A 122,252-nucleotide genomic window follows, 5' to 3' on the forward strand; every position below is an offset into this window, starting at 1 on the left:
CAAATTCAGCACCCGGTCCCTGCCTTCTCCCCATAACCCTTGATCCCTTTAGCCTTAAGAAATATATCCAACTCTTTCTTGAATATACTTAATGAACTGGCCTCCACCGCCCTCTGTGGCAGAGAATTCCACAGGTTCACCACTCTCTGGGTGAAGAAATTCCTCCTCATTTCAGTCCTAAATGGCTTACCCCTTATCCTTGGACTATGACCCCTAGTTCTGGACTCCCCGGCCATCAGAAACATCCTTCCTGCATCTAGTCTGTCCAGGCCTGACAGAATTTTATAGGTTTCGATGAGATCCCCTCTCAATCTTCTAAACTCCAGTGTGTAGAAGCCCAATCGACACAATCTCTCCTCATACGTCATTCCTGCCATCCCAGGTATCAGCCTGGTGAATCTTCGCTGCACTCCTTCCATGGCAAGTACATCCTTCCCCAGGTAAGGCGACCAAAACTGCACACAATACTCAAGGTGTGGTCTCACCAAGGCCCTGTACAACTGCAGCAAGACATCCTTGTTCTTGTACTCGAACCCTCTTGCTACGAAGGCCAACATACCATTTGCCTTCTTTACCGCCTGCTGCACCTGCATGCTTACCTTCAGCGACTGGTATACAAGAACACCCAGGTCACTCTGCCTTCCCCTTCTCCCAACCTATTACCATTCAAATAATAATCTGCCTTCCTGTTTTTGCCACCAAAGTGGATAACATCACATTTATCCACATTATAGTGCATTTGCCATGTTTCTGCCCAATCACCCAACCTGTCCAAATCGTGCTGGAGTTTCACGACATCCTCCTCGCAGCTTACCCTCCCGCCCAGCTTTGTGTCATCTGCAAATTTGGAGATATTACATCCAATTCCCTTGTCCAGATCATTAATATATATTGTGAACAACTGGGGTCCTAGGACCGATCCTTGCAGTACCCCACTAGTCACTGCCTGCCACTCGGAAAACGACCCGTTTATTCCAACTCTTTGCTTTCTGTCCGCCAACCAGTTCTCTATCCAAGTCAATACCTTGCCCCCAATCCCATTTGCCTTTATTTTGCACGCTAATCTCTTATGCGGGACCTTATCAAAAGCCTTCTGAAAGTCCAAAGACACCACATCCACTGGTTCCCCCTTATCTATTTTGCCAGTTACATCCTCAAAAAATTCCAGTAAATTAGTCAAGCATGATTTACCTTTTGTAAATCCATGTTGACTTTGTCCGATCCAGTCACTGCTTTCCAAGTGCTCTGCTATTACATCTTTTATAATGGACTCTAGCATTTTCCCCACTACCGATGTCAAGCTTACCAGTCTATAATTCCCCGCCTTTTCTCTACCACCTTTTTTGAATAGTGGGGTAACATTAGCTACCCGCCAATCCATGGGTACCGTTCCAGAGTCTATCGAGTTTTGGAAGATGACCAGCAATGCATCTACTATTTCTAGGGCCACTTCCTTAAGTACCCTGGGATGTAGATTATCAGGCCCTGGGGATTTATCGGCCTTCAGTCCCATCAATTTTCCTAACACCATTTCCCTACAAATATTGATTTCTTTCAGTTCCACCCTTTCATCAGACCCTATGTTCCCCGGCATCTCTGGGAGGTTATTTGTGTCCTCCTTTGTGAAGACAGAACCAAAATATGTATTTAGTTAGTCTGCCATTTCTTTGTTCCCCATTATAAATTCCCCCGATTCTGACTGCAAGGGACCTACGCTTGACTTCACCAATCTTTTTCTCTTCACTTATCTATAAAAGCTTTTACAGTCAGTTTTTATGTTCTCTGCAAGCTTACTCTCATATTCTATTTTCCCTTTCTCAATTAATCCCTTTGTCCTCCTTTGTTGAATCCTAAACTGCTCCCAATCCTCAGGATTATTGCTTTTTATGGCCAATTTATATGCCCTCTCCTTGGACCTTATGTTATCCCTAATTTCCCTTGTTAGCCACGGTTGGGTCACCTTTTTTATTTTATTTTTATGCCAAAGTGGGATGAACAAATTCTGTAGTTCATCCATTCGGTCTTTGAATGTTTGCCATTGCCTATCCACCGTCAACCCTTTGAGTGCCATTCCCCAATCAATCCTAACCAACTCGCTCCTCAGACCATCATAGTTTCCTTTATTTAAATTGAGGACCCTAGTCTCCGAGTCAACTACTTCATTCTCCATCTTAATGAAGAATTCGATCATATTATGATCGCTCAGACCCAAGGGGCTCTTACAACAAGATTGCTAATTAATCCTTTCTCGTTACATAATACCCAGTCTAAGATGGCCTGATCTCTGGTTGGTTCCTCGACATATTGGTCCAGGAAACCATCCCGTAAACACTCCAGGAATTCCTCCTCCACAGTATTGTTACTCATTTGGTTGGCCCAATCTATATGTAGATTAAAGTCACCCATGATGACTGCTGTTCCCTTATTGCACGCTTCTTTAATTTCTCTTTTAATGCCATCCCCAACCTCCGTCTTACTATTTGGAGGTCTATAAACCACTCCCACTAACGTTTTTTTCCCCTTAGTATATCTCAATTCTACCCATACAGATTCCACCTCTTCAGAGCTAATATCCTTCATTAAAATTGTGTTAATCCCTTCTTTAACCAGTAATGCTACCCCACCTCCCTTTTCTTTTTGCCTATCTTTCCTGAATATCGAATACCCCTGGATGTTGAGTTCCCAGTCCTGGCCTTCCTTGAGCCACGTTTCCGTAATCCCAACCAAATCGTATTTGTTTACTTCTATTTGCGCAGCCAATTCATCCACCTTATTACAAATGCTCCTCGCATTAAGACACAAAGCCTTCAGGCTTGTTTTTGTAACGCTCTTAGACCTATTAGAATTATTATTTACTGTGGCCATGTTTGATTTAAACCGTTGATTTCTCTGACTGCCACTTTTGTTTTTCTCCTTCCTATCTTTTGCTTTTATCCTTGTTTCCCTTTCCTCTGTCTCCCTGCTCAGGTTCCCAACCCCCTGCCATTTTAGTTTAAACCCTCCCCCACAGCACTAGCAAACACTCCCCCTAGGACATCGGTTCCAGCCCTGCCGAGGTGCAAACCGCCCGGTTTGAACTGGTCCCACCTCCCCCAGAACCGGTTCCAATGTCCCAGGAACTTGAATCCCTCCCCCTGGCACCATTCCTCCAGCCACGTATTCATCTGAAGTATCCTTCTATATCTACTCTGACTAGCACGTGGCACTGGTAGCAATCCTGAGATTACTACCTTTGAGGTCCTGTTTTTTAATTTATCTCCTAACTCCATATACTCCGCTTTTAGGACCTCATCCCGCTTTTTACCTATATCGTTGGTGCCTATATGCACCACGACAACTGGCTGTTCACCCTCCCCTTCCAAGATGTTCTGGAGTCGCTCGGAGACCTCCTTGACCCTTGCACCAGGGAGGCAACACACCATCCTGGAGTCTTGTTTGCGGCCGCAGAAACGCCTATCTATTCCCCTTACAATAGAATCCCCTATTATTGTAGCTCTACCCCTCTTTTTCCTCCCATTCTGTGCAGCAGAGCCACCCCTGGTGCCAGGAAGTTGGCTGCTGCTGCCTTCCTCTGATAAGCCATCCCCCCCCCCCCAACAGTACTCAAAGTGGTGTATCTGTTGGAGAGGGGGATGGCCACAGGGGACCCCTGGACTACCTGCCTGCGCCTAGTACTCTGCCTGTTGGTCACCCGTTCCCTTTCTTCCTGTCCAACCTCTACCAGCGGTGTGTCCAACTCCGTAAATGTGCTATTCACATTGTCCTGAGCATCGTGAACGCTCCAGTATGTGTCCAGTCGCAGCTCCAGCGCCGCAATGCGGTCTGTCAGTAGCTGCAGCTGGATGCACTTCCTGCACATGTAGTTGTCAGGGACACAGGAAGTGTCCCTGAGTTCCCACATATCGCAGGAGGAGCAGATCACGGGGCCCGGCTGTCCTGCCATGACTTACCCTTTAATTAATTGAATTTAAATTAAATCAATCAATCCCACTAATTACACTACAGTTAACTGGTTTACATAGAAACATAGAAGATAGGAGCAGGGGTAGGCCATTCGGCCCTTCGAGCCTGCTCCGCCATTCAATGTGATCATGGCTGATCATCCAATTCAGTACCCTGTCCCTGCCTTTTCCCCATATCCCTTGATCCCTTTAGCCTCAAGAAATATATCCAATTCTTTCTTGAATATATTTAATGAACTGGCCTCCACCGCCCTCTGTGGCAGCGAATTCCACAGGATCACCACTCTCTGGGTGAAGAAATTCCTCCCCATTTCAGTCCTAAATGGCTTACCCCTTATCCTTAGACTATGACCCCTGGTTCTGGACTCCCCGGCCATCAGAAACATCCTTCCTGCATCTAGTCTGTCCAGACCTGTCAGAATTTTATAGGTTTCGATGAGATCCCCTCTCAATCTTCTAAACTCCAGTGAGTATAAGCCCAATCGACACAATCTCTCCTCATACGTCATTCCTGCCATCCCAGGTATCAGCCTGGTGAATCTTCGCTGCACTCCCTCCATGGCAAGAACGTCCTTCCTCAGGTAAGGTGACCAAAACTGCACACAATACTCAAGGTGCGGTCTCACCAAGGCCCTGTACAACTGTAGCAAGACATCCTTGTTCCTGTACTCGAACCCTCTTGCTACGAAGGCCAACATACCATTTGCCTTCTTAACCGCCTGCTGCACCTGCATGCTTACCTTCAGTGACTGGTGCACAAGGACCCCCAGGTCTCTTTGCACTTCCCCTTCTCCCAATCTATTGCCATTCAAATAATAATCTGCCTTCCTGTTTTTGCCACCAAAGTGGATAACCTCACATTTATCCACATTATAGTGCATTTGCCATGTTTCTGCCCAATCACCCAACCTGTCCAAATCGTACTGGAGTTTTCCGACATCCTCCTCGCAGCATACCCTCCCGCCCAGCTTTGTGTCGTCTGCAAATTTGGAGATATTACATCCAATTCCCTTGTCCAGATCATTAATATATATTGTGAACAACTGGGGTCCTAGGACCGATCCTTGCGGTACCCCACTAGTCACTGCCTGCCACTCGGAAAACGACCCGTTTATTCCAACTCTTTGCTTTCTGTCCGCCAACCAGTTCTCTATCCAAGTCAATACCTTGCCCCCAATTCCATGTGCCTTAATTTTGCACGCTAATCTCTTGTGTGGGAGCTTATCGAAAGCCTTCTGAAAGTCCAAATACACCACATCCACTGGTTCTCCCTTATCTATTTTACCAACAGTCGCTACTACACCAGAGAGACCTTAGAAACTATAAACCAGAGTTAAAGTTTAAAAAAAAAAGAGATACACTCACCAACCAAATACTCACCAACCAATCACTTACCTGCTTCCTGGTGACGTCACACTTTGATTACTTTTTACCTCTCTCCCCTGCTCCTGACTCACTGCCACCAGTTTGAACTGCCGCTGAAGCTGTGTTCGCACACAGGCCCACTCTAGTCGGGCTGCTCCTGACTCACTGCCACCGGTTTGAACTCACTCTCTCACACACGGTCCCTCTCAGACTCACTCTCTCACACACTGTCTCTCAGACTCACTCTCTCACACACTGTCTCTCTCAGACTCTCTCTCAGACATTGCCTTTCTCAGACTCACTCTCTCACACACTGTCTCTCTCAGACTCACTCTCTCACACGCTCCCTCTCAGACTCACTCTCTCACACACTGCCTCTCTCAGACTCACTCTCTCACACACTGTCTCTCTCCGACTCACTCTCTCACACACTGTCTCTCAGACTTACTCTCTCACACTGTCTCTCTCAGACTCACTCTCTCACACTCTGTCTCTCTCAGACTCTCTCACACACTGTCTCTCTCAGATTCACTCTCTCACACACTGTCTTTCTCAGACTCACACACTCTCTCACACAGTCTCCCTCAGACTCACTCTCTCACACACTGCCTCTCTCAGACTCTCACACTCACACACTGTCTCTCTCAGACTCACTTTCTCACACACTGTCTCTCTCAGACTCACTCTCTCACACACCGTCTCTCTCAGACTCACTCTCTCACACACTGTCTCTCTCAGACTCACTTTCTCACACACTGTCTCTCTCAGACTCACACTCTCACACACTGTCTCTCTCAGACTCACTCTCTCACACACTGTCTCTCAGACTCACTCTCACACACACTCTCTCTCAGACTCACTCTCACACACTGTCTCTCTCAGATTCTCTCACACACTGTCTCTCTCCGACTCTGTCTCTCTCACACTGTCTCTCTCAGACTCACTCTCTCACACACTGTCTCTCAGACTCACTCTCTCACACACTGTCTCTCTCAGACTCACTCTCTCACACACTGTCTCTCAGACTCACTCTCTCACACACTGTCTCTCTCCGACTCTGTCTCTCTCACACTGTCTCTCTCAGACTCACTCTCTCACACACTGTCTCTCAGACTCACTCTCACACACACTGTCTCTCTGAGACTCAATCTCACACACAATGTCTCTCTCAGACTCACTCTCTCACACACTGTCTCTCTCAGACTCTCTCTCACACATTGCCTCTCTCAGACTCACTCTGCCATACAATGCCTCCCTCAGACTCACTCTCTCACACACTGTCTCTCTCAGACTCACTCTCTCACACACTGTGTCTCTCAGACTCTCTCTCACACACTGTCTCTCTCAGACTCACTCTCTCACATGCTCCCTCTCAGACTCACTCTCTGACACACTGGCTCTCTCAGACTCACTCTCTCACACAATGTCTCTCTCAGACTCACTCTCTCACACATGGTCTCTTTCAGAATCACTCTCTCACACAGTTTCTCAGAGTCACTCTCTCACACACTGTCTCTCAGACTCACTCTCTCACACACTGTCTCTCAGACTCACTCTCTCACACACTGTCTCTCTCAGACTCATTCTCTCACACACTGTCTCTCTCCGACTCACTCTCTCACATGCTCCCTCTCAGACTCACTCTCTCACACACTGTCTCTCTCAGACTCACACTCTCACACACTGTCTCTCAGACTCACTCTCTCTCACACTGTCTCTCACAGACTCACTCTCTCGCACGCTCCCTCTCAGACTCACTCTCTCACACACTGTCTCTCTCAGACTCACACACTGTCTCCCACAGACTCACTCTTTAACACATGGTCTCTTTCAGACTCACTCTCTCACACAGTCTCTCAGAGTCACTCTCTCACACACTGTCTCTCAGACTCATTCTCTTGCACACTGTCTCTCTCAGACTCACACTCTCACACACTGTCTCTCCCTGACTCTCTCTCTCACATACTGTCTCTCCCTGACTCACTCTCTCTCACACACTGTCTCTCTCAGACTCACTCTCTCACACACTGTCTCTCTCAGACTCTCTCTCTCACACACTTTCTCTCTCAGAGTCAGTCTCTCACACACTGTCTCTCTCAGACTCACTCTCTCACACACTGTCTCTCTCAGACTCTCTCTCACACACACTGTCTCTCTCCGACTCACTCTCTCACACACTGTCTCTCTCCGACTCACTCTCTCACACACTGTCTCTCAGACTCTCTCTTGCACACTGTCTCTCTCAGACTCACTCTCTCACACACTGTCTCTCTCAGACTCACTCTCTCACACACTGTCTCTCTCAGACTCACTCTCTCACACACTGTCTCTCAGACTCTCTCTCTCACACTGTCTCTCTCAGACTCACTCTCTCTCACACTGTCTCTCTCAGACTCACTCTCTCACACACTGCCTCTCTCAGACTCAATCTCTCACACATTGTCTCTCTCAGACAACACAATACAAATCGCTTTATTGGCATGATAAGGTACATCTTATGTTGCCAAAGCATCAAAATACATTTATGGTTGAACACATAAACGCGGTTCCATTCATACAGTGTATAAACAGGTATATCCCTGAGTTTATAAATATATTTTCGCCTTGTTTATATATACTCTTGTCTTAGTTTACTGGTTGTCCCTCTGTTCATGGCAAGCTGTAACATAGTGTGCCGCCAGTGTTACACAGCTTCTCTCCTCCCCCAGTAGGAATGGGAGTTTTTGGTTGTCAGTCAGATTTCTGAATTCAGGGCATATTTGTGAGAATTTTTGATAGAAATTCTCTCTGATGCCCTGATATTTTCCACAGGCTGTGAGGAAGTGCATCTCTGTCTCAACCACTCCCTGACTGCAGTGAGAGCATATCCTGTCTTCTCTTGGCAGCCTGGTCTGCCTGTGTCTGCCTTTTTCGATCGCTAGGCTATGTTCGCTAAGTCTGCACCTTGTCAAGGTTCTTCTCAGTTTGTTATCCTTTACCATGGTCAGGTAATCAGCTATGTTGTATTGTCTGTTTAGGGCCAAGTAGCAATTGAGTTTGCTTTGGGTTTTTGTTGTTTCTGCCCAATATGACAGATATTTTTCCTTTTGCTTAGCGACGATTGTGTTGGGTCGAATTCTTTGTGTTACCCTGTCACTGTCCTGGGGCTGGTTATTGTTAGTATTGTTATTAGTTACTTTATTGAGTCCCAGGACTAGTTGACTGAGGGTATTCTTCTTTATGGTCAGCACGGTGGCATAGTGGTTAGCACTGTTGCCTCACAGTGCCAGAGACCCGGGTTCGAATCCGGCCTCGGGCAACTGTCTGTGTGGAGTTTGCACATTCTCCCCGTGTTTGCGTGGGTTTTCTCCGGGTGCTCCGGTTTCCTCCCACAGTCCAAAGATGTGCGGGTTAGGTTGATTGGCTATGATAAATTGACCCTTAGTGTTAGGGGGATTAAATACGTGGGGTTACAGGGATAGGGTGGGATATGTGTTGGTGTAGGGGTTACGGGGATCGGGTGGGATATGTGTCGGTGCAGACTCGATGGGCCGAAATGGCCTCTATCTGCACTGTGGGGTTTCTGTGATTCTGTGATTCTGTGATGGTCAGCTCTTGGCATTTCAGGGCGTCGTAGTGATAGCATTGGGGGTTGCTCATTTGTAGGTGATTCCAAAATTTGGTGGCTCTTTTTTGGATAGTGATTATTAATGGGTATTGGCCTAGTTCCGCCCTGCATGCGTTGTTTACTGTTTTCCTTTGAGTCCGGAGGATACTTTTACAGAATTCCGCATGTAGGATCTCAATTGGGTGTTTGTCCCATTTTGCAAAATCTTGTTGTGTTAGTGGTCCCCAGACCTCACTGCCATAGAGTGCAATTGGTTCAATTACTGATTTGAAAATTTTGAGCCAAATGCTAATTGGGATTTCTATTTGGATTGATTTTTTGATGGCATAGAAAGCCCTTCTTGCTTTCTCTTTCAGTTCATTCACAGCCAGTTTGAAGTTTCCCGTAGAACTGATTTTTAAGCCCAAGTATGTGTAGTGAGTGGTTTGTTCAATTTTGGTTGTTCCTACTGTGAAATTTATTGTGGGTCCATGTTGTTTGGATCTTTGCTGGAACACAAGGACTTTGGTTTTTTGGGGATTTATTGTCAGGGCCCAAGTCTGGCAGTACGACTCCAGCAGGTCCAGGTTCTGCTGTAGACCCTCCTTAGTTGGTGACAGCAGAACCAGGTCGTCGGCATAGAGGAGGAATTTAACCTTGGATTCATATAGGGTGAGGCCGGGTGCTGTAGATTGTTCAAGTAGTTTTGCCAATCCATTAATGTAAATATTAAAGAGTGTCGGTGAGATTGGCGAGCCCTGCGTCACTCTCTCTCTCACACTGCCTCTCTCAGACACTCTCTCTCACACTGTCTCTCTCAGATTCACTCTCACACACTGTCTCTCTCAGACTCACTCTCTCACACACTGTCTCTCTCAGACTCACTCTCTCACACACTGACTCTCTTACACACTGCCTCTCAGACTCACTCTCTTGCACAATGTCTCTGAGACTCACACTCTATAAACACTGTCTCTCTCAGACTCACACACTGTCTCCCTCAGACTCTCTCTCTCTCACACATGGTCTCTTTCAGACTCACTCTCTCACACACTGTCTCTCTCAGACTCACTCTCTCACACACTGTCTCTCTCAGACTCACTCTCTCACACACTGTCTCTCTCCGACTCACTCTCTCACACACTGTCTCTCTCAGACTCACTCTCTCACACACTGTCTCTCTCCGACTCACTCTCTCACACATTGCCCCTCTCAGACTCACTCTCTCACACACTGTCTCTCCAGACTTCCTCTCTCACACACTGTCTCTCTCCGACTCACTCTCTCACACATTGCCCCTCTCAGACTCACTCTCTCACACACTGTCTCTCTCAGACTCACTCTCACACACTGTCTCTCTCAGACTCAATTCAATTCAATTCAAATCGCTTTATTGGCATGATAAGGTACATCTTATGTTGCCAAAGCATCGAAAAACATTCATGGTTGAACATATAAACGCAGATCTATCCATACAGTGTATAAACAGATATATCCCTGAGTGTATAAATATACATTCGTATAATTTGTATATACTCTTTTCTTAGGTTTACTGGTTGTCCCTCTGTTTATGGCAAGCTGTAACATAGTGTGCCGCTAAGGTTAAACAATTTCTCTGTTCCCCTAGTAGGTATGGGAGTTTTTGGTCGTCATTCAAATTTCTGAATTCGGGGCATATTTTTGTGAATTTTGGGTAGAAATTCTCCCTTAAGGCCTGATATTTTCCACAAGCTGTGAGGAAGTGCATCTCTGCCTCCACCACTCCCTGACTGCAGTGAGAGCATATCCTGTCCTCTCTTGGCAGCCGGGTCTGTCTGTGTCTGCCTTTTTCGATGGCCAGGCTATGTTCACTAAGTCTGTACCTTGTCAAGGTTTTTCTCAGTTTGCTATCCTTTACCACGGTCAGGTATTCAGCCATGTTGTATTGTCTGTTTAGGTCCAAGTAGCAAATTAGTTTTTTGGGTTTTTGTTGTTTCTGCCCAAAATGACAGGTATTTTTCCTTTTGCTTAGTGACAATTGTGTTGGGTCGAATTCTCTGCGCTACGATGTCACTCTCCTGGGGCTGGCTATTGTTAGTAGTGTTAGTAGTTACTTCACTGAGTCCCAGGACTAGTTGACTGAGGGATTTCTTCTTTATGGTCCTCTCTTGGCATTTCAGGGCTTCGTAATGATAGCAGTGGGAGTTGCTCATTTTTAGGCGTTTCCAAAATTTGGTGGCTCTTTTTTGGATAGTAATTATTAATGGATATTGGCCTAGTTCTGCCCTGCATGCATTGTTTGGTGGCTCTTTTTTGGATTGTAATTATTAATGGATATTGGCCTAGTCTGCCCTGCATGCATTGTTTACGGTTTTCCTTTGAGTCCGGAGGATACTTTTACAGAATTCTGCATGTAGGATCTCAATTAGGTGTTTGTCCCATTTTCTAAATTCTTGTTGTGTTAGCGGTCCCCACACCTCACTGCCATAGAGTGCAATTGGTTCAATTACTGATTTAATAATTTTGAGCCAAATGCTAATTGGGATTTCTATTTGGATTGATTTTTTTATGGCATAGAAAGCCCTTCTAGCTTTCTCTTTCAGTTCATTCACAGCCAGATGAAAATTTCCCGTAAAGCTGATTTTTAAGCCCAAGTATGTGTAGTTAGTGGTTTGTTCAATTTTAGTTGTTCCTAGTGTGAAATTTATTCTGGGTCCCTGATGTCTGGATCTTTGCTGGAACACAAGGACTTTGGTTTTTGGGGGGTTTATTGTCAGGGCCCAGGTCTGACAGAATGACTCTAGCAGATCCAGGTTCTGCTGTAGACCCTCCTTAGTTGGTGAAAGCAGAACCAGGTCATCTGCATAGAGGAGGAATTTAACCTTGGATTCATATAGGGTGAGGCCGGGTGCTGTAGATTGTTCAAGTAGTTTTGCCAATTCATTTATGTAAATATTAGAGTGTCGGTGAGATGGGTGAGCCATGCGTCACACCACGCCCCTGTGGGAAGTATTTTGTTTGTTTGTCTCCAATTTTAACTGCACATTTATTGTTTGTATACATTGATTTAATTACATCATATGTTTTTCCCCCTACACCACTTTCAATAAGTTTCAAGAATAGACCGTCGTGCCAGATGGAATTGAAAGCCTTCTGGAAATCTATAAAGCAGGCAAAAATTTTGCTTTTGTTTTGATGAACATGTTTGTCAATTAGGGTCTGCAGGGTGAAGATATGATCTGATGTTCTATAGTTTGGTAGGAATCCAATTTGGCTTTTACTCAAGACATTGTGCTCCTCAAGGAAGTTTATAAGTCTTTTGTTTATGATACTACAGAAAACCTTCCCCAGGTTACTGTTTACACAGATGCCTCGATAGTTATTTGGGTCAACTTTGTCTCCACCTTTGTATGTGGGCGTTATGAGTCCTTTGTTCCAGATATCAGGGAAGTAACCGACACTCAGAACCAAGTTGAAGAGTTTCAGTATAGCCAATTTCATTTTATCGTCCGTGTGTTTAATCATCTCGCTTAGGATGCCGTCTGCACCGCAAGCTTTTCCTGGTCGCAGGTCCTTGAGTTTTTCAAATAGCTCTTTTTCAGATATTATGGGGTCTATCGGGTTTTGGTTATCTTTTATGGCAAATTCGAGCTTTTCCAGTTTTTCGCATATTTGGTATTGCTCTGGGCTTAGTGTGTTTTTCTGGTATAAATTTTCAAAATGGTTTTCCCATGTGTCTCCATTTTGAATGGCCAATTCGTCGTGTTGTTTTTTGTGTAATGTATTCCAGTTGTCCCAAAAACAATTGGAATCAATGGATTCCTCAATGGAGCTGAGTGTATTCTTAATATACTGCTCTTTCTTGGTTCTGAGTGTGTTTTTGTATTGTGTTAGTGCCTGCCAATAAGTAAGGCGTAATTCCTCGTTTTCTGGTTGTCTGTGTTTTTGGTTTGATATTTTTCTGAGTTTTTTCCTCGTGTTCTGGCAATCGGAGTCAAATCATTTTTCGTAGTTTTTTGTTTTGGGTTTGTTCTTGCGAACTTTCAAGTTTGACATTGATGCCAAATTATCAAAAATATTTTTTAGGTCATTCACTGCCCGGTTTACGCCTTCTTTATTGTGTGTGTATGTATTTTCCAGAAAGGTGTCCAAGAGAGCTTGAGTTGATTGATTGCTAATTGCTTTCTGGTATTTTTCCGTGCTGTTTTTGGCCCATCTGTAGGATTTTTTTAATGTTGTACAGCTTACTGGGTTGTGTTTCTGTGTTGGTTGTTTCTGTCCTTTTAAGATATGCAGTAATTTGACTGTGATCTGACAGTGTTGATTGTGGTTTGACTGTGAATGCTTTGAAAGAGGATGGGTCCAGATCCGTAATCATATAGTCTACGGTGCTGAAGCGAAGAGGTGAGCAATAGGTGGATCTTCCTAGGTAGTCTCCCATGAACCTACCATTGACAATGTACAGACCCAGGCTTCGACAGAGCTGCAGGAGCTGTTTTCCATTAGCATTTGTCTGTTTGTCGCAGTTATGCCTGTGTGGATGGGAAGGGAGATCAAAGTGGTTATTCCCAAATATGTAATTATTCCCCTGTCTCTCAGACACACTCTCTCTCACACTGTCTCTCTCAGTCTCACTCTCACACGCTGTCTCTCTCAGACTCACTCTCTCACACACTGTCTGTCTCCGACTCACTCTCTCACACACTGTCTCTCTCAGTCTCTCTCTCACACACTGTCTCTCTCATTCTCACTCTCACACACTGTCTCTCTCAGACTCTCTCTCACACCGTCTCTCTCAGACTTACTCTCTCACACATTGTGTCTCTCACACGTTGCCCCTCTCAGACTCTCTCTCTCAGACTCTCTCTCTCTCTCAGACTCACTCTCTCACTCTCTGTCTCTCAGACTCATTCTCTCACACACTGTCTCTCTCAGACTCTCTCTCTCACACCGTCTCTCTCAGACTTACTCTCTCACACACTGTCTCTCTCACACACTGTCTCTCTCACACACTGTCTCTCTCACGCATTGCCCCTCTCAGACTCACTCTCTCAGACTTTGTCTCTCTCAGACACTCTCTCTCTCTCTCTCTCTCTCTCTCTCTCTCAGACTCACACTCTGTCTCTCTCAGACTCACTCTCACACACTGTCTCTCTCAGACTCACTCTCCCACACTGTCTCTCTCAGACTCACTCTCTCTCACACTGTCTCTCTCAGGCTCATTCTCTCAAACATGGTCTCTCTGAGATTCACTCTCACACACTGTCTCTCTCAGACTCACTTTCTCCCCCACTGTCTCTCTCAGACGCACTCTCTCATACACTCTCTCTAACTCAGTCTCTCACACACTGTCTCTCTCAGACTCACTCTCACACACACACTGTCTCTCTCAGACTCACTCTCTCACACTGTCTCTCTCAGACTCACTCTCACACACTGTCTCTCTCAAACGCACTCTCTCACACAATGCCTCTCTGAAACTCACTCTCTCACATACTGTGTCTCAGACTCACTGACACACACACTGTCTATCTGACTCACTCTCTCACCCGCTGTGTCTCTCTGACTCACTCTCTCAGACTCACTCTCTCTCACACTGTCTCTCTCATACTCACTCTCTCATATACTGTCTATCTCAGACTCATGCTCTAACACCCTGTCTCTATCAGACTCACTGTCTCACTCAGACTCACTCTCTCACACACTGTCTCTCTCACACTCACTCTCGCACACACTGGCCCCGATTTTCGGGCAGCTGTCGGGCGGCTTTTCATGCGGCCGTGGTCCGAAAATCGCGGAAAAAGCGAGTCGGGACCCCTCCCCCGTCTGATTCCCCGCCCCTTCTGAATTTCGGACCGCCGTTTCCACGCACCCCGCTTCAGTCCCGCCCGCCGCTGGCGGGACTGCTCGTCGGAGCACTAATCACCAATGATCACCTTGTTAAGGACGATTTTCCGGGGCCGTTGCGACTTTGGGGCTTTCCCCACCTGAAACCCGCCTGCGGGGAACCCCGCCGATGAGAGCTGGCGTGAAAACAGCTGGCTTGCTTGCTTGCAGCAGCAGGTCGCTGAGGGCTGAAGGTATTTAAAGAGGCAGCATTTGCAGGCTGCAGGACCTTGTTGATCAAGGCTTGGGGGAACTATTTGAAGCCTTAGGAGCAGCTGCAGAAAGTTGGAGCCTCACACACTTCTCCAGTGTGAGCTCCTGGAAACCCGCTCTCACCTCCCTAACTCAGGACCTCCTCAACCGAGGCATCTGCTAGAAGCATGGGAGGCCTTTGGCACCTTCCCTTCCTGGCATTAGAGGATCTCCAACAGCAGAGGTGGCAGCAGCAGAACCAGGATCAGCAGGATGAGCACCAGGCTGCTGCTCACTCACCTGAAGCTGCACAATCCAGAAGGGGCCAGCGCTTGGAAGTGGCTTGAGAGCACCTTGCTGCGCTTTAGGGGGCCAGTGGGACCCGTTTCTGCACTGGCAGTCCTACTCAGAAGGACTTCCATGAAGATCTGGTTTCTCTGTTCAACAGATGGCCAACGCTCCTCAAGAGATGTCATTCTCTTATGAGCACTCACCATGTTTTCCGTATGAAACATCGAAACATAGAAACTAGGAGCAGGAGTAGGCCATTCGGCCCTTCGAGCCTGCTCCGCCATTCAACGAGATCATGGCTGATCATCCAAACCCTAGCACCCGGTCCCTACACCGACAGCCATCCCACCCAAGCCCAATCCCCGTAACCCCATAACCCCACATATTTAATCCCCCCTAACACTAAGGGCCAATTTTTATCATGGCCAATCAACCTAACCCACACATCTTTGGACTGTGGGAGGAAACCAGAGCACCCGGAGGAAACCCACGCAAACACGGGGAGAATGTGGAAACTCCACACAGACAGTCACCCGAGGCCGGATTTGAACCCGGGTCCCTGGCGCTGTGAGGCAACAGTGCTAACCACTATGCTGGCGAGTTATCTCCTCCATGGAGGTTGCCAACCTTTCCATGGTGCTGCGTTCATGCACCAGTGACTCCACAAAGGCTCTGCTCATGGTCGCTATGGACTCCTCCATTCGCTCCACATTCGCAGCGACCCTGGAGACAAAACCTGCCAGAGACTCCTGCATCTGTGCATGGCGATCCATCAGCTCTTCTCTTGCGGATGGACCCAGAGGCAGAGGGTCGAGATGCAGCACAGCTGAGCTGAGCTGGCAGAGCCCTGCGCCCTCCAACGAGGACTCTCCACTGCTGTCCCTGTCTCCAGAATCTGCTGAGGCTCACTTGTCAGCTGTGAAACACCAGGTGACAACACTACTCTATGTCCCAAAGGTCCCCCCGAGGTGTGAGTGTCTGCGCTGGTGCTGGGTGCGCCTACTTCTGCTGACGCTGCACCCTCAGAGGTTGGAGCTTCCTCTGAGGAATCTGGCTGCACAGCCTCTTCCTCCTCCACATTGAGGACGGGGGCTCTGGATGGTACTGTGGGGGAGTCAAGGAAGGAGTTACAGATGTAATGCCAAGGTTCCTCTGGTGACTCCCAGCGAGTTGGCATCTGCTGACACCTGCATCCATGCAGCATTGGTCTCAGTGGGAGGCCTCTTCCTCCCTGACCTAGGGAAGAGGACCTCCCTGTGGGCCCTAGCCCCATCCAATAATGCCTGCAGTGAAGCCTCCTCGAATTTTAAGGCAGCTCGGGGTCTGGCACTGGCACAGCTGCTGCAGGCTCCTCTGCCATCCTGTATGGTTCATTTGGAAGCCTTCAGAGGATGCAGTGCTTGCCATGGACCTTGAAAGCACCACGAATGATGACATCATACTGTGGGGATTTCTGACTCGATTTAGACAATTAGCAAGGCTTCCCACATGCTTGGAATTAATTGGCCAATTGAGGGAAAATTGCATGGGGCGGGCTGACACTTTATTATGTGTGTCAGAAACCCCACATTTGGGGAAATCCAACCATTTCCCACACAAGCCGAAAATCGGGGCCACTGTCTCAGACTCACTCTCTTACCCACTGTCTCTCTGACTCACTCTCTGATACACAGTCTCTCTGACTCTCTCTCTGATACACTGTCTCTCTGACCATCTCTCTCTCTCTCTCACACTCTCTCTCAGACTCACTCTCTCACACACTGTCTCTCTGACTCACTCTCTCACACACTGTCTCTCTCAGACTCACTCTCTCACACACTGTCTCTCTCAGGCTCACTCTCTCACACACTGTCTCTCTCAGACTCTCTCTCACACACTGTCTCTCTCAGACTCTCTCACACACTGTCTCTCTCAGACTCTCACACACTGTCTCTCAGACTCACTCTCTCACACACAGTCTCTCTCAGACTCACTCTCTCACACACTGTCTCTCAGACTCACTCTCTCAGACACTGTCTCTCAGACTCACTCTCTCTCACACTGTCTCTCTCAGACTCACTCTCTCACACACTGTCTCTCTCAGACTCACTCTCTCAGACACTGTCTCTCAGACTCACTCTCTCACACACTGTCTCTCTCAGGCTCACTCTCTCATACACTGTCTCTCTCAGACTCACTCTCTCAGACACTGTCTCTCTCAGACTCACTCTCTCAGACACTGTCTCTCTGACTCACTCTCTGATACACAGTCTCTCTGACTCTCTCTCTCACATACTGTCTCTCTCAGACTCACTCTCTCACACACTGTCTCTCTCAGGCTCACTCTCTCACACACTGTCTCTCTCAGACTCACTCTCTCACACACTGTCTCTCTCAGACTCACTCTCTCACACACTGTCTCTCTCAGACTCACTCACACTGTCTCTCTGACTCACTCTCTGATACACTGTCTCTCTCTCACTCTCTCTCAGGCTCACTCTCTCATACACTGTCTCTCTCAGACTCACTCTCTCACACACCGTCTCTCTCAGGCTCACTCTCTCATACACTGTCTCTCTCAGACTCACTCTCTCACACACTGTCTCTCAGACTCACTCTCTCACACACTGTCTCTCTCAGACTTTCTCTCATTCTGTCTCACTCAGACTCACTCTCTCACACATATAGAAGACAGGAGCAGGAGTAGACCATTCGGCCCCTCGAGACTGCTCCGCCATTCAATGAGATCATGGCTGATCATCCAAATTCAGTACCCTGTCTCTGCTTTCTCCCCATATCCCTTGATCCCTTTAGCCTTAAGAAATATATCCAACTCCTTCTTGAATATATTTAATGAATTGGCCTCCACTGCCTTCTGTGGTAGAGAATTCCACAGGTTCACCACTTTCTGGGTGAAGAAATTCCTCCTTATCTCAGTCCTAAATGGCTTACCCCTTATCCATAGACTGTGACCCCTGGTTCTTTACTCCTTGGCCATCGGGAACATCTTCCTGCATCTAGTCTGTCCAGTCCTGTTAGAATTTTATATGTTTCAATGAGATCCCCTCTCGTTCTTCTAAATTGCAGCGAGTATAAGCCCAATCGATCCAATCTCTCCTCATACGTCATTCCTGCCATCCCAGGTAACAGTCTGGTGAATCTTCACTGCACTCCCTCCATGGCAAGAACACCCTTCCTCAGATAAGGCGACCAAAACTGCACACAATACTCAAGGTGAGGTCTCACCAAGCCCCGGTACAACTGCAGCAAGACATCTTTGTTCCTGTACTCGAATCATCTCACTACGAATGCCAACATACCATTTACCTTCTTAACCGCATGTTGCACCTGCATGCTCACCTTCAGCGACGGGTGCACAAGGACACCCAGGTCTCGTTGCACTTCCCCTTCTCCCAATCTATTGCCATTCAGATAATCTGCCTTCCTGTTTTTGCCACCAAAGTGGATAACCTCGCTTTTTTCCACATTGTACTGCATCTGCCATGCTTCTGCCCAATCACCCAACCTGTCCAAATCATACTGGAGATTCTCGGCATCCTCCTTACAGCACACATGCCCACCCAGCTTTGTGTCGTCTGCAAACTTGGAGATATTACATCTAGTTCCCTCGTCTAGCTCATTTATATATATTGTGAATAGCTGGTCTCTCACGGTCTCTCTCAGACTCACTCTCACACACTCTCTCTCTCAGACTCACTCTCTCACACACTGTCTCTCTGACTGACTCTCACACACTGTCTGACTCTCTCTCACACACAGTCTCTCTCAGGCTCTCTCTCTCATGCACTGTCTCTGTCAGACTTACTCCCTCACACACAGCCTCTGGGTCTCTCTCTCACACACGGTCTCTCTCAGACTCTCTCTCTCTCACACTGTCTCTCTCAGACTCACTCTCTCTCACACTGTCTCTCTCAGACTCTCTCTCACACACAGTCTCTCTCAGACTCTCTCTCTCTCACACTGTCTCTCTCAGACTCTCTCTCTCACACACTGACTCTCTCTCACACTGTCTCTCTCAGACTCTCTCTCACACACTGTCTCTCTCAGACTCACTCTCTCTCACACTGTCTCTGTCAGACTTACTCCCTCACACACAGCCTCTGGGTCTCTCTCTCACACACTGTCTCTCTCAGACTCTCTCTCTCTCACACTCTCTCTCTCTCTCACACTGTCTCTCTCAGACTCTCTCTCTCACACACTGTCTCTGTCAGACTTACTCCCTCACACACAGCCTCTGGGTCTCTCTCTCACACACGGTCTCTGTCAGACTCTCACTTCTTCTTAGGCAGTCCCTTGGAACAGAGGATGACTTGCTTCATTACTGATAATTAGTTCTCAAGTGACTGATGAGTCCAATGCAGGACCGACAGTCTCTGTCACAGGTGGGGCAGACAGTGCTTGAAGGGGTGGGTGGGTGTGGTGCCTGGGTTGACGTGCGCTCCTTCCACTGTTTGCTCTTGGCTTCCGCTTTCTCCCGCCGAAGAGACTCGAGGTGTTTGGCGCCTTCCCGGATGCTTCTCCTCCACTTTGTGTGGTTTTGGGCCAGGGATTCCCAGGTGTTGGTGGGGATGTTGCACTTTTTCAAGGAGGTTTTTAGGGTGCCCTTGAAGCATTTCCTCTGCCCACCTGGGGCTCTCATGCCGTGTTGGAGCTCCGAGTAGAGCGCTTGTTTTGGGAGTCTCGTATCGAGCATGCGGACGATGTGGCCCATCCATCGGAGCTGATCGAGCGTGGTCAAAGCTTCAATACTGGGGATGTTGCCTGAGCGAGAGCACATACATTCATGCGCCTATCCTGCCAATGGATTTGCAGGATCTTGTGGAGGCAGCGTTGGAGGTACCTCTCCAGGGCTTTGAGTTGCCTGTTGGACATGGTCCATATCTCTGAAGCATACAGGAGGGCGGGAATCACGACTGCTCTGTAGACCATGAGCTTGGTGCCGGGTTCGACGCCCTGGTCTTCAAACATGCTCTTCCTCAGGCGACCGAAAACTGCACCGGCAAACTGAAGGTGGAGTTGGACTTCATCATCTGCCTCTGAGTCTCACTCTCTCACACACCGTCTCTCAGACTCACTCTCTCACACACTGTCTCTTTTAGACTCACTCTCTCACACACTGTCTCTCAGACTCACTCTCTCACACACCGTCTCTCAGACTCACTCTCTCTCAGACTCACTCTCTCACACACTGTCTCTTTTAGACTCACTCTCTCACACACTGTCTCTCTCAGACTCACTCTCTCTCAGACTCACTCTCTCTCAGAAGGTTGTGATTTCAAGTCCCATTCCAAAGACTTGAGCACATAAAGCTATGCTGACACTCCAGTGCAGTGCTGAGGGCGTTCTGCACTGTCGGAGGTGCAGTCTTTCAGATGAGACGTTAAACCGAGACCCCGTCTACTCTCTCAGGTGGATGTAAATGATCCCATGGCACTGTTTCGAGGATGACCAGCGGTCTTGGCCAATATTTATCCCTCAACCAACATAACAGAAACAGATTATCTCGTCATTATCACATTGCTGTTTGTGGGAGCTTGCTGTGCACTAATTGGCGGCTGCGTTTCCCACATTACAACAGCAACTCCACTTCAAAAGTACTTCAAAGTACTTTCTTTGTTATTATTGCTATTGTCATATATTCCTATCGCAATTTTGCCCTGAATTACATTGAATTTGCAGCACAGAAACTGGCCATTGGGTCCAACTGGTGTACCGCGGTGTTTGTGATTGACACAAGCCTCCTCCCAGCCCTCTTCACCTCACCTTTCAGCATCTCCTTCTATTCCTTTCACCCTCAGCTGCTGATCAAGCTGCCCCTCAAATGGGCCTGTGCTGTTCGCCTCAACTACTCCTTGTGGGAGCGAGTTCCACATTCTAACCACTCTCTGGGCAAAGAAGTTTCTCCTGAATTCCCGGTGGGATTTATTAATGGCCGGCTTGTATTTATGGAGCCTAGTTCTGGTCTCCCCCCACAAGTGGAAGAATCTCTCCACATCTACCCTATCAAACCCTTTCATAATCTTACAGAACTCTGAGCTCACCCCTCAGCCCTCTCTTTTCTACAGGCCTGTTCTGCCTTTCCTGATAATTATAACCTCTTAGTTTTGGTATCATCCTTGTAAATCTTTTTTGCACCTTCTTCAGTGTCTCTCCATCCTTTTTATAATATGGAGACCAGAACTGTGAAAATTAAAGTTAAATGTGGTCTAACCAAGGTTCAATACAAGTTTAACAAACCTTGTCTGCTTTACAATTCGATCCCTTTAGAAACAAACTCAAGGGCTTGGTTTGTTTTTTTTGGCCTTATTAACCTGCGTCACTACGTTTCGTGATTTGAGTATCTCTGCCCCAGATCGGTTTGCTTATCGACCCCAGTTAGACTATTAATTTCCAAGCAGTCTGTGGCCTCCTTATTCTTCCAACGAAAATGTAAAATCTCTCGCTTGAAATTAATTTGACAATTACACGTCTATTCTGCAAGTTTATTAATGTTCTCTTGTATTTTGTTGCAGTCTTTCCCAGTATTAACTAAACTCCCCCAATTTGGTGTCATCTGCAAATTTTGAAAATGTATTTCCGATTCTCAAGTCCTAATCGTTTGTGTAAATTGTGAACAGAGGTCCCAGCACCGATCCTTGTGGAACACCACTTCCCAACATTTTCCAGTCAGGGTAGCTCCCCTTAACCCCGACTCTCTGTTTTCCATTCTGCAGCCAGCTTGCTATCCATTCTGCTACCGGTCCCCTGACTCCACATGCTCTGACCATAGTCATGAGTCTACGATGCGGTACCTTATCGAAGGCCTTTGGAAAATCCAAATCTATTACATCTACTGTATTATCCTTGTCTTCTCTTTGTTACTACTTCACAGAATTGAATAAGGTTAGTCATGCATGACCTTCCCTTTTGAAATCCATCCTGACTATTCTTTATTCCGTTTTCTGTTTCCACATGTTTTTCTACTGTGGGTACATTGCAGGATATTGTCATACATCCTTATTGGCCGTATGTGGGGGTATCATAGATATTGTTGACATGAATCAACTGAGCGGCCTGTGGTTGGCGCTGTCCAGGGAGAGTGCGAAAACTCGGGCACGCGCCCAACTTGCGCAGGACATACTTAACAGGAACTAGTGAAGGACACAACTGGACCTCCACCTTATAAAACATTTGATTAAAGCTTTGTTCAATGCTTAGACCAAGTGCCCAGTAGTTTTCTTACGTCAATTATCATATTGCTTTCCCTGTTCTGTGAAGGTATTGTATGATATGGGATACACCTCAATCATCCATTGCCTTTATTACCTCTAGACTTAACGATTCCAACGCTCTCCTGGCCAGCATCCCACCTCCCCTCCGTAAACTTGAGGTCATCCAAAACTCTGCTGCCCATGTCCAAATCGCACCAAGTCCTGTTCACCCATCATCCCTGTGCTCGCTGACCTACATTGACTCCCGGTTAGGCAACGGCTCAGTTTAAAATTCTCATCCTTGTTTTCAAATCGCTCCAGGGCCTCGCCTCTCCCTATCTTTGTAATCTCTTGCAGCCCCACAAAACTCCCTCCGAGGTATCTGTGCTCCTCTAATTCTGGCCTCTTGAACATCCCTGATTTTAATCACTCCTCCATTAGTGGCCGTTCCTTCAGCTGCCTAGGCCCTGAGCTCTGAATTTCCTCTCTAAACCTTTCTACTTCTCTATCCTCATTTTAAACCTTTGAACAACATTTTGGCCATTTACCCTAATGTGGCTCGGTGTCAAATGTTGTCTGAAATGCTCCAGTGAATTATCCTGGGAGTTTTTACAATTTCTACTACGTTAAAGACGCTATATAAATACAAGTTGTTGCTGTATTGCCCTCCTGTCAAAGCTTTGTAGAATATTGTCATATATCCCCATTGCCCTTATTGAGGTATTGGAGGACATTGCCATATATCCCTATTGCCCTTTTTGAGGTATTGTAGGATATTGTCATATATCCCTATTGCCCTTTTTGAGGTATTGGAGGATATTGTCACATATCCCTATTGCCCTTATTGAGGTATTGGAGGATATTGTCATATATTCCTATTGCTCTTATTGAGGGATTACAGGATATTGTTGTAGTTTATGTAACCGTCCACCTTTAAGAGAACTGTTTTAGGTGTTGCACTACTTATCTTGGCTGCGGTATACTGTAATACCGGTGGTGACCACACCGGTATATAAGTGCTGTGTAATGAGTGATTGGGCAGATTCGCCCTGACCTTCGAATAGTAAAGTCCTGTTAAAGTTTACTCTTGTAGTCTGTGTAATAATTTGCAATATAACACACAGATTTTACAGTGGCGACGAGTTCGCTCTTACCCTGCGGCAGCGATACATCCGAAGCAGTTACCGAGCGTCGAGAAGAGGCATCCGCCCTCGTCGTTCTGCTGAGAGAAGACTCGCGTCTGCAGAGCAAGGAAGAAGGAAGAATTCAGACACGAAGCCTTCCATCAGCAACAGGCAGTGGTCGTCCCTTCTGTCACGGTGGTGAGTGAGCCGATCAGCCACGAGAAGCAAGTCGGCCACGTTGACTGTGAGTAGGGGGGAAATAAAAAGAAACGGAGGATAAGGGCGGTGAACTCGACCACGGTCTGGGGAAAGGAGCCGGACAGAAGTCGGGGCCAGAGACGCTGAGACTGGGGCAGCGTAGGGCACGGAAGCCGCGGTACAAGCGGGAATGTAGCCGGTGTGAGAGACCGGGCTACAAGCGGGAACGCAGCCGGTGTGAGAGACCGGGCTACAAGCGGGCTGGGAGACGCAACAGCGTCGTGAGACAGCTCGACCGCTACCGGCGAAAAAGGCCGGGCAGCTACCGAGGCCGCGAGGCGCTGCGACCGGGATCGTAAGGCACGGGAAGAAATAAAAATAAATAAATAAATAAATAAATAAAACCGCGGAGAACTCAGCCGCAGCCGGGGGAGGAAAGGACCGGACTGAGAGGGCTGGGAGGCGCGATTGGAAGCCGCTGAGGGAGAGACAGAGCCCGAGCGAGCGGGAGAGACAGAGCCCGAGCGAGGGGGAACGGGACCGAGCGAGGGAGACCGAGCGAGATTCCGCCCAGCGGCTGGAACTGTTCGCCGCCAACGGGTTGTCCCCAGCGCCGGTTGCCCTGCCGAGAAAAGGGAACAAAGAACGCACTGAAGCCGGCGCGCAGGCTGCGAACCCCGAAAGCCAGCGGTCGTCGCCCGAGAGCAAAGCTTACCCCTCCCTCCAGGGGAAGAAACGCAGGAAGCCGCCAGTAGGCGGGGAAGAAGACAGGAGCGGGAAACCGCCATTTTGAAAGTGGGCGGGGAAGAAGACAAGCGCGGGAAACCGCCATTTTTGGGAAAAAAAAAAGTAACGAACAAATTCGTTGTTTCTCAGAAAGATAGTGAAGATGCCTAAGCATGGTAACATCAACCACTTCGATTCCGAGGTGGAAGATTGGGCCACGTATGTAGAACGCATCGAGATATATTGTGAGGCTAATAAAATAGCAGATGATGATAAAGCTCTAACCTTACTAAACTCAATGGGGGCGAAGACATACGGGCTATTGAAGCATCTTCTATCACCAGCTAAACCGGCGGATCAGACTTTCGCTAATATTGTTGCTGTCCTGAAGGATCATTTGAACGCCACACCGCTGATGTTGGCGGAACGATTCAAATTTTATGCGAGAACGCAACGGAAAGAGGAAAGCAACGCGGAATACTTGGTTGAACTGCGTAGATTAGTGAAATACTGTCAGTTTGGGGAAAATCTGACAGAGGCATTGAGAGACAAGTTCGTGTGCGGGTTGTCGAAGGAAGGAACACAAAAGCGACTGCTAGAAGAGAACGATCTTACACTTGATAAGGCTGTCCTTATTGCAGCATCGCACGAAGCCGCAGCGAGAGGCACTGCAGAAATGCAGCTGAAGGCAGCGGTACTCAGCGTGGATCAAATGACTTCGGGTACAACGAAATGGTATCATTGTGGGAAGACAACACACGACCAGAACCAATGCTGGTTTAAAAACCAGGAATGTAGAAAATGTGGCAAGCTTGGTCACATAGCTAAAGTATGCCGGTCAGGAAAGAAGACGAGCAACAAAAAAAAGTCACCGCAGGAAAAGTACAGCAAGGTACACAAGGTGGCTGAGAAGAGTTCGGATGAACAGAATTCGGATTCAGACCCAAACGACCAGGAACTGGGTAGTCTGAGAATTCACAATGTGAGTAAGGAAGCTGACCTACAAACTATCTGGGTCATGCTAAAAATAGCCGGAGTCCAAGTAAAAATGGAATTGGACACAGGATCAGCCCTATCAGTCATAAATCGAAGGGATTACAACCGGCTATTCTCACATATACCCTTGAGAGATACCAAGATCGTATTGCAGACATACACGGGGCATAAAGTATACCCCATCGGAAAGATAAAAGTCAAGGTGAGAGACAAGGGCAAAGAACACCAAGGAATGGACTTATATGTACTACCTGAGGGAGGTCCACCACTTCTGGGATGGGAGTGGATCAGGGAAATAAACATGGAATGGCACTACCTAAAAGCAATAACGAGTGAGAACTCGGTGAAGACAATCAGCTCAGACTCTGAAACTGATGACGATAAGACCAGCCCAGGTGCGAAAGACAAGTCTAAAATGGACTTGCTGACTAAGGTTGGAAAAATGAAGGAGCGCATAAATGCTTATGCTTCAGAGGAGAACAAAGTTTCAGAACAGAATTCCACTGAACAACAACAACATAGTTTGACAGAGAATTCTAAGTCTGTCCAGTTTACAGACATGCACAATTCTGAGGAACACCGGGCTCGAACTCAACTCTATTTCAAATTACAACAGCAATTAGAACAATTGAGTTGCCGTCTTGAGCAAGAGATGAAAGCAATGAAAAAGTTCTTTGACACAGAGTGGGAGAATCTGGAAAGACAACAGAAGCAGCTGATGGAGAAAAGGGAGCAGGAGCACACAAACCGTCTGCGCGAGGAGGCCAAACGAATCAAAGCTGATTCAGTTTCTGAAGGTGCGTGCTCTAATCTGGTGGAGCAAGATGTTCAGCAACTGAAGGCGCTTGTTAGCAGGTTGCAGGCAGAAAAGGCTGATTTGGTCGCCATGAATTCCGAGCTCCTACTGAAGTTGGGTGCAGCATCACCGGACGATTCATTTGTGGAAATTCGAATGGTGGAGGCTGCGGATGATGGCGAAGTAGAAACAGCAAAGGAGCCCCAGGGCAAGGTTATAAACATCCCTGCAGCTACTGGGAAACGGATGATGTCAGAAGAGTTAACGGTCAGCCAACTCCTTCATATGCTGAGGGACAAGACTCTGAAATGGGAACAATTTGAACATGAGCTTAAATCTTCAAAGGAGAGGGGGTTGGAGCTCTCAAAATTTATGGAAATAGCTGAGGTTGCAACACAGACTGAGAAGATGGCAGCAGAGCAACCCTTGGATGCCAAAAGTACGCTGACTCACGTCAATGTTGAACAACAGAATGCTGAAACAACTGCTCCAGTAGAGGGATTGAATAATACGATCAATCAATCTCTGAATGAAGTTGAAGTATTGAAATCACGAATGAGGTCATTAGTAAGAGACTTGCAGGAAGCCCAGAAAAAGCTGGAGGAAGCTGAACACATGAAGAAGTCTCTTCAGGAGAGATGTCTGGAATTGGAACAAAAGCTGACTAACGTCCAGCTGGGCATGGAGGAAATAAAAGACCCTCGCTGGCCTAGCTCAGGACGACACCGATTATTACCACGTCCTGTTGAACGACACCGAATATAACGATGACCTGTTCTGCCCAGCTTGTGGGGAAATCTTCCGAAGTGCAAAAACCCTGAAGAATCACAAAAAGTCTAAGAAACACCGGGAGATGGTGGCGCTGCTAAGGCAAGAGGAGAAAGAGGAGGAGGAACTGTGCATGCGGCTGGCAGCGAAGCACAGAGAGTCTCCAAGAAGCAGGAAAGGAAAAGACGAAACAGAAGATGATGACCCATCTGAACCATTATCACCCCTACCAGATCACGCACGTGGTCCCTCCGAACGGAACCAAATCAGTTTGGAAGTAGAAAAACTTCCCAAGGTACTCAAGCTTTTAGAAGTCAGCAATGCTGGTTCAGAAGTGACGGAAGTTCAAGCTGTTAAGTCCAGTGAAGGACTATTGGATGAGTCACCCCAGCAAAGTGAACCGACGACACCACAGGGAACAGCTACACCACCGAGGCGTTGCCCAGACCGAGTCAAGAAGCACAGGAGGCGCCTCCACAGAGACTGAATCTGTGAACTGTTTTCCACAGAGACTGAATCTGTGAACTGTTTTCCGCAGAGACTACATCTGTGAACTGTTTTTACATGAAGTTGGATATATGATATGATGTTATGTTTAATGGGGAATAAGTATGTTGTAAGTTAAAAAGGGAGGATTGTAGTGTATGTAACTGTTCTACCTTTAAGAGAACTATTGTATGTAACCGTCCACCTTTAAGAGAACTATTTTAGGTGTTGCACTACTTATCTTGGCTGCGGTATACTGTAATACCGGTGGTGACCACACCAGTATATAAGTGCTGTGTAATGAGTGATTGGGCAGATTCGCCCTGACCTTCGAATAGTAAAGTCCTGTTAAAGTTTACTCTTGTAGTCTGTGTAATAATTTGCAATATAACACACAGATTTTACAATTGTCATATATTCCTATTGCCCTTATTGAAGTATTGTAGGATATTGTCATATATTCCTATTGCTCTTATTGAGGTATCGGAGGATATTGTCATATATCCCTACTGCCCTTATTGAGGTAATGGAGGATATTGTCATATATCCCTATTGCCCATATTGAGGTATTGGAGGATATTGTCATATATCCCTATTGCCCATATTGAGGTATTGGAGGATATTGTCATATATCTGTCCAGTACGATTTGGGCAGGTTGGGTGATTGGGCAGAAACATGGCAAATGCACTATAATGTGGATAAATGTGAGGTTATCCACTTTGGTGGCAAAAACAGGAAGGCAGATTATTATTTGAATGGCAATAGATTGGGAGAAGGGGAAGTGCAAAGAGACCTGGGTGTTCTTGTGCACCAGTTGCTGAAGGTAAGCATGCAGGTGCAGCAGGCGGTTAAGAAGGCAAATGGTATATTGGCCTTCGTAGCAAGAGGGTTCGAGTACAGGAACAAGGATGTCTTGCTACAGTTGTACAGGGCCTTGGTGAGACCGCACCTTGAGTACTGTGTGCGGTTTTTATCGCCTTACCTGAGGAAGGATGTTCTTGCCATGGAAGGAGTGCAGCGAAGATTCACCAGGCTGATACCTGGGATGGCAGGAATGATGTATGAGGAGAGATTGTGTTGATTGGGCTTATACTCACTGGAGTTTAGAAGATTGAGAGGGGATCTCATCGAAACTTATAAAATTCTGTCAGGCCTGGACAGACTAGATGCAGGAAGGATGTTTATGATGGCTGGGGAGTCCAGAACCAGGGGTCATAGTCTAAGGATAAGGGGTAAGCCATTTAGGACTGAAATGAGGAGGAATTTCTTCACCCAGAGAGTGGTGAACCTGTGGAATTCTCTGCCAGAGGGCGGTGGAGGCCAGTTCATTAAATATATTCAAAAAAGAGTTGGATATATTTCTTAAGGCTAAAAGGATCAAGGGATATGGGGAGAAGGCAGGGACAGGGTACTGAATTTGGATGATCAGCCATGATCTCATTGAATGGCAGAGCAGGCTCGAAGGGCCGAATGGCCTACTCCTGCTCCTATCTTCTATGTCTATGTCTATATCCCTATTGCCCATATTGAGGTATTGGAGGATATTGTCATATATCCCTATTGCCCATATTGAGGTATTGGAGGATAGTTTCATATATCCCAATTGCCTTATTGAGATATTAAAGGATATTGTCATATATCCCTATTGCCCTTATTGAGGTATTGGTGGATATTGTCATATATCCCTATTGCCCTTATTGAGGTATTGGAGGATATTGTCATATATCCCTATTGCCCTTATTGAGGTATTGGAGGATATTGTCATATATCCCTATTGCCCTTATTGAGGTATTGGAGGATATTGTCATATATCCCTATTGCCCTTATTGAGGTATTGGAGGATATTGTCATATATCCCTATTGCCCTTATTGAGGTATTGTAGGATATTGTCATATATCCCTATTGCCCTGATGTGGAATATGAGAAACACAGGACATAGAAACAGGAAGAGGCCCTTCAGCCCATCGAGCCTGTCCCTCCATTCAATGAGATCGTGGCTGATCTGTGCCCTAACTCCATCCACCCGACTTAGCTCCAGATCCCTTAATACTCTTGGCGATGATAAATCTATCGACCTCAGATATGAAATTATTATTTGAGCCGACATCGACTGCTTTTTGTGGGAGAGGATTCCACACTTCTACCACCCTTTGTGTGAAGACCTGTTTCCTAAATTCTCTCCTGAATGGCCTGGCTCTGATTTTAAGGTTATGTCCCCTTGTCCGAGACTCCTCCGCCAGTGGAAAAAGGTTTTCTCTGTCTATCCGATCAATTCCTTTCAAAATCCTGGAAACCTCAATCAACTCGCCCCTTAACCTTCTATATTCCAGGAATAGAAGCCAGGTTTCTGTAATCTCTCCGTATAATTTAACCCTTTGGGCCCTGGTAACATTCTCCAAGGCCAGGATATCCTTCACAAGGTGCGGTGCCCAGAACTGTACACAGTGCTCCAGATGTGATCTAACCAGGGCTTTGTATAGCTCGAGCAATCCCCCTTGTATTCTGGCCCTCTCGATATAAAGGCTCACATTCCATTGGCTTTGTTGATTATTTTTGTACCTGATCACTATATTTTAGTGATCTCTTTACACAAACCCCTAAATGTCTTTGGACCTTCACTGTTCCCAGCTTTCCACCATTTAAACAATACTCACATCTGTCTTTCTTTGGTCCAGAATGGATGACCTCACATTTAACTGTGTTGAAATCCACCTGCCACAGTTTTGCCCACTCAGTTAATCTATCAATGTCTCTTTGTAATTTTATGCTCCCCTCTGCACTACTTACTGTGCCACCTATCTTTGTGTCATCGGCAAACCTGGATATATGGCTCTCTATTATGTTATCCCTGTCATTAATAAATATAGTGAATAGTTGACCCCCAGCACAGATTCTTGTGGACACCACAAGTCACTTCCTTCCAATTCGAGTACATTTCCACTGTCCCCACTCTCTGTCTTCTACCACCTAACCAATCTCCTAACGAGCCCAATAATTTGCCTTCAATTCCATGACCTTTAATTTTAGCTAACAGTCTCTTATACGGAACCTCATTGAATCCATTCTGGAAGTCCATATACAACACATCCACAGACATTCCTCTGTCTACTACTTCAGCTAATTCCTCAAAATTAAATGAGGTTCGTTAGACATGACCTGCCCTCGACACATCCATATTGCCTCTCTCTAATCAACTCACATTTCTCTCTGTGCTCAGTCACTTTGTCCTTGGCTGTAGGAGATTGTCATATATTCCTATCTCCCGTGTGGATGTATTACAGGATATTGTCAAACATCCTTTATCTCCAATACAAGCTCGAGGTGAAGGGAAACAGTGAAAAAACCTTTGACTTCGTTCAATAAAGTTATAATCAATCAGATACTGAAACATAACCCCTTCCATGCAGTGTATATGAGATATCGGTACCAATAAAACTCACACACCCCAGAGATACCGGCTTTGCTCCTCAAAGAGTCGATTTGAAGAGTTTCCCTTTTTTATTACTCTGAGCTTCAGATTGCTGTATTCTTACATTTTTCATATTGGGACACGTGTGGGAATCATAAACCATCACTCCCTCCCTGTGTGTATCCTGATGATACAGTGGTTCTCATTTGTTCGGGAAGCCTTGGATGTTTGATCGCTTCCAACCTTTATTGCAAAGACAACGTTTGTCTCTTCTCCACACGAGCAGTCGAAATTCCTGCTTCACACTCCCCCCTGCTGTGATAAAAGTCTGTCTCTTTCAGTGTGTGTCTTTCACTCGTGTGTTTTAAACTTGCTCAATCCGGAGGGACCACCCGGCATCGAACTCGGCACCAGCTAAGAACACGGCAATGGCACACCCAGCCCCGTCGACCCTGCAAAGTCCTCCTCACCAACATCTGGGGAATTGTGCCAGAATTGGGAGAGCTGTGACACAGACTAGTCAAGCAACAGCCTGACATAGTCATAATCACAGAATCATACCTTTCAGCCAATGCCCCAAACTCCTCCATCACTATCCCTGAGTATGTCCTGTCTCACTGGCAGGACAGACCCACCAGGGGTGGCGGCACTGTGGTACACAGTCGGGAGGGAGTGGCCCTGGGAGTCCTCAACATTGACTCCGGACCCCATAAAAGTCTCGTTGCTTCAGGTCAAGCATGGGCAAGGAAACCTCCTGCTGATTACCACCTCCCTCCCACCCTCAGCTGATGAATCAGTGCTCCTCCATGTTGAACACCACTTGGAAGAAGCACTGAGAGTAACAAGGGCACAGAATGTACTCTGGGTGGGGGACTTCAATGTCCATCACCATGAGTGGTTCGGTAGCACCACTACTGACCGAGCTGGCCGAGTCTGGAAAGACATATCTACCAGTCTGGGCCTCCGGCAGGTGGTGAGAGAACCAACATGAGGGAAAAACCTACTTGACCTCGTCCTCACCAATCTACCTGTCGCAGATGGATCTTTCCATGACAACATTGGCAGCAGCGACCACTGCACAGTCACTGAGGAGACGAAGGCCCGTCTTCACACCAAGAACACCCTCCATCATGTTGTGTGGCACTACCACCGTGCTAATTGGGACAGATTCAGAACAGATCTAGCAGCTCAAAACTGGGCATCCATGCGGTGCTGTGGGCCATCAGCAACAGCAGAATAGTATTCAACCACAATCTGTACCACCAAGGCCTGGCCTGGTTCAATAAGGAGTGCAGAAAACCATGCCAGGAGTAGCAGCAGGCATACCAAAAATGAAGTGCTAAAAAGCGGAAGCAGCATGCTATAGACAGGGTGAAGTGATCCCACAATCAATGGATCAGACCAAAGCTCTGCAGTCCTGCCACATTCAGTCGTGAATGGTGGTGGACAATTAAACAACTAACGGGAGGAGGAGGCACCATGAATATCCCCATCCTCAATGATGGCGGAGCCCAGCACGTGAGTGCAAAAACACGGCTGAAGCGTTTACCACCACGTTTATCACCATCTCACCCCCTCTCACTCTCTCTTCGCCCTCTCTCTCTCCCTCCCCTCTCTCTCCCTCCCCTCTCTCTCCCTCCCCTCTCTCTCCCGCCCCCTCTCTCTCCCGCCCCCTCTCTCTCCCGCCGCCTCTCTCTCCCGCCCCCTCTCTCTCCCGCCCCCTCTCTCTCCCGCCCCCTCTCTCTCCCTCCCCCTCTCTCTCCCGCCCCCTCTCTCTCCCGCCCCCTCTCTCTCCCGCCCCCTCTCTCTCCCGCCCTCTCTCTCTCCCGCCCCCTCTCTCTCCCGCCCCCTCTCTCTCCCGCCCCCTCTCTCTCCCGCCCCCTCTCTCTCCCGCCCGCTCTCTCTCCCGCCCCTCTCTCTCCCCCCCTCTCTCTCCCGCCCCCTCTCTCTCCCGCCCCCTCTCTCTCCCGCCCCCTCTCTCTCCCGCCCCCTCTCTCTCCCGCCCCCTCTCTCTCCCGCCCCCTCTCTCTCCCGCCCCCTCTCTCTCCCGCCCCCTCTCTCTCCCGCCCCCCCCTCTCCCGCCCCCCCTCTCTCCCGCCCACCCTCTCTCCCGCCCCCCCTCTCTCCTGCCCCCCCCTCTCTCCCGCCCCCCCCTCTCTCCCGCCCCCCCCTCTCTCCCGCCCCCCCCTCTCCCCCGCCCCCCCCTCTCGCTCATCCTCTCTCTCCCTCCCCGCTCTCTCTCCCTCCCCCTCTCTCTCCCTCCCCACTCCCTCTCTTTCTCTCCCTCCCCCCTCCCTCTCTTTCTCTCTCTCCCTCTCTCCCACCCTACGATTCACACTGTTGTCTCCCTATTAATGTGTCCAGTTTTAGATGTGGCCGTGTAATAATACTGTGTAATGTCGATGTAATGAGTACAGACTCTGAACACAAAGCTTCCTGTGGGTAATTGGGGAGAGGAACACCAGCAGACTCTGCAGGAATTCCCACTGGGAGCACAAATTCATAACATCAACTAGTTTATGTCGATTAGATTTGATTGGCTTTCAGGGAAATATTTTTACATCAATTTAAACATCAACCCACAGCTGTACGATGGGGTTAATTATGAGGTCATTGTGATGAAATATTCCATTCATCACTGCCTGTGACTGTGGTTGATTTCAGGTTTCCCCCTTACCATTGTATTGCCTGTGACTGTGGTTGGTTTCAGGTTTCTCCTCACCATTGTATTGTGTATTGGAATGTGTTGTGTGTAGGGCTCCGCCCATACCTGGCCTCTATGTAAGCCAGCTCAGTCTGGCCTCACAGCCAGTACTGCAGACCTCCAGGGAAGATACCTTTCTCCACTGCGTGTTATCTTCTAAGTTAATAAAAGCCTTGTTTTGTTTCGCTAACATCGAGTCTTGGGATTATTGAGGCACATCAATTTTATTAACTTATTTTTCAACACAATGGATCAACTCCTGAAACCCGAACGTTTGGATTTGGATCAGCTTGCTCCGGACGCATCAGCACGCTTCGGACACTGGTTTATGTGTATGGAATTCTTCCTGGACAATTCCGCAGCCGTCAAAGATGCTACGGACGCTGCGAGTATGAAACTCGGAATTCTGCGGAATTGGGTAAGCCACCGGGTTTACCCCCTCATCCAAGACGCCGACACGTACCTGGCCGCCTGCGACATCTTAAAGGCGCATTACCAGCAGCCTACGAATGAGGTGTATGCTAGGCATCTGCTCGCCACTCGCGCACAGCGACCTGGGGAATCGGTGGAGGAGTTCCTAGGCATCCTGAAAATGCTTGGCAAAGACTGCAAGTGCCGAGATGTAAAAGCCGCAGTGTACACCGACGAGCTTGTTTGTGATGCCTTTATCACAGGCCTCAGCTCCACTTACATCCGGCAAAGACTTCTGGAAAAAACGGGATTGGACCTGAAACAGGCTGCGGACACCGCGCGATCACTGGATGTGGCCCAGAGAAACTCGGACGCCTACTCTCCAGCCCGTGCCGTCCACGCCACCACGTGTGCACCAAGGGCGCCGCCATCTTGGAAGGCATCTTCCCCGCCCGGCAGCCCGACACTGTTGGGGCCCCGCTCTCCCCCCCAGAAGCCCTACGACAGCCGCGACGCGTCGGGGACCCAACTGCTACTTCTGCGGGCAGCCAAAGCACACCAGAAACCTGTGCCCGGCGAAAGGCACCACCTGCTTTAAGTGCGGTAAGAAGGGGCACTTTGGGAAGGTGTGCAGAGGGAACCCCGCTGGAAAACCAAAACCCGCCACCGCCGCGTGTGCGCCGTGGGAGCGGCCATCTTGGACGCCATCTTGCCCGACCTCGTGGGGTCGCCATCTTGTGAGCAGACAGCGCGGACGCCATCTTGTCTCGATCAGGGCCCTACAGTGGCATCGGTCACAGTGGACCAGACCAGGCCCCACCCGCTATCCAAATCAATGGTGGACATCGAGGTAAACGGGTGCGGGGTTAAATATTTAATTGACAGTGGAAGCACGGAGAGTTTTATCCACCCGGAACTGGCACGACAACTCTCCCTAAAGGTGGTCCCTACTCGGGGTACCATCTCTATGGCTGATAAAACCCAGACATCGACCATTCTGGGTTACTGCACGGTACAATTGTCCGTTAACGGGACTGTATACGATAATTTTAAAGTATTAATCATGAAGAATCTATGCGCGAGCGTGATCTTGGGCCTGGATTTCCAGTGCAACCACCAAAGCATCACGCTCAAGTACGGTGGGTCCCAGCCGCCCCTCACAGTGTGCGGCCTGGCTACCCTGAAGGTAAAGCCGCCTTCGCTATTCGCGAACCTCACCCCTAACTGCCGGCAAATAGCGACCAAAAGAAGGAGCTACAGCTGGGAGGACAGGCGGTTTATCGAAACCGAGGTAGACAGGCTCCTGAAAGAGCGCATTATTGAATGCAGCAATAGCCCGTGGCGCGCCCAAGTGGTGGTGGTAAGGGGTAGCGAGAAGAAATGGATGGTGATCGACTATAGCCAAACGATCAACAGGTACACCCAACTAGACACCTACCCGCTACCCCGCATATCAGAAATGGTGAACCAAATAGCCCAATACCGGGTGTTCTCCACCATCGACCTCAAGTCAGCGTACCACCAGCTCCCTATCAGACCAGAGGACCGCCCGTACACCGCCTTCGAGGCGAACGGACGCCTCTACCAATTCCTCAGAGTCCCCTTTGGGGTGACGAATGGGGTCTCGGTCTACCAGAGGGAGATGGATCGCATGGTCGATGACCACCACTTGCAGGCAACCTTCCCCTACCTCGACAACGTCACCATCTGCGGTCACAACCAGCAGGATCACGACTCGAACCTCGAGAGGTTCCTGAAAACCGCAGAAAAACTCAACCTCACCTACAACGAGGACAAGTGCGTTTTCAACACCACGCGCCTCTGCATACTAGGCAGCGTGGTGGAGAATGGGGAAATCGGACCAGACCCCGACCGATTGCGCCCCCTACGGGAGCTGCCCCTGCCCAACACTCCCAAAGCCCTGAAAAGGTGCCTGGGGTTATTTTTTTATTATTCCCAATGGGTCCCCAACTACTCCGACAAAGCCCGCCCCCTCTTGAAAGCATCCTCTTTTCCGCTCTCTGCTGAGGCCCACGCCGCCTTCAAAAGCATTAAGCAGGATACTGAGCGGGCCACGCTACAGGCAGTGGACGAGAACACTCCATTTCAAGTGGAAAGTGATGCGTCTGACTTTGCCTTGGCGGCCACCCTCAACCAGGCGGGGCGGCCCGTAGCTTTCTTCTCGAGGACCCTCCAAGGGCCCGAGATCAGACACTCCGTGGAAAAGGAGGCCCAAGCCATCGTGGAGGCAGTGCGCCACTGGCGCCACTACCTAGCCGGCAAATGCTTCACCCTACTTACCGACCAGCGGTCGGTAGCGTTTATGTTCAATAACAAAACAGAGGGGGAAGATCAAAAATGATAAGATTCTTAGGTGGCGGATCGAGCTCTCCACCTTCGAGTATGACATCATTTACCGGCCAGGGGCCCTTAACGAATCCCCAGATGCCCTCTCATGAGGGATGTGTGCCAGCGCCACCGGGGATCGGCTACAGACCCTCCACAACGACCTCTGCCACCCAGGGGTCACGCGGCTGTTCCACTTCATAAAGTCCTGCAACTTACCCTACTCGATTGAGGAAGTTCGGTCTCTGACCAGGAACTGCCGCACTTGCGCTGAGTGCAAGCCTCGGTTCTACCACCCTGATAGAGCCCACTTAATCAAAGCTACACGGCCCTTTGAGCGGCTCAGCTTAGATTTCAAGGGCCCCCTCCCGTCCGTCGACCGCAATGTTTACTTCCTGAACATTGTGGACGAATACTCCCGGTTCCCATTCGCCTTCCCCTGCCCAGACATGACCAGCGCCACGGTCATTAAATGTCTCAACAGCCTGTTCTGCCTGTTCGGTATGCCGAGCTACATCCACACGGATAGGGGGGCGTCCTTCATGAGTGAAGAGCTACGCCAGTACATGCTGTCCAGGGGTATCGCCACGAGCCGTACCACCAGCTACAACCCCCGGGGTAACGGTCAAGTGGAGCGAGAGAACGGGACAGTATGGAAAGCAGTCACTCTAGCTCTAAGGACCAAGGGCCTCCCTATCTCCCGCTGGCAGGAAGTCCTCTCATATGTGCTCCATTCGATACGGTCGCTATTGTGTACTGCCACTAATGCCATGCCTCATGAACGAATGTTTAGCTTCCCCCGGAAATCCACCTCAGGCGTATCCATGCCGTCATGGCTCTCCACCCCGGGTCCGGTATTCGTGCGAAGGCATGTGAGGGGCCATAAGATGGACCCTCTCGTGGAGCCAGTGCACCTACTCCACACCAACCCCCAATACGCGTATGTCCGGCACGCCGACGGAAGGGAGGACACCGTGTCAATAAAAGATGTCGCCCCAGCCGGTAACGACAACAACCACGGCAATAGCAGCAACAACGACTACAGCAACTCTTACCCACCCACTACTCTTTCATCACCCCCGGAAGAACATCGACCAACGACACCCCCACCAACTACCCCTTCAACAACCCTGGCGGCACCCCCGGCAGAGACCCAGGAGGCCACCGGGGACACCCAGCCGACACCCGCGACACCACAACAGCCACGTCGGTCGCAGAGGACTACCAAACCCCCGAACAGACTAAATCTATAGAAGGGGTGAATGTGATTAAATATTCCATTCATCACTGCCTGTGACTGTGGTTGGTTTCAGGTTCCCCCTTACCATTGTATTGCCTGTGACTGTGGTTGGTTTCAGGTTTCTCCTGACCATTGTATTGTGTATTGGAATGTATGGAATGTGTTGTGTGTAGGGCTCCGCCCATACCTGGCCTCTATGTAAGCCAGCTCAGTCTGGCCTCACAGCCAGTACTGCAGACCTCCAGGGAAGATACCTCTCTCCACTGCGTGTTATCTTCTAAGTTAATAAAAGCCTTGTTTTGTTTCGCTAACATCGAGTCTCGGGATTATTGAGGCACATCAGTCATCATCAGCAGTGAGGTCATCAGCTGGCAGGTCAGGTGACCGCTTGAGCCACAAGGCATCACAACCCGATCTGTGACTGGATTCAGAGCCCAAACCCTGTCACAATGGCCTTTTCAAATCAACTTACTGGCTGCTGGAAAACACAGCAAGTAAACTTTGTGTTTGACCGCGAGGAGAGCGAGTGAGAGATTTACAAAACACAATCAACTCTTGTGAAGATCAGTGAGTAAAGGCTGAGAGCTCTGTGCTAGAGCAGACCGTGAGTTTATCAATTGGAGATAGGCCGAGAAATTCCTTTCCCCGAGAATGGGTGCGGGGATCGGGATGGGCTCGCAACACAGGCCCGTTCGGAGGACTGCAGGCTGTTTGCCAACTTCGTGCTGCCGACTCTACTGAGCACTGAGCACGGGGGGGTGAATAACGCCAAGGGCGCGGGTCCGATCCCCGTACGGGCCATCAGCCTAATTTTATGGTCTTTCCGAAAATATAAAATACAAACTTTAGACAGAATCTCACGGGGGATTTATTTGGATTAACATCCACTGCACCTTTGCCACCGGGGCTGAGAGACACATCTTTCTGTTTATTTGTCTTTCTGGGTTTGCTGATGAAAGTTGAACAGGCGGCCTGTTCCAGATAATGGTCACAAGCAGGTAAGAGACAGACAGAGCGGCTCTGACCCCGCGAGATGGGCAAAAGGCTTCAGTTGAGGAGAAATGCATCAATGAATTGTTCGCCCAGCACCGAGAGAGACAACATCCAGAGAAAAACACAGGAGGAAATCGATTTCAAGTGGATGCCTACCCGCACTTGGTGCCGTGCTTTCGCAAACACGTCTTTTGTGTGCTCGTCTAAAAAATGTCATTTTGTCCGAACAGTTTGCCTGTCGCGAAAGGATCTGAATTGCAAAGGAGCAGGCAGGAAAAACTGCATTGCTGTGCTTGCTGGCAGGAGGCTTGCTGCAGCTTCCCTGGTGGTCTACTGGTTTGGATTCGGCGCTCTCATCGCCGCGGCCCGGGTTCGATTCCCGGTCAGGGAACAGTGCGTTTTGGGGCTGTTTGAATTGCCCGATTTGTAGAGCCTCTCAATCGAGCTTGAGCGCACCACAGTCCGGAAGGGTCAGCGCGCTACCTGCTTCCAGCACGATTCGCTGGAACCACAGTCTCTCCCGCAATTCTCCAAACACCGATGGATTCTTTGGGCGGTTGCCCTCGGTCGGCGCCCGTTGCTCAGACTACGACCTTCCAGGACCTTCCTTTCAGGTGAGATCCCCGTGAGATGATGCCACACTGCAGGTGAGTTCAAACTTACTCGTCGCCACTGTAAAGTCTGCACCTCAATAATACACGCACTTCGGGAGAACAGTTTAACAGGTACTTTACTGAACAAGAGGCAGCTTGAAACTGAAACTACAGAAGCCTGCTAGGGCCTTTTATACAGGGGTGGTCACTGCCAGTACTGCAGGCTAAGACCAGTTATTCCCTTAAAGGTACATACACAACAGAGAACAATAAATCAACCATCATTGATTCAGGCAGCAAACGGTCCAGCAACCGTGGTTGGTACGCAGATGCCTTCACCCTGTATGTCCGAAATTTCCAGCAACTGGGACAACAAGAATTCAGGTTCCACAGAGATTTGAACTCTGATTGCTGGATTCAGAGTCCAGAGTGCTAACCATTACACCATGGAACCGTTGCTGAAGATTTCATTAGCTATTTTCTCAAAATCAACACCATTAACGTCTCCACCATTCAACTTTGTCTCGGCCTGGTCTCATCCTTAACTTCAGCTTGCCCAATTGCCCCTCTGCTAAGCCTCGGTTCTGAGCAAATCACACAGCCGCCTTGATGGATCTTGGTTCTCAAAACGCTGCTTCTTTCTCACACTGCTCAGAGCAGCTTGTATTACAGTCCTGCCTGATAAAATGTGTATAAACCTTGCAAGGCACTGCTGCACTAAAGAAAAGCAATTGTTAACTGTTTTCGAGAATACGAAGTGCAATGCCTACATTTCAAGAAGCTGTGCTTTCAATTACAACAAGTATGCCAGCCGAATGCAGCTTGCAAAGAAAATATTGAGCAATCTTCTGTGGAATCAAACGAAGCACTGAACAACACATATCTTTCTGCTCCGCTCATTTGGAACAGGGAATGAGAGGTTGAGCCTATCATCTGATGTCGAGAACAATAAACCAACCGTCATTGATCCAGGCAGCAAACGGGCCCGTAACCGTGGTTGTTATGAAGATGCCAAGCTTGCATGTCCCAAATTTCCAGCAGCTGGGACAACAAGAATTCAGGTTCCACCGAGATTTGAACTTGGATCACTGGATTCAGAGCCCAGAGTGCTTACCATTACAACATGGAACCTTTGCTGAACAGTTCCCTAGATTCTTTTCTCAAAATCAACAACATTACCATCTCCACCATTATACTTTGTCTCGGCCTGGTCTCATCCTTCACTTCAGCTTGCCCCTCTGCTAAGCTTCGGTTCTGAGCAAATCACACAGCTGCCTTGATGGCTATCGGTTCACAAATCTCAGCTTCTTTTTCACACTGCTCATGGCAGATTGCATTGCAGCCCTGCCAGGTAAAATTAGGATAATCTTTGCAAGGCACAGCTGCACGAAAGATAAGCAATTGTTAACTTTTTTCGAAGAATACGAAGTGCAATGTCTACGTTTCAAGAAGCACTGCTTTCAATTTCAGCAAGTATGCCAGCCGAATGCAGCTTGCAAAGAAAATGTTGAGCATTCTGCTGTGCAGTCAAACGAAGCACTGGACAACACACATCTTTCTCCCCCTCTTAATTGGAACTGGGAATGAGAGGTTGAGCCTATCATCTGATGTCGAGAACAATAAATCAACCGTCATTGATTCAGGCAGCAAACGGTCCCGAAACCTTGGTTGGTATGCAGATACCAAGCTTGTCTGTCCCAAATTTCAGCAGCTGGGACAACAATAATTCAGGTTCCACCGAGATTTGAACTCGGATCGCTGGATTCAGAGTCCAGAGTGCTTACCATTACACCATGGAACCTTTGCTGAACAGTTCCTTAGATTCTTTTCTCAAAATCAACAACATTACCATCTCCACCATTATACTTTGTCTCGGCCTGGTCTCATCCTTAACGTCAGCTTGCCCACTTGCCCCTCTGCTAAGCTTCGGTTCTGAGCAAATCACACAGCTGCCTTGATGGCTATCGGTTCACAAATCTCAGCTTCTTTTTCACACTGCTCATGGCAGATTGCATTGCAGCCCTGCCAGGTAAAATGAGTATAATCTTTGGAAGGCACAGCTGCACGAAAGATAAGCAATTGTTAACTTTTTTCGAAGAATACGAAGTGCAATGCCTACTTTTCAAGAAGCACAGCTTTCAATTTCAGCAAGTATGCCAGCCGAATGCAGCTTGCAAAGAAAATGTTGAGCATTCTGCTGTGCATTCAAACGAAGCCCTGGACAACACACATCTTTCTCCCCCTCTTATTTGGAACTGGGAATGAGAGGTTGAGCCTATCACCTGATGTCGAGAACAATAAATCAACCGTCATTGATTCAGGCAGCAAACGGTCCCGTAACCGTGGTTGGTATGCAGATACCAAGCTTGTATGTCCCAAATTTCAGCAGCTGGGACAACAAGAATTCAGGTTCCACCGAGATTTGAACTCGGATCGCTGGATTCAGAGCCCAGAGTGCTTACCATTACACCATGGAACCTTCGCTGAACAGTCCCTAGATTCTTTTCTCAAAATCAACAACATTACCATCTCCACCATTATACTTTGTCTCGGCCTGGTCTCATCCTTAACTTCAGCTTGCCCCTCTGCAAAGCTTCGGTTCTGAGCAAATCACACAGCTGCCTTGATGGCTATCGGTTCACAAATCTCAGCTTCTTTTTCACACTGCTCATGGCAGATTGCATTGCAGCCCTGCCAGGTAAAATGAGTATAATCTTTGCAAGGCACAGCTGCACGAAAGATAAGCAATTGTTAACTTTTTTCGAAGAATACGAAGTGCAATGTCTACGTTTCAAGAAGCACTGCTTTCAATTTCAGCAAGTATGCCAGCCGAATGCAGCTTGCAAAGAAAATGTTGAGCATTCTGCTGTGCATTCAAACGAAGCCCTGGACAACACACATCTTTCTCCCCCTCTTATTTGGAACTGGGAATGAGAGGTTGAGCCTATCACCTGATGTCGAGAACAATAAATCAACCGTCATTGATTCAGGCAGCAAACGGTCCCGTAACCGTGGTTGGTATGCAGATACCAAGCTTGTATGTCCCAAATTTCAGCAGCTGGGACAACAAGAATTCAGGTTCCACCGAGATTTGAACTCGGATCGCTGGATTCAGAGCCCAGAGTGCTTACCATTACACCATGGAACCTTCGCTGAACAGTCCCTAGATTCTTTTCTCAAAATCAACAACATTACCATCTCCACCATTATACTTTGTCTCGGCCTGGTCCCATCCTTAACGTCAGCTTGCCCACTTGCCCCTCTGCTAAGCTTCGGTTCTGAGCAAATCACACAGCTGCCTTGATGGCTATCGGTTCACAAATCTCAGCTTCTTTTTCACACTGCTCATGGCAGATTGCATTGCAGTCCTGCCAGGTAAAATGAGTATAATCTTTGCAAGGCACTGCTGCACGAAAGATAAGCAATTGTTAACTTTTTTCGAGAATACGAAGTGCAATGCCTACGTTTCAAGAAGCACTGCTTTCATTTTCAGCAAGTGTGCCAGCCGAATGCAGCTTGGAAAGGAAATGTTGAGCATTCTGCCGGGCAGTCAAACGAAGCACTGGACAACACACATCTTTCTCCTCCTCTTATTTGGAACTGGGAATGAGAAGTTGAGCCTGTCATCATCTAATGTCGAGAACAATAAACCAACCGTCATTGATCCAGGCAGCAAACAGGCCCGTAACCGTGGTTGTTATGAAGATGCCAAGCTTGCATGTCCCAAATTTCCAGCAGCTGGGACAACAAGAATTCAGGTTCCACCGAGATTTGAACTTGGATCACTGGATTCAGAGCCCAGAGTGCTTACCATTACACCATGGAACCTTCGCTGAACAGTTCCCTAGATTCTTTTCTCAAAATCAACAACATTACCATCTCCACCATTATACTTTGTCTCGGCCTGGTCTCATCCTTAACTTCAGCTTGCCCCTCTGCTAAGCTTCGGTTCTGAGCAAATCACACAGCTGCCTTGATGGCTATCGGTTCACAAATCTCAGCTTCTTTTTCACACTGCTCATGGCAGATTGCATTGCAGTCCTGCCAGGTAAAATGAGTATAATCTTTGCAAGGCACTGCTGCACGAAAGATAAGCAATTGTTAACTTTTTTCGAGAATACGAAGTGCAATGCCTACGTTTCAAGAAGCACTGCTTTCAATTTCAGCAAGCATGCCAGCCAAATGCAGCGTGGAAAGGAAATGTTGAGCATTCTGCTGTGCAGTCAAACGAAGCACTGGACAACACACATCTTTCTCCTCCTCTTATTTGGAACTGGGAATGAGAGGTTGAGCCTATCATCTGATGTCGAGAACAATAAATCAACCGTCATTGATTCAGGCAGCAAACGGTCCCGTAACCGTGGTTGGTATGCAGATACCAAGCTTGTGTGTCCCAAATTTCAGCAGCTGGGACAACAATAATTCAGGTTCCACCGAGATTTGAACTCGGATCGCTGGATTCAGAGTCCAGAGTGCTTACCATTACACCATGGAACCTTTGCTGAACAGTTTCTTAGATTCTTTTCTCAAAATCAACAACATTACCATCTCCACCATTCTACTTTGTCTCGGCCTGGTCTCATCCTTAACGTCAGCTTGCCCACTTGCCCCTCTGCTAAGCTTCGGTTCTGAGCAAATCACACAGCTGCCTTGATGGCTATCGGTTCACAAATCTCAGCTTCTTTTTCACACTGCTCATGGCAGATTGCATTGCAGTCCTGCCAGGTAAAATGAGTATAATCTTTGAAAGGCACTGCTGCACGAAAGATAAGCAATTGTTAACTTTTTTCGAGAATACGAAGTGCAATGCCTACGTTTCAAGAAGCACTGCTTTCAATTTCAGCAAGTATGCCAGCCGAATGCAGCTTGCAAAGAAAATGTTGAGCATTCTGCTGTGCAGTCAAACGAAGCCCTGGACAACACACATCTTTCTCCCCCTCTTATTTGGAACTGGGAATGAGAGGTTGAGCCGATCATCTGATGTCGATAACAATAAATCAACCGTCATTGAATCAGGCAGCAAACGGTCCCGTAACCGTGGTTGGTATGCAGATACCAAGCTTGTATGTCCCAAATTTCAGCAGCTGGGACAACAAGAATTCAGGTTCCACCGAGATTTGAACTCGGATCGCTGGATTCAAAGCCCAGAGTGCTTACCATTACACCATGGAACCTTCGCTGAACAGTTCCCTAGATTCTTTTCTCAAAATCAACAACATTACCATCTCCACCATTATACTTTGTCTCGGCCTGGTCTCATCCTTAACTTCAGCTTGCCCCTCTGCTAAGCTTCGGTTCTGAGCAAATCACACAGCTGCCTTGATGGCTATCGGTTCACAAATCTCAGCTTCTTTTTCACACTGCTCATGGCAGATTGCATTGCAGCCCTGCCAGGTAAAATGAGTATAATCTTTGCAAGGCACAGCTGCACGAAAGATAAGCAATTGTTAACTTTTTTCGAAGAATACGAAGTGCAATGTCTACGTTTCAAGAAGCACTGCTTTCAATTTCAGCAAGTATGCCAGCCGAATGCAGCTTGCAAAGAAAATGTTGAGCATTCTGCTGTGCAGTCAAACGAAGCACTGGACAACACACATCTTTCTCCCCCTCTTATTTGGAACTGGGAATGAGAGGTTGAGCCTGTCATCTGATGTCGAGAACAATAAATCAACCGTCATTGATTCAGGCAGCAAACGGTCCCGAAACCTTGGTTGGTATGCAGATACCAAGCTTGTCTGTCCCAAATTTCAGCAGCTGGGACAACAATAATTCAGGTTCCACCGAGATTTGAACTCAGATCGCTGGATTCAGAGCCCAGTAGTGCTCACCATTACACCATGGAACCATTGCTTATAAATTTATTTGAATCTTTTCTTAAAATCAACAACATTACCGTCTCCACCATTATACTTTGTCTCGGCCAGGTCTCATCCTTAACTTCAGCTTGCCCACTTGCCCCCCTGCTGAGCCTCGGTTCTGAGTAAATCACACAGCTGCCTTGATGGCTATTGGTTCACAAATCTCTGTTTCTTTTTCACACTGCTCATAGCATCTTGTATTGCAGTCCTGCCAGGTAAAATGTGAATAATCTTTGCAAGGCACTGCTGCACGATAGATAAGCAATTGTTAACTTTTTTCGAGAATACGAAGTGCAATGTCTACGTTTCAAGAAGCACTGCTTTCAATTTCAACAAGTATGCCAGCCGAATGCAGCTTGCAAAGAAAATGTTGAGCAATCTGCTGTGCAGTGAAATGAAGCACTGGACAATACACATCTTTCTCCCCCGCTTATTTGGAACTGGGAATGAGAGGTTGAGCCTATCATCTGATGTCCAGAACAATAAATCAACCGTCATCGATTCAGGCAGCAAACGGTCCCGTAACCGTGGTTGGTATGCAGATGCCAATCTTGCATGTCCCAAATTTCCAGCAGCTGGGACAACAATAATTCAGGTTCCACCGAGATTTGAACTCGGATCGCTGGATTCAGAGCCCAGAGTGCTTACCATTACACCATGGAACCTTTGCCGAACAGTTCCTTAGATTCTTTTCTCAAAATCAACAACATTACCATCTCCACCATTATACTTTGTCTCGGCCTGGTCTCATCCTTAACGTCAGCTTGCCCACTTGCCCCTCTGCTAAGCTTCGGTTCTGAGCAAATCACACAGCTGCCTTGATGGCTATCGGTTCACAAATCTCAGCTTCTTTTTCACACTGCTCATGGCAGATTCCATTGCAGCCCTGCCAGGTAAAATGAGTATAATCTTTGGAAGGCACAGCTGCACGAAAGATAAGCAATTGTTAACTTTTTTCGAAGAATACGAAGTGCAATGCCTACTTTTCAAGAAGCACTGCTTTCAATTTCAGCAAGTATGCCAGCCGAATGCAGCTTGCAAAGAAAATGTTGAGCATTCTGCTGTGCATTCAAACGAAGCCCTGGACAACACACATCTTTCTCCCCCTCTTATTTGGAACTGGGAATGAGAGGTTGAGCCTATCACCTGATGTCGAGAACAAAAAATCAACCGTCATTGATTCAGGCAGCAAACGGTCCCGTAACCGTGGTTGGTATGCAGATACCAAGCTTGTATGTCCCAAATTTCAGCAGCTGGGACAACAAGAATTCAGGTTCCACCGAGATTTGAACTCGGATTGCTGGATTCAGAGCCCAGAGTGCTTACCATTACACCATGGAACCTTCGCTGAACAGTCCCTAGATTCTTTTCTCAAAATCAACAACATTACCATCTCCACCATTATACTTTGTCTCGGCCTGGTCTCATCCTTAACGTCAGCTTGCCCACTTGCCCCTCTGCTAAGCTTCGGTTCTGAGCAAATCACACAGCTGCCTTGATGGCTATCGGTTCACAAATCTCAGCTTCTTTTTCACACTGCTCATGGCAGATTGCATTGCAGCCCTGCCAGGTAAAATGAGTATAATCTTTGCAAGGCACAGCTGCACGAAAGATAAGCAATTGTTAACTTTTTTCGAAGAATACGAAGTGCAATGTCTACGTTTCAAGAAGCACTGCTTTCAATTTCAGCAAGTATGCCAGCCGAATGCAGCTTGCAAAGAAAATGTTGAGCATTCTGCTGTGCATTCAAACGAAGCCCTGGACAACACACATCTTTCTCCCCCTCTTATTTGGAACTGGGAATGAGAAATTGAGCCTATCATCTGATGTCGAGAACAATAAATCAACCGTCATTGATTCAGGCAGCAAACGGTCCCGTAACCGTGGTTGGTATGCAGATACCAAGCTTGTATGTCCCAAATTTCAGCAGCTGGGACAACAAGAATTCAGGTTCCACCGAGATTTGAACTCGGATCGCTGGATTCAGAGCCCAGAGTGCTTACCATTACACCATGGAACCTTCGCTGAGCAGTCCCTAGATTTTTTTCTCAAAATCAACAACATTACCATCTCCACCATTATACTTTGTCTCGGCCTGGTCTCATCCTTAACGTCAGCTTGCCCACTTGCCCCTCTGCTAAGCTTCGGTTCTGAGCAAATCACACAGCTGCCTTGATGGCTATCGGTTCACAAATCTCAGCTTCTTTTTCACACTGCTCATGGCAGATTGCATTGCAGTCCTGCCAGGTAAAATGAGTATAATCTTTGCAAGGCACTGCTGCACGAAAGATAAGCAATTGTTAACTTTTTTCGAGAATACGAAGAGCAATGCCTACGTTTCAAGAAGCACTGCTTTCAATTTCAGCAAGTATGCCAGCCAAATGCAGCGTGGAAAGGAAATGTTGAGCATTCTGCTGTGCAGTCAAACGAAGCACTGGACAACACACATCTTTCTCCTCCTCTTATTTGGAACTGGGAATGAGAGGTTGAGCCTATCATCTGATGTCGAGAACAATAAATCAACCGTCATTGATTCAGGCAGCAAACGGTCCCGTAACCCGTGGTTGGTATGCAGATACCAAGCTTGTGTGTCCCAAATTTCAGCAGCTGGGACAACAATAATTCAGGTTCCACCGAGATTTGAACTCGGATCGCTGGACTCAGAGTCCAGAGTGCTTACCATTACACCATGGAACCTTTGCTGAACAGTTCCTTAGATTCTTTTCTCAAAATCAACAACATTACCATCTCCACCATTCTACTTTGTCTCGGCTTGGTCTCATCCTTAACGTCAGCTTGCCCACTTGCCCCTCTGCTAAGCTTCGGTTCTGAGCAAATCACACAGCTGCCTTGATGGCTATCGGTTCACAAATCTCAGCTTCTTTTTCACACTGCTCATGGCAGATTGCATTGCAGTTCTGCCAGGTAAAATGAGTATAATCTTTGAAAGGCACTGCTGCACGAAAGATAAGCAATTGTTAACTTTTTTCGAGAATACGAAGTGCAATGCCTACGTTTCAAGAAGCACTGCTTTCAATTTCAGCAAGTATGCCAGCCGAATGCAGCTTGCAAAGAAAATGTTGAGCATTCTGCTGTGCAGTAAAACGAAGCCCTGGACAACACACATCTTTCTCCCCCTCTTATTTGGAACTGGGAATGAGAGATTGAGCCGATCATCTGATGTCGATAACAATAAATCAACCGTCATTGAATCAGGCAGCAAACGGTCCCGTAACCGTGGTTGGTATGCAGATACCAAGCTTGTATGTCCCAAATTTCAGCAGCTGGGACAACAAGAATTCAGGTTCCACCGAGATTTGAACTCGGATCGCTGGATTCAAAGCCCAGAGTGCTTACCATTACACCATGGAACCTTTGCTGAACAGTTCCCTAGATTCTTTTCTCAAAATCAACAACATTACCATCTCCACCATTATACTTTGTCTCGGCCTGGTCTCATCCTTCACTTCAGCTTGCCCCTCTGCTAAGCATCGGTTCTGAGCAAATCACACAGCTGCCTTGATGGCTATCGGTTCACAAATCTCAGCTTCTTTTTCACACTGCTCATGGCAGATTGCATTGCAGCCCTGCCAGGTAAAATGAGTATAATCTTTGCAAGGCACAGCTGCACGAAAGATAAGCAATTGTTAACTTTTTTCGAAGAATACGAAGTGCAATGTCTACGTTTCAAGAAGCACTGCTTTCAATTTCAGCAAGTATGCCAGCCGAATGCAGCTTGCAAAGAAAATGTTGAGCATTCTGCTGTGCAGTCAAACGAAGCACTGGACAACACACATCTTTCTCCCCCTCTTACTTGGAACTGGGAATGAGAGGTTGAGCCTATCATCTGATGTCGAGAACAATAAATCAACCGTCATTGATTCAGGCAGCAAACGGTCCCGAAACCTTGGTTGGTATGCAGATACCAAGCTTGTCTGTCCCAAATTTCAGCAGCTGGGACAACAATAATTCAGGTTCCACCGAAATTTGAACTCGGATCGCTGGATTCAGAGCCCAGAGTGCTCACCATTACACCATGGAACCATTGCTGATAAATTTATTTGAATCTTTTCTTAAAATCAACAACATTACTGTCTCCACCATTATACTTTGTCTCGGCCAGGTCTCATCCTTAACTTCAGCTTGCCCACTTGCCCCCCTGCTGAGCCTCGGTTCTGAGTAAATCACACAGCTGCCTTGATGGCTATTGGTTCACAAATCTCTGTTTCTTTTTCACACTGCTCATAGCATCTTGTATTGCAGTCCTGCCAGGTAAAATGTGAATAATCTTTGCAAGGCACTGCTGCACGATAGATAAGCAATTGTTAACTTTTTTCGAGAATACGAAGTGCAATGTCTACGTTTCAAGAAGCACTGCTTTCAATTTCAACAAGTATGCCAGCCGAATGCAGCTTGCAAAGAAAATGTTGAGCAATCTGCTGTGCAGTGAAATGAAGCACTGGACAATACACATCTTTCTCCCCCGCTTATTTGGAACTGGGAATGAGAGGTTGAGCCTATCATCTGATGTCCAGAACAATAAATCAACCGTCATCGATTCAGGCAGCAAACGGTCCCGTAACCGTGGTTGGTATGCAGATGCCAATCTTGCATGTCCCAAATTTCCAGCAGCTGGGACAACAATAATTCAGGTTCCACCGAGATTTGAACTCGGATCGCTGGATTCAGAGTCCAGAGTGCTTACCATTACACCATGGAACCTTTGCTGAACAGATCCTTAGATTCTTTTCTCAAAATCAACAACATTACCATCTCCACCATTATACTTTGTCTCGGCCTGGTCTCATCCTTAACGTCAGCTTGCCCACTTGCCCCTCTGCTGAGCTTCGGTTCTGAGCAAATCACACAGCTGCCTTGATGGCTATCGGTTCACAAATCTCAGCTTCTTTTTCACACTGCTCATGGCAGATTGCATTGCAGCCCTGCCAGGTAAAATGAGTATAATCTTTGGAAGGCACAGCTGCACGAAAGATAAGCAATTGTTAACTTTTTTCGAAGAATACGAAGTGCAATGCCTACTTTTCAAGAAGCACTGCTTTCAATTTCAGCAAGTATGCCAGCCGAATGCAGCTTGCAAAGAAAATGTTGAGCATTCTGCTGTGCATTCAAACGAAGCCCTGGACAACACACATCTTTCTCCCCCTCTTATTTGGAACTGGGAATGAGAGGTTGAGCCTATCACCTGATGTCGAGAACAATAAATCAACCGTCATTGATTCAGGCAGCAAACGGTCCCGTAACCGTGGTTGGTATGCAGATACCAAGCTTGTATGTCCCAAATTTCAGCAGCTGGGACAACAAGAATTCAGGTTCCACCGAGATTTGAACTCGGATCGCTGGATTCAGAGTCCAGAGTGCTTACCATTACACCATGGAACCTTCGCTAAACAGTCCCTAGATTCTTTTCTCAAAATCAACAACATTACCATCTCCACCATTATACTTTGTCTCGGCCTGGTCTCATCCTTAACGTCAGCTTGCCCACTTGCCCCTCTGCTAAGCTTCGGTTCTGAGCAAATCACACAGCTGCCTTGATGGCTGTCGGTTCACAAATCTCAGCTTCTTTTTCACACTGCTCATGCCAGATTGCATTGCAGCCCTGCCAGGTAAAATGAGTATAATCTTTGCAAGGCACAGCTGCACGAAAGATAAGCAATTGTTAACTTTTTCGAAGAATACGAAGTGCAATGTCTACGTTTCAAGAAGCACTGCTTTCAATTTCAGCAAGTATGCCAGCCGAATGCAGCTTGCAAAGAAAATGTTGAGCATTCTGCTGTGCATTCAAACGAAGCCCTGGACAACACACATCTTTCTCCCCCTCTTATTTGGAACTGGGAATGAGAGGTTGAGCCTATCACCTGATGTCGAGAACAATAAATCAACCGTCATTGATTCAGGCAACAAACGGTCCCGTAACCGTGGTTGGTATGCAGATACCAAGCTTGTATGTCCCAAATTTCAGCAGCTGGGACAACAATAATTCAGGTTCCACCGAGATTTGAACTCGGATCGCTGGATTCAGAGGCCAGAGTGCTTACCATTACACCATGGAACCTTTGCTGAGCAGTTCCTTAGATTCTTTTCTCAAAATCAACAACATTATCATCTCCACCATTCTACTTTGTCTCGGCCTGGTCTCATCCTTAACGTCAGCTTGCCCACTTGCCCCTCTGCTAAGCTTCGGTTCTGAGCAAATCACACAGCTGCCTTGATGGCTATCGGTTCACAAATCTCAGCTTCTTTTTCACACTGCTCATGGCAGATTGCATTGCAGTCCTGCCAGGTAAAATGAGTATAATCTTTGAAAGGCACTGCTGCACGAAAGATAAGCAATTGTTAACTTTTTTCGAGAATACGAAGTGCAATGCCTACGTTTCAAGAAGCACTGCTTTCAATTTCAGCAAGTATGCCAGCCGAATGCAGCTTGCAAAGAAAATGTTGAGCATTCTGCTGTGCAGTCAAACGAAGCCCTGGACAACACACATCTTTCTCCCCCTCTTATTTGGAACTGGGAATGAGAGGTTGAGCCGATCATCTGATGTCGATAACAATAAATCAACCGTCATTGAATCAGGCAGCAAACGGTCCCGTAACCGTGGTTGGTATGCAGATACCAAGCTTGTATGTCCCAAATTTCAGCAGCTGGGACAACAAGAATTCAGGTTCCACCGAGATTTGAACTCGGATCGCTGGATTCAAAGCCCAGAGTGCTTACCATTACACCATGGAACCTTCGCTAAACAGTTCCCTAGATTCTTTTCTCAAAATCAACAACATTACCATCTCCACCATTATACTTTGTCTCGGCCTGGTCTCATCCTTAACTTCAGCTTGCCCCTCTGCTAAGCTTCGGTTCTGAGCAAATCACACAGCTGCCTTGATGGCTATCGGTTCACAAATCTCAGCTTCTTTTTCACACTGCTCATGGCAGATTGCATTGCAGCCCTGCCAGGTAAAATGAGTATAATCTTTGCAAGGCACAGCTGCACGAAAGATAAGCAATTGTTAACTTTTTTCGAAGAATACGAAGTGCAATGTCTACGTTTCAAGAAGCACTGCTTTCAATTTCAGCAAGTATGCCAGCCGAATGCAGCTTGCAAAGAAAATGTTGAGCGTTCTGCTGTGCAGTCAAACGAAGCACTGGACAACACACATCTTTCTCCCCCTCTTATTTGGAACTGGGAATGAGAGGTTGAGCCTATCATCTGATGTCGAGAACAATAAATCAACCGTCATTGATTCAGGCAGCAAACGTTCCCGAAACCTTGGTTGGTATGCAGATACCAAGCTTGTCTGTCCCAAATTTCAGCAGCTGGGACAACAATAATTCAGGTTCCACCGAGATTTGAACTCGGATGGCTGGATTCAGAGCCCAGAGTGCTCACCATTACACCATGGAACCATTGCTGATAAATTTATTTGAATCTTTTCTTAAAATCAACAACATTACCGTCTCCACCATTATACTTTGTCTCGGCCAGGTCTCATCCTTAACTTCAGCTTGCCCACTTGCCCCCCTGCTGAGCCTCGGTTCTGAGTAAATCACACAGCTGCCTTGATGGCTATTGGTTCACAAATCTCTGTTTCTTTTTCACACTGCTCATAGCATCTTGTATTGCAGTCCTGCCAGGTAAAATGTGAATAATCTTTGCAAGGCACTGCTGCACGATAGATAAGCAATTGTTAACTTTTTTCGAGAATACGAAGTGCAATGTCTACGTTTCAAGAAGCACTGCTTTCAATTTCAACAAGTATGCCAGCCGAATGCAGCTTGCAAAGAAAATGTTGAGCAATCTGCTGTGCAGTGAAATGAAGCACTGGACAATACACATCTTTCTCCCCCGCTTATTTGGAACTGGGAATGAGAGGTTGAGCCTATCATCTGATGTCCAGAACAATAAATCAACCGTCATCGATTCAGGCAGCAAACGGTCCCGTAACCGTGGTTGGTATGCAGATGCCAATCTTGCATGTCCCAAATTTCCAGCAGCTGGGACAACAATAATTCAAGTTCCACCGAGATTTAAACTCGGATCGCTGGATTCAGAGTCCAGAGTGCTTACCATTACACCATGGAACCTTTGCTGAACAGTTCCTTAGATTCTTTTCTCAAAATCAACAACATTACCATCTCCACCATTATACTTTGTCTCGGCCTGGTCTCATCCTTAACGTCAGCTTGCCCACTTGCCCCTCTGCTAAGCTTCGGTTCTGAGCAAATCACACAGCTGCCTTGATGGCTATCGGTTCACAAATCTCAGCTTCTTTTTCACACTGCTCATGGCAGATTGCATTGCAGCCCTGCCAGGTAAAATGAGTATAATCTTTGCAAGGCACAGCTGCACGAAAGATAAGCAATTGTTAACTTTTTTCGAAGAATACGAAGTGCAATGTCTACGTTTCAAGAAGCACTGCTTTCAATTTCAGCAAGTATGCCAGCCGAATGCAGCTTGCAAAGAAAATGTTGAGCATTCTGCTGTGCATTCAAACGAAGCCCTGGACAACACACATCTTTCTCCCCCTCTTATTTGGAACTGGGAATGAGAGGTTGAGCCTATCACCTGATGTCGAGAACAATAAATCAACCATCATTGATTCAGGCAGCAAACGGTCCCGTAACCGTGGTTGGTATGCAGATACCAAGCTTGTATGTCCCAAATTTCAGCAGCTGGGACAACAAGAATTCAGGTTCCACCGAGATTTGAACTCGGATCGCTGGATTCAGAGCCCAGAGTGCTTACCATTACACCATGGAACCTTCGCTGAACAGTCCCTAGATTCTTTTCTCAAAATCAACAACATTACCATCTCCACCACTTTACTTTGTCTCGGCCTGGTCTCATCCTTAACGTCAGCTTGCCCACTTGCCCCTCTGCTAAGCTTCGGTTCTGAGCAAATCACACAGCTGCCTTGATGGCTATCGGTTCACAAATCTCAGCTTCTTTTTCACACTGCTCATGGCAGATTGCATTGCAGTCCTGCCAGGTAAAATGAGTATAATCTTTGCAAGGCACTGCTGCACGAAAGATAAGCAATTGTTAACTTTTTTCGAGAATACGAAGTGCAATGCCTACGTTTCAAGAAGCACTGCTTTCAATTTCAGCAAGTATGCCAGCCAAATGCAGCGTGGAAAGGAAATGTTGAGCATTCTGCTGTGCAGTCAAACGAAGCACTGGACAACACACATCTTTCTCCTCCTCTTATTTGGAACTGGGAATGAGAGGTTGAGCCTATCATCTGATGTCGAGAACAATAAATCAACCGTCATTGATTCAGGCAGCAAACGGTCCCGTAACCGTGGTTGGTATGCAGATACCAAGCTTGTGTGTCCCAAATTTCAGCAGCTGGGACAACAATAATTCAGGTTCCACCGAGATTTGAACTCGGATCGCTGGATTCAGAGTCCAGAGTGCTTACCATTACACCATGGAACCTTTGCTGAACAGTTCCTTAGATTCTTTTCTCAAAATCAACAACATTACCATCTCCACCATTCTACTTTGTCTCGGCCTGGTCTCATCCTTAACGTCAGCTTGCCCACTTGCCCCTCTGCTTAGCTTCGGTTCTGAGCAAATCACACAGCTGCCTTGATGGCTATCGGTTCACAAATCTCAGCTTCTTTTTCACACTGCTCATGGCAGATTGCATTGCAGTCCTGCCAGGTAAAATGAGTATAATCTTTGAAAGGCACTGCTGCACGAAAGATAAGCAATTGTTAACTTTTTTCGAGAATACGAAGTGCAATGCCTACGTTTCAAGAAGCACTGCTTTCAATTTCAGCAAGTATGCCAGCCGAATGCAGCTTGCAAAGAAAATGTTGAGCATTCTGCTGTGCAGTCAAACGAAGCCCTGGACAACACACATCTTTCTCCCCCTCTTATTTGGAACTGGGAATGAGAGGTTGAGCCGATCATCTGATGTCGATAACAATAAATCAACCGTCATTGATTCAGGCAGCAAACGGTCCCGTAACCGTGGTTGGTATGCAGATACCAAGCTTGTATGTCCCAAATTTCAGCAGCTGGGACAACAAGAATTCAGGTTCCACCGAGATTTGAACTCAGATCGCTGGATTCAAAGCCCAGAGTGCTTACCATTACACCATGGAACCTTCGCTGAACAGTTCCCTAGATTCTTTTCTCAAAATCAACAACATTACCATCTCCACCATTATACTTTGTCTCGGCCTGGTCTCATCCTTAACTTCAGCTTGCCCCTCTGCTAAGCTTCGGTTCTGAGCAAATCACACAGCTGCCTTGATGGCTATCGGTTCACAAATCTCAGCTTCTTTTTCACACTGCTCATGGCAGATTGCATTGCAGCCCTGCCAGGTAAAATGAGTATAATCTTTGCAAGGCACAGTTGCACGAAAGATAAGCAATTGTTAACTTTTTTCGAAGAATACGAAGTGCAATGTCTACGTTTCAAGAAGCACTGCTTTCAATTTCAGCAAGTATGCCAGCCGAATGCAGCTTGCAAAGAAAATGTTGAGCTTTCTGCTGTGCAGTCAAACGAAGCACTGGACAACACACATCTTTCTCCCCCTCTTATTTGGAACTGGGAATGAGAGGTTGAGCCTATCATCTGATGTCGAGAACAATAAATCAACCGTCATTGATTCAGGCAGCAAGCGGTCCCGTAACCGTGGTTGGTATGCAGATACCAAGCTTGTGTGTCCCAAATTTCAGCAGCTGGGACAACAATAATTCAGGTTCCACCGAGATTTGAACTCGGATCGCTGGATTCAGAGTCCAGAGTGCTTACCATTACACCATGGAACCTTTGCTGAACAGTTCCTTAGATTCTTTTCTCAAAATCAACAACATTACCATCTCCACCATTCTACTTTGTCTCGGCCTGGTCTCATCCTTAACGTCAGCTTGCCCACTTGCCCCTCTGCTAAGCTTCGGTTCTGAGCAAATCACACAGCTGCCTTGATGGCTATCGGTTCACAAATCTCAGCTTCTTTTTCACACTGCTCATGGCAGATTGCATTGCAGTCCTGCCAGGTAAAATGAGTATAATCTTTGAAAGGCACTGCTGCACGAAAGATAAGCAATTGTTAACTTTTTTCGAGAATACGAAGTGCAATGCCTACGTTTCAAGAAGCACTGCTTTCAATTTCAGCAAGTATGCCAGCCGAATGCAGCTTGCAAAGAAAATGTTGAGCATTCTGCTGTGCAGTCAAACGAAGCCCTGGACAACACACATCTTTCTCCTCCTCTTATTTGGAACTGGGAATGAGAGTTTGAGCCTATCATCTGATGTCGAGAACAATAAATCAACCGTCATTGATTCAGGCAGCAAACGGTCCCGTAACCGTGGTTGGTATGCAGATACCAAGCTTGTGTGTCCCAAATTTCAGCAGCTGGGACAACAATAATTCAGGTTCCACCGAGATTTGAACTCGGATCGCTGGATTCAGAGTCCAGAGTGCTTACCATTACACCATGGAACCTTTGCTGAACAGTTCCTTAGATTCTTTTCTCAAAATCAACAACATTACCATCTCCACCATTCTACTTTGTCTCGGCCTGGTCTCATCCTTAACGTCAGCTTGCCCACTTGCCCCTCTGCTTAGCTTCGGTTCTGAGCAAATCACACAGCTGCCTTGATGGCTATCGGTTCACAAATCTCAGCTTCTTTTTCACACTGCTCATGGCAGATTGCATTGCAGTCCTGCCAGGTAAAATGAGTATAATCTTTGAAAGGCACTGCTGCACGAAAGATAAGCAATTGTTAACTTTTTTCGAGAATACGAAGTGCAATGCCTACGTTTCAAGAAGCACTGCTTTCAATTTCAGCAAGTATGCCAGCCGAATGCAGCTTGCAAAGAAAATGTTGAGCATTCTGCTGTGCAGTCAAACGAAGCCCTGGACAACACACATCTTTCTCCCCCTCTTATTTGGAACTGGGAATGAGAGGTTGAGCCGATCATCTGATGTCGATAACAATAAATCAACCGTCATTGATTCAGGCAGCAAACGGTCCCGTAACCGTGGTTGGTATGCAGATACCAAGCTTGTATGTCCCAAATTTCAGCAGCTGGGACAACAAGAATTCAGGTTCCACCGAGATTTGAACTCAGATCGCTGGATTCAAAGCCCAGAGTGCTTACCATTACACCATGGAACCTTCGCTGAACAGTTCCCTAGATTCTTTTCTCAAAATCAACAACATTACCATCTCCACCATTATACTTTGTCTCGGCCTGGTCTCATCCTTAACTTCAGCTTGCCCCTCTGCTAAGCTTCGGTTCTGAGCAAATCACACAGCTGCCTTGATGGCTATCGGTTCACAAATCTCAGCTTCTTTTTCACACTGCTCATGGCAGATTGCATTGCAGCCCTGCCAGGTAAAATGAGTATAATCTTTGCAAGGCACAGTTGCACGAAAGATAAGCAATTGTTAACTTTTTTCGAAGAATACGAAGTGCAATGTCTACGTTTCAAGAAGCACTGCTTTCAATTTCAGCAAGTATGCCAGCCGAATGCAGCTTGCAAAGAAAATGTTGAGCTTTCTGCTGTGCAGTCAAACGAAGCACTGGACAACACACATCTTTCTCCCCCTCTTATTTGGAACTGGGAATGAGAGGTTGAGCCTATCATCTGATGTCGAGAACAATAAATCAACCGTCATTGATTCAGGCAGCAAGCGGTCCCGTAACCGTGGTTGGTATGCAGATACCAAGCTTGTGTGTCCCAAATTTCAGCAGCTGGGACAACAATAATTCAGGTTCCACCGAGATTTGAACTCGGATCGCTGGATTCAGAGTCCAGAGTGCTTACCATTACACCATGGAACCTTTGCTGAACAGTTCCTTAGATTCTTTTCTCAAAATCAACAACATTACCATCTCCACCATTCTACTTTGTCTCGGCCTGGTCTCATCCTTAACGTCAGCTTGCCCACTTGCCCCTCTGCTAAGCTTCGGTTCTGAGCAAATCACACAGCTGCCTTGATGGCTATCGGTTCACAAATCTCAGCTTCTTTTTCACACTGCTCATGGCAGATTGCATTGCAGTCCTGCCAGGTAAAATGAGTATAATCTTTGAAAGGCACTGCTGCACGAAAGATAAGCAATTGTTAACTTTTTTCGAGAATACGAAGTGCAATGCCTACGTTTCAAGAAGCACTGCTTTCAATTTCAGCAAGTATGCCAGCCGAATGCAGCTTGCAAAGAAAATGTTGAGCATTCTGCTGTGCAGTCAAACGAAGCCCTGGACAACACACATCTTTCTCCGCCTCTTATTTGGAACTGGGAATGAGAGGTTGAGCCGATCATCTGATGTCGATAACAATAAATCAACCGTCATTGATTCAGGCAGCAAACGGTCCCGTAACCGTGGTTGGTATGCAGATACCAAGCTTGTATGTCCCAAATTTCAGCAGCTGGGACAACAAGAATTCAGGTTCCACCGAGATTTGAACTCGGATCGCTGGATTCAAAGCCCAGAGTGCTTACCATTACACCATGGAACCTTCGCTGAACAGTTCCCTAGATTCTTTTCTTAAAATCAACAACATTACCATCTCCACCATTATACTTTGTCTCGGCCTGGTCTCATCCTTAACTTCAGCTTGCCCCTCTGCTAAGCTTCGGTTCTGAGCAAATCACACAGCTGCCTTGATGGCTATCGGTTCACAAATCTCAGCTTCTTTTTCACACTGCTCATGGCAGATTGCATTGCAGCCCTGCCAGGTAAAATGAGTATAATCTTTGCAAGGCACAGCTGCACGAAAGATAAGCAATTGTTAACTTTTTTCGAAGAATACGAAGTGCAATGTCTACGTTTCAAGAAGCACTGCTTTCAATTTCAGCAAGTATGCCAGCCGAATGCAGCTTGCAAAGAAAATGTTGAGCATTCTGCTGTGCAGTCAAACGAAGCACTGGACAACACACATCTTTCTCCCCCTCTTATTTGGAACTGGGAATGAGAGGTTGAGCCTATCATCTGATGTCGAGAACAATAAATCAACCGTCATTGATTCAGGCAGCAAACGGTCCCGAAACCTTGGTTGGTATGCAGATACCAAGCTTGTCTGTCCCAAATTTCAGCAGCTGGGACAACAATAATTCAGGTTCCACCGAAATTTGAACTCGGATCGCTGGATTCAGAGCCCAGAGTGCTCACCATTACACCATGGAACCATTGCTGATAAATTTATTTGAATCTTTTCTTAAAATCAACAACATTACTGTCTCCACCATTATACTTTGTCTCGGCCAGGTCTCATCCTTAACTTCAGCTTGCCCACTTGCCCCCCTGCTGAGCCTCGGTTCTGAGTAAATCACACAGCTGCCTTGATGGCTATTGGTTCACAAATCTCTGTTTCTTTTTCACACTGCTCATAGCATCTTGTATTGCAGTCCTGCCAGGTAAAATGTGAATAATCTTTGCAAGGCACTGCTGCACGATAGATAAGCAATTGTTAACTTTTTTCGAGAATACGAAGTGCAATGTCTACGTTTCAAGAAGCACTGCTTTCAATTTCAACAAGTATGCCAGCCGAATGCAGCTTGCAAAGAAAATGTTGAGCAATCTGCTGTGCAGTGAAATGAAGCACTGGACAATACACATCTTTCTCCCCCGCTTATTTGGAACTGGGAATGAGAGGTTGAGCCTATCATCTGATGTCCAGAACAATAAATCAACCGTCATCGATTCAGGCAGCAAACGGTCCCGTAACCGTGGTTGGTATGCAGATGCCAATCTTGCATGTCCCAAATTTCCAGCAGCTGGGACAACAATAATTCAGGTTCCACCGAGATTTGAACTCGGATCGCTGGATTCAGAGTCCAGAGTGCTTACCATTACACCATGGAACCTTTGCTGAACAGATCCTTAGATTCTTTTCTCAAAATCAACAACATTACCATCTCCACCATTATACTTTGTCTCGGCCTGGTCTCATCCTTAACGTCAGCTTGCCCACTTGCCCCTCTGCTAAGCTTCGGTTCTGAGCAAATCACACAGCTGCCTTGATGGCTATCGGTTCACAAATCTCAGCTTCTTTTTCACACTGCTCATGGCAGATTGCATTGCAGCCCTGCCAGGTAAAATGAGTATAATCTTTGGAAGGCACAGCTGCACGAAAGATAAGCAATTGTTAACTTTTTTCGAAGAATACGAAGTGCAATGCCTACTTTTCAAGAAGCACTGCTTTCAATTTCAGCAAGTATGCCAGCCGAATGCAGCTTGCAAAGAAAATGTTGAGCATTCTGCTGTGCATTCAAACGAAGCCCTGGACAACACACATCTTTCTCCCCCTCTTATTTGGAACTGGGAATGAGAGGTTGAGCCTATCACCTGATGTCGAGAACAATAAATCAACCGTCATTGATTCAGGCAGCAAACGGTCCCGTAACCGTGGTTGGTATGCAGATACCAAGCTTGTATGTCCCAAATTTCAGCAGCTGGGACAACAATAATTCAGGTTCCACCGAGATTTGAACTCGGATCGCTGGATTCAGAGTCCAGAGTGCTTACCATTACACCATGGAACCTTCGCTAAACAGTCCCTAGATTCTTTTCTCAAAATCAACAACATTACCATCTCCACCATTATACTTTGTCTCGGCCTGGTCTCATCCTTAACGTCAGCTTGCCCACTTGCCCCTCTGCTAAGCTTCGGTTCTGAGCAAAGCACACAGCTGCCTTGATGGCTATCGGTTCACAAATCTCAGCTTCTTTTTCACACTGCTCATGCCAGATTGCATTGCAGCCCTGCCAGGTAAAATGAGTATAATCTTTGCAAGGCACAGCTGCACGAAAGATAAGCAATTGTTAACTTTTTCGAAGAATACGAAGTGCAATGTCTACGTTTCAAGAAGCACTGCTTTCAATTTCAGCAAGTATGCCAGCCGAATGCAGCTTGCAAAGAAAATGTTGAGCATTCTGCTGTGCATTCAAACGAAGCCCTGGACAACACACATCTTTCTCCCCCTCTTATTTGGAACTGGGAATGAGAGGTTGAGCCTATCACCTGATGTCGAGAACAATAAATCAACCGTCATTGATTCAGGCAACAAACGGTCCCGTAACCGTGGTTGGTATGCAGATACCAAGCTTGTATGTCCCAAATTTCAGCAGCTGGGACAACAATAATTCAGGTTCCACCGAGATTTGAACTCGGATCGCTGGATTCAGAGTCCAGAGTGCTTACCATTACACCATGGAACCTTTGCTGAACAGTTCCTTAGATTCTTTTCTCAAAATCAACAACATTATCATCTCCACCATTCTACTTTGTCTCGGCCTGGTCTCATCCTTAACGTCAGCTTGCCCACTTGCCCCTCTGCTAAGCTTCGGTTCTGAGCAAATCACACAGCTGCCTTGATGGCTATCGGTTCACAAATCTCAGCTTCTTTTTCACACTGCTCATGGCAGATTGCATTGCAGTCCTGCCAGGTAAAATGAGTATAATCTTTGAAAGGCACTGCTGCACGAAAGATAAGCAATTGTTAACTTTTTTCGAGAATACGAAGTGCAATGCCTACGTTTCAAGAAGCACTGCTTTCAATTTCAGCAAGTATGCCAGCCGAATGCAGCTTGCAAAGAAAATGTTGAGCATTCTGCTGTGCAGTCAAACGAAGCCCTGGACAACACACATCTTTCTCCCCCTCTTATTTGGAACTGGGAATGAGAGGTTGAGCCGATCATCTGATGTCGATAACAATAAATCAACCGTCATTGAATCAGGCAGCAAACGGTCCCGTAACCGTGGTTGGTATGCAGATACCAAGCTTGTATGTCCCAAATTTCAGCAGCTGGGACAACAAGAATTCAGGTTCCACCGAAATTTGAACTCGGATCGCTGGATTCAAAGCCCAGAGTGCTTACCATTACACCATGGAACCTTCGCTGAACAGTTCCCTAGATTCTTTTCTCAAAATCAACAACATTACCATCTCCACCATTATACTTTGTCTCGGCCTGGTCTCATCCTTAACTTCAGCTTGCCCCTCTGCTAAGCTTCGGTTCTGAGCAAATCACACAGCTGCCTTGATGGCTATCGGTTCACAAATCTCAGCTTCTTTTTCACACTGCTCATGGCAGATTGCATTGCAGCCCTGCCAGGTAAAATGAGTATAATCTTTGCAAGGCACAGCTGCACGAAAGATAAGCAATTGTTAACTTTTTTCGAAGAATACGAAGTGCAATGTCTACGTTTCAAGAAGCACTGCTTTCAATTTCAGCAAGTATGCCAGCCGAATGCAGCTTGCAAAGAAAATGTTGAGCGTTCTGCTGTGCAGTCAAACGAAGCACTGGACAACACACATCTTTCTCCCCCTCTTATTTGGAACTGGGAATGAGAGGTTGAGCCTATCATCTGATGTCGAGAACAATAAATCAACCGTCATTGATTCAGGCAGCAAACGGTCCCGAAACCTTGGTTGGTATGCAGATACCAAGCTTGTCTGTCCCAAATTTCAGCAGCTGGGACAACAATAATTCAGGTTCCACCGAGATTTGAACTCGGATCGCTGGATTCAGAGCCCAGAGTGCTCACCATTACACCATGGAACCATTGCTGATAAATTTATTTGAATCTTTTCTTAAAATCAACAACATTACCGTCTCCACCATTATACTTTGTCTCGGCCAGGTCTCATCCTTAACTTCAGCTTGCCCACTTGCCCCCCTGCTGAGCCTCGGTTCTGAGTAAATCACACAGCTGCCTTGATGGCTATTGGTTCACAAATCTCTGTTTCTTTTTCACACTGCTCATAGCATCTTGTATTGCAGTCCTGCCAGGTAAAATGTGAATAATCTTTGCAAGGCACTGCTGCACGATAGATAAGCAATTGTTAACTTTTTTCGAGAATACGAAGTGCAATGCCTACGTTTCAAGAAGCACTGCTTTCAATTTCAACAAGTATGCCAGCCGAATGCAGCTTGCAAAGAAAATGTTGAGCAATCTGCTGTGCAGTGAAATGAAGCACTGGACAATACACATCTTTCTCCCCCGCTTATTTGGAACTGGGAATGAGAGGTTGAGCCTATCATCTGATGTCCAGAACAATAAATCAACCGTCATCGATTCAGGCAGCAAACGGTCCCGTAACCGTGGTTGGTATGCAGATGCCAATCTTGCATGTCCCAAATTTCCAGCAGCTGGGACAACAATAATTCAAGTTCCACCGAGATTTAAACTCGGATCGCTGGATTCAGAGTCCAGAGTGCTTACCATTACACCATGGAACCTTTGCTGAACAGTTCCTTAGATTCTTTTCTCAAAATCAACAACATTACCATCTCCACCATTATACTTTGTCTCGGCCTGGTCTCATCCTTAACGTCAGCTTGCCCACTTGCCCCTCTGCTAAGCTTCGGTTCTGAGCAAATCACACAGCTGCCTTGATGGCTATCGGTTCACAAATCTCAGCTTCTTTTTCACACTGCTCATGGCAGATTGCATTGCAGTCCTGCCAGGTAAAATGAGTATAATCTTTGCAAGGCACTGCTGCACGAAAGATAAGCAATTGTTAACTTTTTTCGAGAATACGAAGTGCAATGCCTACGTTTCAAGAAGCACTGCTTTCAATTTCAGCAAGTATGCCAGCCAAATGCAGCGTGGAAAGGAAATGTTGAGCATTCTGCTGTGCAGTCAAACGAAGCACTGGACAACACACATCTTTCTCCTCCTCTTATTTGGAACTGGGAATGAGAGGTTGAGCCTATCATCTGATGTCGAGAACAATAAATCAACCGTCATTGATTCAGGCAGCAAACGGTCCCGTAACCGTGGTTGGTATGCAGATACCAAGCTTGTGTGTCCCAAATTTCAGCAGCTGGGACAACAATAATTCAGGTTCCACCGAGATTTGAACTCGGATCGCTGGATTCAGAGTCCAGAGTGCTTACCATTACACCATGGAACCTTTGCTGAACAGTTCCTTAGATTCTTTTCTCAAAATCAACAACATTACCATCTCCACCATTCTACTTTGTCTCGGCCTGGTCTCATCCTTAACGTCAGCTTGCCCACTTGCCCCTCTGCTTAGCTTCGGTTCTGAGCAAATCACACAGCTGCCTTGATGGCTATCGGTTCACAAATCTCAGCTTCTTTTTCACACTGCTCATGGCAGATTGCATTGCAGTCCTGCCAGGTAAAATGAGTATAATCTTTGAAAGGCACTGCTGCACGAAAGATAAGCAATTGTTAACTTTTTTCGAGAATACGAAGTGCAATGCCTACGTTTCAAGAAGCACTGCTTTCAATTTCAGCAAGTATGCCAGCCGAATGCAGCTTGCAAAGAAAATGTTGAGCATTCTGCTGTGCAGTCAAACGAAGCCCTGGACAACACACATCTTTCTCCCCCTCTTATTTGGAACTGGGAATGAGAGGTTGAGCCGATCATCTGATGTCGATAACAATAAATCAACCGTCATTGATTCAGGCAGCAAACGGTCCCGCAACCGTGGTTGGTATGCAGATACCAAGCTTGTATGTCCCAAATTTCAGCAGCTGGGACAACAAGAATTCAGGTTCCACCGAGATTTGAACTCGGATCGCTGGATTCAAAGCCCAGAGTGCTTACCATTACACCATGGAACCTTCGCTGAACAGTTCCCTAGATTCTTTTCTCAAAATCAACAACATTACCATCTCCACCATTATACTTTGTCTCGGCCTGGTCTCATCCTTAACTTCAGCTTGCCCCTCTGCTAAGCTTCGGTTCTGAGCAAATCACACAGCTGCCTTGATGGCTATCGGTTCACAAATCTCAGCTTCTTTTTCACACTGCTCATGGCAGATTGCATTGCAGCCCTGCCAGGTAAAATGAGTATAATCTTTGCAAGGCACAGTTGCACGAAAGATAAGCAATTGTTAACTTTTTTCGAAGAATACGAAGTGCAATGTCTACGTTTCAAGAAGCACTGCTTTCAATTTCAGCAAGTATGCCAGCCGAATGCAGCTTGCAAAGAAAATGTTGAGCTTTCTGCTGTGCAGTCAAACGAAGCACTGGACAACACACATCTTTCTCCCCCTCTTATTTGGAACTGGGAATGAGAGGTTGAGCCTATCATCTGATGTCGAGAACAATAAATCAACCGTCATTGATTCAGGCAGCAAGCGGTCCCGTAACCGTGGTTGGTATGCAGATACCAAGCTTGTGTGTCCCAAATTTCAGCAGCTGGGACAACAATAATTCAGGTTCCACCGAGATTTGAACTCGGATCGCTGGATTCAGAGTCCAGAGTGCTTACCATTACACCATGGAACCTTTGCTGAACAGTTCCTTAGATTCTTTTCTCAAAATCAACAACATTACCATCTCCACCATTCTACTTTGTCTCGGCCTGGTCTCATCCTTAACGTCAGCTTGCCCACTTGCCCCTCTGCTAAGCTTCGGTTCTGAGCAAATCACACAGCTGCCTTGATGGCTATCGGTTCACAAATCTCAGCTTCTTTTTCACACTGCTCATGGCAGATTGCATTGCAGTCCTGCCAGGTAAAATGAGTATAATCTTTGAAAGGCACTGCTGCACGAAAGATAAGCAATTGTTAACTTTTTTCGAGAATACGAAGTGCAATGCCTACGTTTCAAGAAGCACTGCTTTCAATTTCAGCAAGTATGCCAGCCGAATGCAGCTTGCAAAGAAAATGTTGAGCATTCTGCTGTGCAGTCAAACGAAGCCCTGGACAACACACATCTTTCTCCGCCTCTTATTTGGAACTGGGAATGAGAGGTTGAGCCGATCATCTGATGTCGATAACAATAAATCAACCGTCATTGATTCAGGCAGCAAACGGTCCCGTAACCGTGGTTGGTATGCAGATACCAAGCTTGTATGTCCCAAATTTCAGCAGCTGGGACAACAAGAATTCAGGTTCCACCGAGATTTGAACTCGGATCGCTGGATTCAAAGCCCAGAGTGCTTACCATTACACCATGGAACCTTTGCTGAACAGTTCCCTAGATTCTTTTCTTAAAATCAACAACATTACCATCTCCACCATTATACTTTGTCTCGGCCTGGTCTCATCCTTAACTTCAGCTTGCCCCTCTGCTAAGCTTCGGTTCTGAGCAAATCACACAGCTGCCTTGATGGCTATCGGTTCACAAATCTCAGCTTCTTTTTCACACTGCTCATGGCAGATTGCATTGCAGCCCTGCCAGGTAAAATGAGTATAATCTTTGCAAGGCACAGCTGCACGAAAGATAAGCAATTGTTAACTTTTTTCGAAGAATACGAAGTGCAATGTCTACGTTTCAAGAAGCACTGCTTTCAATTTCAGCAAGTATGCCAGCCGAATGCAGCTTGCAAAGAAAATGTTGAGCATTCTGCTGTGCAGTCAAACGAAGCACTGGACAACACACATCTTTCTCCCCCTCTTATTTGGAACTGGGAATGAGAGGTTGAACCTATCATCTGATGTCGAGAACAATAAATCAACCGTCATTGATTCAGGCAGCAAACGGTCCCGAAACCTTGGTTGGTATGCAGATACCAAGCTTGTCTGTCCCAAATTTCAGCAGCTGGGACAACAATAATTCAGGTTCCACCGAGATTTGAACTCGGATCGCTGGATTCAGAGCCCAGAGTGCTCACCATTACACCATGGAACCATTGCTGATAAATTTATTTGAATCTTTTCTTAAAATCAACAACATTACCGTCTCCACCATTCTACTTTGTCTCAGCCAGGTCTGATCCTTAACTTCAGCTTGCCCACTTGCCCCCCTGCTAAGCCTCGGTTCTGAGTAAATCACACAGCTGCCTTGATGGCTATTGGTTCACAAATCTCTGTTTCTTTTTCACACTGCTCATAGCATCTTGTATTGCAGTCCTGCCAGGTAAAATGTGAATAATCTTTGCAAGGCACTGCTGCACGATAGATAAGCAATTGTTAACTTTTTTCGAGAATACGAAGTGCAATGTCTACGTTTCAAGAAGCACTGCTTTCAATTTCAACAAGTATGCCAGCCGAATGCAGCTTGCAAAGAAAATGTTGAGCAATCTGCTGTGCAGTGAAATGAAGCACTGGACAACACACATCTTTCTCCCCCGCTAATTTGGAACTGGGAATGAGAGGTTGAGCCTATCATCTGATGTCCAGAACAATAAATCAACCATCATCGATTCAGGCAGCAAACGGTCCCGTAACCGTGGTTGGTATGCAGATGTCAATCTTGCATGTCCCAAATTTCCAGCAGCTGGGACAACAAGAATTCAGGTTCCACCGAGATTTGAACTCGGATCGCTGGATTCAAAGCCCAGAGTGCTTACCATTACACCATGGAACCTTCGCTGAACAGTTCCCTAGATTCTTTTCTCAAAATCAACAACATTACCATCTCCACCATTATACTTTGTCTCGGCCTGGTCTCATCCTTAACGTCAGCTTGCCCACTTGCCCCTCTGCTAAGCTTCGGTTCTGAGCAAATCACACAGCTGCCTTGATGGCTATCGGTTCACAAATCTCAGCTTCTTTTTCACACTGCTCATGGCAGATTGCATTGCAGCCCTGCCAGGTAAAATGAGTATAATCTTTGGAAGGCACAGCTGCACGAAAGATAAGCAATTGTTAACTTTGTTCGAAGAATACGAAGTGCAATGCCTACTTTTCAAGAAGCACTGCTTTCAATTTCAGCAAGTATGCCAGCCGAATGCAGCTTGCAAAGAAAATGTTGAGCATTCTGCTGTGCATTCAAACGAAGCCCTGGACAACACACATCTTTCTCCCCCTCTTATTTGGAACTGGGAATGAGAGGTTGAGCCTATCACCTGATGTCGAGAACAATAAATCAACCGTCATTGATTCAGGCAGCAAACGGTCCCGTAACCGTGGTTGGTATGCAGATACCAAGCTTGTATGTCCCAAATTTCAGCAGCTGGGACAACAAGAATTCAGGTTCCATAGAGATTTGAACTCGGATCGCTGGATTTAGGGCCCAGAGTGCTTACCATTACACCATGGAACCTTCGCTGAACAGTCCCTAGATTCTTTTCTCAAAATCAACAACATTACCATCTCCACCATTATACTTTGTCTCGGCCTGGTCTCATCCTTAACGTCAGCTTGCCCACTTGCCCCTCTGCTAAGCTTCGGTTCTGAGCAAATCACACAGCTGCCTTGATGGCTATCGGTTCACAAATCTCAGCTTCTTTTTCACACTGCTCATGGCAGATTGCATTGCAGTCCTGCCAGGTAAAATGAGTATAATCTTTGCAAGGCACTGCTGCACGAAAGATAAGCAATTGTTAACTTTTTTCGAGAATACGAAGTGCAATGCCTACGTTTCAAGAAGCACTGCTTTCAATTTCAGCAAGTATGCCAGCCAAATGCAGCGTGGAAAGGAAATGTTGAGCATTCTGCTGTGCAGTCAAACGAAGCACTGGACAACACACATCTTTCTCCTCCTCTTATTTGGAACTGGGAATGAGAGGTTGAGTCGATCATCTGATGTCGATAACAATAAATCAACCGTCATTGATTCAGGCAGCAAACGGTCCCGTAACCGTGGTTGGTATGCAGATACCAAGCTTGTATGTCCCAAATTTCAGCAGCTGGGACAACAAGAATTCAGGTTCCACCGAGATTTGAACTCGGATCGCTGGATTCAAAGCCCAGAGTGCTTACCATTACACCATGGAACCTTCGCTGAACAGTTCCCTAGATTCTTTTCTTAAAATCAACAACATTACCATCTCCACCATTATACTTTGTCTCGGCCTGGTCTCATCCTTAACTTCAGCTTGCCCCTCTGCTAAGCTTCGGTTCTGAGCAAATCACACAGCTGCCTTGATGGCTATCGGTTCACAAATCTCAGCTTCTTTTTCACACTGCTCATGGCAGATTGCATTGCAGCCCTGCCAGGTAAAATGAGTATAATCTTTGCAAGGCACAGCTGCACGAAAGATAAGCAATTGTTAACTTTTTTCGAAGAATACGAAGTGCAATGTCTACGTTTCAAGAAGCACTGCTTTCAATTTCAGCAAGTATGCCAGCCGAATGCAGCTTGCAAAGAAAATGTTGAGCATTCTGCTGTGCAGTCAAACGAAGCACTGGACAACACACATCTTTCTCCCCCTCTTATTTGGAACTGGGAATGAGAGGTTGAACCTATCATCTGATGTCGAGAACAATAAATCAACCGTCATTGATTCAGGCAGCAAACGGTCCCGAAACCTTGGTTGGTATGCAGATAACAAGCTTGTCTGTCCCAAATTTCAGCAGCTGGGACAACAATAATTCAGGTTCCACCGAGATTTGAACTCGGATCGCTGGATTCAGAGCCCAGAGTGCTCACCATTACACCATGGAACCATTGCTGATGAATTTATTTGAATCTTTTCTTAAAATCAACAACATTACCGTCTCCACCATTCTACTTTGTCTCGGCCAGGTCTCATCCTTAACTTCAGCTTGCCCACTTGCCCCCCTGCTAAGCCTCGGTTCTGAGTAAATCACACAGCTGCCTTGATGGCTATTGGTTCACAAATCTCTGTTTCTTTTTCACACTGCTCATAGCATCTTGTATTGCAGTCCTGCCAGGTAAAATGTGAATAATCTTTGCAAGGCACTGCTGCACGATAGACAAGCAATTGTTAACTTTTTTCGAGAATACGAAGTGCAATGTCTACGTTTCAAGAAGCACTGCTTTCAATTTCAACAAGTATGCCAGCCGAATGCAGCTTGCAAAGAAAATGTTGAGCAATCTGCTGTGCAGTGAAATGAAGCACTGGACAACACACATCTTTCTCCCCCGCTAATTTGGAACTGGGAATGAGAGGTTGAGCCTATCATCTGATGTCCAGAACAATAAATCAACCATCATCGATTCAGGCAGCAAACGGTCCCGTAACCGTGGTTGGTATGCAGATGCCAATCTTGCATGTCCCAAATTTCCAGCAGCTGGTACAACAAGAATTCAGGTTCCATAGAGATTTGAACTCGGATCGCTGGATTTAGGGCCCAGAGTGCTTACCATTACACCATGGAACCTTCGCTGAACAGTCCCTAGATTCTTTTCTCAAAATCAACAACATTACCATCTCCACCATTATACTTTGTCTCGGCCTGGTCTCATCCTTAACGTCAGCTTGCCCACTTGCCCCTCTGCTAAGCTTCGGTTCTGAGCAAATCACACAGCTGCCTTGATGGCTATCGGTTCACAAATCTCAGCTTCTTTTTCACACTGCTCATGGCAGATTGCATTGCAGTCCTGCCAGGTAAAATGAGTATAATCTTTGCAAGGCACTGCTGCACGAAAGATAAGCAATTGTTAACTTTTTTCGAGAATACGAAGTGCAATGCCTACGTTTCAAGAAGCACTGCTTTCAATTTCAGCAAGTATGCCAGCCAAATGCAGCGTGGAAAGGAAATGTTGAGCATTCTGCTGTGCAGTCAAACGAAGCACTGGACAACACACATCTTTCTCCTCCTCTTATTTGGAACTGGGAATGAGAGGTTGAGCCTATCATCTGATGTCGAGAACAATAAATCAACCGTCATTGATTCAGGCAGCAAACGGTCCCGTAACCGTGGTTGGTATGCAGATACCAAGCTTGTGTGTCCCAAATTTCAGCAGCTGGGACAACAATAATTCATGTTCCACCGAGATTTGAACTCGGATCGCTGGATTCAGAGTCCAGAGTGCTTACCATTACACCATGGAACCTTTGCTGAACAGTTCCTTAGATTCTTTTCTCAAAATCAACAACATTACCATCTCCACCATTCTACTTTGTCTCGGCCTGGTCTCATCCTTAACGTCAGCTTGCCCACTTGCCCCTCTGCTAAGCTTCGGTTCTGAGCAAATCACACAGCTGCCTTGATGGCTATCGGTTCACAAATCTCAGCTTCTTTTTCACACTGCTCATGGCAGATTGCATTGCAGTCCTGCCAGGTAAAATGAGTATAATCTTTGAAAGGCACTGCTGCACGAAAGATAAGCAATTGTTAACTTTTTTCGAGAATACGAAGTGCAATGCCTACGTTTCAAGAAGCACTGCTTTCAATTTCAGCAAGTATGCCAGCCGAATGCAGCTTGCAAAGAAAATGTTGAGCTTTCTGCTGTGCAGTCAAACGAAGCACTGGACAACACACATCTTTCTCCCCCTCTTATTTGGAACTGGGAATGAGAGGTTGAGCCTATCATCTGATGTCGAGAACAATAAATCAACCGTCATTGATTCAGGCAGCAAGCGGTCCCGTAACCGTGGTTGGTATGCAGATACCAAGCTTGTGTGTCCCAAATTTCAGCAGCTGGGACAACAATAATTCAGGTTCCACCGAGATTTGAACTCGGATCGCTGGATTCAGAGTCCAGAGTGCTTACCATTACACCATGGAACCTTTGCTGAACAGTTCCTTAGATTCTTTTCTCAAAATCAACAACATTACCATCTCCACCATTCTACTTTGTCTCGGCCTGGTCTCATCCTTAACGTCAGCTTGCCCACTTGCCCCTCTGCTAAGCTTCGGTTCTGAGCAAATCACACAGCTGCCTTGATGGCTATCGGTTCACAAATCTCAGCTTCTTTTTCACACTGCTCATGGCAGATTGCATTGCAGTCCTGCCAGGTAAAATGAGTATAATCTTTGAAAGGCACTGCTGCACGAAAGATAAGCAATTGTTAACTTTTTTCGAGAATACGAAGTGCAATGCCTACGTTTCAAGAAGCACTGCTTTCAATTTCAGCAAGTATGCCAGCCGAATGCAGCTTGCAAAGAAAATGTTGAGCATTCTGCTGTGCAGTCAAACGAAGCCCTGGACAACACACATCTTTCTCCGCCTCTTATTTGGAACTGGGAATGAGAGGTTGAGCCGATCATCTGATGTCGATAACAATAAATCAACCGTCATTGATTCAGGCAGCAAACGGTCCCGTAACCGTGGTTGGTATGCAGATACCAAGCTTGTATGTCCCAAATTTCAGCAGCTGGGACAACAAGAATTCAGGTTCCACCGAGATTTGAACTCGGATCGCTGGATTCAAAGCCCAGAGTGCTTACCATTACACCATGGAACCTTTGCTGAACAGTTCCCTAGATTCTTTTCTTAAAATCAACAACATTACCATCTCCACCATTATACTTTGTCTCGGCCTGGTCTCATCCTTAACTTCAGCTTGCCCCTCTGCTAAGCTTCGGTTCTGAGCAAATCACACAGCTGCCTTGATGGCTATCGGTTCACAAATCTCAGCTTCTTTTTCACACTGCTCATGGCAGATTGCATTGCAGCCCTGCCAGGTAAAATGAGTATAATCTTTGCAAGGCACAGCTGCACGAAAGATAAGCAATTGTTAACTTTTTTCGAAGAATACGAAGTGCAATGTCTACGTTTCAAGAAGCACTGCTTTCAATTTCAGCAAGTATGCCAGCCGAATGCAGCTTGCAAAGAAAATGTTGAGCATTCTGCTGTGCAGTCAAACGAAGCACTGGACAACACACATCTTTCTCCCCCTCTTATTTGGAACTGGGAATGAGAGGTTGAACCTATCATCTGATGTCGAGAACAATAAATCAACCGTCATTGATTCAGGCAGCAAACGGTCCCGAAACCTTGGTTGGTATGCAGATACCAAGCTTGTCTGTCCCAAATTTCAGCAGCTGGGACAACAATAATTCAGGTTCCACCGAGATTTGAACTCGGATCGCTGGATTCAGAGCCCAGAGTGCTCACCATTACACCATGGAACCATTGCTGATAAATTTATTTGAATCTTTTCTTAAAATCAACAACATTACCGTCTCCACCATTCTACTTTGTCTCAGCCAGGTCTGATCCTTAACTTCAGCTTGCCCACTTGCCCCCCTGCTAAGCCTCGGTTCTGAGTAAATCACACAGCTGCCTTGATGGCTATTGGTTCACAAATCTCTGTTTCTTTTTCACACTGCTCATAGCATCTTGTATTGCAGTCCTGCCAGGTAAAATGTGAATAATCTTTGCAAGGCACTGCTGCACGATAGATAAGCAATTGTTAACTTTTTTCGAGAATACGAAGTGCAATGTCTACGTTTCAAGAAGCACTGCTTTCAATTTCAACAAGTATGCCAGCCGAATGCAGCTTGCAAAGAAAATGTTGAGCAATCTGCTGTGCAGTGAAATGAAGCACTGGACAACACACATCTTTCTCCCCCGCTAATTTGGAACTGGGAATGAGAGGTTGAGCCTATCATCTGATGTCCAGAACAATAAATCAACCATCATCGATTCAGGCAGCAAACGGTCCCGTAACCGTGGTTGGTATGCAGATGTCAATCTTGCATGTCCCAAATTTCCAGCAGCTGGGACAACAAGAATTCAGGTTCCACCGAGATTTGAACTCGGATCGCTGGATTCAAAGCCCAGAGTGCTTACCATTACACCATGGAACCTTCGCTGAACAGTTCCCTAGATTCTTTTCTCAAAATCAACAACATTACCATCTCCACCATTATACTTTGTCTCGGCCTGGTCTCATCCTTAACGTCAGCTTGCCCACTTGCCCCTCTGCTAAGCTTCGGTTCTGAGCAAATCACACAGCTGCCTTGATGGCTATCGGTTCACAAATCTCAGCTTCTTTTTCACACTGCTCATGGCAGATTGCATTGCAGCCCTGCCAGGTAAAATGAGTATAATCTTTGGAAGGCACAGCTGCACGAAAGATAAGCAATTGTTAACTTTGTTCGAAGAATACGAAGTGCAATGCCTACTTTTCAAGAAGCACTGCTTTCAATTTCAGCAAGTATGCCAGCCGAATGCAGCTTGCAAAGAAAATGTTGAGCATTCTGCTGTGCATTCAAACGAAGCCCTGGACAACACACATCTTTCTCCCCCTCTTATTTGGAACTGGGAATGAGAGGTTGAGCCTATCACCTGATGTCGAGAACAATAAATCAACCGTCATTGATTCAGGCAGCAAACGGTCCCGTAACCGTGGTTGGTATGCAGATACCAAGCTTGTATGTCCCAAATTTCAGCAGCTGGGACAACAAGAATTCAGGTTCCATAGAGATTTGAACTCGGATCGCTGGATTTAGGGCCCAGAGTGCTTACCATTACACCATGGAACCTTCGCTGAACAGTCCCTAGATTCTTTTCTCAAAATCAACAACATTACCATCTCCACCATTATACTTTGTCTCGGCCTGGTCTCATCCTTAACGTCAGCTTGCCCACTTGCCCCTCTGCTAAGCTTCGGTTCTGAGCAAATCACACAGCTGCCTTGATGGCTATCGGTTCACAAATCTCAGCTTCTTTTTCACACTGCTCATGGCAGATTGCATTGCAGTCCTGCCAGGTAAAATGAGTATAATCTTTGCAAGGCACTGCTGCACGAAAGATAAGCAATTGTTAACTTTTTTCGAGAATACGAAGTGCAATGCCTACGTTTCAAGAAGCACTGCTTTCAATTTCAGCAAGTATGCCAGCCAAATGCAGCGTGGAAAGGAAATGTTGAGCATTCTGCTGTGCAGTCAAACGAAGCACTGGACAACACACATCTTTCTCCTCCTCTTATTTGGAACTGGGAATGAGAGGTTGAGTCGATCATCTGATGTCGATAACAATAAATCAACCGTCATTGATTCAGGCAGCAAACGGTCCCGTAACCGTGGTTGGTATGCAGATACCAAGCTTGTATGTCCCAAATTTCAGCAGCTGGGACAACAAGAATTCAGGTTCCACCGAGATTTGAACTCGGATCGCTGGATTCAAAGCCCAGAGTGCTTACCATTACACCATGGAACCTTCGCTGAACAGTTCCCTAGATTCTTTTCTTAAAATCAACAACATTACCATCTCCACCATTATACTTTGTCTCGGCCTGGTCTCATCCTTAACTTCAGCTTGCCCCTCTGCTAAGCTTCGGTTCTGAGCAAATCACACAGCTGCCTTGATGGCTATCGGTTCACAAATCTCAGCTTCTTTTTCACACTGCTCATGGCAGATTGCATTGCAGCCCTGCCAGGTAAAATGAGTATAATCTTTGCAAGGCACAGCTGCACGAAAGATAAGCAATTGTTAACTTTTTTCGAAGAATACGAAGTGCAATGTCTACGTTTCAAGAAGCACTGCTTTCAATTTCAGCAAGTATGCCAGCCGAATGCAGCTTGCAAAGAAAATGTTGAGCATTCTGCTGTGCAGTCAAACGAAGCACTGGACAACACACATCTTTCTCCCCCTCTTATTTGGAACTGGGAATGAGAGGTTGAACCTATCATCTGATGTCGAGAACAATAAATCAACCGTCATTGATTCAGGCAGCAAACGGTCCCGAAACCTTGGTTGGTATGCAGATAACAAGCTTGTCTGTCCCAAATTTCAGCAGCTGGGACAACAATAATTCAGGTTCCACCGAGATTTGAACTCGGATCGCTGGATTCAGAGCCCAGAGTGCTCACCATTACACCATGGAACCATTGCTGATGAATTTATTTGAATCTTTTCTTAAAATCAACAACATTACCGTCTCCACCATTCTACTTTGTCTCGGCCAGGTCTCATCCTTAACTTCAGCTTGCCCACTTGCCCCCCTGCTAAGCCTCGGTTCTGAGTAAATCACACAGCTGCCTTGATGGCTATTGGTTCACAAATCTCTGTTTCTTTTTCACACTGCTCATAGCATCTTGTATTGCAGTCCTGCCAGGTAAAATGTGAATAATCTTTGCAAGGCACTGCTGCACGATAGACAAGCAATTGTTAACTTTTTTCGAGAATACGAAGTGCAATGTCTACGTTTCAAGAAGCACTGCTTTCAATTTCAACAAGTATGCCAGCCGAATGCAGCTTGCAAAGAAAATGTTGAGCAATCTGCTGTGCAGTGAAATGAAGCACTGGACAACACACATCTTTCTCCCCCGCTAATTTGGAACTGGGAATGAGAGGTTGAGCCTATCATCTGATGTCCAGAACAATAAATCAACCATCATCGATTCAGGCAGCAAACGGTCCCGTAACCGTGGTTGGTATGCAGATGCCAATCTTGCATGTCCCAAATTTCCAGCAGCTGGTACAACAAGAATTCAGGTTCCATAGAGATTTGAACTCGGATCGCTGGATTTAGGGCCCAGAGTGCTTACCATTACACCATGGAACCTTCGCTGAACAGTCCCTAGATTCTTTTCTCAAAATCAACAACATTACCATCTCCACCATTATACTTTGTCTCGGCCTGGTCTCATCCTTAACGTCAGCTTGCCCACTTGCCCCTCTGCTAAGCTTCGGTTCTGAGCAAATCACACAGCTGCCTTGATGGCTATCGGTTCACAAATCTCAGCTTCTTTTTCACACTGCTCATGGCAGATTGCATTGCAGTCCTGCCAGGTAAAATGAGTATAATCTTTGCAAGGCACTGCTGCACGAAAGATAAGCAATTGTTAACTTTTTTCGAGAATACGAAGTGCAATGCCTACGTTTCAAGAAGCACTGCTTTCAATTTCAGCAAGTATGCCAGCCAAATGCAGCGTGGAAAGGAAATGTTGAGCATTCTGCTGTGCAGTCAAACGAAGCACTGGACAACACACATCTTTCTCCTCCTCTTATTTGGAACTGGGAATGAGAGGTTGAGCCTATCATCTGATGTCGAGAACAATAAATCAACCGTCATTGATTCAGGCAGCAAACGGTCCCGTAACCGTGGTTGGTATGCAGATACCAAGCTTGTGTGTCCCAAATTTCAGCAGCTGGGACAACAATAATTCATGTTCCACCGAGATTTGAACTCGGATCGCTGGATTCAGAGTCCAGAGTGCTTACCATTACACCATGGAACCTTTGCTGAACAGTTCCTTAGATTCTTTTCTCAAAATCAACAACATTACCATCTCCACCATTCTACTTTGTCTCGGCCTGGTCTCATCCTTAACGTCAGCTTGCCCACTTGCCCCTCTGCTAAGCTTCGGTTCTGAGCAAATCACACAGCTGCCTTGATGGCTATCGGTTCACAAATCTCAGCTTCTTTTTCACACTGCTCATGGCAGATTGCATTGCAGTCCTGCCAGGTAAAATGAGTATAATCTTTGAAAGGCACTGCTGCACGAAAGATAAGCAATTGTTAACTTTTTTCGAGAATACGAAGTGCAATGCCTACGTTTCAAGAAGCACTGCTTTCAATTTCAGCAAGTATGCCAGCCGAATGCAGCTTGCAAAGAAAATGTTGAGCATTCTGCTGTGCAGTCAAACGAAGCCCTGGACAACACACATCTTTCTCCCCCTCTTATTTGGAACTGGGAATGAGAGGTTGAGTCGATCATCTGATGTCGATAACAATAAATCAACCGTCATTGATTCAGGCAGCAAACGGTCCCGTAACCGTGGTTGGTATGCAGATACCAAGCTTGTATGTCCCAAATTTCAGCAGCTGGGACAACAAGAATTCAGGTTCCACCGAGATTTGAACTCGGATCGCTGGATTCAAAGCCCAGAGTGCTTACCATTACACCATGGAACCTTCGCTGAACAGTTCCCTAGATTCTTTTCTTAAAATCAACAACATTACCATCTCCACCATTATACTTTGTCTCGGCCTGGTCTCATCCTTAACTTCAGCTTGCCCCTCTGCTAAGCTTCGGTTCTGAGCAAATCACACAGCTGCCTTGATGGCTATCGGTTCACAAATCTCAGCTTCTTTTTCACACTGCTCATGGCAGATTGCATTGCAGCCCTGCCAGGTAAAATGAGTATAATCTTTGCAAGGCACAGCTGCACGAAAGATAAGCAATTGTTAACTTTTTTCGAAGAATACGAAGTGCAATGTCTACGTTTCAAGAAGCACTGCTTTCAATTTCAGCAAGTATGCCAGCCGAATGCAGCTTGCAAAGAAAATGTTGAGCATTCTGCTGTGCAGTCAAACGAAGCACTGGACAACACACATCTTTCTCCCCCTCTTATTTGGAACTGGGAATGAGAGGTTGAACCTATCATCTGATGTCGAGAACAATAAATCAACCGTCATTGATTCAGGCAGCAAACGGTCCCGAAACCTTGGTTGGTATGCAGATAACAAGCTTGTCTGTCCCAAATTTCAGCAGCTGGGACAACAATAATTCAGGTTCCACCGAGATTTGAACTCGGATCGCTGGATTCAGAGCCCAGAGTGCTCACCATTACACCATGGAACCATTGCTGATAAATTTATTTGAATCTTTTCTTAAAATCAACAACATTACCGTCTCCACCATTCTACTTTGTCTCGGCCAGGTCTCATCCTTAACTTCAGCTTGCCCACTTGCCCCCCTGCTAAGCCTCGGTTCTGAGTAAATCACACAGCTGCCTTGATGGCTATTGGTTCACAAATCTCTGTTTCTTTTTCACACTGCTCATAGCATCTTGTATTGCAGTCCTGCCAGGTAAAATGTGAATAATCTTTGCAAGGCACTGCTGCACGATAGACAAGCAATTGTTAACTTTTTTCGAGAATACGAAGTGCAATGCCTACGTTTCAAGAAGCACTGCTTTCAATTTCAACAAGTATGCCAGCCGAATGCAGCTTGCAAAGAAAATGTTGAGCAATCTGCTGTGCAGTGAAATGAAGCACTGGACAACACACATCTTTCTCCCCCGCTAATTTGGAACTGGGAATGAGAGGTTGAGCCTATCATCTGATGTCCAGAACAATAAATCAACCATCATCGATTCAGGCAGCAAACGGTCCCGTAACCGTGGTTGGTATGCAGATGCCAATCTTGCATGTCCCAAATTTCCAGCAGCTGGGACAACAAGAATTCAGGTTCCACCGAGATTTGAACTCGGATCGCTGGATTCAAAGCCCAGAGTGCTTACCATTACACCATGGAACCTTCGCTGAACAGTTCCCTAGATTCTTTTCTCAAAATCAACAACATTACCATCTCCACCATTATACTTTGTCTCGGCCTGGTCTCATCCTTAACGTCAGCTTGCCCACTTGCCCCTCTGCTAAGCTTCGGTTCTGAGCAAATCACACAGCTGCCTTGATGGCTATCGGTTCACAAATCTCAGCTTCTTTTTCACACTGCTCATGGCAGATTGCATTGCAGCCCTGCCAGGTAAAATGAGTATAATCTTTGGAAGGCACAGCTGCACGAAAGATAAGCAATTGTTAACTTTTTTCGAAGAATACGAAGTGCAATGCCTACTTTTCAAGAAGCACTGCTTTCAATTTCAGCAAGTATGCCAGCCGAATGCAGCTTGCAAAGAAAATGTTGAGCATTCTGCTGAGCATTCAAACGAAGCCCTGGACAACACACATCTTTCTCCCCCTCTTATTTGGAACTGGGAATGAGAGGTTGAGCCTATCACCTGATGTCGAGAACAATAAATCAACCGTCATTGATTCAGGCAGCAAACGGTCCCGTAACCGTGGTTGGTATGCAGATACCAAGCTTGTATGTCCCAAATTTCAGCAGCTGGGACAACAAGAATTCAGGTTCCACAGAGATTTGAACTCGGATCGCTGGATTTAGGGCCCAGAGTGCTTACCATTACACCATGGAACCTTCGCTGAACAGGCCCTAGATTCTTTTCTCAAAATCAACAACATTACCATCTCCACCATTATACTTTGTCTCGGCCTGGTCTCATCCTTAACGTCAGCTTGCCCACTTGCCCCTCTGCTAACCTTCGGTTCTGAGCAAATCACACAGCTGCCTTGATGGCTATCGGTTCACAAATCTCAGCTTCTTTTTCACACTGCTCATGGCAGATTGCATTGCAGCCCTGCCAGGTAAAATGAGTATAATCTTTGCAAGGCACAGCTGCACGAAAGATAAGCAATTGTTAACTTTTTTCGAAGAATACGAAGTGCAATGCCTACTTTTCAAGAAGCACTGCTTTCAATTTCAGCAAGTATGCCAGCCGAATGCAGCTTGCAAAGAAAATGTTGAGCATTCTGCTGTGCAGTCAAACGAAGCACTGGACAACACACATCTTTCTCCCCCTCTTATTTGGAACTGGGAATGAGAGGTTGAGCCTATCTTCTGATGCCGAGAACAATAAATCAACCGTCATTGATTCAGGCAGCAAACGGTCCCGTAACCTTGGTTGGTATGCAGATACCAAGCTTGTATGTCCCAAATTTCAGCAGCTGGGACAACAAGAATTCAGGTTCCACCGAGATTTGAACTCGGATCGCTGGATTCAAAGCCCAGAGTGCTTACCATTACACCATGGAACCTTCGCTGAACAGTTCCCTAGATTCTTTTCTTAAAATCAACAACATTACCATCTCCACCATTATACTTTGTCTCGGCCTGGTCTCATCCTTAACTTCAGCTTGCCCCTCTGCTAAGCTTCGGTTCTGAGCAAATCACACAGCTGCCTTGATGGCTATCGGTTCACAAATCTCAGCTTCTTTTTCACACTGCTCATGGCAGATTGCATTGCAGCCCTGCCAGGTAAAATGAGTATAATCTTTGCAAGGCACAGCTGCACGAAAGATAAGCAATTGTTAACTTTTTTCGAAGAATACGAAGTGCAATGTCTACGTTTCAAGAAGCACTGCTTTCAATTTCAGCAAGTATGCCAGCCGAATGCAGCTTGCAAAGAAAATGTTGAGCATTCTGCTGTGCAGTCAAACGAAGCACTGGACAACACACATCTTTCTCCCCCTCTTATTTGGAACTGGGAATGAGAGGTTGAACCTATCATCTGATGTCGAGAACAATAAATCAACCGTCATTGATTCAGGCAGCAAACGGTCCCGAAACCTTGGTTGGTATGCAGATAACAAGCTTGTCTGTCCCAAATTTCAGCAGCTGGGACAACAATAATTCAGGTTCCACCGAGATTTGAACTCGGATCGCTGGATTCAGAGCCCAGAGTGCTCACCATTACACCATGGAACCATTGCTGATAAATTTATTTGAATCTTTTCTTAAAATCAACAACATTACCGTCTCCACCATTCTACTTTGTCTCGGCCAGGTCTCATCCTTAACTTCAGCTTGCCCACTTGCCCCCCTGCTAAGCCTCGGTTCTGAGTAAATCACACAGCTGCCTTGATGGCTATTGGTTCACAAATCTCTGTTTCTTTTTCACACTGCTCATAGCATCTTGTATTGCAGTCCTGCCAGGTAAAATGTGAATAATCTTTGCAAGGCACTGCTGCACGATAGACAAGCAATTGTTAACTTTTTTCGAGAATACGAAGTGCAATGCCTACGTTTCAAGAAGCAATGCTTTCAATTTCAACAAGTATGCCAGCCGAATGCAGCTTGCAAAGAAAATGTTGAGCAATCTGCTGTGCAGTGAAATGAAGCACTGGACAACACACATCTTTCTCCCCCGCTAATTTGGAACTGGGAATGAGAGGTTGAGCCTATCATCTGATGTCCAGAACAATAAATCAACCATCATCGATTCAGGCAGCAAACGGTCCCGTAACCGTGGTTGGTATGCAGATGCCAATCTTGCATGTCCCAAATTTCCAGCAGCTGGGACAACAAGAATTCAGGTTCCACCGAGATTTGAACTCGGATCGCTGGATTCAAAGCCCAGAGTGCTTACCATTACACCATGGAACCTTCGCTGAACAGTTCCCTAGATTCTTTTCTCAAAATCAACAACATTACCATCTCCACCATTATACTTTGTCTCGGCCTGGTCTCATCCTTAACGTCAGCTTGCCCACTTGCCCCTCTGCTAAGCTTCGGTTCTGAGCAAATCACACAGCTGCCTTGATGGCTATCGGTTCACAAATCTCAGCTTCTTTTTCACACTGCTCATGGCAGATTGCATTGCAGCCCTGCCAGGTAAAATGAGTATAATCTTTGGAAGGCACAGCTGCACGAAAGATAAGCAATTGTTAACTTTTTTCGAAGAATACGAAGTGCAATGCCTACTTTTCAAGAAGCACTGCTTTCAATTTCAGCAAGTATGCCAGCCGAATGCAGCTTGCAAAGAAAATGTTGAGCATTCTGCTGAGCATTCAAACGAAGCCCTGGACAACACACATCTTTCTCCCCCTCTTATTTGGAACTGGGAATGAGAGGTTGAGCCTATCACCTGATGTCGAGAACAATAAATCAACCGTCATTGATTCAGGCAGCAAACGGTCCCGTAACCGTGGTTGGTATGCAGATACCAAGCTTGTATGTCCCAAATTTCAGCAGCTGGGACAACAAGAATTCAGGTTCCACAGAGATTTGAACTCGGATCGCTGGATTTAGGGCCCAGAGTGCTTACCATTACACCATGGAACCTTCGCTGAACAGGCCCTAGATTCTTTTCTCAAAATCAACAACATTACCATCTCCACCATTATACTTTGTCTCGGCCTGGTCTCATCCTTAACGTCAGCTTGCCCACTTGCCCCTCTGCTAACCTTCGGTTCTGAGCAAATCACACAGCTGCCTTGATGGCTATCGGTTCACAAATCTCAGCTTCTTTTTCACACTGCTCATGGCAGATTGCATTGCAGCCCTGCCAGGTAAAATGAGTATAATCTTTGCAAGGCACAGCTGCACGAAAGATAAGCAATTGTTAACTTTTTTCGAAGAATACGAAGTGCAATGCCTACTTTTCAAGAAGCACTGCTTTCAATTTCAGCAAGTATGCCAGCCGAATGCAGCTTGCAAAGAAAATGTTGAGCATTCTGCTGTGCAGTCAAACGAAGCACTGGACAACACACATCTTTCTCCCCCTCTTATTTGGAACTGGGAATGAGAGGTTGAGCCTATCTTCTGATGCCGAGAACAATAAATCAACCGTCATTGATTCAGGCAGCAAACGGTCCCGTAACCTTGGTTGGTATGCAGATACCAAGCTTGTATGTCCCAAATTTCAGCAGCTGGGACAACAAGAATTCAGGTTCCACCGAGATTTGAACTCGGATCGCTGGATTCAAAGCCCAGAGTGCTTACCATTACACCATGGAACCTTCGCTGAACAGTTCCCTAGATTCTTTTCTTAAAATCAACAACATTACCATCTCCACCATTATACTTTGTCTCGGCCTGGTCTCATCCTTAACTTCAGCTTGCCCCTCTGCTAAGCTTCGGTTCTGAGCAAATCACACAGCTGCCTTGATGGCTATCGGTTCACAAATCTCAGCTTCTTTTTCACACTGCTCATGGCAGATTGCATTGCAGCCCTGCCAGGTAAAATGAGTATAATCTTTGCAAGGCACAGCTGCACGAAAGATAAGCAATTGTTAACTTTTTTCGAAGAATACGAAGTGCAATGTCTACGTTTCAAGAAGCACTGCTTTCAATTTCAGCAAGTATGCCAGCCGAATGCAGCTTGCAAAGAAAATGTTGAGCATTCTGCTGTGCAGTCAAACGAAGCACTGGACAACACACATCTTTCTCCCCCTCTTATTTGGAACTGGGAATGAGAGGTTGAACCTATCATCTGATGTCGAGAACAATAAATCAACCGTCATTGATTCAGGCAGCAAACGGTCCCGAAACCTTGGTTGGTATGCAGATAACAAGCTTGTCTGTCCCAAATTTCAGCAGCTGGGACAACAATAATTCAGGTTCCACCGAGATTTGAACTCGGATCGCTGGATTCAGAGCCCAGAGTGCTCACCATTACACCATGGAACCATTGCTGATAAATTTATTTGAATCTTTTCTTAAAATCAACAACATTACCGTCTCCACCATTCTACTTTGTCTCGGCCAGGTCTCATCCTTAACTTCAGCTTGCCCACTTGCCCCCCTGCTAAGCCTCGGTTCTGAGTAAATCACACAGCTGCCTTGATGGCTATTGGTTCACAAATCTCTGTTTCTTTTTCACACTGCTCATAGCATCTTGTATTGCAGTCCTGCCAGGTAAAATGTGAATAATCTTTGCAAGGCACTGCTGCACGATAGACAAGCAATTGTTAACTTTTTTCGAGAATACGAAGTGCAATGCCTACGTTTCAAGAAGCAATGCTTTCAATTTCAACAAGTATGCCAGCCGAATGCAGCTTGCAAAGAAAATGTTGAGCAATCTGCTGTGCAGTGAAATGAAGCACTGGACAACACACATCTTTCTCCCCCGCTAATTTGGAACTGGGAATGAGAGGTTGAGCCTATCATCTGATGTCCAGAACAATAAATCAACCATCATCGATTCAGGCAGCAAACGGTCCCGTAACCGTGGTTGGTATGCAGATGCCAATCTTGCATGTCCCAAATTTCCAGCAGCTGGGACAACAAGAATTCAGGTTCCACCGAGATTTGAACTCGGATCGCTGGATTCAAAGCCCAGAGTGCTTACCATTACACCATGGAACCTTCGCTGAACAGTTCCCTAGATTCTTTTCTCAAAATCAACAACATTACCATCTCCACCATTATACTTTGTCTCGGCCTGGTCTCATCCTTAACGTCAGCTTGCCCACTTGCCCCTCTGCTAAGCTTCGGTTCTGAGCAAATCACACAGCTGCCTTGATGGCTATCGGTTCACAAATCTCAGCTTCTTTTTCACACTGCTCATGGCAGATTGCATTGCAGCCCTGCCAGGTAAAATGAGTATAATCTTTGGAAGGCACAGCTGCACGAAAGATAAGCAATTGTTAACTTTTTTCGAAGAATACGAAGTGCAATGCCTACTTTTCAAGAAGCACTGCTTTCAATTTCAGCAAGTATGCCAGCCGAATGCAGCTTGCAAAGAAAATGTTGAGCATTCTGCTGAGCATTCAAACGAAGCCCTGGACAACACACATCTTTCTCCCCCTCTTATTTGGAACTGGGAATGAGAGGTTGAGCCTATCACCTGATGTCGAGAACAATAAATCAACCGTCATTGATTCAGGCAGCAAACGGTCCCGTAACCGTGGTTGGTATGCAGATACCAAGCTTGTATGTCCCAAATTTCAGCAGCTGGGACAACAAGAATTCAGGTTCCACAGAGATTTGAACTCGGATCGCTGGATTTAGGGCCCAGAGTGCTTACCATTACACCATGGAACCTTCGCTGAACAGTCCCTAGATTCTTTTCTCAAAATCAACAACATTACCATCTCCACCATTATACTTTGTCTCGGCCTGGTCTCATCCTTAACGTCAGCTTGCCCACTTGCCCCTCTGCTAACCTTCGGTTCTGAGCAAATCACACAGCTGCCTTGATGGCTATCGGTTCACAAATCTCAGCTTCTTTTTCACACTGCTCATGGCAGATTGCATTGCAGCCCTGCCAGGTAAAATGAGTATAATCTTTGCAAGGCACAGCTGCACGAAAGATAAGCAATTGTTAACTTTTTTCGAAGAATACGAAGTGCAATGCCTACTTTTCAAGAAGCACTGCTTTCAATTTCAGCAAGTATGCCAGCCGAATGCAGCTTGCAAAGAAAATGTTGAGCATTCTGCTGTGCAGTCAAACGAAGCACTGGACAACACACATCTTTCTCCCCCTCTTATTTGGAACTGGGAATGAGAGGTTGAGCCTATCATCTGATGCCGAGAACAATAAATCAACCGTCATTGATTCATGGCAGCAAACGGTCCCGGAACCTTGGTTGGTATGCAGATACCAAGCTTGTATGTCCCAAATTTCAGCAGCTGGGACAACAATAATTCAGGTTCCACCGAGATTTGAACTCGGATCGCTGGATTCAGAGCCCAGAGTGCTTACCATTACACCATGGAACCTTCGCTGAACAATCCCTAGATTCTTTTCTCAAAATCAACAACATTACCATCTCCACCATTATACTTTGTCTCGGCCTGGTCTCATCCTTAACGTCAGCTTGCCCACTTGCCCCTCTGCTAAGCTTCGGTTCTGAGCAAATCACACAGCTGCCTTGATTGCTATCGGTTCACAAATCTCAGCTTCTTTTTCACACTGCTCATGGCAGATTGCATTGCAGTCCTGCCAGGTAAAATGAGTATAATCTTTGCAAGGCACTGCTGCACGAAAGATAAGCAATTGTTAACTTTTTTAGAGAATACGAAGTGCAATGCCTACGTTTCAAGAAGCACTGCTTTCATTTTCAGCAAGTATGCCAGCCGAATGCAGCTTGCAAAGAAAATGTTGAGCATTCTGCTGTGCAGTCAAACGAAGCACTGGACAACACACATCTTTCTCCCCCTCTTATTTGGAACTGGGAATGAGAGGTTGAGCCTATCATCTGATGTCGAGAACAATAAATCAACTGTCATTGATTCAGGCAGCAAACGGTCCCGTAACCTTGGTTGGTATGCAGATACCAAGCTTGAATGTCCCAAATTTCAGCAGCTGGGACAACAATAATTCAGGTTCCACCGAGATTTGAACTCGGATCGCTGGATTCAGAGCCCAGAGTGCTTACCATTACACCATGAAACCTTCGCTGAACAGTCCCTAGATTCGTTTCTCAAAATCAACAACATTACCATCTCCACCATTATACTTTGTCTCAGCCTGGTCTCATCCTTAACGTCAGCTTGCCCACTTGCCCCTCTGCTAAGCTTCGGTTCTGAGCAAATCACACAGCTGCCTTGATTGCTATCGGTTCACAAATCTCAGCTTCTTTTTCACACTGCTCATGGCAGATTGCATTGCAGGCCTGCCAGGTAAAATGAGTATAATCTTTGCAAGGCACTGCTGCACGAAAGATAAGCAATTGTTAACTTTTTTAGAGAATACGAAGTGCAATGCCTACGTTTCAAGAAGCACTGCTTTCATTTTCAGCAAGTATGCCAGCCGAATGCAGCTTGCAAAGAAAATGTTGAGCATTCTGCTGTGCAGTCAAACGAAGCACTGGACAACACACATCTTTCTCCCCCTCTTATTTGGAACTGGGAATGAGAGGTTGAGCCTATCATCTGATGTCGAGAACAATAAATCAACTGTCATTGATTCAGGCAGCAAACGGTCCCGTAACCGTGGTTGGTATGCAGATACCAAAGCTTGTATGTCCCAAATTTCAGCAGCTGGGACAACAAGAATTCAGGTTCCACCGAGATTTGAACTCGGATCGCTGGATTCAAAGCCTAGAGTGCTTACCATTACACCATGGAACCTTCGCTGAACAGTTCCCTAGATTCTTTTCTTAAAATCAACAACATTACCATCTCCACCATTATACTTTGTCTCGGCCTGGTCTCATCCTTAACTTCAGCTTGCCCCTCTGCTAAGCTTCGGTTCTGAGCAAATCACACAGCTGCCTTGATGGCTATCGGTTCACAAATCTCAGCTTCTTTTTCGCACTGCTCATGGCAGATTGCATTGCAGCCCTGCCAGGTAAAATGAGTATAATCTTTGCAAGGCACAGCTGCACGAAAGATAAGCAATTGTTAACTTTTTTCGAAGAATACGAAGTGCAATGTCTACGTTTCAAGAAGCACTGCTTTCAATTTCAGCAAGTATGCCAGCCGAATGCAGCTTGCAAAGAAAATGTTGAACATTCTGCTGTGCAGTCAAACGAAGCACTGGACAACACACATCTTTCTCCCCCTCTTATTTGGAACTGGGAATGAGAGGTTGAACCTATCATCTGATGTCGAGAACAATAAATCAACCGTCATTGATTCAGGCAGCAAACGGTCCCGAAACCTTGGTTGGTATGCAGAAAGCAAGCTTGTCTGTCCCAAATTTCAGCAGCTGGGACAACAATAATTCAGGTTCCACCGAGATTTGAACTCGGATCGCTGGATTCAGAGCCCAGAGTGCTCACCATTACACCATGGAACCATTGCTGATAAATTTATTTGAATCTTTTCTTAAAATCAACAACATTACCGTCTCCACCATTCTACTTTGTCTCGGCCAGGTCTCATCCTTAACTTCAGCTTGCCCACTTGCCCCCCTGCTAAGCCTCGGTTCTGAGTAAATCACACAGCTGCCTTGATGGCTATTGGTTCACAAATCTCTGTTTCTTTTTCACACTGCTCATAGCATCTTGTATTGCAGTCCTGCCAGGTAAAATGTGAATAATCTTTGCAAGGCACTGCTGCACGATAGACAAGCAATTGTTAACTTTTTTCGAGAATACGAAGTGCAATGTCTACGTTTCAAGAAGCGCTGCTTTCAATTTCAACAAGTATGCCAGCCGAATGCAGCTTGCAAAGAAAATGTTGAGCAATCTGCTGTGCAGTGAAATGAAGCACTGGACAACACACATCTTTCTCCCCCGCTAATTTGGAACTGGGAATGAGAGGTTGAGCCTATCATCTGATGTCCAGAACAATAAATCAACCATCATCGATTCAGGCAGCAAACGGTCCCGTAACCGTGGTTGGTATGCAGATACCAAGCTTGTATGTCCCAAATTTCAGCAGCTGGGACAACAAGAATTCAGGTTCCACAGAGATTTGAACTCGGATCGCTGGATTTAGGGCCCAGAGTGCTTACCATTACACCATGGAACCTTCGCTGAACAGTCCCTAGATTCTTTTCTCAAAATCAACAACATTACCATCTCCACCATTATACTTTGTCTCGGCCTGGTCTCATCCTTAACGTCAGCTTGCCCACTTGCCCCTCTGCTAACCTTCGGTTCTGAGCAAATCACACAGCTGCCTTGATGGCTATCGGTTCACAAATCTCAGCTTCTTTTTCACACTGCTCATGGCAGATTGCATTGCAGCCCTGCCAGGTAAAATGAGTATAATCTTTGCAAGGCACAGCTGCACGAAAGATAAGCAATTGTTAACTTTTTTCGAAGAATACGAAGTGCAATGCCTACTTTTCAAGAAGCACTGCTTTCAATTTCAGCAAGTATGCCAGCCGAATGCAGCTTGCAAAGAAAATGTTGAGCATTCTGCTGTGCAGTCAAACGAAGCACTGGACAACACACATCTTTCTCCCCCTCTTATTTGGAACTGGGAATGAGAGGTTGAGCCTATCATCTGATGCCGAGAACAATAAATCAACCGTCATTGATTCATGGCAGCAAACGGTCCCGGAACCTTGGTTGGTATGCAGATACCAAGCTTGTATGTCCCAAATTTCAGCAGCTGGGACAACAATAATTCAGGTTCCACCGAGATTTGAACTCGGATCGCTGGATTCAGAGCCCAGAGTGCTTACCATTACACCATGGAACCTTCGCTGAACAATCCCTAGATTCTTTTCTCAAAATCAACAACATTACCATCTCCACCATTATACTTTGTCTCGGCCTGGTCTCATCCTTAACGTCAGCTTGCCCACTTGCCCCTCTGCTAAGCTTCGGTTCTGAGCAAATCACACAGCTGCCTTGATTGCTATCGGTTCACAAATCTCAGCTTCTTTTTCACACTGCTCATGGCAGATTGCATTGCAGTCCTGCCAGGTAAAATGAGTATAATCTTTGCAAGGCACTGCTGCACGAAAGATAAGCAATTGTTAACTTTTTTAGAGAATACGAAGTGCAATGCCTACGTTTCAAGAAGCACTGCTTTCATTTTCAGCAAGTATGCCAGCCGAATGCAGCTTGCAAAGAAAATGTTGAGCATTCTGCTGTGCAGTCAAACGAAGCACTGGACAACACACATCTTTCTCCCCCTCTTATTTGGAACTGGGAATGAGAGGTTGAGCCTATCATCTGATGTCGAGAACAATAAATCAACTGTCATTGATTCAGGCAGCAAACGGTCCCGTAACCTTGGTTGGTATGCAGATACCAAGCTTGAATGTCCCAAATTTCAGCAGCTGGGACAACAATAATTCAGGTTCCACCGAGATTTGAACTCGGATCGCTGGATTCAGAGCCCAGAGTGCTTACCATTACACCATGAAACCTTCGCTGAACAGTCCCTAGATTCGTTTCTCAAAATCAACAACATTACCATCTCCACCATTATACTTTGTCTCAGCCTGGTCTCATCCTTAACGTCAGCTTGCCCACTTGCCCCTCTGCTAAGCTTCGGTTCTGAGCAAATCACACAGCTGCCTTGATTGCTATCGGTTCACAAATCTCAGCTTCTTTTTCACACTGCTCATGGCAGATTGCATTGCAGGCCTGCCAGGTAAAATGAGTATAATCTTTGCAAGGCACTGCTGCACGAAAGATAAGCAATTGTTAACTTTTTTAGAGAATACGAAGTGCAATGCCTACGTTTCAAGAAGCACTGCTTTCATTTTCAGCAAGTATGCCAGCCGAATGCAGCTTGCAAAGAAAATGTTGAGCATTCTGCTGTGCAGTCAAACGAAGCACTGGACAACACACATCTTTCTCCCCCTCTTATTTGGAACTGGGAATGAGAGGTTGAGCCTATCATCTGATGTCGAGAACAATAAATCAACTGTCATTGATTCAGGCAGCAAACGGTCCCGTAACCGTGGTTGGTATGCAGATACCAAAGCTTGTATGTCCCAAATTTCAGCAGCTGGGACAACAAGAATTCAGGTTCCACCGAGATTTGAACTCGGATCGCTGGATTCAAAGCCTAGAGTGCTTACCATTACACCATGGAACCTTCGCTGAACAGTTCCCTAGATTCTTTTCTTAAAATCAACAACATTACCATCTCCACCATTATACTTTGTCTCGGCCTGGTCTCATCCTTAACTTCAGCTTGCCCCTCTGCTAAGCTTCGGTTCTGAGCAAATCACACAGCTGCCTTGATGGCTATCGGTTCACAAATCTCAGCTTCTTTTTCGCACTGCTCATGGCAGATTGCATTGCAGCCCTGCCAGGTAAAATGAGTATAATCTTTGCAAGGCACAGCTGCACGAAAGATAAGCAATTGTTAACTTTTTTCGAAGAATACGAAGTGCAATGTCTACGTTTCAAGAAGCACTGCTTTCAATTTCAGCAAGTATGCCAGCCGAATGCAGCTTGCAAAGAAAATGTTGAACATTCTGCTGTGCAGTCAAACGAAGCACTGGACAACACACATCTTTCTCCCCCTCTTATTTGGAACTGGGAATGAGAGGTTGAACCTATCATCTGATGTCGAGAACAATAAATCAACCGTCATTGATTCAGGCAGCAAACGGTCCCGAAACCTTGGTTGGTATGCAGAAAGCAAGCTTGTCTGTCCCAAATTTCAGCAGCTGGGACAACAATAATTCAGGTTCCACCGAGATTTGAACTCGGATCGCTGGATTCAGAGCCCAGAGTGCTCACCATTACACCATGGAACCATTGCTGATAAATTTATTTGAATCTTTTCTTAAAATCAACAACATTACCGTCTCCACCATTCTACTTTGTCTCGGCCAGGTCTCATCCTTAACTTCAGCTTGCCCACTTGCCCCCCTGCTAAGCCTCGGTTCTGAGTAAATCACACAGCTGCCTTGATGGCTATTGGTTCACAAATCTCTGTTTCTTTTTCACACTGCTCATAGCATCTTGTATTGCAGTCCTGCCAGGTAAAATGTGAATAATCTTTGCAAGGCACTGCTGCACGATAGACAAGCAATTGTTAACTTTTTTCGAGAATACGAAGTGCAATGTCTACGTTTCAAGAAGCACTGCTTTCAATTTCAACAAGTATGCCAGCCGAATGCAGCTTGCAAAGAAAATGTTGAGCAATCTGCTGTGCAGTGAAATGAAGCACTGGACAACACACATCTTTCTCCCCCGCTAATTTGGAACTGGGAATGAGAGGTTGAGCCTATCATCTGATGTCCAGAACAATAAATCAACCATCATCGATTCAGGCAGCAAACGGTCCCGTAACCGTGGTTGGTATGCAGATGCCAATCTTGCATGTCCCAAATTTCCAGCAGCTGGGACAACAAGAATTCAGGTTCCACCGAGATTTGAACTCGGATCGCTGGATTCAAAGCCCAGAGTGCTTACCATTACACCATGGAACCTTCGCTGAACAGTTCCCTAGATTCTTTTCTCAAAATCAACAACATTACCATCTCCACCATTATACTTTGTCTCGGCCTGGTCTCATCCTGAACGTCAGCTTGCCCACTTGCCCCTCTGCTAAGCTTCGGTTCTGAGCAAATCACACAGCTGCCTTGATGGCTATCGGTTCACAAATCTCAGCTTCTTTTTCACACTGCTCATGGCAGATTGCATTGCAGCCCTGCCAGGTAAAATGAGTATAATCTTTGGAAGGCACAGCTGCACGAAAGATAAGCAATTGTTAACTTTTTTCGAAGAATACGAAGTGCAATGCCTACTTTTCAAGAAGCACTGCTTTCAATTTCAGCAAGTATGCCAGCCGAATGCAGCTTGCAAAGAAAATGTTGAGCATTCTGCTGAGCATTCAAACGAAGCCCTGGACAACACACATCTTTCTCCCCCTCTTATTTGGAACTGGGAATGAGAGGTTGAGCCTATCACCTGATGTCGAGAACAATAAATCAACCGTCATTGATTCAGGCAGCAAACGGTCCCGTAACCGTGGTTGGTATGCAGATACCAAGCTTGTATGTCCCAAATTTCAGCAGCTGGGACAACAAGAATTCAGGTTCCACAGAGATTTGAACTCGGATCGCTGGATTTAGGGCCCAGAGTGCTTACCATTACACCATGGAACCTTCGCTGAACAGTCCCTAGATTCTTTTCTCAAAATCAACAACATTACCATCTCCACCATTATACTTTGTCTCGGCCTGGTCTCATCCTTAACTTCAGCTTGCCCCTCTGCTAAGCTTCGGTTCTGAGCAAATCACACAGCTGCCTTGATGGCTATCGGTTCACAAATCTCAGCTTCTTTTTCGCACTGCTCATGGCAGATTGCATTGCAGCCCTGCCAGGTAAAATGAGTATAATCTTTGCAAGGCACAGCTGCACGAAAGATAAGCAATTGTTAACTTTTTTCGAAGAATACGAAGTGCAATGTCTACGTTTCAAGAAGCACTGCTTTCAATTTCAGCAAGTATGCCAGCCGAATGCAGCTTGCAAAGAAAATGTTGAACATTCTGCTGTGCAGTCAAACGAAGCACTGGACAACACACATCTTTCTCCCCCTCTTATTTGGAACTGGGAATGAGAGGTTGAACCTATCATCTGATGTCGAGAACAATAAATCAACCGTCATTGATTCAGGCAGCAAACGGTCCCGAAACCTTGGTTGGTATGCAGAAAGCAAGCTTGTCTGTCCCAAATTTCAGCAGCTGGGACAACAATAATTCAGGTTCCACCGAGATTTGAACTCGCATCGCTGGATTCAGAGCCCAGAGTGCTCACCATTACACCATGGAACCATTGCTGATAAATTTATTTGAATCTTTTCTTAAAATCAACAACATTACCGTCTCCACCATTCTACTTTGTCTCGGCCAGGTCTCATCCTTAACTTCAGCTTGCCCACTTGCCCCCCTGCTAAGCCTCGGTTCTGAGTAAATCACACAGCTGCCTTGATGGCTATTGGTTCACAAATCTCTGTTTCTTTTTCACACTGCTCATAGCATCTTGTATTGCAGTCCTGCCAGGTAAAATGTGAATAATCTTTGCAAGGCACTGCTGCACGATAGACAAGCAATTGTTAACTTTTTTCGAGAATACGAAGTGCAATGTCTACGTTTCAAGAAGCACTGCTTTCAATTTCAACAAGTATGCCAGCCGAATGCAGCTTGCAAAGAAAATGTTGAGCAATCTGCTGTGCAGTGAAATGAAGCACTGGACAACACACATCTTTCTCCCCCGCTAATTTGGAACTGGGAATGAGAGGTTGAGCCTATCATCTGATGTCCAGAACAATAAATCAACCATCATCGATTCAGGCAGCAAACGGTCCCGTAACCGTGGTTGGTATGCAGATGCCAATCTTGCATGTCCCAAATTTCCAGCAGCTGGGACAACAAGAATTCAGGTTCCACCGAGATTTGAACTCGGATCGCTGGATTCAAAGCCCAGAGTGCTTACCATTACACCATGGAACCTTCGCTGAACAGTTCCCTAGATTCTTTTCTCAAAATCAACAACATTACCATCTCCACCATTATACTTTGTCTCGGCCTGGTCTCATCCTTAACGTCAGCTTGCCCACTTGCCCCTCTGCTAAGCTTCGGTTCTGAGCAAATCACACAGCTGCCTTGATGGCTATCGGTTCACAAATCTCAGCTTCTTTTTCACACTGCTCATGGCAGATTGCATTGCAGCCCTGCCAGGTAAAATGAGTATAATCTTTGGAAGGCACAGCTGCACGAAAGATAAGCAATTGTTAACTTTTTTCGAAGAATACGAAGTGCAATGCCTACTTTTCAAGAAGCACTGCTTTCAATTTCAGCAAGTATGCCAGCCGAATGCAGCTTGCAAAGAAAATGTTGAGCATTCTGCTGAGCATTCAAACGAAGCCCTGGACAACACACATCTTTCTCCCCCTCTTATTTGGAACTGGGAATGAGAGGTTGAGCCTATCACCTGATGTCGAGAACAATAAATCAACCGTCATTGATTCAGGCAGCAAACGGTCCCGTAACCGTGGTTGGTATGCAGATACCAAGCTTGTATGTCCCAAATTTCAGCAGCTGGGACAACAAGAATTCAGGTTCCACAGAGATTTGAACTCGGATCGCTGGATTTAGGGCCCAGAGTGCTTACCATTACACCATGGAACCTTCGCTGAACAGTCCCTAGATTCTTTTCTCAAAATCAACAACATTACCATCTCCACCATTATACTTTGTCTCGGCCTGGTCTCATCCTTAACGTCAGCTTGCCCACTTGCCCCTCTGCTAACCTTCGGTTCTGAGCAAATCACACAGCTGCCTTGATGGCTATCGGTTCACAAATCTCAGCTTCTTTTTCACACTGCTCATGGCAGATTGCATTGCAGCCCTGCCAGGTAAAATGAGTATAATCTTTGCAAGGCACAGCTGCACGAAAGATAAGCAATTGTTAACTTTTTTCGAAGAATACGAAGTGCAATGCCTACTTTTCAAGAAGCACTGCTTTCAATTTCAGCAAGTATGCCAGCCGAATGCAGCTTGCAAAGAAAATGTTGAGCATTCTGCTGTGCAGTCAAACGAAGCACTGGACAACACACATCTTTCTCCCCCTCTTATTTGGAACTGGGAATGAGAGGTTGAGCCTATCATCTGATGCCGAGAACAATAAATCAACCGTCATTGATTCAGGCAGCAAACGGTCCCGTAACCTTGGTTGGTATGCAGATACCAAGCTTGTATGTCCCAAATTTCAGCAGCTGGGACAACAATAATTCAGGTTCCACCGAGATTTGAACTCGGATCGCTGGATTCAGAGCCCAGAGTGCTTACCATTACACCATGGAACCTTCGCTGAACAATCCCTAGATTCTTTTCTCAAAATCAACAACATTACCATCTCCACCATTATACTTTGTCTCGGCCTGGTCTCATCCTTAACGTCAGCTTGCCCACTTGCCCCTCTGCTAAGCTTCGGTTCTGAGCAAATCACACAGCTGCCTTGATTGCTATCGGTTCACAAATCTCAGCTTCTTTTTCACACTGCTCATGGCAGATTGCATTGCAGTCCTGCCAGGTAAAATGAGTATAATCTTTGCAAGGCACTGCTGCACGAAAGATAAGCAATTGTTAACTTTTTTAGAGAATACGAAGTGCAATGCCTACGTTTCAAGAAGCACTGCTTTCATTTTCAGCAAGTATGCCAGCCGAATGCAGCTTGCAAAGAAAATGTTGAGCATTCTGCTGTGCAGTCAAACGAAGCACTGGACAACACACATCTTTCTCCCCCTCTTATTTGGAACTGGGAATGAGAGGTTGAGCCTATCATCTGATGTCGAGAACAATAAATCAACTGTCATTGATTCAGGCAGCAAACGGTCCCGTAACCTTGGTTGGTATGCAGATACCAAGCTTGAATGTCCCAAATTTCAGCAGCTGGGACAACAATAATTCAGGTTCTACCGAGATTTGAACTCGGATCGCTGGATTCAGAGCCCAGAGTGCTTACCATTACACCATGAAACCTTCGCTGAACAGTCCCTAGATTCTTTTCTCAAAATCAACAACATTACCATCTCCACCATTATACTTTGTCTCGGCCTGGTCTCATCCTTAACGTCAGCTTGCCCACTTGCCCCTCTGCTAAGCTTCGGTTCTGAGCAAATCACACAGCTGCCTTGATTGCTATCGGTTCACAAATCTCAGCTTCTTTTTCACACTGCTCATGGCAGATTGCATTGCAGTCCTGCCAGGTAAAATGAGTATAATCTTTGCAAGGCACTGCTGCACGAAAGATAAGCAATTGTTAACTTTTTTAGAGAATACGAAGTGCAATGCCTACGTTTCAAGAAGCACTGCTTTCATTTTCAGCAAGTATGCCAGCCGAATGCAGCTTGCAAAGAAAATGTTGAGCATTCTGCTGTGCAGTCAAACGAAGCACTGGACAACACACATCTTTCTCCCCCTCTTATTTGGAACTGGGAATGAGAGGTTGAGCCTATCATCTGATGTCGAGAACAATAAATCAACTGTCATTGATTCAGGCAGCAAACGGTCCCGTAACCTTGGTTGGTATGCAGATACCAAGCTTGAATGTTCCAAATTTCAGCAGCTGGGACAACAATAATTCAGGTTCCACCGAGATTTGAACTCGGATCGCTGGATTCAGAGCCCAGAGTGCTTACCATTACACCGTGAAACCTTCGCTGAACAATCCCTAGATTCTTTTCTCAAAATCAACAACATTACCATCTCCACCATTATACTTTGTCTCGGCCTGGTCTCATCCTTAACGTCAGCTTGCCCACTTGTCCCTCTGCGAAGCTTCGGTTCTGAGCAAATCACACAGCTGCCTTGATGGCTATCGGTTCACAAATCTCAGCTTCTTTTTCACACTGCTCATGGCAGATTGCATTGCAGTCCTGCCAGGTAAAATGAGTATAATCTTTGCAAGGCACTGCTGCACGAAAGATAAGCAATTGTTAACTTTTTTCGAGAATACGAAGTGCAATGCCTACGTTTCAAGAAACACTGCTTTCAATTTCAGCAAGTATGCCAGCCGAATGCAGCTTGCAAAGAAAATGTTGAGCATTCTGCTGTGCATTCAAACGAAGCCCTGGACAACACACATCTTTCTCCCCCTCTTATTTGGAACTGGGAATGAGAGGTTGAGCCTATCACCTGATGTCAAGAACAATAAATCAACCGTCATTGATTCAGGCAGCAAACGGTCCCGTAACCGTGGTTGGTATGCAGATACCAAGCTTGTGTGTCCCAAATTTCAGCAGCTGGGACAACAATAATTCAGGTTCCACCGAGATTTGAACTCGGATCGCTGGATTCAGAGTCAAAAGTGCTTACCATTACACCATGGAACCTTTGCTAAACAGTTTCTTAGATTCTTTTCTCAAAATCAACAACATTACCATCTCCACCATTATACTTTGTCTCGGCCTGGTCTCATCCTTAACGTCAGCTTGCCCACTTGCCCCTCTGCTGAGCTTCGGTTCTGAGCAAATCACACAGCTGCCTTGATGGCTATCGGTTCACAAATCTCAGCTTCTTTTTCACACTGCTCATGGCAGATTGCATTGCAGCCCTGCCAGGTAAAATGAGTACAATCTTTGGAAGGCACAGCTGCACGAAAGATAAGCAATTGTTAACTTTTTTCGAAGAATACGAAGTGCAATGCCTACTTTTCAAGAAGCACTGCTTTCAATTTCAGCAAGTATGCCAGCCGAATGCAGCTTGCAAAGAAAATGTTGAGCATTCTGCTGTGCAGTCAAACGAAGCCCTGGACAACACACATCTTTCTCCCCCTCTTATTTGGAACTGGGAATGAGAGGTTGAGCCTATCATCTGATGTCGTGTACAATAAATCAACCGTCATTGATTCAGGCAGCAAACGGTCCCGTAACCTTGGTTGGTATGCAGATACCAAGCTTGTATGTCCCAAATTTCAGCAGCTGGGACAACAAGAATTCAGGTTCCACCGAGATTTGAACTCGGATCGCTGGATTCAAAGTCCAGAGTGCTCACCATTACACCATGGAACCTTCGCTGAACAGACCCTAGATTCTTTTCTCAAAATCAACAACATTACCATCTCCACCATTATACTTTGTCTCGGCCTGGTCTCATCCTTAACGTCAGCTTGCCCACTTGCCCCTCTGCTAAGCTTCGGTTCTGAGCAAATCACACAGCTGCCTTGATGGCGATCGGTTCACAAATCTCAGCTTCTTTTTCACACTGCTCATGGCAGATTGCATTGCAGTCCTGCCAGGTAAAATGAGTGTAATCTTTGCAAGGGACTGCTGCACGAAAGATAAGCAATTGTTAACTTTTTTCGAGAATACGAAGTGCAATGTCTACGTTTCAAGAAGCACTGCTTTCAATTTCAGCAAGCATGCCAGCCGAATGCAGCTTGGAAAGGAAATGTTGAACACTCTGCTGTGCAGTCAAACGATGCACTGGACAACACACATCTTTCTCCTCCTCTTAATTGGAACTGGGAATGAGAGGTTGAGCCTATCATCTGATGTCGAGAACAATAAACCAACCGTCATTGATCCAGGCAGCAAACGGGCCCGTAACCGTGGTTGTTATGAAGATGCCAAGCTTGCATGTCCCAAATTTCCAGCAGCTGGGACAAAAGAATTCAGGTTCCACCGAGATTTGAACTTGGATCACTGGATTCAGAGCCCAGAGTGCTTACCATTACACCATGGAACCTTTGCGAAAGAGTTCCCTAGATTCTTTTCTCAAAACCAACAACATTACCATCTCCACCGTTATACTTTGTCTCGGCCTGGTCTCTTCCTTAACTTCAGCTTGCCCCTCTGCTAAGCTTCGGTTCTGAGCAAATCACACAGCTGCCTTGATGGCTATCGGTTCACAAATCTCAGCTTCTTTTTCACACTGCTCATGGCAGATTGCATTGCAGCCCTGCCAGGTAAAATGAGTATAATCTTTGCAAGGCACAGCTGCACGAAAGATAAGCAATTGTTAACTTTTTTCGAAGAATACGAAGTGCAATGCCTCCTTTTCAAGAAGCACTGCTTTCAATTTCAGCAAGTATGCCAGCCGAATGCAGCTTGCAAAGAAAATGTTGAGCATTCTGCTGTGCAGTCAAACGAAGCACTGGACAGCACACATCTTTCTCCCCCTCTTATTTGGAACTGGGAATGAGAGGTTGAGCCCATCATCTGATGTCGAGAACAATAAATCAACCGTCATTGGTTCAGGCAGCAAACGGTCCCGTAACCTTGGTTGGTATGGAGATACCAAGCTTGTGTGTCCCAAATTTCAGCAGCTGGGACAACAATAATTCAGGTTTCACCGAGATTTGAACTCGGATCGCTAGATTCAGAGCCCAGAGTGCTTAACATTACACCATGGAACCTTCGCTGAATAATCCCTAGATTCTTTTCTCAAAATCAACAACATTACCATCTCCACCATTATACTTTGTCTCGGCCTGGTCTCAGCCTTAACTTCAGTTTGCCCACTTGCCCCTCTGCGAAGCTTCGGTTCTGAGCAAATCACACAGCTGCCTTGATGGCTATCGGTTCACAAATCTCAGCTTCTTTTTCACACTGCTCATGGCAGATTGCATTGCAGTCCTGCCAGGTAAAATGAGTATAATCTTTGCAAGGCACTGCTGCACGAAAGATAAGCAATTGTTAAATTTTTTCGAGAATACGAAGTGCAATGCCTACGTTTCAAGAAGCACTGCTTTCAATTTCAGCAAGTATGCCAGCCGAATGCAGCTTGCAAAGAAAATGTTGAGCATTCTGCTGTGCATTCAAACGAAGCACTGGACAACACACATCTTTCTCCCCCTCTTATTTGGAACTGGGAATGAGAGGTTGAGCCTATCATCTGATGTCGAGAACAATAAATCAACCGTCATTGATTCAGGCAGCAAACGGTCCCGTAACCCTGGTTGGTATGCACAGACCAAGCTTGTGTGTCCCAAATTTCAGCAGCTGGGACAACAATAATTCAGGTTCCACCGAGATTTGAACTCGGATTGCTGGATTCAGAGCCCAGAATGCTTACCATTACACCATGGAACGTTTGCTGATAAATTTATTTGAATCTTTTCTTAAAATCAACAACATTACCGCCTCCACCATTATACTTTGTCTCGGCCAGGTCTCATCTTTAACTTCAGCTTGCCCACTTGCCCCTCTGCTAAGCCTCGGTTCTGAGTAAATCACACAGCTGCCTTGATGGCTATCGGTTCACAAATCTCAGCTTCTTTTTCACACTGCTCATGGCAGATTGCATTGCAGCCCTGCCAGGTAAAATGAGTATAATCTTTGCAAGGCACAGCTGCACGAAAGATAAGCAATTGTTAACTTTTTTCGAAGAATACGAAGTGCAATGCCTACTTTTCAAGAAGCACTGCTTTCAATTTCAGCAAGTATGCCAGCCGAATGCAGCTTGCAAAGAAAATGTTGAGCATTCTGCTGTGCAGTCAAACGAAGCACTGGACAACACACATCTTTCTCCCCCTCTTATTTGGAACTGGGAATGAGAGGTTGAGCCTATCATCTGATGTCGAGAACAATAAATCAACCGTCAATGATTCAGGCAGCAAACGGTCCCGTAACCTTGGTTGGTATGCAGATACCAAGCTTGTATGTCCCAAATTTCATCAGCTGGGACAACAATAATTCATGTTCCACCGAGATTTGAGCTCGGATCGCTGGATTCAAAGTCCAGAGGAGTCACCATTACACCATGGAGCCTTTGCTGAAAAAATCATTAGAATCTTTTCTTAAAATGAACAACATTACCGTCTCCACCATTATACTTTGTCTCGGTCTGGTCTCATTCTTAACTTCAGCTTGCCCACTTGCCCCTCTGCTAAAGCTCGGTTCTGAGTAAATCACAAAGCTGCCTTGATGGCTATCGGTTCACAAATCTCTGCTTCTTTTTCACACTGCTCATAGCAGCTTGTATTGCAGTCCTGCCAGGGAAAATGTGAATAATCTTTGCAAGGCACTGCTGCACGAAAGATAAGCAATTGTTAACTTTTTTCGAAGAATACGAAGTGCAATGCCTACTTTTCAAGAAGCACTGCTTTCAATTTCAGCAAGTATGCCAGCCGAATGCAGCTTGCAAAGAAAATGTTGAGCATTCTGCTGTGCAGTCAAACGAAGCCCTGGACAACACACATCTTTCTCCCCCTCTTATTTGGAACTGGGAATGAGAGGTTGAGCCTATCATCTGATGTCGTGTACAATAAATCAACCGTCATTGATTCAGGCAGCAAACGGTCCCGTAACCTTGGTTGGTATGCAGATACCAAGCTTGTATGTCCCAAATTTCAGCAGCTGGGACAACAAGAATTCAGGTTCCACCGAGATTTGAACTCGGATCGCTGGATTCAAAGTCCAGAGTGCTCACCATTACACCATGGAACCTTCGCTGAACAGACCCTAGATTCTTTTCTCAAAATCAAAAGCATTACCATCTCCACCATTATACTTTGTCTCGGCCTGGTCTCATCCTTAACGTCAGCTTGCCCACTTGCCCCTCTGCTAAGCTTCGGTTCTGAGCAAATCACACAGCTGCCTTGATGGCGATCGGTTCACAAATCTCAGCTTCTTTTTCACACTGCTCATGGCAGATTGCATTGCAGTCCTGCCAGGTAAAATGAGTGTAATCTTTGCAAGGGACTGCTGCACGAAAGATAAGCAATTGTTAACTTTTTTCGAGAATACGAAGTGCAATGTCTACGTTTCAAGAAGCACTGCTTTCAATTTCAGCAAGCATGCCAGCCGAATGCAGCTTGGAAAGGAAATGTTGAACACTCTGCTGTGCAGTCAAACGATGCACTGGACAACACACATCTTTCTCCTCCTCTTAATTGGAACTGGGAATGAGAGGTTGAGCCTATCATCTGATGTCGAGAACAATAAACCAACCGTCATTGATCCAGGCAGCAAACGGGCCCGTAACCGTGGTTGTTATGAAGATGCCAAGCTTGCATGTCCCAAATTTCCAGCAGCTGGGACAAAAGAATTCAGGTTCCACCGAGATTTGAACTTGGATCACTGGATTCAGAGCCCAGAGTGCTTACCATTACACCATGGAACCTTTGCGAAAGAGTTCCCTAGATTCTTTTCTCAAAACCAACAACATTACCATCTCCACCATTATACTTTGTCTCGGCCTGGTCTCTTCCTTAACTTCAGCTTGCCCCTCTGCTAAGCTTCGGTTCTGAGCAAATCACACAGCTGCCTTGATGGCTATCGGTTCACAAATCTCAGCTTCTTTTTCACACTGCTCATGGCAGATTGCATTGCAGCCCTGCCAGGTAAAATGAGTATAATCTTTGCAAGGCACAGCTGCACGAAAGATAAGCAATTGTTAACTTTTTTCGAAGAATACGAAGTGCAATGCCTCCTTTTCAAGAAGCACTGCTTTCAATTTCAGCAAGTATGCCAGCCGAATGCAGCTTGCAAAGAAAATGTTGAGCATTCTGCTGTGCAGTCAAACGAAGCACTGGACAGCACACATCTTTCTCCCCCTCTTATTTGGAACTGGGAATGAGAGGTTGAGCCCATCATCTGATGTCGAGAACAATAAATCAACCGTCATTGGTTCAGGCAGCAAACGGTCCCGTAACCTTGGTTGGTATGGAGATACCAAGCTTGTGTGTCCCAAATTTCAGCAGCTGGGACAACAATAATTCAGGTTTCACCGAGATTTGAACTCGGATCGCTAGATTCAGAGCCCAGAGTGCTTAACATTACACCATGGAACCTTCGCTGAATAATCCCTAGATTCTTTTCTCAAAATCAACAACATTACCATCTCCACCATTATACTTTGTCTCGGCCTGGTCTCAGCCTTAACTTCAGTTTGCCCACTTGCCCCTCTGCGAAGCTTCGGTTCTGAGCAAATCACACAGCTGCCTTGATGGCTATCGGTTCACAAATCTCAGCTTCTTTTTCACACTGCTCATGGCAGATTGCATTGCAGTCCTGCCAGGTAAAATGAGTATAATCTTTGCAAGGCACTGCTGCACGAAAGATAAGCAATTGTTAAATTTTTTCGAGAATACGAAGTGCAATGCCTACGTTTCAAGAAGCACTGCTTTCAATTTCAGCAAGTATGCCAGCCGAATGCAGCTTGCAAAGAAAATGTTGAGCATTCTGCTGTGCATTCAAACGAAGCACTGGACAACACACATCTTTCTCCCCCTCTTATTTGGAACTGGGAATGAGAGGTTGAGCCTATCATCTGATGTCGAGAACAATAAATCAACCGTCATTGATTCAGGCAGCAAACGGTCCCGTAACCCTGGTTGGTATGCACAGACCAAGCTTGTGTGTCCCAAATTTCAGCAGCTGGGACAACAATAATTCAGGTTCCACCGAGATTTGAACTCGGATTGCTGGATTCAGAGCCCAGAATGCTTACCATTACACCATGGAACGTTTGCTGATAAATTTATTTGAATCTTTTCTTAAAATCAACAACATTACCGCCTCCACCATTATACTTTGTCTCGGCCAGGTCTCATCTTTAACTTCAGCTTGCCCACTTGCCCCTCTGCTAAGCCTCGGTTCTGAGTAAATCACACAGCTGCCTTGATGGCTATCGGTTCACAAATCTCAGCTTCTTTTTCACACTGCTCATGGCAGATTGCATTGCAGCCCTGCCAGGTAAAATGAGTATAATCTTTGCAAGGCACAGCTGCACGAAAGATAAGCAATTGTTAACTTTTTTCGAAGAATACGAAGTGCAATGCCTACTTTTCAAGAAGCACTGCTTTCAATTTCAGCAAGTATGCCAGCCGAATGCAGCTTGCAAAGAAAATGTTGAGCATTCTGCTGTGCAGTCAAACGAAGCACTGGACAACACACATCTTTCTCCCCCTCTTATTTGGAACTGGGAATGAGAGGTTGAGCCTATCATCTGATGTCGAGAACAATAAATCAACCGTCAATGATTCAGGCAGCAAACGGTCCCGTAACCTTGGTTGGTATGCAGATACCAAGCTTGTATGTCCCAAATTTCATCAGCTGGGACAACAATAATTCATGTTCCACCGAGATTTGAGCTCGGATCGCTGGATTCAAAGTCCAGAGGATTCACCATTACACCATGGAGCCTTTGCTGAAAAAATCATTAGAATCTTTTCTTAAAATGAACAACATTACCGTCTCCACCATTATACTTTGTCTCGGTCTGGTCTCATTCTTAACTTCAGCTTGCCCACTTGCCCCTCTGCTAAAGCTCGGTTCTGAGTAAATCACAAAGCTGCCTTGATGGCTATCGGTTCACAAATCTCTGCTTCTTTTTCACACTGCTCATAGCAGCTTGTATTGCAGTCCTGCCAGGGAAAATGTGAATAATCTTTGCAAGGCACTGCTGCACGAAAGATAAGCAATTGTTAACTTTTTTCGAGAATACGAAGTGCAATGTCTACGTTTCAAGAAGCACTGCTTTCAATTTCAACAAGTCTGCCAGCCGAATGCAGCTTGCAAAGATAATATTGAGCAATCTGCTGTGCAGTCAAACGAAGCACTGGACAATACACATCTTTCTGCCCCGCTTGTTCGGAACTGGGAATGAGAGGTTGAGCCAATCATCCTGATGTCGAGAACAATAAATCAACCGTCATTGATTCAGGCAGCAAACGGTCCAGTCACCGTTGTTGGTATGCAAATGCCAAGCTTGTATGTCCCTAATTTCCAGCAGCTGGGACAAGAAGAATTTAGGTTCTGCCAAGATTTGAATTCAGCTCGCTGGATTCAGAGTCGCGAGTGCTCACTCTTACACCATGGATCCGTTACAGAAAAGTTCTTTAGATTCTTTTCTCAAAATCAACAACATTACCATCTCCACCTGATGTGCCTCAATAGTTCCGAGACTCGATGTTAGTGAAATAAAACAAGGCTTTTATTAACTTAGAAGGTAACACACAGTGGAGAGAGGTATCTTCCATCTGGAGGTCTGCAGTACTGGATATGATGCCAGACTGAGCTTGCTTACATAGGGGCCAGGTATGGGCGGAGCCCTACACACAATACATTACAATATACAATACAATGGTGAGGAGACGGAACTGAGGTAAGGGAACTGAAACCTGAAACCAACCACAGTCACAGGCAGTGATGAATGGAGTATTTGATCACACCACCATTATACTTTGTCTCGGCCTGGTCTCATCCTTAACTTCAGCTTGCCCCTCTGCTAAGCCTCGGTTCTGAGTAAATCACACAGCTGCCTTGATGGCTATCGGTTCACAAATCTCTGCTTCTTTTTCACACTGCTCATAGCAGCTTGTATTGCAGTCCTGCCAGGTAAAATGTGAATAATCTTTGCAAGGCACTGCTGCACGAAAGATAAGCAATTGTTAACTTTTTTCGAGAATACGAAGTGCAATGCTTACGTTTCAAGAAGCACTGCTTTCAATTTCAACAAATATGCCAGCCGAATGCAGCTTGCAAAGAAAATGTTGAGGAATCTGCTGTGCAGTCAAACGAAGCACTGGACAACACATATCTTTCTTCCCCGCTTATTTGGAACTGGGAATGAGAGGTTGAGCCTATCCTCTGATGTCGAGAACAATAAATCAACCGTCATTGATTCAGGCAGCAAACGGTCCCGTAACCGTGGTTGGTATGCAGATGCCAAGCTTGTATGTCCCAAATTTCCAGCAGCTGGGACAACAAGCAATCTGGTTCCACCGAGATTTAAACTCGCATCGCTGGATTCAAAGTCCAGAGTGGTCACCATTACACCATGGAACCTTTGCTGAAAAAATCATTAGAATCTTTTCTTAAAATGAACAACATTACCGTCGCCACCATTATACTTTGTCTCGGTCTTGTCTCATCCTTAACTTCAGCTTGCCCACTTGCCCCTCTGCTAAGGCTCGGTTCTGAGTAAATCACAAAGCTGCCTTGATGGCTATCGGTTCACAAATCTCTGCTTCTTTTTCACGCTGCTCATAGCAGCTTGTATTGCAGTCCTGCCAGGGAAAATGTGAATAATCTTTGCAAGGCACTGCTGCACGAAAGATAAGCAATTGTTAACTTTTTTCGAGAATACGAAGTGCAATGTCTACGTTTCAAGAAGCACTGCTTTCAATTTCAACAAGTATGCCAGCCGAATGTAGCTTGCAAAGAAAATGTTGAGCAATTTGCTGTGCAGTCAAACGAAGCACTGGACAACACACATTTTTCTCCCCGGCTTATTTGGAACTGGGAATGAGAGGTTGAGCCTATCATCTGATGTCGAGAACAATAAATCAACCGTCATTGATTCAGTCAGCAAACGGTCCCGTAACCGTGGTTGGTATGCAGATGCCAAGCTTGTATGACCCAAATTTCCAGCAGCTGGGACAATAAGAATTCAGGTTCCACCGAGATTTGAACTCGGATCGTTGGATTCAAAGCCCAGAGTGCTTACCATTGCACCATAGAACCTTTGCGTAACAGTTCCCTAGATTCTTTTCTCAAAATCAACAACATTACCATCTCCACCATTGTACTTTGTCTCGGCCTGGTCTCATCCTTAACGTCAGCTTGCCCACTTGCCCCTCTGCTAAGCTTCGGTTCTGAGCAAATCACACAGCTGCCTTGATGGCTATCGGTTCACAAATCTTAGCTTCTTTTTCACACTGCTCATGGCAGATTGTATTGCAGTCCTGCCAGGTAAAATGAGTATAATCTTTGCAAGGCACTGCTGCACGAAAGATAAGCAATTGTTAACTTTTTTCGAGAATACGAAGTGCAATGCCTACGTTTCAAGAAGCACTGCTTTCAATTTCAGCAAATATGCCAGCCGAATGCAGCTTGCAAAGAAAATGTTGAGCATTCTGCTGTTCAGTCAAACGAAGCACTGGACAACACACATCTTTCTCCCCCTCTTCATTTGGAACTGGGAATGTGAGGTTGAGCCTATCATCTGATGTCGAGATCAATAAATCAACCGTCATTAATACAGGCAGCAAACGGTCCCGTAATCGTGGTTGTTATGAAGATGCCAAGCTTGTATGTCCCAAATTTCCAGCAGCTGGGACAACACGAATTCAGGTTCCAGCGAGAATTTGAACTCGGCTTGGTGGATTCAGAGTCCAGAGGGCTCACCATTACACCATGGAACCGTTGCTGAAGATTTCATTAGATTCTTTCCTCAAAATCAACAACATTACCGTCTCCACCATTGTAATTTGTCTCGGCCTGGTCTCATCCTTAACTTCAGCTTACCCATTTGCCCCTCTGCTAAGCCTCGGTTCTGAGTAAATCACACAGCTGCCTTGATGGCTATCGGTTCACAAATCTCTGCTTCTTTTTCACACTGCTCATAGCAGCTTGTATTGCAGTCCTGCCAGGTAAAATGTGAATCATCTTTGCAAGGCACTGCTGCACGAAAGATAAGCTATTGTTAACTTTTTTCGAGAATACGAAGTGCAATGCCTACGATTCAAGAAGCACTGCTTTCAATTTCAACAAGTATGCCAGCCGAATGCAGCTTGCAAAGAAAATGTTGAGGAATCTGCTGTGCAGTCAAACGAAGCACTGGACAACACATATCTTTCTTCCCCGCTTATTTGGAACTGGGAATGAGAGGTTGAGCCTATCATCTGATGTCGAGAACAATAAATCAACCGTCATTGATTCAGGCAGCAAACGGTCCAGTCACCGTAGTTGGTATGTAAATGCCAAGCTTGTATGTCCCTAATTTCCAGCAGCTTGGACAAGAAGAATTTAGGTTCTGCCAAGATTTGAATTCAGATCGCTGGATTTAGAGTCCCGAGTGCTCACCCTTACACCATGGATCCGTTACAGAAAAGTTCTTTAGATTCTTTTTTCAAAATCAACAACATTACCATCTCCACCTGATGTGCCTCAATAATTCTGAGACTCGATGTTAGTGAAATAAAACAAGGCTTTTATTAACTTAGAAGGTAACACACAGTGGAGAGAGGTATCTTCCATCTGGAGGTCTGCAGTACTGGATATGAGGCCAGACTGAGCTTGCTTACATAGGGGCCTGGTATGGGCGGAGCCCTACACACAATACATTACAATATACAATACAATGGTGAGGAGACGGAACTGAGGTAAGGGAACTGAAACCTGAAACCAACCACAGTCACAGGCAGTGATGAATGGAGTATTTGATCACACCACCATTATACTTTGTCTCGGCCTGGTCTCATCCTTAACTTCAGCTTGCCCACTTGCCCCTCTGCTAAGCCTCGGTTCTGAGTAAATCACACAGCTGCCTTGATGGCTATCGGTTCACAAATCTCTGCTTCTTTTTCACACTGCTCATAGCAGCTTGTATTGCAGTCCTGACAGGTAAAATGTGAATAATCTTTGCAAGGCACTGCTGCACGAAAGATAAGCAATTGTTAACTTTTTTCGAGAATACGAAGTGCAATGTCTACGTTTCAAGAAGCACTGCTTTCAATTTCAACAAGTATGCCAGCCGAATGCAGCTTGCAAAGAAGATGTTGAGCAATCTGCTGTGCAGTCAAACGAAGCACTGGACAATACACATCTTTCTCACCCGCTTATTTGGAACTGCGAATGAGAGGTTCAGCCTATCATCTGATGTCGAGAAAAATAAATCAACCGTCATTGATTCAGGCAGCAAATGGTCCCGTAACCGTGGTTGGTATGCAGATGCCAAGCTTGTATGTCCCAAATTTCCAGCAGCTGGGACAACAAGAATTCAGGTTCCACCAAGATTTGAACTTGGATCGCTGGACTCAAAGTCCAGAGTGGTCACCATTACATCATGCAACCGTCGCTGAAGAATTCATTAGAATCTTTTCTTAAAATCAACAACATTACCGTCTCCACCATTATACTTTGTCTTGGTCTGGTCTCATCCTTAACTTCAGCTTGCCCACTTGCCCCTCTGCTAAGCCTCGGTTCTGTGCAAATCACGCAGCTGCCTTGATGGCTATCGGTTCACAAATCTCAGCTTCTTTTTCACACTGCTCATGGCAGCTTGCATTGCAGTACTGCCAGGTAAAATGTGAATAATCTTTGCAAGGCACTGCTGCACGAAAGATAAGCAATTGTTAACTTTTTTCGAGAATACGAAGTGCAATGCCTACGTTTCAAGAAGCACTGCTTTCAATTTCAACAAGTATGCCAGCCGAATGCAGCTTGCAAAGAAAATGTTGAGCAATCTGCTGTGCAGTCAAACGAAGCTCCTGATTCTTATGTAACTTATGTAACAGGTTACGAAGTTGGGGATAATTGGTGTAGGGCTTCCAGACGTCATTGGGTCCCCATTTTAAAGTCCCCACATTGTGGTTTACAACAAAGCTTAGAATAATATGCCAGGTAGCTACAGTGGGTTGAACCAGAGAATGGTGGACAATGAGAAGCTGGGGCAGGTAAATCTGGACGGCTGCAGTGGCACCAACTGGTGACATAGAGAGTTGCCTTTATCATTATTATTATTGACAGAGCAATTTATTGCAGAAAAGTTGGCACAGAAGTGTGACAAAATAGGGACAGGAGGTTTTGTAATAAGGAACTGGCGCAGATGAAATGTTTTTATTACATTTTATTGAACCGATACATATATGGAATGAGTGATACAGTAATTTGATACATTTGAACATATATAAAGTGCACGTGGGGATATTGAGAGTATTTGGATATAATCATTCTTGCATATTATGGACATTGTGCCCGGGTACGAGAACTAATTCAAGCAGGTTATCGTTCCTCAACATGTAAAGGAAATCAAATGTAATTAGTCCTGCCTCTCGTCAGAAGTCAATTCAAAGTGGATTTGTGTCATATATATGTGTGTATATATAAATCAATTTAATATTTACTTAATAGTTGTTTCAAGACCTGCAAAACACAGAACACTTGGCATAACGGCATGAGATCATGGGGCAACCGTAACTTACAGGATATAATAGTTAATCCATCCTAGGATCACAGCCATCTAACAACTCTGCCCAGAACTGAATACAATACTCCAACTGAGGCCTAAACAGGGCTTTGTATAGCTGCAGCATAACTTCTGCCCCGTTGTATTCTAGCTTTCTAGATATTAAGGCCAGCATTCCATTTGCCTTTTTGATTATTTTCCATACCTGTTCATGAGATTTTATTGATCTATGTACATGGAACCTCGAGTCTCTTTGGACAGCAAAGGGGTGCAAAAACACTGTAGAAAGGGAATGCAAGAATAAACCTGTGAAAAGTTTTTACTGGTATAGTATGATAAAGAGGGAGGCGAAGGAGAATGTGGGCCCCTTAAAGACAGAGTCCTTTCTACAAAACTTCCTATCACTTTTTTGTCACACTTCTGTGCCAACTTTTCTGCAATAAATTGCTCTGTCCATAAGAATAATGGCAACTCTCTATGTCACCACTTGGTGCCGCTGCAGCAGCACAGATTTACCAGCCCAGCTTCTCAGTGTGCACTCGTCTCTGGTTCAACCCACTGTAGCTACCTTGCATATTACACTAAGCTTTGTTGCAAACCACAATGTGGGGACTTTAAAATGGAGAACCAATGAAGTCTGGAAGCCCTACTCCAATTAACCCCAACTCCCTAACCCTGTCATGTAAGAAACATAAGAATCAGGAGCAGGATTAGGCCTTTCAGCCCCTCAAGCCTGCTCCGCCATTCAATTAGATCATGGCTGATCTTCGACCTCAACTACACTTTCCCACCCGATCCCCATATTTCCTGATTCCCTCAGGGCCCAAAAGCACTGACAATTGCAGGGATGAGAGACTTACTCCTCACTTTTATATTCCAAACCCCTTGCAATAAAGGCCAAAATGCATCCACCTTCCTAATTTTTTGGTGTACCTTCATATTGTAGGCAGGCATTCTTTACCTGCTTTATGGCAATTTACCTTCCTTTACCTGGTTTACGGTACTTTACCTGGTCAGACAGCCTTTTTGCCACTGCACTTTGACCAGCTCCAAACAGCGGTCTCGAATCGCTATAGCCCTCCTTCGAGTTCTGACGGGAGGAACTTATAATTAATGATATATTAAAACGGACAAATGGTCTGGATGCAAGAAAGTCAAACTTTATTAAAACAAAGAAACTACACCACACGATCTTGTAATCACGCTAAAATTGCTTAAAGAGGGGAGGAAAAAACGGACACAACGAGGGAAATCGACTAAAATACAATTCTAACGAAATCCCCACTTTACTCCCACCCCTAAGCCTATCCTAAGTTGCCTTGTGGAAGACCAGAAAAATATATGCTCACCACTGCAGTGCCAGCTGCGTGTCCCACGAGATCTTCACTGTCCTGAAGTAAAGAAACACCCCAGTGTTTTAAAAGCAAACTGCTGGTGTTACTTCTTCAGACAGACTGCCACACTGTAGAGAGCACATGGAGGCAAGCCAGAGAGAGAGAGATGCCTCTGAGAAGCTATCTCTTACACCCCAGTTTTGGGGCCGAAATGTTCCCGCCCAGATCCGCAAGTTTCTGGGCTAAAGCAAAAGGGATCCAACTGTCCCCATTGTCCAGAAATGGGTGCTTCAAACCCATTCATTTTAAACTGTTCCCTTCCTCAGTTTAAGTGTTTCTTTTCAAATGTCTGTGCTGAGCCTTCGAACCATCTCCATTCACCCTGATGGGTTTTGAATGGAGTTGTATTACTATGTAAACAGAAACCCATTATCTTGTGGTCACTGCAACCGCAGTCAATTGGTTTAATCCCTTGTGCAAATAGCCTTTTGCAGTTTCTGTAAACAAACATCGATTGTCTCTGCAGGGAGGGAACCTCCCCTTCTGATTGACAGAATTTGACTGCCGTTGCTTCACAGACACAGAAAGCTGCTTCCAGGCCCTTTGTCCTTGGCCACGCAGTCTGACGGCCATTTTATCCCTGGGCAATTTACCAAACTCAAGAGTACCTTTTTTTAATAAAAATGTGCTGTCTTAAGGTGTGCGATTTTTTTACAAAGTTCTTTGATTCCGGTGTTGTCCAAGTGCTGCCTAGCTTAACGCAGACTTCTTGCGGTTCTGGGTATGTCATAAAAAAAATCCAACCCAGAGACAATTTAAATCACGCAAACTCTTCGTCCACGATGTGGGTTAATATTTCCCGATCTTCGGGGGCTGAGGGGATTTTGCAAACCCCTACATTCGCACCTTGGATACTTCCAACTTGCTTGTAGTATCCTCTTGAAGAAGTGAGCAAAGATTTCTGACACCCGACAAACAACCATCCCCTGTATTTACCTATAGCTACCTATCACTGATTCCCCGACCTGTCTATTCCCCTCAAATCCGAGAAAACCGTGGTACGGTAGGCATCTACAGATACATCAATTACAAAATGTTACAATAAGGGTCTCATACCCCTGCACCACTTGTTACATTATAACATATTACAAAATGTTGCAATCTTGGTTGTACAATGTAATCAGAATGATTTCAAGCACGTAGAGTGTCCTACGCCTCTGCAGCACTTGGAACTGTAAAACAAAATACAAAAATCTCCATTAAACATTTGAAACAAAATGCTGAAATAAACCCCGACCATCACGTGCCAATGAAGGGCCACGAAATTCGAGTGAGTATTGCTCCTCCCACCCGGGCAGTAAATGTTCCTTCCACCCCCCCTTTTAATGGTCTTAAACTTTTAAAACATACAGAATGGATTTTACAGAACAGTCTGCTCCGCCAGCCCCAAGCCATTCCCTTCTCCCTTTGTGGAGGCGGGGTACACCCTCATGTTTCACAGACCGAGACCGGGGAGTATGGGATCGCAACTCCCAGTCCCTCCCCCTCCCATCTTCCCTTGACTGGCTGCAGAAAATGATGGGTGCCTGTGTGGCGTCTCTCACTGGCCCCACACTCAAATCCTGGATCCCAGATCCGGCCACTCACTCATCCTTCCCAGCCACAGTTAGACTCCAACTTTGCCTGTGGGCCCCGGGTGAGTTCCTCCCTTCCCCGAATGCACCCATGCGACTCTTGAGTCTCCCCCTCCCCTTTACAATCCTTCCCGGGCCATCACCACCCAGTCCCCGGGGAACGCTTCCCTATCTGACAAGGCGCCTGTGCTTCCCCACCATGACTCCTCAATGGCGAGGTCTCCAGCAAGTGAAATTCGGTCAGGATAGTGCTGGGTTGCAGCTGTGCCCCACCTAGCTGGGGCCATCACTACCACGTAGGATGAATCACACACAGAATCTACAGTGCAGATAGAGGCCATTTCAGCCCATCGAGCCTGCACCGACACATATCCCACCCTATCCCCGTAACCCCACGCATTTAATCCCCTAACACTAAGGGTCAATTTATCATAGCCAGATCAACCTAACCTGCACATCTTTGGACTGTGGGAGGAAACCGGAGCACCCACAGGAAACCCACGCAGACACAGGGAGAATGTGCAAACTCCACACAGACAGTCACCCGAGGCCAGATTTGAACCCGGGTCCCTAGCGCTGTGAGGCAACAGTGCTAACCACTATGCCACCGTGCCCCCCTTGAGTAGGCAGGTTCCTCCGGACTCTGTCCAGTTTCTCCCGAAGGTCACTGTGGGGCCTCCTTCTCGATTTGTCCAATGGCGAGGTGATCACCAGCATTCTGTATAACCATATCTTCATTCGATGCCCAGCTCGGGCTGGGCGAACAGGTCTGCTCCTTTGTCCACTCTCCTGCAAAAGAACTTAAAAGGACATGCAGCCAAGTCTCTCACTGACCTGCTGCCTTAGGTGGAGACATGGTCGGGTCCCTTGACCTCGGACCAAAATACAAATATTTGGCACACTTACAAGCTTAAACTTTAAACTACTAGTTACATTCTAAACTTAAAATTTAAACACCTTAAAAGCAAGCTATAAACACTGGTAACTTAACACAAAGCTATAATACAAATGCCGCCCGTCTCCGGACGGCCAGGCTAATCTCTGGTGTCCCTGTCGCAGATTACTGCTGCCTGCAGTGAAGCTGGACTGCCTCCTGCTTCTCGTCCCTGGCAGCTTATGGCTGCTAGTTGGGGACCTCTGTGATCTGTTTCCTCCCGGCTCGGAAGATTGCTCTTTGTGACAGGTACCCTGGTGACCATCTTATATTAGGCTTGTGGACCCGCTGAGACTTTCTGAGGGTCGTCTCTGCGGGGAAACTTTGGCTGACAGACCCTGAGCCTGGGTCACAGCCCTAGCTGGCTAGGAACTTTCTCCCCCTGATGCAAACAGACCGCACTGTTTAATATACCTGGCAGCCTGCCAGTAATCCGGGTTTGTCTCCTTTTCCCTACCCACTCCTGTACTGGGGGCAGGCATCCCCTCACCACCCGCTGCTGGTGACTGAACATCTTCCTCTCCAGGTCCAAAACCTGGTACCGGCTCCTTCCATATGTCCCCCACAAGAGGAATTTCAATCCTTTCCTCCCTAGAGTCCCACACCATAGGGGGAACCACTCTAGAAGCGGGCTGGGAAGTTTGTCCCTTGAAACAGGCAACTGCGCCTGCACGAACCTCCTCCCCTGAGTCCCCCGGCAGAGGCTGTGAAATCTCTGTATTCAAACAGGCGACAGCGCCTGTGCGGGAAAACTGAAGAGGAGCCGCTGGGGTCACAGGCTGGGGAACTGCACCTGTGCGAACCTGGTGTTGGGAAACCTCTCCCCGTGAACCTCCTGTTCAAAAGACTGGGGAATTCCTGCCTCCAGACCAGCAACTACACATATGCGGGCAGTCTCTTCTGGGAATGAACTCGCAGCACCCTGCAGAATTTTACTCTCAGGCGGCTGTTTCTCTGTTTCTGAACTAGATAACTGGTTCAAATTTAAACTTAGGCCAAAACTTAGGTCCCACTGGGGCGGGGAAGTGTCCCAGTTGGTGGGCCGGACAACTTTTCCCTTGGAACAAGCCACAGTGCCTGTCTTTACAGCCTGTGAACTTGAACTTGTTACAATTTACATTGGTTGGCGTGGAACTACTTTGTGCACCGGGGTAGTTTTACTGCATTGACCATGGGGCTGTCCCTATCAACTATAATAGTATAGTCCCATGTAGAGTGGCTCTAAACTTCCCACCTGGGCATTGTATCTTACCATCACTAGGTCTCCTATCTCCCACTGGTGGCTCCTGCTAGGCTCCAGCAGCAGCCGGTTATTCCAATGCTGCTTCCTCATGCTGTCTGCTGCCTGCAGAAAAAATTCCCTTTTCCCATCTATCGCTCCAAGGGCTGCTGCGGTCTGCAGGTCTCCCATTAACTTAACAAATGCTGCCTGGCATCCCTCAACCCAGGACCACTCCACTCCCTTGTGTAGGAGACGGAGCAGAGGGGCCGCTGTGGCTGCATAGTCCTCTATAAATTCCCTGCAGTACCCCGTCAATCCCAGGAACGACCTCAGCCCTCTTACTGATTTGGGAATCGGTAACTCCTGGACCGCTTCCATCCTTGCCTTATCTATCGACCTCTCTCCTGTGCGGACAGTCAGACCCAGGAATTAAACTTCTTGCTGACCCATCTGCGCCTTCTTGGGGTTGACTTTAAACCACTTTCTCTGCAGCAGCTCAGCCAGCAGTGGGCCATGCTCCCCGACCGAGTCGGTAAATAAGAGCAGATCATCCACATACTGCAGTAATTGAGTGGTTTGACTGAACTCCTTTAAACTATCCTTCATGCATTGGTGGAAGATGCCGGGGCTGTTGTAGAAACCCTGTGGCAGACAGGTCCAGGTATACTGCTGCCCCTTAAAGGTGAAGGCAAACTTATATTGCACCTCCCATTTTAAAGGGATGGACCAGAACCCATTCGAAATTTCCAGCACCGTGAATGTGTTCGCGGATTCTGGAATACTGCTAATAATATTAGCCACTGCTTCTACTGTGGGGGCACACACGGTGATATTGCTGTTAAGCACCCGATAGTCCACCGTGGCTCTCCATGAATTGTCCGGTTTCCTAACCGGCCAAAGTAGAGAATTAACATGAGTGGCTATGGGCCTCAACACTCCTTGTTTAACTAAGGAGGTGATGGCTGCCTCCATGTCGGGTTCTGCCTCCTTGGGGAAATTGTACTGCTTCTGTGGTCGGGTCATGGGTTCCCCATTCATTTTAAACTCAAACCCTGTGATCCTTCCGCAGACGTGTTTATGGGTGGCAAAGGCTGTGAGGTTTGCCTGCACGACTGCCTGCAGTGCCTCCGGGACACCATTTACCATGAGCCTGAGGTCGTAACCTTCTTTGGGCTTCACAGTACACAAGGTCCCCTTACCCTCCTTGGCCGGGATGACCACTACACCTTCTTCCCTGTCTGTGCTAGCCCCCCAAAGGCAATGGTTGCGGAGATCCACGAGGATCCCGTGGCCCACCAGGAAGTCGGCTCCTTGGGTCCCGTTTCCTTCCTCCTTATTCCACTTTGCCAGGATGCACGTCCACTTAGTTAGGAGCATGCCCAGATGGACGGAGAGGGATCTGGAGTATACCCCCGCCTGCTACTGACTGGTGAATTCCGATAGTATGTTTGGAACCCCATCAAACAGAGGTGTGGTGGTGGGATTATCCGTATGGATCACGATGCATGATGCCCCCGTATCCAATAGATAAGTCCCTGTAACCTTCTCTGTCTCCATCTGTAGGAGCGGTCTCTTCCATTCATCTAACCGGAGACTACACAGACGGACAGGCTGCGTGTGCTCCAGTCATTGTGGGGAGGCAAAGGTGGGCAAGGGGTTTGCAGCACCACTGATGGCTGCTACCTTTCCCTGATTGGCCCTGAGGAACGGTTTTATCGACTCCATGATGGACTCGACTGTATCGGGAGGAGTTTCTGTCTCTGCCTTCTGAGTTGGGGCTGCGGGGGTGCTGGCTTTATCGTCTCTCCAGGCTTTTTACAATCCCTGCACCAGTGGCCATCCTCCCCGCTCCTGTAACAAGTGACCTTGTTCTTGGAGGGTCGGCTCCCCTCCTGGCGACGCTATTTCTTGAATTGAGTCCCAGGTTTAACCTCGTGGACCTTACCCTTTTGCTGGGGCTCCCACTATTCCTACTGTTCCTATATGCTACTGTGAGCTGCCGGATTACAGTCTCTTCGGTTGCTAGGGGGTCTCGGTGGTCAAACCAAGTATCAGCCTTTGCTTTTATCTGGGGCAGACAATTGGACACCAGGCAACAAAGCCATTGGGTCCGCTGCTGCGGGTTCAGGCGTGCCCTATTTTGTCCGCCTGTACATGCACTGTTGTAGACTGGCTACCGCCTGTCTGCAAATGTCTGTGGGGTCTCCCCTTCCTTCTGCGGTGTTTTTCCTATGCGATCGAACGGACTGCCGTCGTTCGCACCCATGGCTTCCAGTATTTCCTCCTTTAGGTCCTCAAAACCATTCTGCCCTCTCTTAGCCTCATCTGAAAGGGTCTGATAGAGCTTAGTATCTACAGAGAAAAGCAACATTTTGGCTTTCTCTTCATCATCACAGCCATTAACACAGGCTGCCTGTTCTATCCCTTGCAAGTGCACTGAGGGGTCTCTCTTTTCGGAGAGCAGGGGAATATGTTTCACCAGGCCTCTGAGCTGTGGGGTATCATAGGGCACCAGATAGGTATGCTGAGCAGTCCCTGGGTCTTTATCGTTCACGGGCGGCCCGTACCTCCGTTGTGGGAGGGGGTACACTGGTTCTGATCCCCGCCTGCCTAGCGGGACCTGCTGGCGTTCTCCTACCACCCCATTGTCCACCCCTGCTTGCTGCCAGAGCTCCTCAAAACTCGGTGCCGTGGGCTGCTGTCTTGGGATCTCTAATTCCCTAGCAAGCTCTGTTCTGGGTGCTGCCTGTGGGGAGGTTTTATTTGGGCTGCTGGTACTGTCCAATGGACTTCCCTTCGGACTTATGAGACATTCCATCCCTTCAGTCCTTAATAACTCCATACCCAAACTCTCAATCATTCTGTTACATGGGGTATGATCTGCTCCACTAAACCTTTGGTCGCAGGCCAGCTTATAAGCTGCCTTTACCTCCTTAACCTTTTCCTCCTGCTCTGTTACTTCTGAGGTGAGGTGGGTATTATCTTCCCGCAGTCTCATCTCGTTCCTCCTTGCTTCTGTAATTTGGCACTTTAGGAACTCTATCTTGTGCCTCGCGTGGCTTTTGCCATCACTAGTTTCTTGGGTGAGGTGTGCGTTTTCCTCCTGTAGCTTCATCTCACTGTCCCTAGCCACTGTGGCTTCCTGCACAAGGCGCTCTATCTCAGCCTGGCATTTCATGACCTCTAGTGTAAGGCGTGCATTTTCTTCCCGCACCCTCATCCCACTATCTCTGGCCTTATTCACCTCTCTTATGAGGCATTCTACCTCCGCCTGGCATTTTTCAAACTCTGACTCCCGATTCTTGGCCTCTTTAACCTCCTCCCGCACCCTCATCTCACCCTTCTTAACCCAGCCACCTATACCATAAACGGTGAGCTTACACACTGCCGCTAACTTCTGCAGGGCTACCTACAGACTAAAAGCAAGAAAAGCAAGCGCTGGTGCTTTCTCCAGATCCAGACCACTTATCATATCAAAAACTGCCTCCAGTCCTGCCACGGTCGCAAATTTGAAGGGGGCATTCTTTACCTGGTTTACGGTAATTTACCTTCCTTTACCTGGTTTACGGTAATTTACCTGGTCAGGCAGCGTTTTTGCCACTGCACTTTTTGCACTGCACAGCGGTTTCAAATCACAAAACCCCTCCTTCCAGTTCTGACTGGAGGAACTTATAATTAATGATATATTAAAATGGACAAATGGTCTGGATGCAAGAAAGTCAAACTTTACGAAAACTAAGAAACTACAACACACGATCTTGTAATCACGGTAAAATTGCTTAAATAGGGAAGGAAAAAAACGGGCACAACGAGGGAAATCGACTAAAATACAATTCTAACGAAATCCCCACTTTACTCCCACCCCTAAACCTATCATAAGTTGCCTTGTGGAAGGCCAGAAAAATATATGCTCACCACTGCAGTGCCAGCTCCATGTCCAACGAGATCTTCACTGTCCTGAAGTAAAGAAACACCGCAATGTTTTAAAAGTAAACTGCTGGTGTTCTTACTTCTTCAGACAGACTCCCACGCTGCAGAGGGCACACGGAGGCAAGCCAGAGAGAGAGAGATGCCTCTGAGAAGCAATCTCTTATACCCCAGTTTTGGTGCCGAAATGTGCCCGCCCAGATCCGGAAGTTTCTGGGCTAAAACAAAAGGGATCCAACTGTCCCCATTTTCCAGTAATGGGTGGTTCAAACCCATTCATTTTAAACTGTTCCCTTCCTCAGTTTAAGTGTTTCTTTTCAAATATCTGTGCTGAGCCTTCGAACCATCTCCATTCAACCTGATGGGTTTTGAATGGAGTTGTATTACTATGTAAACAGAAACCCATTATCTTGTAGTCACTGAAACCGCAGTCAATTGGTTTAATCCCTTGTGCAAATATCCTTGTAGCAATTTCTGTAAACAAACATCGATTGTCTCTGCAGGGAGGGGAAACTCCCCTTTTGATTGACAGAATTTGACTGCCGTTGCTTCACAGACACAGAAAGCTGCTTCCATGCCCTTTGTCCTTGGCCATGCAGCTTGACAGCCATTTTATCCCTGGGCAATTTACCAAACTCAAGAGTTCCTTTTTTTAATAAAAATGTACTGTCTTAAGGTGTGCGATTTTTTTACAAAGTTCTTTGAATCCGGTGTTGTCCAAGTGCTGCCTAGCTTAACGCAGCCTTCTTGCGGTTCTGGGTATGTTTTAAAACATTGTCCAACCCAGAGACAATTTAAATCACGCAACGTCTTCGTCCACGATGTGGGTTAATATTTCCCGATCTTTGGGGGCTGAGGGGATTTTGCGAACCCCTACAATGTTACCTCTCTGTGTTTCGTGTACAAGGCAGACAAAGCCCTCTGAGCACCAACATTTAACAGTTCCTCGCCGTTTAATAAAATGTTCTGTTTTCTGATTTTACCTACCAAAGTGAATAACCTTACATTTCCCCACAGTATACTCCGTCTGCCACCTTATTGCACACTCACTTAACCTGTCTATATCCCTTTGCAGGGTCTTTGTGTCCTCCTCACAGCTTACTGTCCCACCTATCTTTGTATCGTCAGCAAACTTGGCCACATTACACTCGCTCCCTTCATCTAACTTATTGATATAGAGTGTTTCGCCTTAATACCACACCTAGGGGGAAAATTCAGTTGTTTGCACCTCCCGTTAGCACCTTAAGAGGGCACTAAATGGGCGTAAAGCAACTAGTGCCCGGGCGCGGCGATGCTTGCGCCACTCGCGAAATTAACTAGACTTTTGCGGCGGCACTAAACACTACCACCATGATCTCTTGGGCCGGCAGATCGTGACGTCAGTCAAGTGCACAATGCCCCGGTAGTGCCCCGGACCAGATATTTAGTGGCGCCCCCTGCCTTACCGCCTGCCGCTAGCAACAACAGTTTGAGGAGAGCGTTATGCAGTCAGAAAGGGACTGGGGGAGCGCTACTTAAAGGCGACCGCTTCCTGCCTTTTTTGGTTGGTGACATTTTTGCACCACGCATTCTGAGAGAGAGAGCGAGAGAGACTTCTGGAGAGATTCAATGCTGTGTGAAGGAGTTTTGGGTACAGAGCAGCACTTTGCAGGTTTATTTTGGTTTGCCCTTCCTTGCTTCGCCAGCGCTCTGAGGTACCGCATCACTCCTCGGGCTTTTTGCCTTAAGACTGGTGTGAAGCACCTGATTTAGCGCTCCAATCACCTCCAGGGGCAATAAAAGCCAAGTTTGCCGTCGGAGGTGATAATTAGTGCGCCAGGCACTAAATTTTGCGCATGGCCGATAATGCCGCCCCAAGCGGGGCGATACTGAACTTTTCCCCCCTAGTCACAGTGCCCCGTGTGTGGCACTAATGGAGATTAACTGATAATAATCGAATGCTATTGAAAGATATAAATATAGTCAGTATCCTAAGGTACTGCACATGGCAAGGTTCCTCTTCGCTGTGTGTGCTATTTCTCTCTGTCTCCTCCTTTGCTTCTTTCTCCCTATTTCCCTTCTCTTCAATCCTCAATTCCTATGTTCGCTTCTCTTTTTCTCCTTTTCTCCCCCTACCCTTTTTCTTTTTTCCTTTCGCATGGGAGCTGCTGGTTTGCATCGTGTGGTGGTGCACAATAAGCAGCCGCCAATGTGTTCCGGAAGCAATTTGTGGGTAGGACTTGGCCGGAATTCCCTCCCGACCCATCCCCAAACACTCACGCCTCCCACCCCTCATTCCCATTGCATCCCCTGTACCGTTACCTTCCCACTGACCCCGCCCATTATCTTCCCCTCTCAAGAACATGAGAAATAGTAGCAGGAGTCAGCCATATGATCCCTCAAGCCAGCTCCGCCATTTAATAAGATCATGGCTGATCTTCGACCTCAACTCCACTTTCCCACCTGATCCCCATATCCCTTGATTCCCCTAGAGTCTAAACAGCTATCGATCTCAGCCTTGAATATACTCAACGATTCAGCATTCACAGCCATCTGGGGTGGAGAATTCCAAAGATTCACCACCCTCAATGAAGAAATATCTCCTCATCTCAGTCGCCCCCTCCTTCTGGACTCTCCAGCCAGGGGAAGCAGCTTCTCAGCATCTACCCTGCCAAGCCCCTTAAGAATTTTACACGTTTCAATGAGATCACCTCTCATTCTTCCAAACCCCAGAGCGCATAGTCCCAATCTACTCAATCTCTCCTCATAGGACAGCCCTCTCACCCCAGGAATCAATCTGCTGAACCTTCATTGCACTCCCTCTAAGGCAAGTATATCCTGCCTTAGGAAAGGAGACCAAAACTTTGCACAGTACTCCAGGTGTGGTCTCAGCAAGGCCCTCTACAATCGCAGCGACACTTTCCTCACTCTTACATTCAAACCCATTGAATTTCGTCTGCCATGTGCTCGCCCATTCCACCAGCCTGTCAATGACCTCCGTGTACACAGGGAAAAATAAACATAGAAACATAGAAGATAGGAGCAGGAGTAGGCCATTCGCCCCCTCGAGCCTACTCCGCCATTCAATGAGATCATGGCTGATCATCCAAACACAGTACCCTGTCCCTGCCCTCTCCCCATATCCCTTGATACCTTTAGCCTTAAGAAATATATCTAACTCCTTCTTGAATATATTTAATGAATTGGCCTCAACTGCCTTCTGTGGTAGAGAATTCCACAGGTTCACCACTCTCTGGGTGAATAAATTCCTCCTCATCTCAGTCCTAAATGGCTTACCCCTTATCGTTAGACTGTGACACCTGGGTCTGGACCGCCCCGCCATCGGGAACAGCCTTCCTGCATCTAGTCTGTCTAGTCCTGTTAGAATTTTATAAGTTTCAATGAGATCACCTCTCATTCTTCTGAACTCCAGCGAGTATAAGTCCAATATAACTCATACGTCATTCCTGCCATCCCAGGTATCAGTCTGGTGACTCTTCGCTGCACTCCCTCCATGGCAAGAACATCCTTCCTCAGATAAGGCGACCAAAACTGCACACAATACTCAAGGTGTGGTCTCACCAAGG

At 46.3% G+C, this 122,252-nt stretch overlaps 60 non-coding genes across 60 annotated transcripts; all 60 read right to left on the bottom strand.

Moving 5' to 3' along the window:
- Positions 1 to 39,625: 39,625 nt before the first annotated feature.
- On the bottom strand, positions 39,626 to 39,697 carry trnaq-cug (transfer RNA glutamine (anticodon CUG)). The gene has a single exon. It is a non-coding gene; the product is annotated as a tRNA-Gln (tRNA).
- Positions 39,698 to 40,972: 1,275 nt separating this feature from the next.
- Positions 40,973 to 41,044, bottom strand: trnaq-cug (transfer RNA glutamine (anticodon CUG)). Its single transcript has one exon. It is a non-coding gene; the product is annotated as a tRNA-Gln (tRNA).
- Positions 41,045 to 41,650: 606 nt separating this feature from the next.
- On the bottom strand, positions 41,651 to 41,722 carry trnaq-cug (transfer RNA glutamine (anticodon CUG)). Its single transcript has one exon. It is a non-coding gene; the product is annotated as a tRNA-Gln (tRNA).
- Positions 41,723 to 42,319: 597 nt separating this feature from the next.
- Positions 42,320 to 42,391, bottom strand: trnaq-cug (transfer RNA glutamine (anticodon CUG)). Its single transcript has one exon. It is a non-coding gene; the product is annotated as a tRNA-Gln (tRNA).
- Positions 42,392 to 43,668: 1,277 nt separating this feature from the next.
- trnaq-cug (transfer RNA glutamine (anticodon CUG)) lies at positions 43,669 to 43,740 on the bottom strand. The gene has a single exon. It is a non-coding gene; the product is annotated as a tRNA-Gln (tRNA).
- Positions 43,741 to 44,345: 605 nt separating this feature from the next.
- Positions 44,346 to 44,417, bottom strand: trnaq-uug (transfer RNA glutamine (anticodon UUG)). The gene has a single exon. It is a non-coding gene; the product is annotated as a tRNA-Gln (tRNA).
- A 1,277-nt stretch (positions 44,418 to 45,694) lies between these two features.
- Positions 45,695 to 45,766, bottom strand: trnaq-cug (transfer RNA glutamine (anticodon CUG)). Its single transcript has one exon. It is a non-coding gene; the product is annotated as a tRNA-Gln (tRNA).
- Positions 45,767 to 47,049: 1,283 nt separating this feature from the next.
- On the bottom strand, positions 47,050 to 47,121 carry trnaq-cug (transfer RNA glutamine (anticodon CUG)). Its single transcript has one exon. It is a non-coding gene; the product is annotated as a tRNA-Gln (tRNA).
- A 1,282-nt stretch (positions 47,122 to 48,403) lies between these two features.
- On the bottom strand, positions 48,404 to 48,475 carry trnaq-uug (transfer RNA glutamine (anticodon UUG)). Its single transcript has one exon. It is a non-coding gene; the product is annotated as a tRNA-Gln (tRNA).
- A 1,276-nt stretch (positions 48,476 to 49,751) lies between these two features.
- Positions 49,752 to 49,823, bottom strand: trnaq-cug (transfer RNA glutamine (anticodon CUG)). Its single transcript has one exon. It is a non-coding gene; the product is annotated as a tRNA-Gln (tRNA).
- Positions 49,824 to 50,429: 606 nt separating this feature from the next.
- Positions 50,430 to 50,501, bottom strand: trnaq-cug (transfer RNA glutamine (anticodon CUG)). The gene has a single exon. It is a non-coding gene; the product is annotated as a tRNA-Gln (tRNA).
- Positions 50,502 to 51,782: 1,281 nt separating this feature from the next.
- On the bottom strand, positions 51,783 to 51,854 carry trnaq-uug (transfer RNA glutamine (anticodon UUG)). Its single transcript has one exon. It is a non-coding gene; the product is annotated as a tRNA-Gln (tRNA).
- Positions 51,855 to 53,808: 1,954 nt separating this feature from the next.
- Positions 53,809 to 53,880, bottom strand: trnaq-cug (transfer RNA glutamine (anticodon CUG)). The gene has a single exon. It is a non-coding gene; the product is annotated as a tRNA-Gln (tRNA).
- A 604-nt stretch (positions 53,881 to 54,484) lies between these two features.
- Positions 54,485 to 54,556, bottom strand: trnaq-cug (transfer RNA glutamine (anticodon CUG)). Its single transcript has one exon. It is a non-coding gene; the product is annotated as a tRNA-Gln (tRNA).
- A 605-nt stretch (positions 54,557 to 55,161) lies between these two features.
- trnaq-uug (transfer RNA glutamine (anticodon UUG)) lies at positions 55,162 to 55,233 on the bottom strand. The gene has a single exon. It is a non-coding gene; the product is annotated as a tRNA-Gln (tRNA).
- Positions 55,234 to 55,831: 598 nt separating this feature from the next.
- On the bottom strand, positions 55,832 to 55,903 carry trnaq-cug (transfer RNA glutamine (anticodon CUG)). Its single transcript has one exon. It is a non-coding gene; the product is annotated as a tRNA-Gln (tRNA).
- Positions 55,904 to 56,508: 605 nt separating this feature from the next.
- trnaq-cug (transfer RNA glutamine (anticodon CUG)) lies at positions 56,509 to 56,580 on the bottom strand. The gene has a single exon. It is a non-coding gene; the product is annotated as a tRNA-Gln (tRNA).
- Positions 56,581 to 57,185: 605 nt separating this feature from the next.
- Positions 57,186 to 57,257, bottom strand: trnaq-uug (transfer RNA glutamine (anticodon UUG)). Its single transcript has one exon. It is a non-coding gene; the product is annotated as a tRNA-Gln (tRNA).
- Positions 57,258 to 57,855: 598 nt separating this feature from the next.
- trnaq-cug (transfer RNA glutamine (anticodon CUG)) lies at positions 57,856 to 57,927 on the bottom strand. The gene has a single exon. It is a non-coding gene; the product is annotated as a tRNA-Gln (tRNA).
- A 605-nt stretch (positions 57,928 to 58,532) lies between these two features.
- trnaq-uug (transfer RNA glutamine (anticodon UUG)) lies at positions 58,533 to 58,604 on the bottom strand. The gene has a single exon. It is a non-coding gene; the product is annotated as a tRNA-Gln (tRNA).
- A 1,276-nt stretch (positions 58,605 to 59,880) lies between these two features.
- Positions 59,881 to 59,952, bottom strand: trnaq-cug (transfer RNA glutamine (anticodon CUG)). The gene has a single exon. It is a non-coding gene; the product is annotated as a tRNA-Gln (tRNA).
- A 606-nt stretch (positions 59,953 to 60,558) lies between these two features.
- trnaq-cug (transfer RNA glutamine (anticodon CUG)) lies at positions 60,559 to 60,630 on the bottom strand. Its single transcript has one exon. It is a non-coding gene; the product is annotated as a tRNA-Gln (tRNA).
- A 604-nt stretch (positions 60,631 to 61,234) lies between these two features.
- On the bottom strand, positions 61,235 to 61,306 carry trnaq-cug (transfer RNA glutamine (anticodon CUG)). The gene has a single exon. It is a non-coding gene; the product is annotated as a tRNA-Gln (tRNA).
- Positions 61,307 to 61,911: 605 nt separating this feature from the next.
- Positions 61,912 to 61,983, bottom strand: trnaq-uug (transfer RNA glutamine (anticodon UUG)). Its single transcript has one exon. It is a non-coding gene; the product is annotated as a tRNA-Gln (tRNA).
- A 598-nt stretch (positions 61,984 to 62,581) lies between these two features.
- On the bottom strand, positions 62,582 to 62,653 carry trnaq-cug (transfer RNA glutamine (anticodon CUG)). Its single transcript has one exon. It is a non-coding gene; the product is annotated as a tRNA-Gln (tRNA).
- Positions 62,654 to 63,936: 1,283 nt separating this feature from the next.
- On the bottom strand, positions 63,937 to 64,008 carry trnaq-cug (transfer RNA glutamine (anticodon CUG)). The gene has a single exon. It is a non-coding gene; the product is annotated as a tRNA-Gln (tRNA).
- A 605-nt stretch (positions 64,009 to 64,613) lies between these two features.
- On the bottom strand, positions 64,614 to 64,685 carry trnaq-uug (transfer RNA glutamine (anticodon UUG)). Its single transcript has one exon. It is a non-coding gene; the product is annotated as a tRNA-Gln (tRNA).
- A 598-nt stretch (positions 64,686 to 65,283) lies between these two features.
- Positions 65,284 to 65,355, bottom strand: trnaq-cug (transfer RNA glutamine (anticodon CUG)). Its single transcript has one exon. It is a non-coding gene; the product is annotated as a tRNA-Gln (tRNA).
- Positions 65,356 to 65,960: 605 nt separating this feature from the next.
- trnaq-uug (transfer RNA glutamine (anticodon UUG)) lies at positions 65,961 to 66,032 on the bottom strand. The gene has a single exon. It is a non-coding gene; the product is annotated as a tRNA-Gln (tRNA).
- A 598-nt stretch (positions 66,033 to 66,630) lies between these two features.
- trnaq-cug (transfer RNA glutamine (anticodon CUG)) lies at positions 66,631 to 66,702 on the bottom strand. Its single transcript has one exon. It is a non-coding gene; the product is annotated as a tRNA-Gln (tRNA).
- A 606-nt stretch (positions 66,703 to 67,308) lies between these two features.
- On the bottom strand, positions 67,309 to 67,380 carry trnaq-uug (transfer RNA glutamine (anticodon UUG)). The gene has a single exon. It is a non-coding gene; the product is annotated as a tRNA-Gln (tRNA).
- Positions 67,381 to 68,662: 1,282 nt separating this feature from the next.
- Positions 68,663 to 68,734, bottom strand: trnaq-uug (transfer RNA glutamine (anticodon UUG)). The gene has a single exon. It is a non-coding gene; the product is annotated as a tRNA-Gln (tRNA).
- Positions 68,735 to 69,332: 598 nt separating this feature from the next.
- Positions 69,333 to 69,404, bottom strand: trnaq-cug (transfer RNA glutamine (anticodon CUG)). Its single transcript has one exon. It is a non-coding gene; the product is annotated as a tRNA-Gln (tRNA).
- Positions 69,405 to 71,363: 1,959 nt separating this feature from the next.
- Positions 71,364 to 71,435, bottom strand: trnaq-cug (transfer RNA glutamine (anticodon CUG)). The gene has a single exon. It is a non-coding gene; the product is annotated as a tRNA-Gln (tRNA).
- A 605-nt stretch (positions 71,436 to 72,040) lies between these two features.
- trnaq-uug (transfer RNA glutamine (anticodon UUG)) lies at positions 72,041 to 72,112 on the bottom strand. The gene has a single exon. It is a non-coding gene; the product is annotated as a tRNA-Gln (tRNA).
- A 598-nt stretch (positions 72,113 to 72,710) lies between these two features.
- trnaq-cug (transfer RNA glutamine (anticodon CUG)) lies at positions 72,711 to 72,782 on the bottom strand. The gene has a single exon. It is a non-coding gene; the product is annotated as a tRNA-Gln (tRNA).
- Positions 72,783 to 73,388: 606 nt separating this feature from the next.
- trnaq-uug (transfer RNA glutamine (anticodon UUG)) lies at positions 73,389 to 73,460 on the bottom strand. Its single transcript has one exon. It is a non-coding gene; the product is annotated as a tRNA-Gln (tRNA).
- A 1,282-nt stretch (positions 73,461 to 74,742) lies between these two features.
- On the bottom strand, positions 74,743 to 74,814 carry trnaq-uug (transfer RNA glutamine (anticodon UUG)). Its single transcript has one exon. It is a non-coding gene; the product is annotated as a tRNA-Gln (tRNA).
- Positions 74,815 to 75,412: 598 nt separating this feature from the next.
- trnaq-cug (transfer RNA glutamine (anticodon CUG)) lies at positions 75,413 to 75,484 on the bottom strand. Its single transcript has one exon. It is a non-coding gene; the product is annotated as a tRNA-Gln (tRNA).
- A 1,959-nt stretch (positions 75,485 to 77,443) lies between these two features.
- trnaq-uug (transfer RNA glutamine (anticodon UUG)) lies at positions 77,444 to 77,515 on the bottom strand. Its single transcript has one exon. It is a non-coding gene; the product is annotated as a tRNA-Gln (tRNA).
- A 598-nt stretch (positions 77,516 to 78,113) lies between these two features.
- trnaq-cug (transfer RNA glutamine (anticodon CUG)) lies at positions 78,114 to 78,185 on the bottom strand. Its single transcript has one exon. It is a non-coding gene; the product is annotated as a tRNA-Gln (tRNA).
- Positions 78,186 to 78,791: 606 nt separating this feature from the next.
- Positions 78,792 to 78,863, bottom strand: trnaq-uug (transfer RNA glutamine (anticodon UUG)). The gene has a single exon. It is a non-coding gene; the product is annotated as a tRNA-Gln (tRNA).
- Positions 78,864 to 80,146: 1,283 nt separating this feature from the next.
- trnaq-uug (transfer RNA glutamine (anticodon UUG)) lies at positions 80,147 to 80,218 on the bottom strand. The gene has a single exon. It is a non-coding gene; the product is annotated as a tRNA-Gln (tRNA).
- Positions 80,219 to 80,816: 598 nt separating this feature from the next.
- Positions 80,817 to 80,888, bottom strand: trnaq-cug (transfer RNA glutamine (anticodon CUG)). Its single transcript has one exon. It is a non-coding gene; the product is annotated as a tRNA-Gln (tRNA).
- A 606-nt stretch (positions 80,889 to 81,494) lies between these two features.
- On the bottom strand, positions 81,495 to 81,566 carry trnaq-uug (transfer RNA glutamine (anticodon UUG)). The gene has a single exon. It is a non-coding gene; the product is annotated as a tRNA-Gln (tRNA).
- Positions 81,567 to 82,849: 1,283 nt separating this feature from the next.
- On the bottom strand, positions 82,850 to 82,921 carry trnaq-uug (transfer RNA glutamine (anticodon UUG)). The gene has a single exon. It is a non-coding gene; the product is annotated as a tRNA-Gln (tRNA).
- A 598-nt stretch (positions 82,922 to 83,519) lies between these two features.
- On the bottom strand, positions 83,520 to 83,591 carry trnaq-cug (transfer RNA glutamine (anticodon CUG)). Its single transcript has one exon. It is a non-coding gene; the product is annotated as a tRNA-Gln (tRNA).
- A 606-nt stretch (positions 83,592 to 84,197) lies between these two features.
- On the bottom strand, positions 84,198 to 84,269 carry trnaq-uug (transfer RNA glutamine (anticodon UUG)). The gene has a single exon. It is a non-coding gene; the product is annotated as a tRNA-Gln (tRNA).
- Positions 84,270 to 85,553: 1,284 nt separating this feature from the next.
- Positions 85,554 to 85,625, bottom strand: trnaq-cug (transfer RNA glutamine (anticodon CUG)). Its single transcript has one exon. It is a non-coding gene; the product is annotated as a tRNA-Gln (tRNA).
- A 1,281-nt stretch (positions 85,626 to 86,906) lies between these two features.
- On the bottom strand, positions 86,907 to 86,978 carry trnaq-uug (transfer RNA glutamine (anticodon UUG)). The gene has a single exon. It is a non-coding gene; the product is annotated as a tRNA-Gln (tRNA).
- Positions 86,979 to 87,576: 598 nt separating this feature from the next.
- trnaq-cug (transfer RNA glutamine (anticodon CUG)) lies at positions 87,577 to 87,648 on the bottom strand. Its single transcript has one exon. It is a non-coding gene; the product is annotated as a tRNA-Gln (tRNA).
- Positions 87,649 to 88,931: 1,283 nt separating this feature from the next.
- trnaq-cug (transfer RNA glutamine (anticodon CUG)) lies at positions 88,932 to 89,003 on the bottom strand. The gene has a single exon. It is a non-coding gene; the product is annotated as a tRNA-Gln (tRNA).
- A 1,281-nt stretch (positions 89,004 to 90,284) lies between these two features.
- Positions 90,285 to 90,356, bottom strand: trnaq-uug (transfer RNA glutamine (anticodon UUG)). The gene has a single exon. It is a non-coding gene; the product is annotated as a tRNA-Gln (tRNA).
- Positions 90,357 to 90,954: 598 nt separating this feature from the next.
- On the bottom strand, positions 90,955 to 91,026 carry trnaq-cug (transfer RNA glutamine (anticodon CUG)). The gene has a single exon. It is a non-coding gene; the product is annotated as a tRNA-Gln (tRNA).
- A 606-nt stretch (positions 91,027 to 91,632) lies between these two features.
- Positions 91,633 to 91,704, bottom strand: trnaq-uug (transfer RNA glutamine (anticodon UUG)). The gene has a single exon. It is a non-coding gene; the product is annotated as a tRNA-Gln (tRNA).
- Positions 91,705 to 93,657: 1,953 nt separating this feature from the next.
- Positions 93,658 to 93,729, bottom strand: trnaq-uug (transfer RNA glutamine (anticodon UUG)). The gene has a single exon. It is a non-coding gene; the product is annotated as a tRNA-Gln (tRNA).
- Positions 93,730 to 95,012: 1,283 nt separating this feature from the next.
- trnaq-cug (transfer RNA glutamine (anticodon CUG)) lies at positions 95,013 to 95,084 on the bottom strand. The gene has a single exon. It is a non-coding gene; the product is annotated as a tRNA-Gln (tRNA).
- Positions 95,085 to 97,718: 2,634 nt separating this feature from the next.
- Positions 97,719 to 97,790, bottom strand: trnaq-uug (transfer RNA glutamine (anticodon UUG)). Its single transcript has one exon. It is a non-coding gene; the product is annotated as a tRNA-Gln (tRNA).
- A 3,306-nt stretch (positions 97,791 to 101,096) lies between these two features.
- Positions 101,097 to 101,168, bottom strand: trnaq-uug (transfer RNA glutamine (anticodon UUG)). Its single transcript has one exon. It is a non-coding gene; the product is annotated as a tRNA-Gln (tRNA).
- Positions 101,169 to 106,118: 4,950 nt separating this feature from the next.
- On the bottom strand, positions 106,119 to 106,190 carry trnaq-uug (transfer RNA glutamine (anticodon UUG)). Its single transcript has one exon. It is a non-coding gene; the product is annotated as a tRNA-Gln (tRNA).
- Between the last annotated feature and the right edge of the window lie 16,062 nt (positions 106,191 to 122,252).

This window comes from Somniosus microcephalus, unplaced genomic scaffold (genome assembly GCF_052327205.1).
Source record: "Somniosus microcephalus isolate GS21.2 unplaced genomic scaffold, FLI_Smic_1.0 scaffold39, whole genome shotgun sequence".
NCBI lineage: Eukaryota > Metazoa > Chordata > Chondrichthyes > Squaliformes > Somniosidae > Somniosus > Somniosus microcephalus.